The 126,218-nt window shown below is 47.5% G+C and overlaps 2 protein-coding genes and 2 long non-coding RNA genes across 8 annotated transcripts; 2 read left to right on the top strand and 2 right to left on the bottom strand.

Annotated features, from left to right (window-relative positions):
- Positions 1-24,145: 24,145 nt before the first annotated feature.
- On the bottom strand, positions 24,146-29,584 carry LOC129213756 (uncharacterized). Of its 2 annotated transcripts, XR_008579525.1 has the most exons (5): positions 29,485-29,584; positions 27,793-27,961; positions 26,601-26,750; positions 25,126-25,207; positions 24,146-24,163 (listed from the first exon to the last, which is right to left on the bottom strand). It is a non-coding gene; the product is annotated as an uncharacterized LOC129213756 (long non-coding RNA). The 2 variants fall into 2 exon arrangements; XR_008579524.1 differs by lacking the exon at positions 29,485-29,584 and having other exon boundaries at positions 27,793-28,081.
- Positions 29,585-46,195: 16,611 nt separating this feature from the next.
- On the bottom strand, positions 46,196-63,082 carry LOC129213928 (uncharacterized). Of its 3 annotated transcripts, none has more exons than XR_008579571.1 (12): positions 62,577-63,082; positions 54,115-54,171; positions 53,959-54,011; positions 53,666-53,721; positions 53,540-53,580; positions 53,315-53,453; positions 51,984-52,046; positions 50,793-50,878; positions 50,631-50,686; positions 50,515-50,554; positions 50,382-50,436; positions 46,196-46,516 (listed from the first exon to the last, which is right to left on the bottom strand). It is a non-coding gene; the product is annotated as an uncharacterized LOC129213928 (long non-coding RNA). The 3 variants fall into 3 exon arrangements; XR_008579570.1 differs by lacking the exon at positions 46,196-46,516 and adding an exon at positions 49,282-50,274; XR_008579572.1 differs by lacking the exon at positions 46,196-46,516 and adding an exon at positions 49,282-50,274 and having other exon boundaries at positions 53,683-53,721.
- A 755-nt stretch (positions 63,083-63,837) lies between these two features.
- Positions 63,838-90,216, top strand: SUSD2 (sushi domain containing 2). Its single transcript, XM_054844786.1, has 16 exons — positions 63,838-63,859; positions 66,459-66,572; positions 68,860-69,064; positions 70,438-70,589; positions 71,085-71,252; positions 71,499-71,673; positions 73,381-73,582; positions 74,704-74,789; positions 75,408-75,676; positions 77,088-77,231; positions 78,742-78,897; positions 80,637-80,885; positions 81,571-81,843; positions 82,283-82,465; positions 88,264-88,354; positions 89,263-90,216. Exons 2-16 carry the CDS (start codon positions 66,506-66,508, stop codon positions 89,342-89,344), a joined length of 2,502 nt encoding a protein of 833 aa, XP_054700761.1. The 5' UTR covers positions 63,838-63,859; positions 66,459-66,505; the 3' UTR covers positions 89,345-90,216.
- A 2,678-nt stretch (positions 90,217-92,894) lies between these two features.
- KREMEN1 (kringle containing transmembrane protein 1) lies at positions 92,895-125,981 on the top strand. 2 transcript variants are annotated; one of them, XM_054844741.1, is made up of 11 exons: positions 92,895-93,136; positions 93,713-93,923; positions 103,975-104,137; positions 108,129-108,220; positions 114,623-114,747; positions 115,219-115,372; positions 118,716-119,048; positions 119,665-119,823; positions 121,669-121,753; positions 122,669-122,873; positions 123,380-125,981. In XM_054844741.1, the coding sequence occupies exons 2-10, from the start codon at positions 93,845-93,847 to the stop codon at positions 122,829-122,831; spliced, it is 1,353 nt and encodes a 450-aa protein (XP_054700716.1). In that variant the 5' UTR covers positions 92,895-93,136; positions 93,713-93,844; the 3' UTR covers positions 122,832-122,873; positions 123,380-125,981. The 2 variants fall into 2 exon arrangements, with proteins under 2 accessions (XP_054700716.1, XP_054700715.1); XM_054844740.1 differs by having other exon boundaries at positions 92,901-93,923; positions 122,669-125,981.
- The last annotated feature ends 237 nt before the right edge of the window (positions 125,982-126,218 follow it).

The raw sequence follows: 126,218 nt of genomic DNA, 5'->3' as shown, positions 1-126,218 counted from the left end.
GGGGCGGAGCCAAGAAGCATCACTTTTGGATCCCGAGGATGCGAGCAATGTGACCTTGTTGAATACGTTAATACCCCCACACACACCTCCTCCCCTGCCCTCCGTCACGGCCCCTCGCCCCCCCCCGCAAAGGAAGCGCCAACGCAGCCGGCACGGCAAAAGAGACCGCAAGCGTTTATTCAGTCACACACAGAGCCGGTTCCGGGAGAGACTCCGCACCGGGGCTCGGGGCCCGGCCCTGGGGCACCTCGGCTGTCCTACCCAGAGCCACGCTCGCCAGTCCGGCGTGGAACAGACACACGGTCGGTCCGTCAGGCTGCTGGAGAGCTGGGCTGCTATGTGCAGGCTGCCGCCAAAACCGAGGAGCCAGCTGCAGGACGCTAGAAGAGAGGAGAAAAGGGGCAGCCAGCTGGATGGGGGGGGGGCGGCGGCGGCGAGCGAGAAAGCACGAGGCAAGGAAAGGGACGGCGAGTGAAGGACGGGGACAGGGAGCCTGACAGAGAGGAGGAAGAAGCGGCAGGAAGAGAGGCAGCGGGACGGCGACCGACAAACCAGGACGGGGAGCGGGACAGAGAGGCAGAAACGACCCTGGGCGGGCAGCGCCACGGCGAGGGAGGAAAAGAGAATAAGGGCAGGGAGCCGGACCGAGAGGTACGGCGAGGGACAGCGGCACGGGGAGCAGGACAGAGCAACAGAGAATAAAAAAAGGAAGCGGGAGCGTGAGAGAACCGGGCTGGGGAGCAGGGAGAAGGAGAGATAAAAGGAGAGAGCAACAGAGGGAAAGAGGACCGGGGAGCGGGACGCTGGGGCAGAGTGAGAAAAAGAGGGGCAGGGAGCAGGACAGAGGGGCAGAGGCAGGAGGAGGACAGAGGGACAGAGAGACCAAAGAGGGAGACGAGGACTGGGCAGAGGGGAGAGAAAGACGGGGGCAAGGAGCAGAGACACAAAGGTGCCAGGAAAAGGACGGTCAGATGGAGCGAGAAACAGGGTCGGGGAGCAGGACAAAAGGACAAAGAAAAAGGCGAGGAAGAAGGAAGGAAGGATAAAGGTGGGACAGGGAACGGGACATACGCAGTGAAACAAAGCAGAACAGAGAAGAGAGGACAGGGATTGAGGAACAGAGAGAGAGAGGCAGGCTGGTACACAGAGACGGCGAAGGTAAGCAAAACCAGCGACAGGCAGGAGGACCTGGTTCTGACAACCCATCGCTCCCGGTGTCGCTTCCACGGCCTCAAAAATGCGACGTGCCGCAAGACAAGAGAATGGGAGAGTGAAAGCAAAGGCACGGGAAACTTAACGCTCTTAGTAATTTCACTGAGCATCACAGCTTACAGTTACTCAATGTCTTCCGGTGTCACAGGGTGAGGTACAACTGATTTCGTCTCCATATCTCTGGACAGAGCTTTTCTCATATCTGTGGGGGGGGGGGGAAGAAAAAAAAAAAAGATATTCTAAGACGACAGTCCTTGCACAAAGCCACGTTCAGCGAATTCTCTAGTACAATAAGGTCGTTTCTAACCCAGAAGATTTCACAGAATCATAGAGTATCTCAAGTTGGAAGGGACCCATACGGATCGCCGAGACCAAGCCCCCGCTCCACGCGGGACTACCTAAAACTAAACCGTGCGACTAAGAGCATCGTTCAGACGCTCCTTGAACTCCTGACAGGCTCGGTGGCTGCGACCGCTTCCCTGGGGAGCCTGTTCCGTGACTGACCGACCGCCCTCTCAGTGAAAAGCCTTTTCCCAACGTCCGGTCTGAACTTGCCCTGACGCAGCTTCGTCCCGTTTCCTCGGGTCCTAGTGCCGGTCACCGGAGAGAGCGGAGGTCAGCGCCTCCCCCCTCCGCCGTCCCCCTCGAGGAAGGTGTAGACTGCGATGAGGTCACCCCTCGGCCTTCCCTTCTCCAAGCTGAACAAACCAAGTGACCTCAGCCGCTCCCCCCTAAGTCTCGCCTCGGAGACCTCTCGCCATCTCGGTCGCCCTCCTCCGCGCACGCTCCGAGAGCGTTGTTCGGCGGCACCGCTCTCGACTGGAACCTAACGCTGCACGTAACTCAACTGAGCGGAAAGGAAATGACGGGCTAAAGGGACAAATACACGATTTAAGGCAGCCGCAACGATGGCAGATGTCTGTCCGTAGCCCTTCTATTTATTTCACAGCGCTCCTGCGTATCAAACGAACGGTACCAGAGCAGAAAAGGTATACGGCGTGGCCACGTTACCCCTCGGGGAGGACGGCGAAAGGAGAGAAGATCTAGAAAGAGGAAGCAGCTGGTACTTCGCTTTTGGTAACAGAATTAACATCAACACGTTCCTTCCCTTTGAAATTGAAAACGCCACCCAATTCTCTGCCACTGTTGACCACCGACACTTGTAAATTTCTAGTGAAACAGCTGAGGAAAACAAAGTTTCAGGTCCCTGGCTAGGGGAAGAAACCAGGCAAGCGCCGCCGTTCCTTCCCCCCGACAACACTAGCAAAAAAACCAGCCGCTGGGGGCGAGCGTTCCTCCGAAAGAAAAATCAGGGGAGAAACCGCATTTTTATTTTCAGCTTACCTACAGGATAAATGTCTTTGTAGTTGCTACAAAACGTGTAAACTGCACAAAGATTAAGTTTTGTAACCGATCTAAGGTTCAGTACGAAAAACTACCTAAAGGAGTACGCAAAGTCCCACTCATCAACAATTATCTGACCCTGTTTCATATTAAAAAAAAAAAAAAAAAAAAAGTAACGCTAATCACACAGACAAGCCCAGGAACCCTCAACATGAGAATCTTTCCGTTCAGCCGGAGGCAGAACGAGTACTTACCACGGGCATCCTCATCTGGCTCTCCGCTGCTAGCAGAGCGGCACGCCAACGCTGTCCGGTACACGCCGTAGTACGCCTAGTTGCTTCTACGTATTTACCGCCGCCTGATTTGATACTCTCACAAAGAGATCGACGAAAAAGCCACCCTTTCTTTGAAAAAATAAAAACCAAAACCACACAGTTAAGGAACGGTAGGCGAACGTATTTCTAAATCATAACCCACGGCTTGCAGGCAGACCAAGAGCAGCTCTGACGATGCGGTACGCTCATCAAACATCTTTCACGCAGGAATAACAGATGTACTCCTTTACCACGGGACGCAGCCGGCACAGGGACAAATTTCATGCTGTTTTTGTCACACGACCGTCCTTCTGCACCAGCCAGTGGGTTCAGAATTAAGGACAGGACAGGCTAAACGCTCACACGAGCCTCCTATCCGTAAGAAACTATTAAAAATAGAAAAAAAAACTTCCACGTTTTAGATCGCGTTGCCTTAGGGACTGCCTCCTTCAAAGCCTGCCTGTTGGGGGGGGGGTGGGGGGGGCGCGTGTGCGCGCACGCACGCGCGTGAGGCGTGGAAATCGGTCGCAGAATTCAGTTGCCTAACGAGAGACGGCCCTTCTCCTCGCAAGGCAAACGTTTCAAAACGTCGTACTCTTTTCCGATTTTACCGGCTGGTACTGGGGTTGCCCTACCAGCATGAGTTGGGGACCCGTCCCTCTGGGTCCGTGCGACGCCAAATTAAATATTCTGCAAGTAACCGAGCAGGAGATGGAAAGTAAGCTAAGATGCTCTCTGCCGTACAACGTTTGTTCGCCATCGTCCCCGAGGGAATCGCACAAAGCCCACGCTTGCCGAACCGGTACGTCGGAGGCCCTACGGGAAACGGCGCTGACGTTTCGCCAAGCTCTTCTCCTGTCAAGAAGAGGACCTTTTCTGCGGCATCCCTATTGGCGTTCGGCCTGCTTTCGGCTCATTCTGGCAGGTCAGCTTTCAGAGAAAGCCTGAGATTTCAAACCGCCAAGCGACATTCACCATTCTTGCTCTCTGACTACGGGGAATTTCAGCGAATCGGAACGCTACTTGGAGCCACGTTCCGGGTCTGTTTCGCCGCAAACCAAATATCTAAGCCACGGACCGGGCGCCCGTAGAAAAATTACTTTAAAAGATTAAAGACAAGCACAGTACTCACTTTTCTGAAATTTCTTCCGGTAGCGCCATCAATTTAGCGGCCGAACCCAGCCGTCGAAATTCCGGTGCAACGGAGCGAGCAGGAACGTGTCCGTGCCGCTCTTCCCCGGCCACGGAGCCTTCCGCTCTACCCGTTACTGCGAACGTACGGAGCATCGGCGCAGCAGCACCTGTGGAATAACGCACCGCCCACAGCTATACAGAAGAAGAATCCGAGACGACGGTAGAAGACCCCAGACCAAAAGTCACCGCGGGACTAAGGGACGCGCGGACAGCGCGCGAGGGGCGGGTGTCCGGGACCCAAGCGTGGAACGGCCCCGGGATTTCTTTGTTCGGGGTCCCTCTCTTTGGAGGCGCCCCGCCCGGGCCGATCCCGCTGCTGCACCTTTCAGTTACGTTAATTATTTTACAAAATCCGACACCCGGAGACTGCTGCCGGAAGCCTCGGGTCGAGCCCGGAGGAGGAGGAGGAGGAGGAGGAAGCGCGCCCGAGAAGAAGCGTGCGCGCGACACCGTGAACGGGGTGCGAACGCTGGGGCGGCAGCTGCTCCTCCTCAAACAGAGACAGAGAGAGAAAGAAGAGGGGGAAAGCCACAGGGTACAGAGGGCGGAAGTGGAAAAGAGGGGCCGGGAGCCGGACAGAGAGAGGTGGAGAAAGAGGCCGTCGGAAGGGAAGGGACGGGCTGCGGGGCAGAGGGGGACTTGCCGGCGCCAGGTTCGCGGTTCCACCCGATAATCGTAAAGGTCTCTGCCAACCTCGACGATTCGGTCGCTTTAAAAAACAATCGGGATCTCGAGGCGGACCGAGGGAGAGACGGAGAATATAAAAACGGTCACGGCTAAGAGGGCAGAGAGGGAGGAATCGCGAGACAGGGAGAGGCAAGCCGGGCAGGGGAAAAAGTCCCGACAGGCTTCTGCAGCGACAGGGAGGAATTGAAGATTCGAGAGAGGGAGCTGGACAGAGAGAGAGACGGGGAAAGGTAAGACGGTGGCGAGCTACCGGGCAGAGAAGCAGAGTTTAATGCCGGGGACCGGGAGAGGGACAGAGAGGGAAGGAGAAAGGAACGAAGGGACGGGCTGCGGGGCAGACAGGGAGGAAGGAAGGAAGGAAGAAAGAGGGACAGGGAGCCAGACGAACCGCGACGGGGAAAGCAAAAGGTACCGACGGGCTAGGAGGCAGAGAGGGGAGACTTTAGAAAAACAGGGACGGGGAGCGAGACGGAGCCAGACCGAAAAAAGGAACCATAGCGACGGGTGCCGGGACAGAGAGGCGGGCCTTCAAAACGAGGGGCAGGGAAGAGGCTCAAGAGGGACGGAGAAAGAGAGAGACTCACGACGACTCGCTACGGAGCCGAGAAGGAAGACCTCGAACAACAGGAACGAGGAGCCGCACAGAGAGAGCCGAAATACCGACGGGCTACAGGACCGAGGGGGAGGAATGCAGAAACAGTGGCTGGGGGCCGGACAGAGAGACCGGGAGAGAGAGAAGGAAACAATAGCCACGGGCTACGGGGCAGAGAGAGCGAGGACCTAAAAAAGGTGGGGACAGGCAGCCCGTCAGAGCGAGATGGAAAAAGAACATAGCGGGGAGCAGAAAGCAAACCAAAAAACCCCACAGCGGGGTGGGAAAGCGAGGGGGGCAGAGGAGGGCCCGCGACGCAGAGGAGAGGCGATGGGGCCCCGCGGGCCCAGGACTCACCGCAGCTCTGGCTCTCGGCGCTGCCGGGAGAGCTTGCCAGCGCAGACGCTTCTTTCTCCCGCTCTCCGCCTTTCCTTTGCTGTCACTCCGCTGTCCTCCGCCTAAGAGAATACACGGGTGTCTTACAGCTCCGAGGAGACGAGTCTGCCTAGATGAGTAGCCTGCCTCCCTCCCTGCCTCCCTCGGTACGCGGCCGCACCGTGCTTTGGATTACGCGTGGCGACCCTGCGGTGCCCGTCGGCAGCCTGACCTGCCGCGGAGCGCAACGAGGGATCTTTCCTCACCCGGCGAGGCAGGCGCTCTCTTGCCTGCAGCGGGAGGCAGCTGCCGGCCGGAGAGCCTTCCATCTCTTCTTCTTCTTCTTCTTCTTCTTCACCTTTCTCTGGCCATTCCAGCTTCCCTTAGGGCAGCTCCTGTCCACGGCCGGTAAGCGCTCCGCCGCCTGTCCCTTTTCGCCCCCACGCCACGAGGCGAGCCAGGCCAGGCACAGGCGAGGCGGGTGCAGTCGACGGCATCCCCAAGGGAGGGACGGGCAACCACGTCCTCAGCGCGGCCTGGGAGAGGGAAAGAAAAAGCAGTGGCCGTTACTACCGGAGGTCGGCCCTGGCCGGAGACCCTCCTCCTTCTGCAGGGGCTTCCGGAGACGCCGCTCTTTCCCCGCGCTGCTGCTGCCGCTGCCGCCGCCGCCAGCACCCCTGTTCAGGAAGAAAGCGGCACAGGCGAGGGCCAGCTTGCCGCCTTCACGCCAGGGCTCGGGGGCGGCCTGGGGCTGCCGGACAGGCTTCCGGAGAGTCCGACCGGTAGCGCTCGTCTCGGGACACCGGGCAACGCCTCACCGCGCGCGCGCGCGCTCTCGTAGCACGGCCGCACCGCTGCTCGGGAGCGGCTGGAAGCCTGCAGAAAACCACTCGAAACCGGCAAAAAAACCCCAACCTCGCGCTCCTGCGAGAGCAAGTCGGGCTGTCCGGCAGCCACGTCCGCGAAAACGACGCCTCCCGGCACGCACTGGCAAGCGCCGCGTGGCAGCCATTAGAGTGCCGTAAGACTACACTTCCCGGCGTGCTCCGGGGAGCCAATATGGCCGACCAGCAGCCGCGTGCCCCAAGACTGCAACTCCCGGCGTGCCGCGGGAGGCAGCCTTCCACGCTTCCTGACCCTGCGGGGACACCGTCCCGTGCCCTCACCCCAAAGCCGACTCACCCGAAAGCCCCGCCGAGCCGCGACGGCAGCCCCGAGCTCCGCAGCGCGGCTCCGGGCTGGCGCCCCCCCCCCCCCCCCGCCTCCCCTCAGCCACCTCCGAAAGGCGCGGACGCCCGCCGGCTCCGGGCAGCCCCCGCCGCGCGGCTCCGGATGGTCTCCCCGCCCGGTTCCGACACGGCGCGCACCCCCCCACCCGCCGCACGGCTCCGGGCAGCCCCCCTCCCCTCTGTGACACGGACCCCGCCGCCCCCCCGCCCCCCCGCCTCTCCTCGGAGGCGGCACCGCTGCCGCCGCCCTCCTCGGGGCTTTCCCCGGGACCCGCCGGTCCGTCCCGCTGCCCCGCTCACCTTCTCCCTCCGTGCAGCCGCAGCCCGGCAACGCCTCCGCTCCTCCCTCGGCTCACAGCAGCCCCTGCACACCGGCTGCCGGCAGCCGGTTCCGGGGAGGGGGCGTGGCGCTGCACTGCGCATGCGCGGCGCAGCCGCTGCAGTACCGAAATTGGGTCGCTGGGCGGCAGCACCGAGCGAGCATGCGCTGTGCGATGCGTGAGGGGCGGGGCTTGGCGTGCGTCGGGGGCGGAGTTTTGCGTGAGGGGCGGGGCTTGGCGTGCGTGAGGGGCGGAGTTTTGCGTGAGGGGCGGAGTTTGCGTGAGGGGCGGAGTTTGCGTAAGGGGCGGAGTTTGCGTAAGGGGCGGAGTTTGCGTAAGGGGCGGAGTTTGCGTAAGGGGCGGAGTTTGCGTAAGGGGCGGAGCCAAGAAGCATCACTTTTGGATCCCGAGGATGCGAGCAATGTGACCTTGTTGAATACGTTAATACCCCCACACACACCTCCTCCCCTGCCCTCCATCACGGCCCCTCGCCCCCCCCCCGCAAAGGAAGCGCCAACGCAGCCGGCACGGCAAAAGAGACCGCAAGCGTTTATTCAGTCACACACAGAGCCGGTCCCGGGAGAGACTCCGCACCGGGGCTCGGGGCCCGGCCCTGGGGCACCTCGGCTGTCCTACCCAGAGCCACGCGCGCCAGTCCGGCGTGGAACAGACACACGGTCGGTCCGTCAGGCTGCTGGAGAGCTGGGCTGCTATGTGCAGGCTGCCGCCAAAACCGAGGAGCCAGCTGCAGGACGCTAGAAGAGAGGAGAAAAGGGGCAGCCAGCTGGATGGGGGGGGCGGCGGCGGCGAGCGAGAAAGCACGAGGCAAGGAAAGGGACGGCGAGTGAAGGACGGGGACAGGGAGCCTGACAGAGAGGGAGGAAGAAGCGGCAGGAAGAGAGGCAGCGGGACGGCGACCGACAAACCAGGACGGGGAGCGGGACAGAGAGGCAGAAACGACCCTGGGCGGGCAGCGCCACGGCGAGGGAGGAAAAGAGAATAAGGGCAGGGAGCCGGACCGAGAGGTACGGCGAGGGACAGCGGCACGGGGAGCAGGACAGAGCAACAGAGAATAGAAAAAGGAAGCGGGAGCGTGAGAGAACCGGGCTGGGGAGCAGGGAGAAGGAGAGATAAAAGGAGAGAGCAACAGAGGGAAAGAGGACCGGGGAGCGGGACGCTGGGGCAGAGTGAGAAAAAGAGGGGCAGGGAGCAGGACAGAGGGGCAGAGGCAGGAGGAGGACAGAGGGAGAGAGAGACAAAAGAGGGAGACGAGGACTGGGCAGAGGGGAGAGAAAGACGGGGGCAAGGAGCAGAGACACAAAGGTGCCAGGAAAAGGACGGTCAGATGGAGCGAGAAACAGGGTCGGGGAGCAGGACAAAAGGACAAAGAAAAAGGCGAGGAAGAAGGAAGGAAGGATAAAGGTGGGACAGGGAACGGGACATACGCAGTGAAACAAAGCAGAACAGAGAAGAGAGGACAGGGATTGAGGAACAGAGAGAGAGAGACGCAGGCTGGTACACAGAGACGGCGAAGGTAAGCAAAACCAGCGACAGGCAGGAGGACCTGGTTCTGACAACCCATCGCTCCCGGTGTCGCTTCCACGGCCTCAAAAAACGCGACGTGCCGCAAGACAAGAGAATGGGAGAGTGAAAGCAAAGGCACGGGAAACTTAACGCTCTTAGTAATTTCACTGAGCATCACAGCTTACAGTTACTCAATGTCTTCCGGTGTCACAGGGTGAGGTACAACTGATTTCGTCTCCATATCTCTGGACAGAGCTTTTCTCATATCTGGGGGGGGGGGGGAAGAAAAAAAAAAAAGATATTCTAAGACGACAGTCCTTGCACAAAGCCACGTTCAGCGAATTCTCTAGTACAATAAGGTCGTTTCTAACCCAGAAGATTTCACAGAATCATAGAGTATCTCAAGTTGGAAGGGACCCATACGGATCGCCGAGACCAAGCCCCCGCTCCACGCGGGACTACCTAAAACTAAACCGTGCGACTAAGAGCATCGTTCAGACGCTCCTTGAACTCCTGACAGGCTCGGTGGCTGCGACCGCTTCCCTGGGGAGCCTGTTCCGTGACTGACCGACCGCCCTCTCAGTGAAAAGCCTTTTCCCAACGTCCGGTCTGAACTTGCCCTGACACAGCTTCGTCCCGTTTCCTCGGGTCCTAGTGCCGGTCACCGGAGAGAGCGGAGGTCAGCGCCTCCCCCTCCGCCGTCCCCCTCGAGGAAGGTGTAGACTGCGATGAGGTCACCCCTCGGCCTTCCCTTCTCCAAGCTGAACAAACCAAGTGACCTCAGCCGCTCCCCCTAAGTCTCGCCTCGGAGACCTCTCGCCATCTCGGTCGCCCTCCTCCGCGCACGCTCCGAGAGCGTTGTTCGGCGGCACCGCTCTCGACTGGAACCTAACGCTGCACGTAACTCAACTGAGCGGAAAGGAAATGACGGGCTAAAGGGACAAATACACGATTTAAGGCAGCCGCAACGATGGCAGATGTCTGTCCGTAGCCCTTCTATTTATTTCACAGCGCTCCTGCGTATCAAACGAACGGTACCAGAGCAGAAAAGGTATACGGCGTGGCCACGTTACCCCTCGGGGAGGACGGCGAAAGGAGAGAAGATCTAGAAAGAGGAAGCAGCTGGTACTTCGCTTTTGGTAACAGAATTAACATCAACACGTTCCTTCCCTTTGAAATTGAAAACGCCACCCAATTCTCTGCCACTGTTGACCACCGACACTTGTAAATTTCTAGTGAAACAGCTGAGGAAAACAAAGTTTCAGGTCCCTGGCTAGGGGAAGAAACCAGGCAAGCGCCGCCGTTCCTTCCCCCCGACAACACTAGCAAAAAAAAACAGCCGCTGGGGGCGAGCGTTCCTCCGAAAGAAAAAATCAGGGGAGAAACCGCATTTTTATTTTCAGCTTACCTACAGGATAAATGTCTTTGTAGTTGCTACAAAACGTGTAAACTGCACAAAGATTAAGTTTTGTAACCGATCTAAGGTTCAGTACGAAAAACTACCTAAAGGAGTACGCAAAGTCCCACTCATCAACAATTATCTGACCCTGTTTCATATTAAAAAAAAAAAAAAAAAAAAAAAGTAACGCTAATCACACAGACAAGCCCAGGAACCCTCAACATGAGAATCTTTCCGTTCAGCCGGAGGCAGAACGAGTACTTACCACGGGCATCCTCATCTGGCTCTCCGCTGCTAGCAGAGCGGCACGCCAACGCTGTCCGGTACACGCCGTAGTACGCCTAGTTGCTTCTACGTATTTACCGCCGCCTGATTTGATACTCTCACAAAGAGATCGACGAAAAAGCCACCCTTTCTTTGAAAAAATAAAAACCAAAACCACACAGTTAAGGAACGGTAGGCGAACGTATTTCTAAATCATAACCCACGGCTTGCAGGCAGACCAAGAGCAGCTCTGACGATGCGGTACGCTCATCAAACATCTTTCACGCAGGAATAACAGATGTACTCCTTTACCACGGGACGCAGCCGGCACAGGGACAAATTTCATGCTGTTTTTGTCACACGACCGTCCTTCTGCACCAGCCAGTGGGTTCAGAATTAAGGACAGGACAGGCTAAACGCTCACACGAGCCTCCTATCCGTAAGAAACTATTAAAAATAGAAAAAAAAACTTCCACGTTTTAGATCGCGTTGCCTTAGGGACTGCCTCCTTCAAAGCCTGCCTGTTGGGGGGGGGGGTGGGGGGGCGCGTGTGCGCGCACGCCCGCGCGTGAGGCGTGGAAATCGGTCGCAGAATTCAGTTGCCTAACGAGAGACGGCCCTTCTCCTCGCAAGGCAAACGTTTCAAAACGTCGTACTCTTTTCCGATTTTACCGGCTGGTACTGGGGTTGCCCTACCAGCATGAGTTGGGGACCCGTCCCTCTGGGTCCGTGCGACGCCAAATTAAATATTCTGCAAGTAACCGAGCAGGAGATGGAAAGTAAGCTAAGATGCTCTCTGCCGTACAACGTTTGTTCGCCATCGTCCCCGAGGGAATCGCACAAAGCCCACGCTTGCCGAACCGGTACGTCGGAGGCCCTACGGGAAACGGCGCTGACGTTTCGCCAAGCTCTTCTCCTGTCAAGAAGAGGACCTTTTCTGCGGCATCCCTATTGGCGTTCGGCCTGCTTTCGGCTCATTCTGGCAGGTCAGCTTTCAGAGAAAGCCTGAGATTTCAAACCGCCAAGCGACATTCACCATTCTTGCTCTCTGACTACGGGGAATTTCAGCGAATCGGAACGCTACTTGGAGCCACGTTCCGGGTCTGTTTCGCCGCAAACCAAATATCTAAGCCACGGACCGGGCGCCCGTAGAAAAATTACTTTAAAAGATTAAAGACAAGCACAGTACTCACTTTTCTGAAATTTCTTCCGGTAGCGCCATCAATTTAGCGGCCGAACCCAGCCGTCGAAATTCCGGTGCAACGGAGCGAGCAGGAACGTGTCCGTGCCGCTCTTCCCCGGCCACGGAGCCTTCCGCTCTACCCGTTACTGCGAACGTACGGAGCATCGGCGCAGCAGCACCTGTGGAATAACGCACCGCCCACAGCTATACAGAAGAAGAATCCGAGACGACGGTAGAAGACCCCAGACCAAAAGTCACCGCGGGACTAAGGGACGCGCGGACAGCGCGCGAGGGGCGGGTGTCCGGGACCCAAGCGTGGAACGGCCCCGGGATTTCTTTGTTCGGGGTCCCTCTCTTTGGAGGCGCCCCGCCCGGGCCGATCCCGCTGCTGCACCTTTCAGTTACGTTAATTATTTTACAAAATCCGACACCCGGAGACTGCTGCCGGAAGCCTCGGGTCGAGCCCGGAGGAGGAGGAGGAGGAGGAGGAAGCGCGCCCGAGAAGAAGCGTGTGCGCGACACCGTGAACGGGGTGCGAACGCTGGGGCGGCAGCTGCTCCTCCTCAAACAGAGACAGAGAGAGAAAGAAGAGGGGGAAAGCCACAGGGTACAGAGGGCGGAAGTGGAAAAGAGGGGCCGGGAGCCGGACAGAGAGAGGTGGAGAAAGAGGCCGTCGGAAGGGAAGGGACGGGCTGCGGGGCAGAGGGGGACTTGCCGGCGCCAGGTTCGCGGTTCCACCCGATAATCGTAAAGGTCTCTGCCAACCTCGACGATTCGGTCGCTTTAAAAAACAATCGGGATCTCGAGGCGGACCGAGGGAGAGACGGAGAATATAAAAACGGTCACGGCTAAGAGGGCAGAGAGGGAGGAATCGCGAGACAGGGAGAGGCAAGCCGGGCAGGGGAAAAAGTCCCGACAGGCTTCTGCAGCGACAGGGAGGAATTGAAGATTCGAGAGAGGGAGCTGGACAGAGAGAGAGACGGGGAAAGGTAAGACGGTGGCGAGCTACCGGGCAGAGAAGCAGAGTTTAATGCCGGGGACCGGGAGAGGGACAGAGAGGGAAGGAGAAAGGAACGAAGGGACGGGCTGCGGGGCAGACAGGGAGGAAGGAAGGAAGGAAGAAAGAGGGACAGGGAGCCAGACGAACCGCGACGGGGAAAGCAAAAGGTACCGACGGGCTAGGAGGCAGAGAGGGGAGACTTTAGAAAAACAGGGACGGGGAGCGAGACGGAGCCAGACCGAAAAAAGGAACCATAGCGACGGGTGCCGGGACAGAGAGGCGGGCCTTCAAAACGAGGGGCAGGGAAGAGGCTCAAGAGGGACGGAGAAAGAGAGAGACTCACGACGACTCGCTACGGAGCCGAGAAGGAAGACCTCGAACAACAGGAACGAGGAGCCGCACAGAGAGAGCCGAAATACCGACGGGCTACAGGACCGAGGGGGAGGAATGCAGAAACAGTGGCTGGGGGCCGGACAGAGAGACAGGGAGAGAGAGAAGGAAACAATAGCCACGGGCTACGGGGCAGAGAGAGCGAGGACCTAAAAAAGGTGGGGACAGGCAGCCCGTCAGAGCGAGATGGAAAAAGAACATAGCGGGGAGCAGAAAGCAAACCAAAAAACCCCACAGCGGGGTGGGAAAGCGAGGGGGGCAGAGGAGGGCCCGCGACGCAGAGGAGAGGCGATGGGGCCCCGCGGGCCCAGGACTCACCGCAGCTCTGGCTCTCGGCGCTGCCGGGAGAGCTTGCCAGCGCAGACGCTTCTTTCTCCCGCTCTCCGCCTTTCCTTTGCTGTCACTCCGCTGTCCTCCGCCTAAGAGAATACACGGGTGTCTTACAGCTCCGAGGAGACGAGTCTGCCTAGATGAGTAGCCTGCCTCCCTCCCTGCCTCCCTCGGTACGCGGCCGCACCGTGCTTTGGATTATGCGTGGCGACCCTGCGGTGCCCGTCGGCAGCCTGACCTGCCGCGGAGCGCAACGAGGGATCTTTCCTCACCCGGCGAGGCAGGCGCTCTCTTGCCTGCAGCGGGAGGCAGCTGCCGGCCGGAGAGCCTTCCATCTCTTCTTCTTCTTCTTCTTCTTCACCTTTCTCTGGCCATTCCAGCTTCCCTTAGGGCAGCTCCTGTCCACGGCCGGTAAGCGCTCCGCCGCCTGTCCCTTTTCGCCCCCACGCCACGAGGCGAGCCAGGCCAGGCACAGGCGAGGCGGGTGCAGTCGACGGCATCCCCAAGGGAGGGACGGGCAACCACGTCCTCAGCGCGGCCTGGGAGAGGGAAAGAAAAAGCAGTGGCCGTTACTACCGGAGGTCGGCCCTGGCCGGAGACCCTCCTCCTTCTGCAGGGGCTTCCGGAGACGCCGCTCTTTCCCCGCGCTGCTGCTGCCGCTGCCGCCGCCGCCAGCACCCCTGTTCAGGAAGAAAGCGGCACAGGCGAGGGCCAGCTTGCCGCCTTCACGCCAGGGCTCGGGGGCGGCCTGGGGCTGCCGGACAGGCTTCCGGAGAGTCCGACCGGTAGCGCTCGTCTCGGGACACCGGGCAACGCCTCACCGCGCGCGCGCGCGCTCTCGTAGCACGGCCGCACCGCTGCTCGGGAGCGGCTGGAAGCCTGCAGAAAACCACTCGAAACCGGCAAAAAAACCCCAACCTCGCGCTCCTGCGAGAGCAAGTCGGGCTGTCCGGCAGCCACGTCCGCGAAAACGACGCCTCCCGGCACGCACTGGCAAGCGCCGCGTGGCAGCCATTAGAGTGCCGTAAGACTACACTTCCCGGCGTGCTCCGGGGAGCCAATATGGCCGACCAGCAGCCGCGTGCCCCAAGACTGCAACTCCCGGCGTGCCGCGGGAGGCAGCCTTCCACGCTTCCTGACCCTGCGGGGACACCGTCCCGTGCCCTCACCCCAAAGCCGACTCACCCGAAAGCCCCGCCGAGCCGCGACGGCAGCCCCGAGCTCCGCAGCGCGGCTCCGGGCTGGCGCCCCCCCCCCCCCCCCGCCTCCCCTCAGCCACCTCCGAAAGGCGCGGACGCCCGCCGGCTCCGGGCAGCCCCCGCCGCGCGGCTCCGGATGGTCTCCCCGCCCGGTTCCGACACGGCGCGCACCCCCCCCACCCGCCGCACGGCTCCGGGCAGCCCCCCTCCCCTCTGTGACACGGACCCCGCCGCCCCCCCGCCCCCCCGCCTCTCCTCGGAGGCGGCACCGCTGCCGCCGCCCTCCTCGGGGCTTTCCCCGGGACCCGCCGGTCCGTCCCGCTGCCCCGCTCACCTTCTCCCTCCGTGCAGCCGCAGCCCGGCAACGCCTCCGCTCCTCCCTCGGCTCACAGCAGCCCCTGCACACCGGCTGCCGGCAGCCGGTTCCGGGGAGGGGGCGTGGCGCTGCACTGCGCATGCGCGGCGCAGCCGCTGCAGTACCGAAATTGGGTCGCTGGGCGGCAGCACCGAGCGAGCATGCGCTGTGCGATGCGTGAGGGGCGGGGCTTGGCGTGCGTCGGGGGCGGAGTTTGCGTGAGGGGCGGGGCTTGGCGTGCGTGAGGGGCGGAGTTTGCGTGAGGGGCGGGGCTTGCCGTGCGTGAGGGGCGGAGTTTGCGTGAGGGGCGGAGTTGCGTGAGGGGCGGAGTTTGCGTGAGGGGCGGAGTTTGCGTGAGGGGCGGAGTTTGCGTGAGGGGCGGAGTTTGCGTGAGGGGCGGAGTTTGCGTGAGGGGCGGAGTTTGCGTGGGGGCGGAGTTTGCGTGAGGGGCGGAGTTTGCGTAAGGGGCGGAGTTTGCGTAAGGGGCGGAGTTTGCGTAAGGGGCGGAGCCAAGAAGCATCACTTTTGGATCTCGAGGATGCGAGCAATGTGACCTTGTTGAATACGTTAATACCCCCACACACACCTCCTCCCCTGCCCTCCGTCACGGCCCCTCGCCCCCCCCCCGCAAAGGAAGCGCCAACGCAGCCGGCACGGCAAAAGAGACCGCAAGCGTTTATTCAGTCACACACAGAGCCGGTCCCGGGAGAGACTCCGCACCGGGGCTCGGGGCCCGGCCCTGGGGCACCTCGGCTGTCCTACCCAGAGCCACGCGCGCCAGTCCGGCGTGGAACAGACACACGGTCGGTCCGTCAGGCTGCTGGAGAGCTGGGCTGCTATGTGCAGGCTGCCGCCAAAACCGAGGAGCCAGCTGCAGGACGCTAGAAGAGAGGAGAAAAGGGGCAGCCAGCTGGATGGGGGGGGCGGCGGCGGCGAGCGAGAAAGCACGAGGCAAGGAAAGGGACGGCGAGTGAAGGACGGGGACAGGGAGCCTGACAGAGAGGGAGGAAGAAGCGGCAGGAAGAGAGGCAGCGGGACGGCGACCGACAAACCAGGACGGGGAGCGGGACAGAGAGGCAGAAACGACCCTGGGCGGGCAGCGCCACGGCGAGGGAGGAAAAGAGAATAAGGGCAGGGAGCCGGACCGAGAGGTACGGCGAGGGACAGCGGCACGGGGAGCAGGACAGAGCAACAGAGAATAGAAAAAGGAAGCGGGAGCGTGAGAGAACCGGGCTGGGGAGCAGGGAGAAGGAGAGATAAAAGGAGAGAGCAACAGAGGGAAAGAGGACCGGGGAGCGGGACGCTGGGGCAGAGTGAGAAAAAGAGGGGCAGGGAGCAGGACAGAGGGGCAGAGGCAGGAGGAGGACAGAGGGACAGAGAGACAGAGAGACAAAAGAGGGAGACGAGGACTGGGCAGAGGGGAGAGAAAGACGGGGGCAAGGAGCAGAGACACAAAGGTGCCAGGAAAAGGACGGTCAGATGGAGCGAGAAACAGGGTCGGGGAGCAGGACAAAAGGACAAAGAAAAAGGCGAGGAAGAAGGAAGGAAGGATAAAGGTGGGACAGGGAACGGGACATACGCAGTGAAACAAAGCAGAACAGAGAAGAGAGGACAGGGATTGAGGAACAGAGAGAGAGAGACGCAGGCTGGTACACAGAGACGGCGAAGGTAAGCAAAACCAGCGACAGGCAGGAGGACCTGGTTCTGACAACCCATCGCTCCCGGTGTCGCTTCCACGGCCTCAAAAAATGCGACGTGCCGCAAGACAAGAGAATGGGAGAGTGAAAGCAAAGGCACGGGAAACTTAACGCTCTTAGTAATTTCACTGAGCATCACAGCTTACAGTTACTCAATGTCTTCCGGTGTCACAGGGTGAGGTACAACTGATTTCGTCTCCATATCTCTGGACAGAGCTTTTCTCATATCTGTGGGGGGGGGGGAAGAAAAAAAAAAAAAGATATTCTAAGACGACAGTCCTTGCACAAAGCCACGTTCAGCGAATTCTCTAGTACAATAAGGTCGTTTCTAACCCAGAAGATTTCACAGAATCATAGAGTATCTCAAGTTGGAAGGGACCCATACGGATCGCCGAGACCAAGCCCCCGCTCCACGCGGGACTACCTAAAACTAAACCGTGCGACTAAGAGCATCGTTCAGACGCTCCTTGAACTCCTGACAGGCTCGGTGGCTGCGACCGCTTCCCTGGGGAGCCTGTTCCGTGACTGACCGACCGCCCTCTCAGTGAAAAGCCTTTTCCCAACGTCCGGTCTGAACTTGCCCTGACACAGCTTCGTCCCGTTTCCTCGGGTCCTAGTGCCGGTCACCGGAGAGAGCGGAGGTCAGCGCCTCCCCCTCCGCCGTCCCCCTCGAGGAAGGTGTAGACTGCGATGAGGTCACCCCTCGGCCTTCCCTTCTCCAAGCTGAACAAACCAAGTGACCTCAGCCGCTCCCCCTAAGTCTCGCCTCGGAGACCTCTCGCCATCTCGGTCGCCCTCCTCCGCGCACGCTCCGAGAGCGTTGTTCGGCGGCACCGCTCTCGACTGGAACCTAACGCTGCACGTAACTCAACTGAGCGGAAAGGAAATGACGGGCTAAAGGGACAAATACACGATTTAAGGCAGCCGCAACGATGGCAGATGTCTGTCCGTAGCCCTTCTATTTATTTCACAGCGCTCCTGCGTATCAAACGAACGGTACCAGAGCAGAAAAGGTATACGGCGTGGCCACGTTACCCCTCGGGGAGGACGGCGAAAGGAGAGAAGATCTAGAAAGAGGAAGCAGCTGGTACTTCGCTTTTGGTAACAGAATTAACATCAACACGTTCCTTCCCTTTGAAATTGAAAACGCCACCCAATTCTCTGCCACTGTTGACCACCGACACTTGTAAATTTCTAGTGAAACAGCTGAGGAAAACAAAGTTTCAGGTCCCTGGCTAGGGGAAGAAACCAGGCAAGCGCCGCCGTTCCTTCCCCCCGACAACACTAGCAAAAAAAAACAGCCGCTGGGGGCGAGCGTTCCTCCGAAAGAAAAATCAGGGGAGAAACCGCATTTTTATTTTCAGCTTACCTACAGGATAAATGTCTTTGTAGTTGCTACAAAACGTGTAAACTGCACAAAGATTAAGTTTTGTAACCGATCTAAGGTTCAGTACGAAAAACTACCTAAAGGAGTACGCAAAGTCCCACTCATCAACAATTATCTGACCCTGTTTCATATTAAAAAAAAAAAAAAAAAAAAAAAAGTAACGCTAATCACACAGACAAGCCCAGGAACCCTCAACATGAGAATCTTTCCGTTCAGCCGGAGGCAGAACGAGTACTTACCACGGGCATCCTCATCTGGCTCTCCGCTGCTAGCAGAGCGGCACGCCAACGCTGTCCGGTACACGCCGTAGTACGCCTAGTTGCTTCTACGTATTTACCGCCGCCTGATTTGATACTCTCACAAAGAGATCGACGAAAAAGCCACCCTTTCTTTGAAAAAATAAAAACCAAAACCACACAGTTAAGGAACGGTAGGCGAACGTATTTCTAAATCATAACCCACGGCTTGCAGGCAGACCAAGAGCAGCTCTGACGATGCGGTACGCTCATCAAACATCTTTCACGCAGGAATAACAGATGTACTCCTTTACCACGGGACGCAGCCGGCACAGGGACAAATTTCATGCTGTTTTTGTCACACGACCGTCCTTCTGCACCAGCCAGTGGGTTCAGAATTAAGGACAGGACAGGCTAAACGCTCACACGAGCCTCCTATCCGTAAGAAACTATTAAAAATAGAAAAAAAAACTTCCACGTTTTAGATCGCGTTGCCTTAGGGACTGCCTCCTTCAAAGCCTGCCTGTTGGGGGGGGGGGGGGGGGGCGCGTGTGCGCGCACGCACGCGCGTGAGGCGTGGAAATCGGTCGCAGAATTCAGTTGCCTAACGAGAGACGGCCCTTCTCCTCGCAAGGCAAACGTTTCAAAACGTCGTACTCTTTTCCGATTTTACCGGCTGGTACTGGGGTTGCCCTACCAGCATGAGTTGGGGACCCGTCCCTCTGGGTCCGTGCGACGCCAAATTAAATATTCTGCAAGTAACCGAGCAGGAGATGGAAAGTAAGCTAAGATGCTCTCTGCCGTACAACGTTTGTTCGCCATCGTCCCCGAGGGAATCGCACAAAGCCCACGCTTGCCGAACCGGTACGTCGGAGGCCCTACGGGAAACGGCGCTGACGTTTCGCCAAGCTCTTCTCCTGTCAAGAAGAGGACCTTTTCTGCGGCATCCCTATTGGCGTTCGGCCTGCTTTCGGCTCATTCTGGCAGGTCAGCTTTCAGAGAAAGCCTGAGATTTCAAACCGCCAAGCGACATTCACCATTCTTGCTCTCTGACTACGGGGAATTTCAGCGAATCGGAACGCTACTTGGAGCCACGTTCCGGGTCTGTTTCGCCGCAAACCAAATATCTAAGCCACGGACCGGGCGCCCGTAGAAAAATTACTTTAAAAGATTAAAGACAAGCACAGTACTCACTTTTCTGAAATTTCTTCCGGTAGCGCCATCAATTTAGCGGCCGAACCCAGCCGTCGAAATTCCGGTGCAACGGAGCGAGCAGGAACGTGTCCGTGCCGCTCTTCCCCGGCCACGGAGCCTTCCGCTCTACCCGTTACTGCGAACGTACGGAGCATCGGCGCAGCAGCACCTGTGGAATAACGCACCGCCCACAGCTATACAGAAGAAGAATCCGAGACGACGGTAGAAGACCCCAGACCAAAAGTCACCGCGGGACTAAGGGACGCGCGGACAGCGCGCGAGGGGCGGGTGTCCGGGACCCAAGCGTGGAACGGCCCCGGGATTTCTTTGTTCGGGGTCCCTCTCTTTGGAGGCGCCCCGCCCGGGCCGATCCCGCTGCTGCACCTTTCAGTTACGTTAATTATTTTACAAAATCCGACACCCGGAGACTGCTGCCGGAAGCCTCGGGTCGAGCCCGGAGGAGGAGGAGGAGGAGGAGGAAGCGCGCCCGAGAAGAAGCGTGCGCGCGACACCGTGAACGGGGTGCGAACGCTGGGGCGGCAGCTGCTCCTCCTCAAACAGAGACAGAGAGAGAAAGAAGAGGGGGAAAGCCACAGGGTACAGAGGGCGGAAGTGGAAAAGAGGGGCTGGGAGCCGGACAGAGAGAGGTGGAGAAAGAGGCCGTCGGAAGGGAAGGGACGGGCTGCGGGGCAGAGGGGGACTTGCCGGCGCCAGGTTCGCGGTTCCACCCGATAATCGTAAAGGTCTCTGCCAACCTCGACGATTCTGTCGCTTTAAAAAACAATCGGGATCTCGAGGCGGACCGAGGGAGAGACGGAGAATATAAAAACGGTCACGGCTAAGAGGGCAGAGAGGGAGGAATCGCGAGACAGGGAGAGGCAAGCCGGGCAGGGGAAAAAGTCCCGACAGGCTTCTGCAGCGACAGGGAGGAATTGAAGATTCGAGAGAGGGAGCTGGACAGAGAGAGAGACGGGGAAAGGTAAGACGGTGGCGAGCTACCGGGCAGAGAAGCAGAGTTTAATGCCGGGGACCGGGAGAGGGACAGAGAGGGAAGGAGAAAGGAACGAAGGGACGGGCTGCGGGGCAGACAGGGAGGAAGGAAGGAAGGAAGAAAGAGGGACAGGGAGCCAGACGAACCGCGACGGGGAAAGCAAAAGGTACCGACGGGCTAGGAGGCAGAGAGGGGAGACTTTAGAAAAACAGGGACGGGGAGCGAGACGGAGCCAGACCGAAAAAAGGAACCATAGCGACGGGTGCCGGGACAGAGAGGCGGGCCTTCAAAACGAGGGGCAGGGAAGAGGCTCAAGAGGGACGGAGAAAGAGAGAGACTCACGACGACTCGCTACGGAGCCGAGAAGGAAGACCTCGAACAACAGGAACGAGGAGCCGCACAGAGAGAGCCGAAATACCGACGGGCTACAGGACCGAGGGGGAGGAATGCAGAAACAGTGGCTGGGGGCCGGACAGAGAGACAGGGAGAGAGAGAAGGAAACAATAGCCACGGGCTACGGGGCAGAGAGAGCGAGGACCTAAAAAAGGTGGGGACAGGCAGCCCGTCAGAGCGAGATGGAAAAAGAACATAGCGGGGAGCAGAAAGCAAACCAAAAAACCCCACAGCGGGGTGGGAAAGCGAGGGGGGCAGAGGAGGGCCCGCGACGCAGAGGAGAGGCGATGGGGCCCCGCGGGCCCAGGACTCACCGCAGCTCTGGCTCTCGGCGCTGCCGGGAGAGCTTGCCAGCGCAGACGCTTCTTTCTCCCGCTCTCCGCCTTTCCTTTGCTGTCACTCCGCTGTCCTCCGCCTAAGAGAATACACGGGTGTCTTACAGCTCCGAGGAGACGAGTCTGCCTAGATGAGTAGCCTGCCTCCCTCCCTGCCTCCCTCGGTACGCGGCCGCACCGTGCTTTGGATTACGCGTGGCGACCCTGCGGTGCCCGTCGGCAGCCTGACCTGCCGCGGAGCGCAACGAGGGATCTTTCCTCACCCGGCGAGGCAGGCGCTCTCTTGCCTGCAGCGGGAGGCAGCTGCCGGCCGGAGAGCCTTCCATCTCTTCTTCTTCTTCTTCTTCTTCACCTTTCTCTGGCCATTCCAGCTTCCCTTAGGGCAGCTCCTGTCCACGGCCGGTAAGCGCTCCGCCGCCTGTCCCTTTTCGCCCCCACGCCACGAGGCGAGCCAGGCCAGGCACAGGCGAGGCAGGTGCAGTCGACGGCATCCCCAAGGGAGGGACGGGCAACCACGTCCTCAGCGCGGCCTGGGAGAGGGAAAGAAAAAGCAGTGGCCGTTACTACCGGAGGTCGGCCCTGGCCGGAGACCCTCCTCCTTCTGCAGGGGCTTCCGGAGACGCCGCTCTTTCCCCGCGCTGCTGCTGCCGCTGCCGCCGCCGCCAGCACCCCTGTTCAGGAAGAAAGCGGCACAGGCGAGGGCCAGCTTGCCGCCTTCACGCCAGGGCTCGGGGGCGGCCTGGGGCTGCCGGACAGGCTTCCGGAGAGTCCGACCGGTAGCGCTCGTCTCGGGACACCGGGCAACGCCTCACCGCGCGCGCGCACGCTCTCGTAGCACGGCCGCACCGCTGCTCGGGAGCGGCTGGAAGCCTGCAGAAAACCACTCGAAACCGGCAAAAAAACCCCAACCTCGCGCTCCTGCGAGAGCAAGTCGGGCTGTCCGGCAGCCACGTCCGCGAAAACGACGCCTCCCGGCACGCACTGGCAAGCGCCGCGTGGCAGCCATTAGAGTGCCGTAAGACTACACTTCCCGGCGTGCTCCGGGGAGCCAATATGGCCGACCAGCAGCCGCGTGCCCCAAGACTGCAACTCCCGGCGTGCCGCGGGAGGCAGCCTTCCACGCTTCCTGACCCTGCGGGGACACCGTCCCGTGCCCTCACCCCAAAGCCGACTCACCCGAAAGCCCCGCCGAGCCGCGACGGCAGCCCCGAGCTCCGCAGCGCGGCTCCGGGCTGGCGCCCCCCCCCCCCCCGCCTCCCCTCAGCCACCTCCGAAAGGCGCGGACGCCCGCCGGCTCCGGGCAGCCCCCGCCGCGCGGCTCCGGATGGTCTCCCCGCCCGGTTCCGACACGGCGCGCACCCCCCCCCACCCGCCGCACGGCTCCGGGCAGCCCCCCTCCCCTCTGTGGCACGGACCCCGCCGCCCCCCCGCCCCCCCGCCTCTCCTCGGAGGCGGCACCGCTGCCGCCGCCCTCCTCGGGGCTTTCCCCGGGACCCGCCGGTCCGTCCCGCTGCCCCGCTCACCTTCTCCCTCCGTGCAGCCGCAGCCCGGCAACGCCTCCGCTCCTCCCTCGGCTCACAACAGCCCCTGCACACCGGCTGCCGGCAGCCGGTTCCGGGGAGGGGGCGTGGCGCTGCACTGCGCATGCGCGGCGCAGCCGCTGCAGTACCGAAATTGGGTCGCTGGGCGGCAGCACCGAGCGAGCATGCGCTGTGCGATGCGTGAGGGGCGGGGCTTGGCGTGCGTCGGGGCGGAGTTTGCGTGAGGGGCGGGGCTTGGCGTGCGTGAGGGGCGGAGTTTGCGTGAGGGGCGGGGCTTGGCGTGCGTGAGGGGCGGAGTTTGCGTGAGGGGCGGAGTTTGCGTGAGGGGCGGAGTTTGCGTGAGGGGCGGAGTTTGCGTGAGGGGCGGAGTTTGCGTGAGGGGCGGAGTTTGCGTGAGGGGCGGAGTTTGCGTGAGGGGCGGAGTTTGCGTGAGGGGCGGAGTTTGCGTGAGGGGCGGAGTTTGCGTGAGGGGCGGAGTTTGCGTGAGGGGCGGAGTTTGCGTGAGGGGCGGAGTTTGCGTGAGGGGCGGAGTTTGCGTGAGGGGCGGAGTTTGCGTGAGGGGCGGAGTTTGCGTAAGGGGCGGAGTTTGCGTAAGGGGCGGAGTTTGCGTAAGGGGCGGAGTTTGCGTAAGGGGCGGAGTTTGCGTAAGGGGCGGAGTTTGCGTAAGGGGCGGAGTTTGCGTAAGGGGCGGAGTTTGCGTAAGGGGCGGAGTTTGCGTAAGGGGCGGAGTTTGCGTAAGGGGCGGAGTTTGCGTAAGGGGCGGAGTTTGCGTAAGGGGCGGAGTTTGCGTAAGGGGCGGAGTTTGCGTAAGGGGCGGAGTTTGCGTAAGGGGCGGAGTTTGCGTAAGGGGCGGAGTTTGCGTAAGGGGCGGAGTTTGCGTAAGGGGCGGAGTTTGCGTAAGGGGCGGAGTTTGCGTAAGGGGCGGAGTTTGCGTAAGGGGCGGAGTTTGCGTAAGGGGCGGAGTTTGCGTAAGGGGCGGAGTTTGCGTAAGGGGCGGAGTTTGCGTAAGGGGCGGAGTTTGCGTAAGGGGCGGAGTTTGCGTAAGGGGCGGAGTTTGCGTAAGGGGCGGAGTTTGCGTAAGGGGCGGAGTTTGCGTAAGGGGCGGAGCCAAGAAGCATCACTTTTGGATCCCGAGGATGCGAGCAATGTGACCTTGTTGAATACGTTAATACCCCCACACACACCTCCTCCCCTGCCCTCCGTCACGGCCCCTCGCCCCCCCCCGCAAAGGAAGCGCCAACGCAGCCGGCACGGCAAAAGAGACCGCAAGCGTTTATTCAGTCACACACAGAGCCGGTCCCGGGAGAGACTCCGCACCGGGGCTCGGGGCCCGGCCCTGGGGCACCTCGGCTGTCCTACCCAGAGCCACGCGCGCCAGTCCGGCGTGGAACAGACACACGGTCGGTCCGTCAGGCTGCTGGAGAGCTGGGCTGCTATGTGCAGGCTGCCGCCAAAACCGAGGAGCCAGCTGCAGGACGCTAGAAGAGAGGAGAAAAGGGGCAGCCAGCTGGATGGGGGGGGCGGCGGCGGCGAGCGAGAAAGCACGAGGCAAGGAAAGGGACGGCGAGTGAAGGACGGGGACAGGGAGCCTGACAGAGAGGGAGGAAGAAGCGGCAGGAAGAGAGGCAGCGGGACGGCGACCGACAAACCAGGACGGGGAGCGGGACAGAGAGGCAGAAACGACCCTGGGCGGGCAGCGCCACGGCGAGGGAGGAAAAGAGAATAAGGGCAGGGAGCCGGACCGAGAGGTACGGCGAGGGACAGCGGCACGGGGAGCAGGACAGAGCAACAGAGAATAGAAAAAGGAAGCGGGAGCGTGAGAGAACCGGGCTGGGGAGCAGGGAGAAGGAGAGATAAAAGGAGAGAGCAACAGAGGGAAAGAGGACCGGGGAGCGGGACGCTGGGGCAGAGTGAGAAAAAGAGGGGCAGGGAGCAGGACAGAGGGGCAGAGGCAGGAGGAGGACAGAGGGACAGAGAGACAGAGAGACAAAAGAGGGAGACGAGGACTGGGCAGAGGGGAGAGAAAGACGGGGGCAAGGAGCAGAGACACAAAGGTGCCAGGAAAAGGACGGTCAGATGGAGCGAGAAACAGGGTCGGGGAGCAGGACAAAAGGACAAAGAAAAAGGCGAGGAAGAAGGAAGGAAGGATAAAGGTGGGACAGGGAACGGGACATACGCAGTGAAACAAAGCAGAACAGAGAAGAGAGGACAGGGATTGAGGAACAGAGAGAGAGAGACGCAGGCTGGTACACAGAGACGGCGAAGGTAAGCAAAACCAGCGACAGGCAGGAGGACCTGGTTCTGACAACCCATCGCTCCCGGTGTCGCTTCCACGGCCTCAAAAAATGCGACGTGCCGCAAGACAAGAGAATGGGAGAGTGAAAGCAAAGGCACGGGAAACTTAACGCTCTTAGTAATTTCACTGAGCATCACAGCTTACAGTTACTCAATGTCTTCCGGTGTCACAGGGTGAGGTACAACTGATTTCGTCTCCATATCTCTGGACAGAGCTTTTCTCATATCTGTGGGGGGGGGGGGAAGAAAAAAAAAAAGATATTCTAAGACGACAGTCCTTGCACAAAGCCACGTTCAGCGAATTCTCTAGTACAATAAGGTCGTTTCTAACCCAGAAGATTTCACAGAATCATAGAGTATCTCAAGTTGGAAGGGACCCATACGGATCGCCGAGACCAAGCCCCCGCTCCACGCGGGACTACCTAAAACTAAACCGTGCGACTAAGAGCATCGTTCAGACGCTCCTTGAACTCCTGACAGGCTCGGTGGCTGCGACCGCTTCCCTGGGGAGCCTGTTCCGTGACTGACCGACCGCCCTCTCAGTGAAAAGCCTTTTCCCAACGTCCGGTCTGAACTTGCCCTGACGCAGCTTCGTCCCGTTTCCTCGGGTCCTAGTGCCGGTCACCGGAGAGAGCGGAGGTCAGCGCCTCCCCCTCCGCCGTCCCCCTCGAGGAAGGTGTAGACTGCGATGAGGTCACCCCTCGGCCTTCCCTTCTCCAAGCTGAACAAACCAAGTGACCTCAGCCGCTCCCCCTAAGTCTCGCCTCGGAGACCTCTCGCCATCTCGGTCGCCCTCCTCCGCGCACGCTCCGAGAGCGTTGTTCGGCGGCACCGCTCTCGACTGGAACCTAACGCTGCACGTAACTCAACTGAGCGGAAAGGAAATGACCGGCTGAAGGGACAAATACACGATTTAAGGCAGCCGCAACGATGGCAGATGTCTGTCCGTAGCCCTTCTATTTATTTCACAGCGCTCCTGCGTATCAAACGAACGGTACCAGAGCAGAAAAGGTATACGGCGTGGCCACGTTACCCCTCGGGGAGGACGGCGAAAGGAGAGAAGATCTAGAAAGAGGAAGCAGCTGGTACTTCGCTTTTGGTAACAGAATTAACATCAACACGTTCCTTCCCTTTGAAATTGAAAACGCCACCCAATTCTCTGCCACTGTTGACCACCGACACTTGTAAATTTCTAGTGAAACAGCTGAGGAAAACAAAGTTTCAGGTCCCTGGCTAGGGGAAGAAACCAGGCAAGCGCCGCCGTTCCTTCCCCCCGACAACACTAGCAAAAAAAAACAGCCGCTGGGGGCGAGCGTTCCTCCGAAAGAAAAATCAGGGGAGAAACCGCATTTTTATTTTCAGCTTACCTACAGGATAAATGTCTTTGTAGTTGCTACAAAACGTGTAAACTGCACAAAGATTAAGTTTTGTAACCGATCTAAGGTTCAGTACGAAAAACTACCTAAAGGAGTACGCAAAGTCCCACTCATCAACAATTATCTGACCCTGTTTCATATTAAAAAAAAAAAAAAAAAAAAGTAACGCTAATCACACAGACAAGCCCAGGAACCCTCAACATGAGAATCTTTCCGTTCAGCCGGAGGCAGAACGAGTACTTACCACGGGCATCCTCATCTGGCTCTCCACTGCTAGCAGAGCGGCACGCCAACGCTGTCCGGTACACGCCGTAGTACGCCTAGTTGCTTCTACGTATTTACCACCGCCTGATTTGATACTCTCACAAAGAGATCGACGAAAAAGCCACCCTTTCTTTGAAAAAATAAAAACCAAAACCACACAGTTAAGGAACGGTAGGCGAACGTATTTCTAAATCATAACCCACGGCTTGCAGGCAGACCAAGAGCAGCTCTGACGATGCGGTACGCTCATCAAACATCTTTCACGCAGGAATAACAGATGTACTCCTTTACCACGGGACGCAGCCGGCACAGGGACAAATTTCATGCTGTTTTTGTCACACGACCGTCCTTCTGCACCAGCCAGTGGGTTCAGAATTAAGGACAGGACAGGCTAAACGCTCACACGAGCCTCCTATCCGTAAGAAACTATTAAAAATAGAAAAAAAAACTTCCACGTTTTAGATCGCGTTGCCTTAGGGACTGCCTCCTTCAAAGCCTGCCTGTTGGGGGGGGGGGGGGGGGGGCGCGTGTGCGCGCACGCACGCGCGTGAGGCGTGGAAATCGGTCGCAGAATTCAGTTGCCTAACGAGAGACGGCCCTTCTCCTCGCAAGGCAAACGTTTCAAAACGTCGTACTCTTTTCCGATTTTACCGGCTGGTACTGGGGTTGCCCTACCAGCATGAGTTGGGGACCCGTCCCTCTGGGTCCGTGCGACGCCAAATTAAATATTCTGCAAGTAACCGAGCAGGAGATGGAAAGTAAGCTAAGATGCTCTCTGCCGTACAACGTTTGTTCGCCATCGTCCCCGAGGGAATCGCACAAAGCCCACGCTTGCCGAACCGGTACGTCGGAGGCCCTACGGGAAACGGCGCTGACGTTTCGCCAAGCTCTTCTCCTGTCAAGAAGAGGACCTTTTCTGCGGCATCCCTATTGGCGTTCGGCCTGCTTTCGGCTCATTCTGGCAGGTCAGCTTTCAGAGAAAGCCTGAGATTTCAAACCGCCAAGCGACATTCACCATTCTTGCTCTCTGACTACGGGGAATTTCAGCGAATCGGAACGCTACTTGGAGCCACGTTCCGGGTCTGTTTCGCCGCAAACCAAATATCTAAGCCACGGACCGGGCGCCCGTAGAAAAATTACTTTAAAAGATTAAAGACAAGCACAGTACTCACTTTTCTGAAATTTCTTCCGGTAGCGCCATCAATTTAGCGGCCGAACCCAGCCGTCGAAATTCCGGTGCAACGGAGCGAGCAGGAACGTGTCCGTGCCGCTCTTCCCCGGCCACGGAGCCTTCCGCTCTACCCGTTACTGCGAACGTACGGAGCATCGGCGCAGCAGCACCTGTGGAATAACGCACCGCCCACAGCTATACAGAAGAAGAATCCGAGACGACGGTAGAAGACCCCAGACCAAAAGTCACCGCGGGACTAAGGGACGCGCGGACAGCGCGTGAGGGGCGGGTGTCCGGGACCCAAGCGTGGAACGGCCCCGGGATTTCTTTGTTCGGGGTCCCTCTCTTTGGAGGCGCCCCGCCCGGGCCGATCCCGCTGCTGCACCTTTCAGTTACGTTAATTATTTTACAAAATCCGACACCCGGAGACTGCTGCCGGAAGCCTCGGGTCGAGCCCGGAGGAGGAGGAGGAGGAAGCGCGCCCGAGAAGAAGCGTGCGCGTGACACCGTGAACGGGGTGCGAACGCTGGGGCGGCAGCTGCTCCTCCTCAAACAGAGACAGAGAGAGAAAGAAGAGGGGGAAAGCCACAGGGTACAGAGGGCGGAAGTGGAAAAGAGGGGCCGGGAGCCGGACAGAGAGAGGTGGAGAAAGAGGCCGTTGGAAGGGAAGGGACGGGCTGCGGGGCAGAGGGGGACTTGCCGGCGCCAGGTTCGCGGTTCCACCCGATAATCGTAAAGGTCTCTGCCAACCTCGACGATTCGGTCGCTTTAAAAAACAATCGGGATCTCGAGGCGGACCGAGGGAGAGACGGAGAATATAAAAACGGTCGCGGCTAAGAGGGCAGAGAGGGAGGAATCGCGAGACAGGGAGAGGCAAGCCGGGCAGGGGAAAAAGTCCCGACAGGCTTCTGCAGCGACAGGGAGGAATTGAAGATTCGAGAGAGGGAGCTGGACAGAGAGAGAGACGGGGAAAGGTAAGACGGTGGCGAGCTACCGGGCAGAGAAGCAGAGTTTAATGCCGGGGACCGGGAGAGGGACAGAGAGGGAAGGAGAAAGGAACGAAGGGACGGGCTGCGGGGCAGACAGGGAGGAAGGAAGGAAGGAAGAAAGAGGGACAGGGAGCCAGACGAACCGCGACGGGGAAAGCAAAAGGTACCGACGGGCTAGGAGGCAGAGAGGGGAGACTTTAGAAAAACAGGGACGGGGAGCGAGACGGAGCCAGACCGAAAAAAGGAACCATAGCGACGGGTGCCGGGACAGAGAGGCGGGCCTTCAAAACAAGGGGCAGGGAAGAGGCTCAAGAGGGACGGAGAAAGAGAGAGACTCACGACGACTCGCTACGGAGCCGAGAAGGAAGACCTCGAACAACAGGAACGAGGAGCCGCACAGAGAGAGCCGAAATACCGACGGGCTACAGGACCGAGGGGGAGGAATGCAGAAACAGTGGCTGGGGGCCGGACAGAGAGACAGGGAGAGAGAGAAGGAAACAATAGCCACGGGCTACGGGGCAGAGAGAGCGAGGACCTAAAAAAGGTGGGGACAGGCAGCCCGTCAGAGCGAGATGGAAAAAGAACATAGCGGGGAGCAGAAAGCAAACCAAAAAACCCCACAGCGGGGTGGGAAAGCGAGGGGGGCAGAGGAGGGCCCGCGACGCAGAGGAGAGGCGATGGGGCCCCGCGGGCCCAGGACTCACCGCAGCTCTGGCTCTCGGCGCTGCCGGGAGAGCTTGCCAGCGCAGACGCTTCTTTCTCCCGCTCTCCGCCTTTCCTTTGCTGTCACTCCGGTCGCTCGGCTGTCCTCCGCCTAAGAGAATACACGGGTGTCTTACAGCTCCGAGGAGACGAGTCTGCCTAGATGAGTAGCCTGCCTCCCTCCCTGCCTCCCTCGGTACGCGGCCGCACCGTGCTTTGGATTATGCGTGGCGACCCTGCGGTGCCCGTCGGCAGCCTGACCTGCCGCGGAGCGCAACGAGGGATCTTTCCTCACCCGGCGAGGCAGGCGCTCTCTTGCCTGCAGCGGGAGGCAGCTGCCGGCCGGAGAGCCTTCCATCTCTTCTTCTTCTTCTTCACCTTTCTCTGGCCATTCCAGCTTCCCTTAGGGCAGCTCCTGTCCACGGCCGGTAAGCGCTCCGCCGCCTGTCCCTTTTCGCCCCCACGCCACGAGGCGAGCCAGGCCAGGCACAGGCGAGGCGGGTGCAGTCGACGGCATCCCCAAGGGAGGGACGGGCAACCACGTCCTCAGCGCGGCCTGGGAGAGGGAAAGAAAAAGCAGTGGCCGTTACTACCGGAGGTCGGCCCTGGCCGGAGACCCTCCTCCTTCTGCAGGGGCTTCCGGAGACGCCGCTCTTTCCCCGCGCTGCTGCTGCCGCTGCCGCCGCCGCCAGCACCCCTGTTCAGGAAGAAAGCGGCACAGGCGAGGGCCAGCTTGCCGCCTTCACGCCAGGGCTCGGGGGCGGCCTGGGGCTGCCGGACAGGCTTCCGGAGAGTCCGACCGGTAGCGCTCGTCTCGGGACACCGGGCAACGCCTCACCGCGCGCGCGCACGCTCTCGTAGCACGGCCGCACCGCTGCTCGGGAGCGGCTGGAAGCCTGCAGAAAACCACTCGAAACCGGCAAAAAAACCCCAACCTCGCGCTCCTGCGAGAGCAAGTCGGGCTGTCCGGCAGCCACGTCCGCGAAAACGACGCCTCCCGGCACGCACTGGCAAGCGCCGCGTGGCAGCCATTAGAGTGCCGTAAGACTACACTTCCCGGCGTGCTCCGGGGAGCCAATATGGCCGACCAGCAGCCGCGTGCCCCAAGACTGCAACTCCCGGCGTGCCGCGGGAGGCAGCCTTCCACGCTTCCTGACCCTGCGGGGACACCGTCCCGTGCCCTCACCCCAAAGCCGACTCACCCGAAAGCCCCGCCGAGCCGCGACGGCAGCCCCGAGCTCCGCAGCGCGGCTCCGGGCTGGCGCCCCCCCCCCCCCCCGCCTCCCCTCAGCCACCTCCGAAAGGCGCGGACGCCCGCCGGCTCCGGGCAGCCCCCGCCGCGCGGCTCCGGATGGTCTCCCCGCCCGGTTCCGACACGGCGCGCACCCCCCCCACCCGCCGCACGGCTCCGGGCAGCCCCCCTCCCCTCTGTGGCACGGACCCCGCCGCCCCCCCGCCCCCCCGCCTCTCCTCGGAGGCGGCACCGCTGCCGCCGCCCTCCTCGGGGCTTTCCCCGGGACCCGCCGGTCCGTCCCGCTGCCCCGCTCACCTTCTCCCTCCGTGCAGCCGCAGCCCGGCAACGCCTCCGCTCCTCCCTCGGCTCACAGCAGCCCCTGCACACCGGCTGCCGGCAGCTCACCTCAAATGGGCATCCGGTCCCAGAAGGTGGCCACACAGTGCCTGCAAAACCAGAGGGAAATGCTCAAACTAGGTGCCGTACAGTGCCGTGCTATTAGACACCGACAACCGCCTCACCTTCTCGGACCGCTCGTAGGCGCACGGCTTCGCCCCTCCGAGGCTCCCTGCGGCACCTGCAAAAAACAAAGCAAGAGGCACACGCTGAGACACTGCCCAAAACCGCAGCCTGCCTGCACCAATTCCTACCCTCCCCCTCCTTTACCTCTGCCGCTCATCCTCGCCACCTCTGCCATTTACATGTTGCCACTCTGATGCTGGCACCCCACCTGCAAAACACAAACAAAACAATACCATTAACTTAGCCAGCATTGCAACACCTGAAAAATAACTGCTACTTCAGCCCACTAGTCACTGCTCACCTGGCCCGAGTCAGCTGCAGCATTGATATGCTCCTTTGCTCATTGCTTCACACCTTCCAAATAAAAAAAAAAAGCCATACACACAAATCTTAACATAGTCGTGTAGCCACCAGCCACATTTTCCCTCCGACACCTCTGGCCAACCAACCTCTTTATGGCGTTCTGCTCGCCTCCTGTGCCGCTCTTTTGTGCATCTTCTCTCTCTACATCTGACAAAAAAGCCTGTCAAATTATTAAACGAGTCACCCGGATGCTGAGTGATAGCTGAACAATTCCAAAGCTCTTGTTCCCATTTAGGAATACCATCTAGAGCCTGACTATAAGCCACCATTAAAAAACACCCCCAAACATTAAGCCCCACACAGACAAGCCTTTGACACCTTTGAGAGTCAATCTGCTTTCACTACCCCTGAACTCCCCCTCCCAGGTGGCTCCCATCATCACATCAGTACACTATGGAAATGTCGCTCCACACAGCCTGCTGATGGCTACTCGATCCTAGGCGACTACACAACCTTTGCCCAAGCAGTCTGGGCATATCGATGTACTAACCGCACGCTCTTACGGCTATTCCACCTAACCCTGGCTTGACACCCCAGGCACAGCAGCTCCACGCCCAAGACACACACACACACACAGACCGACACTACACAGAACACAACAAACAAGGTGACTCAAGGATGAGAGAAAACTCTCAGCAAGGAGGACTCCCAGACCAGAGATGCTGCCGAGCAAGACGACCGACCAGGCGCAACGCCTGGATGAGGAAGCTCTATGGCAACCCCAGAAAAGAATGGGCTGTAGTGGCCCATTATAAGAAGTTACTGTCAAACCCAAAACGATGGATGTGCAAGAAGCCGGTCTTCAAGATCTAAGAACATAAGGATGCAGGGAAGAAGCCCCGGTCCCTGAAAGGGGATGGCTGAAAATGTGTCAGATCTCCTGACACAGCCTGGGAAGAGGCTGCAAGAAGGGGACCCAGCAGAAACTTCCAAAGTGCAAGATCGATCCACACCGTAAGCTCGCCACGCAAGAAAAGAAGCGCCCGAATGGCACTACGCCGATGAATAGATGCATTCGAGACCCTAGCGATGGCGCCCGAGATGCACACCGTGCCCCTTGAGCGCAAAGAGAGCGTTGAGACCTGAGGAAGGTCTAAGACACACAAAACAAGATATACAACAACTCAGACACAGGCTGGAGCTGCCCTGCCCAGTCTAGCATGGTACTGATGAGTAATCCACTTCCTCGGCCCGCCCAAAGGGGACTGCTCCCAGACAGCCCTCTCCCCTACACTAACCATGAAACCCCTCCCCTGCAACCCCCAGACTTGCCCCCTCCTCAGCCCAGACAGCCCTCTCCTCTACACTATCTTTAAATGCCTCTGCTCCCTCACACCCACACCACTCCCCCCCCAACTTCCTACCTTGTCCCATCCTCCCAGACCCTCCCCAGCCCCAGTCCCTCAAGTTAGCTTTCAGAGAGTCAGGGATGTGAAACCATCCTCAACAAATACACACCTACCATACATCAGCTAACTGGGATGTCCTGCAGTCACCTGGTTCTGCTTCATCACCTGCATAAAATTACCCCATAAACAAGCAGTGCCATCTGTAAGCCATCACACCAGTCAACACCAACCTCTCCCACGAGACCACCCCTCCTCAGAAGGGCCATGGCATTGCATTCCGCTCCCCTTTATCTTCCGGATATGGACCCTGTAGCCATCATCGCTTGTAGTCCTAAGATGCCAAGAGACACAAAATTACCATTACCCTTGGAGAAGTCACCGGTCCTATTCTCCTCCTTGCTACCACTGGAGCTCACCTCAAATCCTCATCCAATTCCAAAAACAGCCAGCGCGGCACCTGAAAAACCAAAGAGAAATGCTTATCTGAGTGCCCATCCTTTCCCGCTGTGGGACACCAGCCCTGCCGACGACCAGCTCGCCCTCTCGGACCGCTTACTGGGTCAGGGATTGAAGAAAGTAAGAGGCACAGAAAAGCAGAGAGTTCAGGAGGGTATATGTTGATATACACCTCACTCGACAAGATGAGACTCTTCTGATGTTCGGCCCCGCATATTCTGATGCGGAGGAACGGATGGTTTACAGCGCATCTCGGGACCGTCGTACCTCCCGTCAGCTGCAGAGAGACTAAAATGGAACAGACCTCATTGACGTCCAAATCCCACTGCAAAGCTGACCTGAGAAGGGCTGATGAACCCTCCTCCCTTTCCCAACCATCCTCCAGTCCCACAACTTTAGAAACCCCTTTTCTTCTCCCAAACTCCCAGGGAAGGAACCCCACTCCTAACTGCTCCTCGAGAGCTGCTCTTCTGAGCCGTGTTCTGCAGGCAAGTCCTCTCTTCTGTTTTCCTGCAAAGTCTGGGCTCTGCCACAGGCCCGCAAAATAAGTTAAGTCCTAATGCTTATAATCTATGAGGGGCCTGCTGCAAGCTGCAAAGGTTATAGAAACTATGTGGTAGTCCCTGGGTGACTAGGAAAAGGGATGAGCTGTCCTGTACCCTGAAATATGCTATGCCTTATGTTCTCGCTGCTTTCCTAGTAGTAGAACTCCATCGACAGATGCATACAAGATGCTTGCCCTAAACCCTGCTAGATGATCTCACCATCAGTCTTATTAAGAGAGATGACATCATCAACTTACACAGCAAACAGCAAAGCTAGTGAAAAAAACAAGGTTCCATCTCCAATAAAGTCAGGAATTCCAGTAAAATACAATGAACCAGGAATAAAAGAAGTTACATACCATTAAATCCCAAACATGCAAACTCCTGAAGGCTCAATACAAAATTATTAACTTGGAAAAAATCCCCAAACCTGCATACAGGTGTGTTTTCTTCTCTACATCCTGCTTAACCTCAACTATTCCCAAAGCTCTTACCTCAGATACCTCCACTTCCCTAAACATCAAAACAAACACCTGAGCTAGCTCAAAAACTGCCATCAACCAAAGGAATAGCAGAGCACTCACACCAGAGAAGCCCAGGAGCTGAATGAAGTCCCTGGCCGAGGCCTGTGGCTCATATACCCCGGGCCCCGCCCACTGCCCTTCCCACCATCCCCTGGGAAAGGGGAGGGGCCGACCACCAGAAGGCTTAAAGACGGCCAGAGGAGGTACTGGTGGGTTTTCCGATCCCCCTCAAGTTTGTGCTGTGCAAAGTGCTGAATGGAGAAAGCGATACTTACTAGAAATGACGATGGCTGTTCTTTTATCCCAGCTGCATCTTTTGCATCAGCAATGGGAAGGTAATTAAACCTAATTTTTTTTGGGGGGGGGGGGGGGGGGTAGGGAGAAAAAGATAAGTGTCATACCAAACTATGTAGGAAAGCAGTTTGTTAAATGCAATAGCAATACTGAAAACTACGTGCTTTCGTTTGCTGTAAAAAACTCACGATGCTGTAGGGTTACGCATCGCCTCTAGCGAGGTGACGCGTGCTATCTAACTTCTACTGGCTCCGTGTTCTAGATGAGACCAAATGATAAAGCAGAAATAAATCCTGTAAGAATCCCTTCTTAAAAACATTTCCGGTTGCAAAGTAAATGATTTACTGTAAATTGTTGATGACACGAGTAACCTCGTCGGTCTCTCCGACTGACTCCCTTAACAGAACTAGACGTGTCCCAAAGGTCAGAAAACACAAAAAAACCCGTGGAAATACAAAAACCGTGTCAGAAACTCTATAAAGCAGCCTAATGAACACATAAGTAGCCAGAACTAAAATAAATTGTAAGACACATCAAATAACGCTATGGCAGATGTGTCGATAGAAATGGACGAAGGCTGTCGCCTTCTCTGGAAAACTCAAGAGGCAATCTGAACCAAAGATAGACATCTTTGGGGAACCAGGAAACAAGTAGAAACATACTATAAGATAAAAAACAAAAAGACTGCTCTGGAGCAAAAGGATGGCTTCAGAAAAGGTTCCGACGGCACGAGAAGCATCGTCGCAGATATTAGATAGGTCCCGAAGGGGTGGGAGAGACCGAGGAAGTCTCGGGGCCGTGATGAGCTCAAAAGGGAATCGAATAAAGCACGGATGCCCTCGGGGGACCGAACGGAAATGCGTGGCACGGATGAGAGGACCAGGGTAACGGGTGCGGACTCGGGAAGGGCTCTGAGGGGAAAAGAGGGGTGCAAAGTGCCTTCCTGAGCTAAAACGGGGCTCCGGGGTGTAGGGGATGTCTCGCGAGGGCTCGGCAAAGGGAGAGGAAGAGTCCCGAAGGAGCCCAAGAGATCAAAGAAGCCTCAGAGATAATGATGCGGAACTCTGAAGGGGACCTCGACAAAGTACGGATGCCGTCAGGGGTCCGGGAGCCGAACGAAGACATCCTAAACTGCAAAGAGTAACGCGGGAGCGCTCTGAAGGGCACAAAAAACCCCAAAAGGTGGCCAGAGAGACCAAAGGAAGCTCGAGGGTGCAAAAGGACGCGGGAGGGGATTTGAATGGGGTACGGATGTTGTGAGGAAGGTGCTGATCCATTGGAGGCAAGAGAGATGGAAGAGAGGACAAAAAGACCGCTCTAAGGAAGAGGGATGACCCGAGGACGAGTCCTGACAGACCGACAGGGCTACGAATTACGTTCCAGAGGTAAGAGCGTGCTGAGGAGACCCTCTAAAGCCTCGGGATGAACGGAGAGGGGAAAAAAAACCCCAAAAGACACAAAGAAAACTTAAAACCCAAGAGGGTACGTGACAAGCAAGAAAGTAGTAAAAATAGGGGTAGACAGCTTGATAAAAGTAGACATGGAAAGAAAATTTAATAGGCAAAAGGGTACAAGGGAGAGGAGAAAAAGATTTAAAAATAGGGAGACAAAACTAGATAAAAGTAGACGTGGAAAAAAATTGAAAAATGAATGCATTAAAGGAGTACAAATTAAAAAATAAGGACAAGAAACTAAATAAATGGAGACATATAAAGAAAATTGTAAAATTGAGGGAGTACCTAATAGACAAGAAAGAATTAAAAAATAGACACAGGAACTAGCTAAAAGCAGACGTAGAGAAAAGTCTTAAAAGCAACAAGATTAAGGAAATAAAGGAAAAGATTAAAAAACAGGAAGATGGTAAACTCGACAAAAATAGACAAGGAAAGAAAATGTAGAAGCAATGGGGTACAGGACAGACAGGAAATAATTAAAAAACAGGGAGAGACATATTGATGAGAGTAGACACGGAGCAAAAATTTTACGAGACAGGATGCAGGAAAGAGACCGTGAGATCCCGTGCACCTCTGTGGGAGGCCGAGGGAGCGTGTCTGAACCCGTGCGAGCCTGTGGGAGTACGTAGGAGCCCTTGTGCGCTTCTGGGAACCTTGGTGCTCCCGTGGGAACTTGTGAGAGCCCGTACGCACCCTCGAGAACTCGCGGGAGGCCGCGTGCATCTGCGGGAACCCATTTGAGCCTGTGGGAACCTGTGAAAGCCCGTATGCCCCTGTAGAGAGGCCTGTGGGAGCCTCTGTGCACCCTTGGGTGCCCGAGGGAGCCTGCGTACACCCGTGGGAGCTTGTGAGAGCCCGTGGGATCACGCGTGAACCTGTGAGAGGCTGTGGCAGACTGTGAGAGCCTGTGGCAACTTGTGGAAGCCTGTGGCAGCCCATAGGATCCTGTGTAGCCCCCTGTGGAGGCTCGTGGGAGCCTGTAGGACCCTGTGGAAGCCCGTGTGCCACTGTGGGATCAGGTGTGAACCTGTGGGAGACTTTATGCAGCCTCGAGAACTTGTGGGAGACCACGTGTGCGCGTGGGAACCTGTGTAAGCCCCTGGGAGTCCACGTGCTCCTGTGGAGATCCGTGGGATCCTCTATCCACCCTTGGGTGCCCGAGGGAGCCCGCATGCACCCGTAGCGTTGAGAAATTCTTTTACCGAGCAGCGATTAGCTTTGAGTTTAACAAGGCCTACGAGCGATTAATGTGTACGGAGAAGATAGCCTAACCTTGAGAAGAGAACCATCCTGGCAGGATTGCCCAAACAGGGTCGATAAGGAAGAACAACTTGGCCGGACAACAGAGTTGAGAAACATCCAAGGAGAAGAAATTGTCCTCGAGACTCGTGACCATAAATGGGAAAAAGGAGTGGGGGGGGCTAACCCCCCAAATGACCGACGATGACCACCCGAGACCCCTGCGCGTGCATAGTGTAGTTTTGCGACGCCAGCATCGTGTAAATGTAGTAGGTAGGTGGAGGGGCGGAGACTTCTCGGAAAATGTATGAATATTCACGCCTTTAAGGTATATAAAGGAAGAACTTTTGTTTTAGGGTAGGCACGATAGGCGGAGCTATCCCCCGCGCATCTGGCACCGTAATAGAGAATGCCTGCTCTTTAATACTATGTTAGCGTTAAGGCGTTCTTTTCCGGTTTTTGGTAACGGTTTCTGGCGACCCGGATGGGAGTCTGCTTCTGAACCTGGACGGATCCGCGGGATCGTAGGACCTCCAGCCGGCACCGAGGGATTCTCGGGGAGAACCTCCGATCCCCGGACAGAAGAGCTCCAAGCAAGACCCCTGGGAAGGTAAAGGCATCCTTTTCTTTAAGGGACATTAAAGTAAGGGACATTTTGCTGCGCCTTACGGGCGGGCGCCCTTTAAGCCTCGCGGGGTTGGCCTATAAAGGTGCCTAAGGGAAGGATTTGATACTATCGGACGAAAGTCGGAAGGACACCCGCTTTTGGAAGAGGTGGGTTAGAGTCCCGCTGGTATGAGGGGTTCGAGTCCCCGACTTCTTGTTATTTTGTGTTAAATCATTGCTTTTGTGTTTTCATCTTGTTGTTTTGTGTTAATCTATCGCTTTAGTGTTGTTGTGTTACTTTTCGTACTATTTTATAACGGGTAATAAACCCTCGGCGGAACGGGGATTCTAAAAAAAAAAAAGTCTCCTCTAGGATGAATATTGAAATATTGGAGAAAGGTGCGGGGAGATCCTCGCGCTTGGAGGCAGCCTCTGGAATATTGTAACAATTGTTGGCCATCGTATGGCCAAAGAATGGAACGTTAAAATACAACACCGTGTTACAATTCATGTTGTTTTGTAGAAGAGAAAATAAGCGGGATGAAGTACCGTATGTAGATTTGTTCTTTTCTTTCTTTAAGAAATCATCCGGAGTGGCAAAAGGATTGCGGACTTGCTCCGCGGGACCCTACGGTTATAGCCCTGGTAAAGGAAAGCGGCGGGGGTGGGGGGGGTTGGCAGAGCAGGAATTTGAAAAGATGTTGCTCAGCCTGTAGCATTGGAGAAAGGTGCTTGAAATGTGAAAGAGAGGAAGAGGATGATTTGGAGTTAATGGTTGCTCCTCGACAGAGATGGGAGAGGAGAACCCTGTGGATGAGAATGATGATGACAATAGCATAAGAGGAGGGAGAGGGAGCGGTCGTAGACAGGACGGTGAAGTTAGAAGCGCAAGAGGAACGGGAGGCGGCGGTCGCGAACGAGACAGACGATTCGTCGGGGCGGAAGGGTTTAGGCCGATTGCGGGAAGAACACGAGGGAGATGGGAAGAGACGAGGGGAGTTATTCAAGCTCTTCTCGGGCAAGGAGTCGGAAATAATGGGCCGGTAACAGTCAAAGTGCCGTTTTCAATAACAGATCTAAGATCCTGGAAAGAAATGGCGGGTACTTACAGGGAAGACCCGGAAAGGGTGGCAAAGGTGTTTGAAATCATAATTAGAACTCAAGACCCCGATTGGAATGACGTGCAGGTTATAACGGACACATTGTTAGATGAAACTGAAAAAAAGATGGTATCGAACGCTGCCCAGAAACAGGTAGAAGGGGCACGTGCTAATAGGGATTTGCAGGGAACGGTAGATCGGAATTTTCGTACCGTAGACCCAGGGTGGGATCCCAACCGGCCGGACCCCGGGGGCTTTTAGCAAGGTGTCAGAGATGGATACTATTTGGCATAAGGCGTGCTATGCCAAAAGCGATCAGCTGCTCCAAATTATATGAGGTCAAGCAACAACCAAATGAATCCCCGTCCGCCTTCGTGGAGCAGTTAAAAGTCACTGCCGGGAAATATGCTAATCTGAACCCTGAAAAACCAGAAGAGGCTGTCCAACTGGCTTCTATCTTTATGTGATTTATGTGACAATTGGCCCCAGATATAAAAAAAAGAAACCTCAAAAATTAGAAGGGGCAGACTCAAAGGATTTGGGAAAGATGTTAGAGGTAGCATGGACGGTTTTTAATAATAGGGAGAAAGAAAAGGAGACATGACAGGCTCTAAGGGAAAATCTAAGAGACTGGAGATTGATTGCTGCTTTAGCAGGGGCTCCTGGAGGAGCCTATAGAGGAAGGGGAGGCACAGGAAGGAGTTACTGAGGAATGGGAAGAGGAGTATCCGCTCGGTTGGGTCTGAATTGGCGTGTAATTTGCAGATGGGAGGGACGCCGGAAAAGAAAATGCCCCCCGAGGGAGAGGGGGAGAGTCCGGATTAAGGCCGGAACAGGCTCAAATAGCCGCCAGGCTGCTTACCCTAGATGGAGAATACCGATCGATGATGGGGACTGGGGGAAGTCTCAAAAGAAGCCCCAATGGAACCCCCGGTCCCAACAACAGTGGGGAATGAGGAAACAGATTGTCTGGTAGCTACTAGAGCGGCCTGCTCAGTAATTAATACTTATAAAGGGAAACTAAACAAAGAGAATGTGGTCATTGTTGGTGCTACAGGGCAAAAAGGAAAAGAGACTGTTCTTTCAACCGCTAGATTTTAATATTGGGAAACAGCGAGTAACCCATCGGGTTTTATAGATGCCGGAGTGCCCTGTTCCCTTGCCGGGAAGAGACCTCCTTGCCAAAGTTGGAGCACAAATAACTTTTGAAAGAGGAAGGATCTGTGTAGAGATATCTAAATCTTTAGATGCTCAAGCCTATACGTTACAGGATCCGGTTGAAACGGAACCGGAAATTCCGTGGGAAATATAGAAAGCGGTAATCCCGTTGGTACGAGCCGGTGGAATTCCGGGAAGGTTGCGAGCCACGGAACCGGTAAAGATTCGGTCAAAGCCGGGAGCTAAACTGGTAAGGCAGAAACGATACCCTTTATGGTTAGATGCTAGAGTAGGATTAGAGATGTTAATAAATAATTTTAAAACATTCGGGCTATTGGTTGAATGCCAGTCAGCGTTTAACGCTCCGATCCTGCTGGTAAAGAAACCTCATTCGAATGAGTACCGTCTGGTACGAGACCTGAGAGCTGTCAATCAAATTGTAGACAAATAAACGGGCACACGGTTTACAGTTCTGTACTTAAAGGTTTACAGTTCTGGACTTACAGGATGCTTTCTTTTGCATACTCTCGGACAAGGGGAGTCGGGAACTGTTTGCCTTCGAATGGGAAAGCTGCGTGACAGGGCGAAAAATTCAGTTGACTTGGATGGTTCTTCCCCAGGGGTTTAAAAGTAGCCTGCTCTGTTTGGGAATCAATTAGCCAAACAGTTAGAAGAATGGAAGCAACGTAATCAAGACTCTACTTCGCTGCAATATGTGGATGTGTTAATTGCGGCCGAGTCACCTGATAAGTATATGGAAATCGCTATAAGCCCTTTAAATTTCTTGGGATGACTGGGGTATGGAGCGTCTAAAAAAGAAGGCTTGACTAGTAAAACAACAAGTATTATATTTAGGGTTTGCTATTTCCCAAGGATTGCGGAGCCTGAGGACGGAGAGGAAAGAAGCTATACGTCAAATACCGGAACCTACTTTGAAAAGGGAACTGCAGGCTTTTCTGGGAATGGCGGGGTGGCGCAGGTTACGACCTCTTTACGAGGCATTGAAAGAATCGGGAGACAGCTTGGTCTGGACCCCGCGATGTCGTCGAGCCTTTGAGTCGCTTAAAAGAACCTTAATGATGGCCCCAGCTTTAGGATTACCAAATCCGACTAAACCTTTTGAATTGTTCGTTTGTGAAAGGTTTCACCTAGCTCTGGGAGTCCTCGCCCGGCATTTGGGATCCTGGAAGAGACCGGCGGGATACTTTTCCAAACAGCTGGATGACGTGAGTAGAGACTGGCCATCCCGCCTCCGGGCCGTAGCGGCGATGATATCGCCAATTCGGGAGGCCCGGAAGTTCGCTATTGGGCAACGGATGACCGCGTAGGTGCCCTGTATGGTGACGGCGGTACTCGAGCAAAAAGGAAATCGCTGGTTATCGCTGAGCAGAATGATGAAATATCAAGCCATCTTATTGGAGATGGATGATGTAAACTTAAAGGTAACATCTATGCTTAATCCTGTATTATTTCTATCCACCTCTTTGTAAGATAGTGGGGAAATAGAACGTGACTGTTTGTGAACAATCAAACGGGTCTACTCTAGCTGAGAGGACCCGAAGGATACCGCGCTTGAACGCCCTGATTGAGAATTATATACGGATGGAAGCAGCTACATGGAAAAAGGAAGATGGTTGGCAGGTTATGCGGTGGTTTTTCAGGAAAATGCGATTAAAGCAAAGACTCTTACGCCTAACACCTCAGCACAGAAGGCAGAATTAGTGGCACTTGAAAGGGTATTAACGCTGTCTCAAGGAAAGCGAGTAAATATTTGGACAGACTCTAAGGACGCCTTCGGAGTGGGGCACGCTTATGGAGCTATTTGGAAAGAGAGGTCTATTGTCAGCTCGAGGGTCCCCCATTAAATATGGAGAAACTATTGTAAAGCTCTTAGAGAGCGTCCGGTTACTGGCAGAGGTCGCAGTGATGCACTGTAAGGCTTATCAATTCAGAAATACCAAAATCTATGGGGGAAACAGGTTGGTGGATCAGGCAGCTGAGGAAGCAGCTAAGGGGGGCATCTTTTTGATTGTCCCTCATAAACACGTTAACCTTCCCGAGGATAGGCTGCGATATGAGGCAAAATTTTAGATGGCTGCCTATGGGAGCTGTTAAAAAAGGGAATAGTCCGGGAGATTACTGGCAAATAGAAATTTCTTTTCTGAATTGCCTGGTCGAAATGGTTACCGATATTTATTGGTGGTAGCAGACACCTTTTCTGGATGGCCGGAGGCTTTTCCCTGTCACACCAACAAGGCTAGACAAGTAGTAAAGGCATTAATGAAAGAAATAATTCCCAGATTTGGAGTACCAATAGGAATGTCCTCTAATAGGAATCCCCGCTTTGTGGCTGAAATCCTTCAAAATTTGGCTCATATATTGGGAAATTGGGATTTAAAAGAATTTGTGATGAAAATGGGAAAGATTGTTTCCTTGTTACACAGATATGTCTAACACCTCTTACTTCACCTCTGGGTTTGGATACATGGGTTCATCCTTACCAGCCTGGACGTTGGGTCTATATCAAGGTCTGGAATGAGGAACCCCTTCAGCAAAGATGGAAAGGACCTTATCAAGTGATATTAACTACTGTTACTGCTGCTAAGGTTGCAGGGAAGGAGTCCTGGATCCATTATACTCGAGTAAAACCAGCATCAGAGCCAAAAGAACCTCAGTGGAAGGTCACCTCGTTGGATAAAGATCCTCTCTGAATAAAAAATTCAAAAATCAACATGAAAATTAGACAGTAAGCTGTGTGTGTTTTGGTTGGAATAGCCACGATGTTAGTAACTGTTCAGCTAACCAGGGGGACAAATCACAACAACCTTTATGAGGAGATGAAAATACGATTGGCTAAAGAGCTTAACGTGACAAATTGTTGGATATGCGCACAGATAACGTTGGGAGGAACAGGGTTCCCTTTTACATCTTATGAAATGGCCCAAAATAGAGCAGTGAGTCTACAAAATCGTATGGCCCTAGATTATCCGTTACCTAGACAAGGAGTAATTTGCGCTCTTATAGGACAAGAATGTTGTATTGAGACCCAACAGAAAGGAATCAATTTGATTGAGAGGGCAGTGGAAGAGTGGGAAAGACAAAAGGAATCTTCCCACTTGTGGTGGAATTGGTTCACCTCATGGCTACCAAGCCTAACCTGGCTGAAGGAATTATTTGTAGTAATCATAGCCATAGTTGTTGTGAGTATATTGTGTTGTATCGTGATTAAATGTTTACCCTTGATCACATCGTGTTGTACCCAATTGCGTGTACCTGAAAGTCAAAAATGATATCATCAAAATTATGCCACCTAGGTGAAACTCCCAAAGAGATATTACTTTAGAAGCCTCAAGGGGGGGAAACGTTGAGAAATTCTTTTACCGAGCAACAATTAGCTTTGAATTTAACAAGGCCTACGAGCGATTAATGTGTACGGAGAAGATAGCCTAACCTTGAGAAGAGAACCATCCTGGCAGGATTGCCCAAACAGGGTCGATAAGGAAGAACAACTTGGCCGGACAACAGAGTTGAGAAACATCCAAGGAGAAGATGTTGTCCTCGAGACTCGTGACCATAAAAGGGAAAAAGGAGTGGGGGGCTAACCCCCCAAACGACCGACGACAACCACCCGAGACCCCTGCACGTGTGTAATGTAGTTTTACGATGCCAGCATTACGTAAATGTAGTAGGTAGGCGGAGACTTCTCGGAAAATGTATGAATATTCATACCTTTAAGGTATATAAAGGAAGAACTTTTGTTTTAAGGTAGGCGCGATAGGCGGAGCTATCCCCTGCGCATCCGGCGCCGTAATAGAGAATGCCTGCTCGTTAATACTACATTAGTGTTAAGGAGTTCTTTTCTGGTTTTTTTAGTAACAATAGGAGCCTGTGGGATCCAGGGACTGGTCTCTCAGGTGGTCCCTGCTTGCGGTGATCCATGGGGCAGCTGCTGCCTCACCCTTCCTTGCCCCCCCCAGAGGCACCTACGGTCCCCCCCTGCTCATCCTGCCTCTCTGAGCTTGCCTGGGGGGGAGGGGGAGATTTTGGGGGCATTGTGTGGGTTTTGGGACCTGGCCCAAGGAAATGCCAGGGTACAGTGGAGTGGAAACCACTTACTGGTGATGTGCACTGGGGTCCTACTGGCAATGCTGGGGCCTATACTGGGACCACTGTGAGTGCACTGGACCTGCACTAGGAGCCTTGGGGTGTGTACTGAAGCACTGGGCCCATACTGGGAGCGTACCGAGACATCTGCAGCCCAGGCTGGCATTGTACTGGGAACGCTGGTGCTATACTGGGAGTGCTGGGGTCCACACTGGGACCTGACTCAGACAGCTGGAGCTCCGTACTGGGATCGTGCTTGGAGGGCTGTGGCTCGGGCTGGACATCACACTGGGAGTGCTAGGCTAGTACTGGGGACAGGGGGCGGGCAGTGCAGGGCCATACTGGTATGCTCAGGGGCTGGGGCGTCCCCATCATCCCCCCTCACCAGAAGCACCAGCCTCAGCCCCTCTGTCAGCACCCCCAGGAACTCCAGGCCTGACCCACAGCTGACCCACAAGTGCCCCTGCTGCCCCATAACTGACCCTATCTCCCAGTCACCCCACACCTACCACCCAAGTGCCCCATAACTGCCCACTTTTCCCCATTCTGCCTGGTTTTGGCCCATGTCCTTCCTGGTTTTTCCTCCAGTTTACTGGGCTTCCCCCCCCCCGCCCTTTTCACAGGCTCTGTTTTGCTATTTTGCCTTTCTTGCCCCAAACTGTGCCTCACCTTACCCAGAATCCTCATTTTTCTCTTCCACCCCCATTTTTTTCTCTCCTTTTTTCCCTATTTTTCCCTGTTTTGGCCCACTCCCCTCTCTAACTGTTTCTGTTTTCTCCCATTTTCTCCTCTGCCACAGGATACAGTTGTCAAGGGGTAGCTCCAACAGCACCAACCAGACCCCACCCCACCGTTTTGTTCAGCCGCTGTGCCACGTACATCTACTGCACGTTTCCCCTCCGCAGCGACCACCAGTTACCACCAGAATACACGACAGTGTGCTGCCGGCAACTAGTGGCGTTTCCTCCTCTGCAGTGCCGACTGCCCGACCCTCGCCCACCCGGGAGCAGGTGGCAGGTACCTCAACACTCCTCTCCCACCAGGCTTCCTGGACGCACAGCAGCTCTCACATGTGGCCGACGGAGGCACCGAACTCCTGGCGCTGTGTGCTGATGGTGCACCCTTGTGCGGGAAGGCTGGGAGGGATCCTTCCTTGCTGCAGGGACCAGCTGTTCCTTGTCCGAGGCAGCTGCCTATGGCAGCCCCTTTGTTTCTCTCCTAGGTGAGCTCCCACAGCTAGGCAAGCACAGGCAACCCCCTCCCCAGCTAGAGCCCTTGGCACCGCAGGGCCAGCCCCATCCTCAGTGGCTACAGCAAGAGCTGCCCTGCCCCTTCCCCAGCTGCAGCCCTTTTAAAAACTAGGCCCATCCCCATCCTCATTGGACCCACCTGGGCTGCCCAGCCCCAGCACACAGCTGGAGCCCATGAAGGTCCTCTCCCCTGAGAGCTGCACACTCAGACCATCCAGGAGCTGTGCTGCCCCTCTCATCTAGCCCCCTTTTATGCTGTGCATGACAACACATGATATATAACACCCCTTTGTCCAGTTTGGGTCGCCTGTCCTGCCTGTGTCCCATCCTAGCTTCTGGTGAAGTTTAACTCTATCCCAGCCAAAACCAGATATTATCCACCCTTCATTCTATACCATCTACATCCTGCCCTCATCCTATGCTTCCAATTAATCACCACCACTTTCCCTTCTCTGTTTTTATATATGTAATAATAGATATTTATAATATATATATAAAAATTAGACACACAGACATCATTGCCTTAGGCTACGGGCCATCCCTCTAAAATGTACATTGAGTTCATTTAGTCCATGGCTTTGGGCTCTATCTGCCATAACAATCTCTCAGGGCAGGAGCCACGGTGTATGCTGTTGGACTGTTGCAGCTGCTTCCGGAGCTCACGGCTGGTGTAGCTGACGTGGTCCGTGCTCACGGTCTGCACCTTGAAGATGTTGATTTTGAGGAAGTTGCTGGGCGCCAGTTGCTGAGGTCAGTTCTAGTTCCATCATCGCTGCGCTTTGCTTGGTTTCATCAAAGTTCATCCTTCATTAATTTGGGTGATTCTTGCGGCAATACTATTGATAGAACATATAGCAATTGTAGTAGCGATGACATACAATAGCAGAGTTATTTAGCAATTCACATAATGCTATTTATTGGCTATTCCCATCCAAAATCAAATCCCCTTGAGGCACACACTGGACTTCCCCATCCTTCTGCATCACCCACAAAGTGGACCCGGGTGCCTGAGCAAAGCAGTCCCAAGGATGGGTTTGCTTTTGTCCGAAGCAGGGCTAACCCAGACGTGTCTTCCCAAATGTATTCTTCACGTGCGCTGTGGGGACTTTATCTCCTTCTACAGTACAAGGAAGTTTTGATTGGGCAGGGCCAGCTCGATTGGCAGGTCACCTGGCATTGACTAACCAGGTGGCCTTTGCTAAATGTGTATCCTAATGTTTGAGGGTCCCACCACCCATTGCTCTTAGAGTAGTCATCACATCTTTGGATGTTCTTGGAAGCTGGTGCATGACAGGGGATGTGACACACCCACTCAAGGCCATGCTCTCATGATCATCTGGTGATCCCAAAGTGAGACCTCCAAGTTCCTGTGATGGCAATGGGCTGTGTGACCCAGGATTTCCCCTGAGCTGAGATACTTTGCAGGGGAGATTGAGAGGATTCAAAGATCATCCATCCATGGTTTTGCAAGGACTCAAAGGCCTGATTTTGCAGGGTTCACTGACCACCCTTTGACAAATGCCAGCACATAGAAGTGAGTGTGTCATGAAACTCATGAAAAAGGAAATTGTAATCATAGGTTAAGCTCTACATGTGTGTGCACGCACAGTTTGGTTAAGAACTATTTGCCTGTCTGCAACAATCTGGGATTGTTTGTCAGCCTGTCTAGACATGTGATTTAACCCGCATCTGTACGTACAACCCTGCCGTAAGTTTCCGGTCATCCTTGCCCCTCTCAAATCTTTAACTAACTTACTATTTATTTTGAATGTAACAAATTCCATTGAAAAGCTTAGTTAAACTAGCTGATGTTTAAGTGCCATCAATAATTATGTAAGCTAATATTGTTATCTATCTCAAAAAAATAAGTAAGTCCTGATTGCTACTAAACTACAGCCATGTAACAAAATCTACGTGTGTGACAACACCTTGATTTTGAGCTGATGTGCCCCAATTATCTGGCTGGCGTACCACAAAAAGAGGTGCATGGGTACCTTTCCCTGCTGTGCACCTCAATTTCTGGGCAGGGCTCCCCTTTCAAGGGCACGCAGATTTATATCCCTGCTTTGCACTCCAATTATGATACTTAAGACACCAAGACACTCAAAATTACTGTTATGCTTGTGAAAAATTGTCAGGACTGTGCATCTTGTCCCTCCCACAGGTAAAAAAAAAAAACAAACCATCAACCAATTATTAAACAAGTGCCCTGGGTTTAGATAGGGTACAGTTAATTTTCACCAGAAGCTGGGATGGGACACAGCCAGGACAGGTGACCCAAACTAGCCAAAGGGGTATGTGACATCATGCTCAGTATAAAAGGGGGGGCCAGTTGGGGAGGGGCTTCCCCATTCTCCTCCCTGTCCTACAAGGTGGGGGGAAGAGGAGGGGAAGCGAGCAGCCACATGGTGCTCAGCTGCCGGCTGGGGCTAAACCAAAACAAGAAGTCACCCGAATGCAGAGCAATAGCTGAACAATTCCAGAGATCTCCTTTCCATTTGAGAATAGCATCTACATTCCAACCACACACTGCCATTAGAAGAAAAAAAAAAAAAACAAACCCCAAACTTTAAGCCCCACACAGACAAGCATTTGACACCTTTGAAAGTCAATCTGCTTTCACCATCCCTGAACACCCTCTCCCAGGTGGCTCCCATCATCTCCACAGAACACAATGGAAATGACACTCCACAGAGCCTGCTGACAGCTACTTGATGCGAGGTGACTACACAACCTTTGCCCAAGCAGTCTGGGCATATCAACATACAAACCATGCACTCTTATGGCTATTCCACCTAACCCTGACTCGACACCCCCGGGCAGAGCAGCTCCACACCAAAATGTGCACACACACACAGACCAATGCTATAAACAATGTGACTCAAGGATGAGAGAAAACTCTCAGCAAGGAGGACAACTCCCTGACAGGAGATGCTTCCGAGCAAGATGACCTACAGGGTGCAACGCCCAGGCGAGGCAGCTCTATGGCAACCCCAGAAAAGAATGGACTGTAATGGCCCATTATAAGAAGTTACAGTCAAAACCAAGATGGCAGATATGTCAAGAAGCTGGTCTTCAAGACCTAAGAACGTAAGGGTGCAGGGAGGAAGACCCAGTCCCTAAAAACTGGATGGCTGAAAATGTGTTGGAGCTCCTGACACAGCCTGGGACTATGCTGCAAAAGGAGGACCCACTGAAAGCTTCTGAGAAACAAGATCGATCCATGCTGTAAAGCTTGCTATGCAATCAAAGAAGCACCCGATTGGCACTAGGCCAATGAGTAGAGGCATTCGAGACCCTAGCCGATGGTGCCCGAGAAGCATGCTGTGCCCCTTGAGTGCAAAGAGGACACTGAGACCTGAGGAAGGGCTAAAACACAGAAGACAAGATACACAACAAACATACCACAGACACAGGCTGGAGCTGCCCTGCCCGGCACAGTCTAGCATGGTGCTGACAAGTAACCTGTTCCCTTGGCCCACCCAAAAGGGTCTCGTCCCAGACAGCCCTCTCCCCTACACTAAACTATAAAACCCTGCCCCTGCAACTCCCAACCTCATCCCATTCTCATCCCCCTCCCTCCCCAGCCACGATCCCTCAACTTGGTTCCAGATCCCCGGCCCTCTGAAAGCTATCTCGGACAGAAGACATATGCACCACACATAGGCTAACCAGGTTCCAGGCACTCTTATGGCTATTCCACCTAACCCTGGCTCGACACCCCCGAGCAGAGCAGTTCCACGCCCAAGACACACACACACAGACCAACACTACACAGAACACAATGCAACTCAAAGATGAGAGAAAACTCTCAGCAAGAAGGAGGACTTCCAGACCAGAAATGCTGCCGAGCAAGATGACCTACAGGGCGCAATGCCCGGATGAGGAAGCTCTATGGCAACCCCAGAAAAGAATGGACTGTGATGGCCTATTATAAGAAGTTATCATCTAACCCGAGATGATGGATGCGCAAGAAGACCTAAGAATGTAAAGGATGCAGGGAAGAAGCCCTGGTCCCTGAAAAGGGATGGCTGGAGAGCCGAGGTCCCAATGCAGCCTGGGAAGAGGCTGCAAGAAGAGGACCCAGCAGAAATTTCCAAGATGCAAGACCGATCCACGCTATAGAGCTTGCTATGCAAGAAAAGAAGTGCCCGACTGGCGCTACGCCAATGAGTAGAGGCGTTAGAGACCCTAGGGATGGCACCTGAGAAGCGCACCATGCCCCTGGAGAGCAAAAGGGGCATTGAGAGCCGGAGGAAGGGCTAAGACACAGAAGACGAGCTACACAACAACTCAGACTCAGGCTGGAACTGCCCTGCCCGGCACAGTCTAGCATGGCACTAGCAAGTAACCCGCTCTCTTGGCTCACCCAAATGGGACTGCTCCCAGACAGCCCTCTCCCCTATGCTAACCATGAAACCCCTCACCTGCAACCCCCAGACTTGCCCCCTTGTCAGCCCACTCCCTCCCCAGCCACAGTCCCTCAACTTAGCTTTCAGAGGGCTGAGGATCTGAATCCATCCACAATCAACAATGTGCACATCACACATCAGCTAACTGGGACGTTCCTGCAGTTGCCTGGATCCTCTTCAAACTCAAAACAAACAACCAAACAGTGCCATCAGTTGCCATCGCACCAGTCAACACCATCCTCTCCCACAACAATCCCCTCCCTCAGAAGCACCGTGGCTTTCCACTCACCTCCTCGTTCCAGAGACAGACGCTGCGGTCGTCATCGCTTGTGGCACCTAAGATGCTAAGAGACACAAAATTACTCCTATGTTGGTGAGGAGTCACCGCTCCCATGATCACCCTCGCTATTCTTCCAGCTCACCTCAAACGGGCATCCAGTTCCAAATGTGGCCACACAGCGCCTGCAAAAACCAGAGGGAAACACTCAAACTAGGTGCCATATAGTGCTGTGCTTTTAGACACTGACTACCGCCTCACCTTCTCGGACCGCTCGTCGGCACGTGGCTTCACCCTTCCGAGGCTCCCTGCGGCACCTGCAAAAAACAAAGCAAAAGGCACATGCTGAGACAGTGCCCAAAACCCCAGCCTGCCCACACCAATTCCTACCCTCCCCCTCCTTTACCTCAGCTGCTTGCTCACCTGGCCTCTGTCATTTAGGGCTGCCATGGTTGCATCCCACTTAGAAAACACAAGGGATACCTTTAACTTAGCCAGCAATGTGACACCTGAAAAATAACAGCTGTACTTCAGCACACTAGTCACTGCTCACTGGCCTGAGTCAGCTCCCGCACCGCTATCCAGCTTTGCGACTTCAAAATAAAAAAAAAAAAATCCCACACAAATCCTAATGCAGTCATATAACCACCAGCCACATCTTCCCTCTGACACCACTGGCCAACCCACCTTCTTATGGCGCTCTGCTCACCTCCTCTGCTGCTCTGACAAAAAAACCCCACCAAATTATTGAAACAAGTCACCCAGATGCTGAGCGAGAGCCAAACGATTCCAGACTGGGCATATCAACGTACTAACCACACACACTCTTATGGCTATACCGCCTAATCCTGCCTTGACACCCCCAGGCAGAGCAGCTCCACGCCCAAGACACACACACACAGACCGACACTACACAGAACACAACAAACAAGGTGACTCAAAGATGAGAGAAAACTCTCAGCAAGAAGGAGGACTCCCGGACCAGAGATGCTGCCAAGCAAGATGACCTACAGGGCGCAACACCCAGATGAGGAAGCTCTACGGCAACCCCAGAACAGAATGGGCTGTGATTGCCCATTGTAAGAAGTTACTGTCAAACCCGAGATGATGGATGCGCAAGAAGCTGGTCTTCAAGACCTACAAATGTAAGGATGCAGGGAAGAAGCCCTGGTCCCTGAAAAGGGATGGCTGGAGAGCAGAGCTCCCAAAGCAGCCTAGGAAGAGGCTGCAAAAAGAGGATCCAGCCAATACTTCTGAGATGCACAACCGATCCACACTGTAAGCGTGCTACGCAAGCAAAGAAGCACCCGATTGGCACTACGCCCATGAGTAGAGGCATTCAAGACCCTAGTGATGGCACTTGAGAAGCATGCTGTGCCCCTTGAGCACAAAGAGGGCATTGAGACCTGAGGAAGGGCTAAGACACAGAACACAAGATACAGAAATATACCACAGACACAGGCTGAAACTGCCCTGCCCAGCACAGTCTAGCATGGTGCTGACAAGTAACCTGCTCCCTCGGCCTGCCCAAAGGGGCCTGCTCCCAGACAGCCCTCTCCCATATGCTAACTTTAAAATCCATCCCCTGCAACTCCCAAACTTGTCCTGACCCACCTTCTTATGGCACTCTGATCGCCACCTCTGCCGCTCTTTGCTGTGCGCCTTGTCTGTCTGCATCTGAAAAAAAAAAAGCCACCCCAAATTATTAAACAAGTCACCCGGATGCTGAGTGATAGCTGAACAATTCCAAAGCTCTTGTTCCCATTTAGGAATACCATCTAGAGCCTGACTATAAGCCGCCATTAAAAAACACCCCCAAACTTTAAGCCCCACACAGACAAGCATTTGACACCTTTGAGAGTCAATCTGCTTTCATCATCCCTGAACACCCCCTCCCAGGTGGCTCCCATCATCTCCGCAAAACACTATGGAAATGTCGCTCCACGCAGCCTGCTAACAGTTACTCAAAGTGAGGTGACTACACAACCTTTGCCCAAGCAGTCGGGACATATCAACATACTAACCATACGCTCTTACAGCTATTCCACCTAACCCTGACTCGACACCCCCGGGCAGAGCAGCTCCACACCACAATGAACACACACACGCAGACCCAAACAATGCAACTCAAGGATGAAAGAAAACTCTCAGCAAGAAGAATGACTCCCAGACCGGAGACGATGGCAAGCAAGACAACCTACAGGGCGCAAGGCCCGGGTGAGGAAGCTCCATGGCAACCCCAGAAAAGAATTGGCTGTGATGGCCCGTTATAAGAAGTTATGGTCAAAACCGAGATGAGGGATGCGGCAAGAAGTCGGTCTTCAAGACCTAAGAACGTAAGGATGTAGGGAAGAAGCCCCCTTTACAAGTCTGAAAACAGATGGCTGGAGATTATGGATGCAGCCTGGGATTATGCTGCAAAAAGAGGACCCAGCAGAAACTTCCAAGACGCAAGACCGATCCACGCTGTAAGATTGCTACCCAAGCAAAGAAGTGCCCGACTGGCACTGTGACGATGAGTACAGGCATTTGAGACCCTAGGGACGGCACCCGAGAAGCGTGTCGTGCCCCTCGAGCGCAAAGAGGGCATCGAGACCCGAGGAAGGACTAAGACAGAGATGACAAGACACACAACAAACATACCACAGGCGCAGGCTGGAACTGCCCTGCCCAGCCTAGCATTGCGCTGACAAGTAATCCGCTCCCTTTGCCTGGCTAAAGGGAACTGATCCCAGACAGCCCTCTCCCCTGCACTAACCATAAAACCCCTCCCCTGCACCTCCCAACCTCCTCCCATTTTCATCCCACTCCCTTAACTTAGCTCTCAGAGGGCTGGGGATCTGAATCCCTCCTCAACAAAAAACATTCACACCACACATTGGCTAAGTGGGATGTTCCTGCAGTCACCATGTTATTCTTCATCATCTACAATAAAAAAAACCAACCAAAACAGTGCCAGCCATCAGCATCACACCATTTGACAGCAACCTCTCCCATACCAGCCCCTTCCTCAAAAGGGCCGTGGCGTTCTACTCTCCTGCTCGTTCCAGCAACGGACGCTGCAGCCATCACTGCTGGTTGTAACTAAGACAACAAGAGACACAAAATTACTATTATGCTTCTGAGCGGTCACCAGACCCATAACCCTCCTCACTACTATTTCAGCTCACCTCAAATGTTTCCCCTGTTCCAAAGGCAGCCCGTACAGTGCCTGCGAAACCAGAAGGTAAATGCTTAACCAAGTTGCCATATCATACTTTGCTATTAGACACCAACCAAACTCACCACCGCCTCACCTTCTCGGACCGCTCACCTTCATACGGCTTCGTGCCTCCAAGGCTACGTGTGGCACCTGCAAAAAAAACCAAAGCAAAAGTTGCATATTGAGATGCCACCTGAAACCGTGGTCTGCCCGCAGCAATTCTTGTCTCCCACTCCTTGACCACTTGCTCAGCCCCCATCATTTTGGTCCGCTACGCCAAAGCCTGCATACCACCTATAATACTCAAAACAAGGGATGCTTGTAACTTCACCAACAATACGATACCCGAAAAGTAACTTCTACTTCATCCCGCTAGTCACTGCTCACCCGGCCTGAGTCACCGCCAGGGCCAATATCCTGCTTTGCTCATCACTTCACACCTTCAAAATAAGAAAAAAAAAAAAAAAAAAGACCACCACAAATCTTAATGTAGTCATACAGCTACCGGTCATATCTTCCCTTCAACACCATGTACCGACCCACCTTCTTACAGTGCTCGGCCCACCTCCTCCGTTGCTCCTTGGTGCGCACCTTGTGTCTCTACAAATAAAAAAAAAGAATTAAAGAAGTCACCTGGATGCTGAGTGATAGCAAACAATTCCAGAGGCCTTGTTTACATTTTGGAACACAATCTAGAGCCAAACTACAGACCGTCATTCAAAAACCCCCACACATACAAGCCTTAACACCTCTGAGATTCAATCTGCTTTGTGACCGCTGAACAGCCCATCCCAGGTGGCTTCAATCATCTCCATAAAACACTATCAAAGTGACCATCCACACAGCTGGCCAATGCCTATTCCATCCAAGGTGACTATGCAACCTTTCCCTAAACAGTCTGAGCATATTGACATATTAACCATAGACTCTTATTGCCTTTCCGCCTAACCCTGACTCTACACCCCAGGCAGAGCAGCTCCAAGTCAAACGCATACACACGCTCACACCAACACTACAAACAATGCAACTCAAAGATGAGAGAACTCTCAACAAGAAGAATGACTCCTGGACCAGAGATGCTGCCAAGCAAGATGACCTACAGGGCCACAATGGTGAGGCGAGGAGGCTCTATGGTAGCCCCAGAAAAGAATTGAACTTAAGAGCCTGTTACAAGAAGTTACTGTCAAAACAGAGATGATGGATGTGCAAGAAGCCTGTCTTCAAGGCCTAAGAACATAAGGATGCAGGGAAGAAGTCCCTTCCCTGAAAACAGACAGCTAGAGAACAGAGCTGCTGACACAGCTTGGAACAGCAGCACAGAAAAGGACTAAAACTTCTGACATTCAAGACCACTGCACACTTTATGCACAAGAAGCAGCGCCCAACTGGCACTATGGCAATGAGTACAGGCATTTGAGACCCTAGGGATGGTGCCTGAGAAGCATGTCATGGTCCTTGAGCACAAAGAGCAACAAAGATATGGGGAGCCGAGGAAGGTCTAAGATGCAGGAGACAGGCTACACAAGAAATGCAACACAGACACAGGCTGGAACTGTCCTGCCTGACACAGAATCATAGAATGGTTTGGGTTGGAGGGGACCTTAAAGATCATCTAGTTCCAACCCCCCTGCTGCAGGCAGGGACACCCTCCACTAGACCACATTGCCCAAAGCCTCATCTAACCTGGTCTTAAACACTTCCAGGGATGGGGCATCCACAACCTCTCTGGGCAACCTGTTCCAGTGCCTCACCACTCTAACAGTAAAGAATTTCTTTCTAAGATCTCATCTAAATTGACCCTCCTTCAGCTTAAACCCATTACTCCTTGCCCTGTCACTACGCTCCCTGAGAAACAGTCCCTCACCATCTTTCCTGTAGGCCCCCTTCAGAAACTGGTAAGCCGCAATTAGATCTCCCCAGAGCCGCCTTTTGTCCAGGCTGAACAATCCCAACTCCCTCAGCCTGTCCTCACAGGAGAGGTGCTCCAGCCCTCCAGTCAGCTTCGTGGCCCTCCTCTAGACTCTCTCCAACAGCTCAGTGTCTCTCCTGTACTGGGGCCCCTAGAGCTGGATGCAGTACTCCAGGTGGGGTCTCACAAGAGCCGAGTAGAGGGGCAGGATCACCTCCCTCGACCTGCTGGTCACACCTCCTTTGATGCAGCCCAGGACACAGTTGGCTTTCTGGGCTGCAAGTGCACACTGCCAAGCTTCCCGTCAATCAATACCCCCAAGTCCTTCTCCTCGGGGCTGCTTTCAATCCATTCCTCACCCAGCCTGTAGTTGTGCTTGGGATTGCCCCAACCCACGTGCAGGACCTTGCACTTGGCCTTGTTGAACTTCATGCGGTTTGCACGGGCCCACCTCTCCAGCCTGTCAAGGTCCCTCTGGATGGCATCCCTTCCCTCCAGCGTGTCGACCACACCACAGAGCTTGGTGTCGTCGGCAAACTTGGTGAGGGTGCGCTCGATCCCACTGTCCACGTTGCCGACGAAGATGTTAAACAGTGCCGGTCCCAGTACTGACCCCCGAGGAACGCCACTCGTCACCATTCTCCACTTGGACATTGAGCCATTGACTGCAGCTCTTTGAGCGCGACCATCCAGCCAACTCCTTATCCACCGAGTGGTCCATCCATCAAATCCGTGTCTCTCCAATTTAGACACAAGGATGTTGTGCAGGACAGCGTCAAATGCTTTGCACACGTTCAGGTAGATGACATCAGTTGCCCTTCCCTTATCCACCGACACTGTCACCCCATCATAGAAGGCCACCAAATTTGTCAGGCACGATTTGCCCTTAGTGAAGCCATGTTGGCTGTCACCAATCACCTCCTTATTTTCCACGTGCCTGAGCATAGTCTCCAGGAGGGTCTGCTCCATAATCTTGCCAGGCACGGAGATGAGACTGACCGGCCTGTAGTTCCCTGGGTCTTCCTTTTTACCCTTCTTAAAAACGGGTGTTATGTTTCCCCTCTTCCAGTCAATGGGAACTTCACTGGACTGGCAGGACTTCTCAACTATGATGGAGAGTGGCCTGGCCGCTTCATCCGCCAGTTCCCTCAAGACCCGCAGATGCATCTCATCAGGTCCCATGGACTTGTGCACCTTAAGGTTCCTTACTTATTCTCAAACCTGATCTTCTCCTACAGTGGGCGGTTCTGCATTCTCCCAGTCCCTGCCTTCTGTGACCTGGGCAGTGTGGCTCAAGCACTTGCCAGTGAAGACTGAAGCAAAGAAGTCTTTGAGTACCTCAGCCTTCTCCATATCCTGGGTAACCAGCTCACCCGTTTCATTCTGGAGGGGACCCACATTTTCCTTCATCCTCCTTTTATCACTAACATACCTATAGAAGCTTTTCTTGTTGTCCTTGACATCCCTTGCCAGACTAATTTCTATCAGGGCTTTGGCTTTCCTAACTGGATCCCTGCCTGCTCAGACAGTTTCTCTGTATTCTTCCCAGGCTACCTGCCCTTGCTTCCACCCTCTGAAGGCTCCCTTTTTTTGTTTGACTTTGCCCAGGAGCTCCTTGTTCACCCATGGGGGCCTCTTGGTGTTTTTGCTTGACTTCCTCTTTGTTGGGATGCATCGCTCCTGAGCTTGGAGGAGGTGACCCTTGAATATTAACCAGCTGTCTTGGGCCCCTCTTCCTTCCAGGGCTTTGTCCCATGGTATGCTACCAAGCAGATCCCTGAAGAGGCCAAAGTCTGCTCACCTGAAGTCCAGGATAGTGAGCTTGCTGCACGCCCTCCTCGCTGCCCTGAGGATCCCAAATTCCACCATTTCGTGGTCACTGCAGCCAAGGCTGCCCTTGAGCTTGACATCCCCTACCAGGCCCTCCTTATTGGTGAGAATAAGGTCCAGCATGGCACCTCTCCTCGTGGGCTCCTCTATCACTTGGAGGAGAAAGTTGTCATCAATACATTCCAGGAACCTCCTGGATTGCTTGCGCTCAGCTGCATTGTCCCTCCAGCAGATGTCAGGGTGGCTGAAGTCCCCCGTAAGGACCAGGGCTTGTGAGCGTGAGGCTGCTCCTATCTGCCTATAGAGGGCTTCATCTGCTCGGTCCCCCTGGTCAGGTGGCCTGAAGCAGACCCCCGCTGTGATGTCCCCTGTCCTTCCTTTAATCCTGACCCATAGGCTCTCGGTGGGCTCCTCATCCATCCCCAGGTGGCGCTCCATGCACTCCAGCTAGTCATTGACGTAAAGGGCGACGCCCCCTCCTCTTCTGCCCTGCCTGTCCTTCCTAAAGAGCCTGTACCCTTCGATCCCAACACTCCAGTCATAGGAGCTATCCCACCACATCTCTGTAATGCCAATAAGGTCATAGCCTTGCAGGCACACACACGTCTCCAGCTCCTCATTTATTCCCCATGCATTCGTGTAGAGGCATTTCAGTTGTGCCCCTGATGGTGCTGACTTATTAGGTAGAATTCTTTTGATGTATCTTCCCTGTGTTACCCTGGTGGTTCCTGTTGCATCCGGAGCCCCTGGCTCATCTCCTCTAGGCTTTGAGCATGCTGTAGTGCACCCAGCATGTCTCTGAGCACAACTGCATGCTATTAAATCATCTTACAAAAATGTGAATCTTCAATACAGAATTACTGATCTGAAAAAAAACCCCTAACAAACAAAAACACACCCAAACAAAACCTGCATACAAGTGTACTTTCTACTACATACACTGCTTAACCTTACCTAGCCCTGAATCTCTTACCTCAGACACTTCTGCTTCTCTGAATGCCAAAACACATCTACCCAAAGAGCTGATCCAGCTCAAAAACTGCCATTGACTGAAGGAACAGCAAGCCACCAGCACCAGAGAAGCCCAAAAGCAGAATGAGTTCCCTGGCAAGAGGCCTGTGGCTCATATACCCCTGACCCGGCCCACCGCCCTTCCCACCGCCCTTCCCACCATCCCCTGGGAAAGGGGAGGGGCTGACCACCACAAGGCTTAAAGGCAGCTGGAGGCAGTGCAGTGGGTTTTCTGAGCTGCCTTAAGTTTACAGCATGTGACATGCTGAGTGAAGAAAGTGGCTCTTGCTGGAAATGATGATACCTGCTCTTTCATTTCAGTTACATCTATTATATCAGCAATGTGACTAGGTACATAATTAAAATTAATTGTTCAGGGACATAGAAAAAGATAAAAGTCATACTAAACTATGTAGGAAAGTAGTACATTAAATGTAATAACAATGTTATTATAAAAAAAATAGTGCTTTAGTTTCCTATTAAAAAAAACCCAAATGCTATGGGGTTACGCATCATTTCTAGCAAAACCACGCATGCCGCCTAACTTCTACCAGGACTCCATTCTGGATAAGACTGAATGACAAAGCAGAAATAGATTCTGTAAGAATCCCTTCTCAAAAATATCTTTGGTTGCCAAGTAAATGATTTACTGCAAATTGTTGACAATTCAGAGTAACCTCGACGGTCTCTCTGACTCCCTTCACAGATCCAGGTGAGTCCCAAAGGACAGGAAACACCAAAACCCCATGGAAATACAAAAAAGGTATCAGAAACTCTGTGAAGCAGCCTAATTAACACCTAAGTAGCTAGAACAAAAATGAATTGCAAAACACAAAAAACACTGTGGGAGATGCATCGATAAAAAGGGATGAAGGCTGTCGCCTTCTCCAAAAAACTCAAGACGAGATCTGAGTCGGCGGTAGATATCTTTGGAGTACCATATACCAAAGAGAAATTCGATAACGTCTAATAGCTTTGTGATGGAAATAGAAGGGTGCTGAGGTGGCCAAAGAGGCAGAAGAAGGATCGAGGGCAAAAATGTACTTGGGAGGGGATTTGACCAGAGCGCGGATGTCGTCGGGGAGATGCTGACCAATGTGAGGTGAGCGAGACAGAGGAGAGGACAAAAAGACCTCTCTGAGGAAGAGGGATGACCTGAGGAGATGTTCTGACAAACCGAGAGGGATACAAATTACGCTCTAGAGATAAAAGCGTGCCGAGGAGACTCTCTAAAGCCTTGGGATGAACCGAGAGAGAAAAAAAAAATACAAAGAAAATTTAAAAAGTAACAGGATACGTGACAAACAAGAAAGAATTAAAAAATAGGGATAGAGAGCTTGATAAAAGCAAATATAGAAAGAAAATTTTACAAGCAAAAGGGTGCAAGGCAGTGGAGAAAAAATTTAAAAAAAACAGAGACAGAAAACTAGATAAAAGTAGACATAGGAACACAATTAAAATGAGGGCATTAAAGGAAAAAAAAAAGTAAAAAAAAGACAACAAACTAAATAAATGGAGATATAAAGAAAATTTTAAAAATGAGAGAGAACCCAACAGACAAGAAAGAATTAAAAAACAGGGACAGGAAATAGATAAAAGCAGACAGAAGAAAAAATGAAAAAAGCAACAAGATTAAGGAAATAAAGGAAAAACTTAAAAAGCAGGAACAGCAAGCTAAAGACATAGAAACAAAATTTTAAAAGTGATAGGATACAGCACAGACTAGAATGAAATAAGAAATAAAGATGGTGAACTGGATAAAAGTAGAAAAAGAAAAAAACTTAAAAGGAACATGACTGTTATAGAAGAAATTTAATTAACTATATTTGTCCCTCTGAATAGTCTCAGTTAGCATTAGTGGCCTAGCATTAGCAGCTAAAGTGGCTGAAGCCTTAGACCACAAGAGCTGACCGAGAGTAAACTTTTTGATAAAACTAATGCTGCTAACAAAGAATGCGCTGAATTCAACAGATATGAGCTGGAGGACCAAGGAGACAATTCCAAGAGAATGAAGTAAATTCAGAAGGCGGCCAGCCCTGCGACAGGGAAAACCAGTAAGAAACCAAGAATTAAGCGATTGGGCTCGGGGATGGGCCAATGGATGGTATGGGTGTAATCGAGAGGCGTTAATTGGGGTAGGGGTCCCTCTCTGGTGGCACCCAGCTCGATCCGTCACCTCAGAACTAATAAAAGTGTAGTTGGAAACCTTCACTTGGACTTTTGTGTTCAGTGGGATCCCAGGGATTTATGCGCATAAATCCATAACAGCAACACAGGACCGACAGGAAATTAAAAAAAAAAAAAATAGTTAGACACCTTGATAAAAGTAGACATAGAAATAAAACTTCTAAAAGTGATGACATAGAGGATAGACAGGGAAATAGTAAACAACAGGGACATAAAAATACATAAAAGTAAACATAGAAACAGAAATTAAAACCCGAGGACATTGAAAGAAGAAAAAAATTTAAAAATAGCAAGAAACCCTAAATAGACATGGACAATATCAAAAGCAATGGGGTACAAGACAGACTAGAATGAATTGAAAAATAAAAGACACCAAACTGGATAAAAATAGCAAAGGAAAGAAACATTTAAAGCAATGGGGTACAGGACAGGAAACAAAACACAGGGAGAGACATCTCGATAAAAGTAGACATAGAACGAAAATTTTAAAAGCAACAGGATACAGGAAAAAAAATAAAAATAGGGACAGAAAATGAGATGAAAGCACACCTAGAAACAAAATTTCAAAACGAAAAGTAAAAATTAAAAATAGGCACAGTTAACTAGATAAAAGTAGACATAGAAAGAAAACTGAAAAAGCAAAGCGGTTCATGACAGATGGGGAAGAATTAAAAAATAAACAGGAACTGGATTAAAGTAGACGTAGAAAGAACATTTTAAAGTGACAGGATCAAGAATATAAAGGAAAAAATAAAAAAATAGGGACTAAACTGTTGTCATATAAAGTAAATTTAAAAACCTACAGGGTACACGGCAGGCAAGAAAGAATTAAAAAAATAGGGGTGGGAGCTTGATAAAAGTAGACATAGAAAGAAAATTTAAAAAGCAACGGCACCAAGGAAAGACAAGAAACAAATAAAAAATATAGACAGTGAATGGGATAAAAGTAGAAATAGAAAGGACATTTCAAAAAGAGAAGGATTAAGAAAATTAAAAAATTGAAAAATAAGAACATTGAACTAAAATGCGGACATAGAAAGAAAATTTAAAAAGCAAAGGTGTAAAGGACAGATAAGAAAAAATATAAATACAGACAGCATACTGGATAAAAGGAGACATAGAAAATATTAAAAGCAACAAGGATTAGGGAAATAAAGGAAAAAAATAGAAAACAAGGACAGCAAATGAAATGAGCGGAAACACAGAAAGTAAATGTTAAAAGTGATGGGGATTAAGAGAGGAAAAGATTAAAAAATAGAGACAGGGAATGACATAAAAGTAGACATTAAAAAAAATCACAAGCCAAGGCATTAAGAGAGGAAAAAGTTTTAAAAATAGGGACAGCAAACTAAACAAGCGGAGACATAGCAAGTAAATTTTAAAAGTGACAGGGTACATGACAGGAAAGAAATAAAATATGGAGACAGGAAGTTGCATAAAAGTAGACATGGAAACAAAATTAGAAAATCCAAGGGATTAAGAGGGGAAAGACTTAAATACGGACAACGAACCAAATAAATGAAGACATAGACAGAAAATGTAAAGAGCAAGGGCACTAAGGAAATGCAAGAAATAATAAAAAATAAAGACAATGAACTGAATAAAAGTTCATTAAATTTTCTGAGCGATGTGTTAAACTACAGACAGGAAAGCATTAAAAAAATAAGGATAGGCATGTTGATAAAACCAGTTGTGGAGGGAAAATTTAAAAAGCAATGAGATACGGGACAGACAAGAAAAAATTAAAATAGGGACAGCAAAGTAGATAAAAGTAGACATTGAAACAAAATTTTAAAAGCCAAGGGATTAAGAGATGAAAATATTAAAAAATAGAGACAACAAGCTAGAATGGAGATGTAGAAAGAAAATTTTTTAAAAAGGGGGCACTAAGGAAGAACAAGAAATAAATGAAAACTAAAGACGGCACAATGGGATAAAAGTAGATGTAGAACATTTTAAAAGCAACAAGGACTAGGAGAAGTAAAGAAAATAAATTAAAAATAAGGACAGCGAACAAAATAAACAGAGAAAGTAAATTTTTTAAAGCACCTGCATCAGGGCCAATTACCTTTGTTGTTGTTGTTGTTTGTTTTCTCAGCTCCACAAGCAAATATCCAGAGCAAGTGACAATTATTATCACCAACCAACCTTTCCTTAAGGAAAGCGGAACCTCCTCAGAGAGCGGGAAGCATTTGTGACAACTGGTAGTATTCCTCCTGCAGTCACTAACAGTGCCTCAAAAACCTTTTCCTCTGGCCAGTAAATCCCACTCTGAAGACTAACCAGGGAATGCCTCACAGAACAAAGATAAAATACTGCAGCTGGGGAAATGCCTCTTATGATGTAAAACAGACCTTATTTTAGCCTGTTTCTCACATAATGAGCATTTGTAGCTCAAGCTACTTAACCGCTCGGCACACGACTCAAATTCCCACTGCTCAGCAAACAATCATCTTTGGCATCACAGAAGCAAACTCCACCTCCTTCCACCCAGCAGCATGCGGACTGCCACAGAGTCTTCCCCATCCCCAAGCAGGGCACAACCGCCTTCCACCTGCCCAGCCTCCCCAGCACGCAATGCAGCCCCAGGACTTAGCTATGCCCAAGGTGCGAGTCACAGCTCGTCCTCTGTGGCCAGCCTGAGCTCTCTGCAGAGTTCCCAACTGTGGTGCTCCTTCAACTGCCAGCACCTGCAAAAAGCTGCAACAGTTACCAAGCGGCCAGGTAACTGCGCAGGCCCCCCCCCCCCCCGAACTATCCCCTAGTTCAAAGACTCTAATTTTTCCCACACTGTCTCCACACTGCTTTAGTTCCCTTCTCTGGCCCTGACTCATACCCCTAAATCCTACTCTAACGTAACGCTAACCCAGTGTCAAAAGACTACTACTCCCATCGTGCCCCGCAGGCCAACATGGCCGACAGGAAGCCCGGTGCCGGGAGACTACCGCTCCCGTCATGCCGCGCGAATGTGGCCAACACAGGCATTTTACGCTTCTCGCTGTGGAATAGCAACGCGCCTCGTTCCCCCGTGCGCCGCCACAGAGCGGAGCTGCCGGATCCTTAACGCTGTCCGGAGTTCCCCAGTACAGTTGTAATCTGATCCCGATTCAGCCGCTACCCGCAGCCATCTCAGCTGCCCCTTCGGCTTCGTTTCTCATGGCCTGTCCACAGCACTCCTGCTGTCTCTCTCGGGTTGCCCAGGACGGTCCCGGGCACGCAGACTCTTGTCTTACTGCCGGACACCCAGCTCCAAGCGCAGACCCACCTCTTCCGCACTTCTCACAAACTCCTCCCCCTCCCCTCCCCAGACTTCCAGTTCACCTCCCCCGCGCAAGCCTGTAGTCGTGACAGGTAGGGCTTGGCAGAAGCTTCGCTGTCCCTGTCTGTCCTCAGCTCGCAGTAACTGCCAGTGGCACAATGCCCCACCTATGGCTTCTACCCAACCCTAAAGAGGAGTAATGCCCTGTAACCGCAGCCCCTTAGAGAAAAAGGAGCCGTTATACTAATGGAGCACCTGTGCTTGTTGGCTGCACCTAGCCATCTTCAGCATCACAGCTGTGGCCCGTGGGTGTGGGGCGGTGGGGTGGGGTGAGCATGGCCATGGCCATGGCCATCAGGCCGTAAGAGATAATTGGGGCCTGCAAGGGCAGCAGAGGTGCACTCAGGTACTTGAGAGCAGCTTGCTGAAAGCTAACTGGAGAGCCCCGGGCTGCTCAGAAAGGAAAGAGTTGTCGTGAGGGGGCCAGAGAGTGAACGAAAGGCTCAGGAGCACCAAAAAGCAATTTATGTGTCTTGGGGCAAAAGGAATGAAAAGAGGACAAATGAAGGGCCTTGGGGCACCGTTACTTCTGAGGTTTGATGATCGCATTTTTAGATGGCAGACTGAGGAAATAACTGATATAAACTGATTGTGATATTTATTGATTACTGAATGCATTATGAGGACTTTGGGAAAGCAAAAAAGAAAATAAGAATTAGCTAGATAAATAATGATATTAATTCATAATTACATGATTATGCAAACTATCCCCTGCAACTATAAAGCTGTTAATTGTTGGCCTTAAATCTAACAAATCACATATATTGCCTGTGGGTTGTCCCAGGGGTCTTCCCCCGCTGTCCCTGTGAACTTGGGATTGACTGATCAGATTTACTATCATCTGTAGGCACCTTGCATTCTTACCATCATAGAGGTGTCCTCTGTTGTTCTTTTACTAGGCCTAGAGAGGCTGCAGGAATGTGCCTGCAGGAACCTTAAGAAATTCAACAAGGACAAATGTGCCCAGGAAGGAGAAAAAAAACCCTCAGAACAATACAGACTGGGAACTCACTGACTGGGGAGCAGCTCTGCAGAAAAGGACTTGAGGGTCCCGGCAGATGGCAGGCCGAACGAGCCATTGCTGTGCCCTGGCAGCAAAAAAGGTCAACGGCATCCTCGGCTGTACTATGAGGAGCACAGTCAGATGTCGAGGGAAGTGATTATCATCTTTATGCAGGACTCATGAGACTACTACGTCCAGAGGTTTTCGAGACCAGACTGGATAAAACCCTGAGATACCTGGTCTGACCTCATAGCTAAACCGGCTTTGAGCAGGAGGTTGGACAAGAATCATAGAAGCAGAGAATGGTTAGGGTGGGAAGGGACCTTAAAGACCATCTAGTTCCAACCCCCCTGCCATAGGCAGGGACACCCTCCTCTAGACCAGCTTGCCCAAAGCCCCATCCGACCTAGCCTTGAACGCTTCCAGGGAGGGGGCGTCCACAGCTTCTCTGAGCCACCTGCTCCGGTGTCTCACCACCCTCACAGGGAAGAATTTCTTCCTAATATCTCATCTAAATCTACCGTCTTTCAGTTTAAAACCATTATCCCTCATCCTATCGCTACATGCCCTTGTAAAAGGTCCCTCTCCAGCTTTTGAGAACAACCTCTGCAAGTCCCTTCTGACCTCAATTGTTCTGTGATCCTATACCTCATATTCCGCGTCTTTCTGGCCCACTGTTGCCATTGCACATCATGTTCTTTACCTGAATGCCTTTCAAATAAGCAATATGTCTCTAATTATTTTTTGACCGCTGGTCCCAGTATAGCCGCATGTATATCAAAATTATGGGCAATCGCAGCCTTACGTGATACTACTGATACGGTTATCTAGGTCTGAATAGCCTTGCTTCCCAAAACTCCCATGTCATTATTCCGCACTCTACTCCGTCCTTGATTCTTCTACCCAGCTATAATCAAGTGCAAGGAGGTTCTTATCTCATGCACTGATATTTCAGATACCAGATCCGTGGAGTATGCCTTGCATTCTTTCAGTATCCCCTAAAAACCCTCCGTCATAAAGTTCCTGTTCTGCTATTGGAACACTGTAGCTGTTACCGCATTAGCTCTGCCCTACTTCCTTGCCGGAATATCCTTGTGCTTCTGTTGGAAGGCTTCTGTAGTCCGTTTCATTGCTCTAACATCGTGCCACCATTTTCAATTATATCTTCCTCAGAATCTCTTTTTACCTCTGTCGTTTACAACCCTTGCGCCTGCACATACTGTGCAGTAAGCGTGCTTTCTCAATGTCTCCTTATCTCCTGAACAAAAGTGTGCTGTCAGCATCTATTCTTTATCGTTCTTCTTACTGATAACTGTTTTTAGTTCCTCCAATAAAAGTAAAATAAACACCTTGTGCCAATGTGGTCTTGAACTTTGGAATGGAAATGCTCTTAAAAACAACAGAAATCTCCTTCCATTTCAGACAAATATAACTATTAAAACAATGTGTAGGATTTCTGCTGACTACCTCCCCCACCCCCTCCATCTCTTCCTGAATCAGAGATGACCTCTGAAAAGGAGCATCCGCTTTGATTTGGTTTGCTTCAGTAATTTACAACAAACCTTTGAACAGTGAGAATCTTGTTTATTTCTGGACACGTGTTTCTATAAAAGGCTTTTCTCGGACAGGCACAAAGGCTATTACAATCTGCCATCCTGAATCATCTGGACAAAATATGAAATTCATTGGCATAGATGTTTCTTTCTTCATTCTCTTCACCCTCGCTGCTCTTTGGAATGCAGGTGAGTGACTTTCAAAAATTTTCCTCCTTTTACCTACAAACTTTTTGACTTCTGAACTTCAGAATACGCGCCTCGGTAAGAAATTACTGATACCATTTGTACAAGCTAAAGCAAAGGCACACAAGCTGGCTTTTACCAGCACAGTGTCGTTTTCAGCCCCTTCCTCTGTAATTTCCAGTAGGACAGTGGATCTTTTCTGGAAGTAAACAGACAATCTGGAGAATGCAGTAAATATTTTTAAAGACACAGAACAACTTTCTAGCTCCCTGTATTGAACACACATTTCTACCTCCATCACAGGCAGGTTTTCTGGTACAGAATGAAGGCTGACTTTTATTTCTGACTCGCTACCGTTCCTGTTCTTTCCTGCCACACGCCCACATATTATCCCAGGATAAAGGAGGAAGGCCAGCAGAGAGAGAAAACCAGAGAGATTTTGCTACCTTTTCCTTTTCTCGATCTCTCCATCCTACCAAAAAAAGCCAATCAGCCCTCCATCTGGAACTGCAAACAATTGCTCTTCAGCCCCATGAGGGGTGACCATAAATTATTTCTTCCTCTCCTAGTCTTGTTCATACATTGTTAACAACCTTTGCGGAGTTAGTGAATCCAGCAGCTTTTGGGACGCAGTAGATTTCTCCTTCCCAATCCACTAGCATCAGATCTGCTGTACTCTCAGATTCAGGAAATTCCTCCTGTCTCAGTCCCACAGATGTGAATACTGCTGTTCCCGTTTGTAGGTCCAACCAGTACAGAGGCTGAGCCTCGATTGCAAAGAAGCAGATACACATACTGCATTAGCACAGGCTAACACAGATCAGTGCTTTTACTGGCATCCGAATAAACACAGACAGCAAGCCCATAAACGTACCCACCACCCGCTTCTGTTCCTCCTCTCCAGCTGATCACAATGGAAGGTCACTTGCAAAAACACAAACACACCTTTTCTCTCCAGATTCACAGCCCCACCACGTTCACAGATACCCTGCATGCTAGCATAGGCTTTAAATTTGCCTATTAGCTGAGCCCAGATCCCAAGTCCCTTACGTGGTCTACAGCTCTGACCTCGGGGTTTTCCAAGTGCGAGTCTCCTTCTACTGACTGGCTAGTTCATCCTGAAGTTCACTTACGATTACAACATGTGCACGCGCACACGCACAAGAGAGCGAGGCGATACAGAAAATAGCAACAGGATTTAATAAAATGGCTATGGTGATCAGGTACAGGGCTCAGTCTGAGAAATGTACTGACCAGCAGCTTGTTCATGTGTGAGCGGCTCATTTTATGTTCCCTCATCTCCATTTTCCCATGCTTGTTCTTCACCATCCACCTTGACCCCTCCCTTTCTTGCTTGTGTCCTCCCAAATAAGCAATCCTCCCCTAATCACTTTTTCATCATTGTTCCCAATTCTGCTACATCCATGTCCAAAGTTAGAATTTCTGATACTTACCTGGGTCATCTCAGCATCGCACGGTATTATTGATATAGTTACCCAAGCAGTGTTGCCCTTGCAAGATTCCACTCCCCAAAAAGTCCTCGGTGCTCTCAGTTGTCTGTGCAGCTTGTCCATCTCACTTAACTCCTCCTTACCTATCAGTGAAATCCAGCTGTTCCTCACAGTGTTACTGTAACGTCTGTCAACTTTTCACTGTTTTATTTGTGTTGAGCAACTTTTCACGTCACGTCCAGTAATTACTCACGGTCTGCTCAGCTAGACCTCAGCCAGACCTAAGCCAAGGGCCTAGTCATCTGTCTGTGTATCTACCCATCTTAGCAGCTACCTTGTTAAGGTTAGACTCAAATAAAATGCACAAAAGAAAGGAACTGCAGTAGCTTTTCATAATCTTATTTTGGAGCACACTTTGATGCTAATGTTAGCTTTCCATTCATCCAAGAGCGCTAGCTTCAGTCTCACTGATTCCCGTGTAGGGTTGACAGTGACGGGACCCCATCCTGGTTTGCTTAAGACCTACTCTCAGAAATAAATACAATTAGTGACATTCACTGAGGGGCTGCTCGGGAGATGTATCTTTCTATTACATGTAAAAATACCTGTGGAGTTGGTGAAATTATGTACTGGCTGGGAGGTAAAGAAGTGCATTGTTCCGTTCAAAATGGAGCAACCTTAATATGCAGGTGATTACAGCCTTCACCTAAATGCATTCCTAAACTAACATAACCAGCCTACTTCATTTATTTACAGTAGTCCTTTAGATCAGGTACTTCTGTACATCTAGAAGAGTTCAATAACATTCCTGACTCTGTTTTTTTTCTTCCTTTAACAAGGAGCTCAAGACTCTTGCTCATACCGATGTGGGGAGCTGCTTGGTACCTGTTCTTGCCAGGTGACGTGCCAGTCCTTGGGGATTTGCTGTCCTGATTATAAAGAATTTTGTCTTCAAATTTCTCCATACTCGGGATCTCTGATGGGAGGCAAAGACTTTTTGATTGAAAATACATCTCTTAATGCCTCTTCTGTGCTAACGTGCAGGTGGGCCATGATTTTATATTCCTCTGCCAAAGGGAGGTGACCCTTTCTAATCTTGCTTTCCAACAATAGGTAATTACCACAAAACAAGACTTGTCTGTAAGGAGTGAAAACTTACTTTGAAAAGTTGCCAGACTCCTGAAACATGCAAAGGTTCTGCTAACCCTCACCCTCAAAGATACATGTTGTCTGTATTTCTACACGGGATCATTTAATTTAGGTCGAGTTGTTGTGCGATGCAATCATTACTCTGCTAGTTCTTCCCTTAACATATCAAACCAGTGACTTTTTTAAAAGAGCTTCCTTTTGGGGCTCTTTGTTGTCGATATTTTTTTAGCATTTCCATTTTGTGAAAAAGAAATTTCCATTTCTTATTCTGAATGAGAAAGCAACAAGAAAGAAATGTAGGTAGGACACCTTATCTTTTTCCTGTAAGACAACGCTGTGCGTCCTAAGCGTGTCAGCCTGTATCACACTTAGGTACATGTGTCACACACGCAATACATACGGTACACTGAATTTTACTGACCTCGATGTCCTGACGTTCTTTCCATAGAAGGTTCTGAGTGAGATTTTTGAGTCCTTCCCATCTGGATAGCAGTAGCAGCACCTGTAAAGGTTTTTAGTTCTTCATCGGGAAAACCTTTACAGGCGTTCATTCTGTAGAACACAACCGTGTACTTTGAATTACCTGCGCAGTCGCATTATCATAACCAATACAAACTTCAGTGCCGACAAGGAAAGATACTACTTCCTGGCAGGCCCCAACTCCCTGCGGTACTTGGAATAGCTATGCAGTCACCATACATCAATCCTGAAGAGTCACGGGTGGGATTATACTTCAGCGCACTGGGCAAGAGCCATAACTGGAAGCAGATGGTTAAATAACAGGCAATGAGTTCTGAGTTAATCTTTGCAACAGAAATTCTAGAAGAGCGTGAAATTACTTTTGTTGTATTCACAGGACTTATGGGCAAAAAACCCCCACAAACCCAGAAATTTGCAGTGCGTGCATATCACGGTCAATGTTAGCCACCCTGTAATCCTATTAATCCTGTATCACCTTTGTCTTCCTGCTGTTCCTTTGTTATTTCTTGCTAATTTATCATGCCCCCCTCCCCCAGTAATTAAATAGTAAATCTAAGGCTGGCAAATTGCTGTGTATTTGTGCAGTGCACAGCAGAATTCACGCTGGTGTAATTAGCGCAAAGTACACGTGAATTTTTCCAGTTTATGTTCACTGCTACAAGCAAAACAGCCACGGGACTTGGGATGATCTACACATGACACAAGGTTACTTAATGAAACACAACTGAGACAATCAGAATTTTCCTTCTCTCAGTGGCGATGCTGAAAAGTATTCTCAACATCAACAGGTTCAAGCAGAAAATCAAAACTAGTGGCTATGTTGCTAAGGATGGAAAAGCCCACTGCATCTCCCCATTGCTGTATGAGACTGGTTTCATCCCTTTTGAAGTTTCTACAGATGATGGGCTGACGTTTCCGTACTCTGGAACTTGGTTATCAGGTTACTTACTTAAATCTACAGTATCCCTCTTCTTTCTATATTCTTGCTCCATGGATGCAAGATCATGTAAGCCTTTCCCTTTTGATCACTTTTCTTCGTCCTTCGCAGGCTGTTTCACCTCAGAAAAGTAATTCTCGTATTATTTCATATTTTGAGAGATGAACTTTCACAGCAATTGAGTTCTGCTATATGGAAGCAGCAGCAGCATTAACTCATAAAAAGTCCTGCTTAAAAATGAGGTTGACCAAAACCGTTCCCATTTTGTAGCTACTTCTGTTGGAAAATAACTGCATTGTGGTGGTCTAATCTAAGGACTACAGACATTAGTAAGGGTTGCATTCTCTCAGCTTCAGCTTACTCTTTTTACATCGTGCATCCTGTTAGAAAACATACACAGGGGAAATACTGCTAAATCTTTAGTAATACAGTGGCACTTTTTCGGGGCTATGCAAAGCAGAAATATCATTAATCCTTTTATTCTATTCTGTAATGCAGTACATCACAGCAAAGTTTCGGATGGAGAAAAATGTACGTTGGTAAATGAGACAAAATGGCAATACTATGGCACTCCCAACACTGATGGAAACTTAACTCTTACCTGGACACACCAGGCACTTGCAACAACCCGCGTCAACATAGAAGTCTGGGGATACCAGGAAACAGGTAAAGCGACGCTTTTCTTATGTGCGCGCAAGCAGTCATCGCATGTGTAACTTATGTGCAGAGCTCTGCACAGCATGCGATCGCTTTCACTGAGGCCTCAAGAAGAGATCTGCAAGTATAAATAACTCATGACAATAATGTCAGTTTTTCCTCTTCATTTACATATGGGTGGAGACATCGAATTTCAATCTTGTGGTAACTGTTCTCTTCCAGTGTCCGAAATTATTTTCTTCCTCTGTGTGACAGGTGACAGTTACTCAGAAAACTGGATGGCCGAATGGAAATATCTTTATACTTTGGCAAGAGAAATCCCCAATGCTGGGAAATTTTCTTTCATTCCTGTACCCGCTAATGGAAATTACAGTACGTGGGACTTTGGAATTCTAAGAATTACACCCAGCAGCTATACTGATGGGCAGAGGCAAGTACATCACAACGTTCATGGTTCACCACCTCCCACAAGCACTTCGATGCCCAGGCAGTCACCCAGTAAGGGCTGCTTTGGAAAAACTCCCCTGCAGTTTTATTGTTGAGCATGATGGGTCTATAGCATGGAGTATACCTTTGGTCGATTTGGGTGAGCTGTCACGGCTGTGTTCCCTCCTAGCCTCTTGCCAACCGCTATCCTACTCCCTGGTGGCCAGCATGAGAAACAGAGGTGGCCTTGACACTGTGTGAATGCTGTTTGGCAATAGCTAAAATGTCGGTGTGTTATCAGCACTGATTTGGTCACATATCTAAAACATGGCACCGTATGGGCTGCTATGAAGAAAATTACTCCACTCCAGCCAAACCCAGTACCCTTGACAAACTGGGACCTGCTGATTTCTTTTGTCACAGCTGTGGAGGAGGTCCTAATTGTGGAACTTTTGTTACTGCAGCCACAGGCCTTCCTCTGCATTTAATTTTTTTTTCTGTTTTGTATGCAGGCCTTTGCATTCCTACAAATTTTATGCCTGCTTTGTTTTATTTCATTGTATATTTCCCCATGATTTTTGGTGACTTACCTCTGTAAGTGCTCCATACGTATTCTGAGCTTGCACAGATGTTCCTTCATAATTCCTCCACACGTCTGCAGTTTTTGATGCTGTTCTGGGTTCGGCTAGGATAGAGTTAATTTTCACCAGAAGCTGGGATGGGACGCAGCCAGGACAGGTGACCCAAACTAGCCAAAGGGAGTATTCCATACCATGTGACATCATGCTCAGTATAAAAGGGGGGCTAGTCGGGGAGGGGCGGTGCAGCTCCAGGGCTCATGGCTCAGAACCGTCTGGCTTTCTGACAGGTCTGAGCGTGAAACTGCATTGTGTCACCAGTTTTGTATATTCTGTTAAGTACTGTTGTTGTTATTTCCCTCTCCCTTTGCTGTCCCCGCAAACTGTCCTTATCTCGACCCACGAGGTTTGGCCTTTGTCTTCCCATTCTCTTTCCCATCCCACCGGGGGAGGGGGGCGGTGAGCAAGCGGCCACTGGTGCTCAGCTGCAGGCTGGGGCTAAACCATGACAGATGTATAGCCCCTGTGAATTTATAAATACCACCTCTTCAGTGTTAGAACGTGTTGCTAATAGATCAGAACCTTTTTTAGCATTTAGGAGACGCTACCCACAGAAGGGTAACCTCTTTCTAGAGGGGTTTTTTATTACACTTCACGTATGATATTTTTTCATGGTTGGAGAGCAGAGTAGCCTTGGAACACTTCAAGGATTCTGGATGGTTTCTCCCCACCTGTTGCCATCAGGCCTGGTATTACTGGGGCACAGCGTTAGGTTTTGTTAGAGGATCCAGACGTTCTTCATTCTGGCCTCAATGGAACGACAGTGTGAAAAGGCATGAATAGAAAACCTGTCTCTAGAAAGATCCATGTAAGCCAGAATCACAAATGCTAAAATGTATTCTGATCATTGCATACTTGCTGCATGCTGTCATGTCGCCTTCTAAATTAGGAAATGTTGGATTCACTGTCACTTTTTGCAGGAAAAAGAAAGAGGTGGCCTTTGTAATGAAATAGCAGCTTGCAAGTTGAAAGACTCCTCGTAGTTATAGTTAGTGATTAAGACACAGCGTTACTGTCAAAACGGTGCTTGTTCAGCTATCAGATCTATTTTTTGGCTCTGTTTTTTTTCCCAGCAACATTCCATCGATCTGGAGCTCAGAGCATGCATTGGCTTGGCACCTTGGGAAAGACTTCAGAAATGACCCAGATGCATGGGCAACTGCAAAATGTATAGAATGGGACAGAAAGGAGGAGAAGCTTCCAAACTTCATGGAAGAAATTATAGATTGCCCTTGCACCTTGGCACAGGCAAGAGCTGACACTGGCAGGTTCCATGTAAGTTATTAATCAATCCCTCTGGCTTATTACGGTTTCAAGTAGAAGCTTAGGGAACGCCATACTCCCCACACACCCCTGTTCCCTCTCTAAAAGTCATTACAAGGAAATGAAACGATGATTTAAATTTGCACAAGTAGCATGTCAAATGGCAGAGGCAGATACAGCTTATTCAGGTAGTATGAATGAAAAAAGTGCCTGTAGGACAGCGGATGGAAATAACCTTCAAACAGGGAATTAAGACAGTAGTTCCAGTGGTAGACAGAAGACACTCAGGGAGGAGCAATAAGCTCTGTGGAGCTGGGAGCAGGGATGATTTCTTCAAGATCCTATGAGATGGCAGTCTGTGTTGTAGGCGATATCCCATGCCAGAAGAAGCAGGCCACATGTCTGCCTAGTATATCATAATTTGCTGCAAACCCTTCCAGCTTCTACTTCAGAGCTCAAGTCCACAGCCATAATCCATTATTTCCTGTCTCCTGCTTCCTTCCTCCTTCTCAGCTTCACTGTTAACAAGGAACTGACAAAAGCTAAGAAATCAATTGCCTTTTAGTCTACACTTTCACTTACAGCACTGATCTGAGGACCAGATAGAGTAACTTCCTCACCTATTGATGATACCAAATGGTGGCAGTGCGTTTATGCATATTAAAAATAAAAATAAAATAAAAGTTAGGTAATTTTGTTACTATTCTTTCCTGGTTATGAAACTCAAAACATGATGTGTATTTTAAGTGATCCCATTAAAAGCACGTGAATACAAAAATAGATCTACTGCTCTGCCTCTGTCTAAGAACATAGGACAAAAGTGAAGTTTAGTCTGGCGTGAACTGTGTTTGTTATGGACTTATAGTTGAATTCCCAACCTAGCTGCACCTGTTCTTCAAGGTCCGTTGCAATAGGCTGCAAAATGCTCAGGTTAGACTAATGTGGTGCTCCAATCACTTCAGTATTAAATTAATTTTTTTTCCTGTCGTTCCGTGCTATTCAATACACAGCCGCAACCAGTTCATTTAGAATTTAAACTTAGGTCAGAAACAAAGGGTGGGGAGAGGACATAAAAATAAAAAGGACAATGGGGAAAAAAAACCCCAGTAAGCGTGAGCATTGATCTTTTTCAGACAGACTATGGCTGTGACATTGAAAAGGGGAGCGTGTGTACTTATCACCCTGGCGCTGTGCATTGTGTACGAGCTGTTCAAGCCAGGTAAAGAAAATTTTTTAAAACTGCATTTGTTTTATGACTTGTTCCGCCCCGGAGATACCAGTGTCACAGAAGTCACTGCGTCCAGGTCTCTGGACTCTCAACTCTCAGGTTCATAGCAACCATTGTTTCCTTCTTATTCCTGTATTGGTCCTCGTTGCTGAGATGAAGTTAAGGCCTTAGATTTAATACACAATTAATTGCACTGTGCTAAACCTTAGGATACCTAAACAAGCGCTAATGTCTAAAAGAGATTTGATTAGGCCTAATTAAGCCTTTCCTGTATTGGTCTATTTAAGTTCAACAAGTTATTCTTTGCGCTCTTTCTATCCGAACAATTTTAAAGAGTGCTATGTTTGTGTAGCTATAAGGCCTACAGAAATTCCTTACTGCCTTGGTTAAAAACCCCTTCCTTCCTATCCCTAATCTGGTTTAATTTATAAGAACAGAGGTAGGCGAGAGGGCAAGTCTAACTGGGAGGTATCATCTCTGGACATCATATAAAGCTCAGCAACCAAAACATTTAGCTATGTCCATAGAAAGGCAATAGGTAACCTCTACATACGAATGGACTTCACGGAGCTGAATGATGACTTTCTTCTTACTGCTTTTCTCAACCAGTCCCCAGTATGCAGCAGGACAGCAGTGTTGCTATGACTCCACAGGGACACAAATCCTCACGCATGACTCCACCGGAGGCAGCACACCTGATCGAGGCCATGACTGGGGTTCACCACCTTTCATGAGGCCTCCCCGGATACCCGGCTTTTCCCATTGGCTTTATGATGTCATCAGCTTCTATTACTGCTGCCTGTGGTCTGACAATTGTCACTTCTATATGAAAAAGCGGCCCTCCAGCGACTGCAGGACGTATCGCCCGCCTCGAGCTGGTAAGGACGTCAGAATTCCATTATGCAGTGCAGCTTTTTCATGCAGTGTTGGCTTTTAGAATATTTGTATATGTATGTATGTCAGTTGACAACGGTGAGAGTATAATGTCCTGTGGAAAATTTCCGAGGAAGGTTTCTATTGATCTATCAGTGGCAAAATTTGTATGTGGTTTTCAATTGTCCTGCAAGATTTTCTGCTGTTGAGTATCTCATTAACCCCTGGAACCTGAATAGCTGAAGTTTAGTAGTGAATGTCCATGACTTTCTATCATCAGTGGGCACTTTCTCAGAAAGAAGACGGTTAGGGATAGTTAATGACAGCTTGGCACTAGCTAGAAAAGCTGTCATGCTGAAAAATGCTACTCTCATCAAATGTGGGATTTTGACCATTGTTCCTGCCCTTCGTTTTTAAGTAGTCCTCAAGTCTTGCCATATCTCTCTTGCTGCCACGTGTCTTGCCTTCTTCTATGCTGCTGGAGTGCTGAGGTGTCTAGCAGGATTGCGCCCTCCCGTAAAGAAGGAAAGTGGAAAGAGGTAGCTGTTTGCTTCAGGCAAAAAGGAGAAAACTGCAGAGGGCGCTGGAGGAGGTAGCTAGGATGTGATGTCACACAACATAAGACCCTCCCAGGACTAGCAATATTGGAGAGTGAAAGTCTTTCCTAATTTCCCCCAACAAATTTCCCTGTCTGGAAGCAACAAAGGAACAGGTGATTTTCTTTTGTGAGTGTTCATTCGCTATGTGCATTTTGGTCTGAAAATCCCAAGTGAATGCGCTAACTGCTGAGGAGAAAAAAAAGGCCCTGTTTCCCTTGGTCTAATGAACCTGCTTTATGGAGGGCACTTTTTCTCTAGGGAAAGACTGACAGAGAAAATGATCCAAAATACTTAGCAATCAAGCAGTTAAGGACCTACCTGTCACATGGATATCCTTAGTCGTTGAGAGTCATACCCCAGATAAGATGACACAACTTCAGGGTTTTTTTGCTGCCACTTCCAGCTACATTTGAAAGCTCCCTGGTGAGCTGCTTGTGGAATAGGCCTGCGTTTGTGTCCAAATCTCTCCATATGTTACATGCGAATCACGCATCTAGCCTGACAGTGAGAATTCTGGTAGGGAGCCTACCAGGTGAGCATTGCTGCCCATAGCAGCCTTTTAAAGTGCAGCCCTAAGTGTTCGCTGATGAAGATGACAGTAACTGGAATGACATTACTCACCATTCCCACAGTACTGTTCAAGGATGTCATGGCTGTTCCTCATGTCACATTTACCGTGGATCAGCCTTGCATTTTTTTCCTTTGTTTAAATGCTGTTCTTTGGATCACCACAATGGGAATTTTTTTTCTCATGAACCTAAGAAGAGGGTTGTGGTTTTTCGCTTGTTCTTATTTCTCTTTTTGCTTTTAAAAACAGCATCTGCTTTTGGGGATCCTCACTTCTTCACATTTGATGGTCTGAACTTCACCTTCAAAGGCCAAGGAGAATACACGTTGGTAGAGTCTGATCTCACAGCCCTAAGAGTGCAAGGGAGAGCACAGCAAGCACACTTTCCCAATGGTAAGTTGGTAAGAGAGGAAGCAGGGATGACAGTAGCTTCTGAGGTTGCTTGATTTGCACTTTACAGCATTCCTCCTGTCTTCTCTAGTCTTCTCTTTTTTTGGCCATTTGTGAAAGGTCAATGTTTTGAAGCTAATCAGAAGGCAGACAAAATGTTCAGGAAAAAAAACCCAACTTCCTACTCAATGATTGTTAGTTTTATTGGGTATGAGTAATAGAAGTATAAGGTTTTCTGTTGTGTTTAAGAGCTCAAGAAAACAATTCTCATTTCTCTCCATGCCCATTCCCATCTAAAAGGAAACATAAGGTCGGTTCTAGGAATCAGTCGACAGCTGTAGCTCCCAGATGATGCATTTTGATAGTATTGTAGCTGAAAATTAATATAAAGCAGGTAAGTGTATGCCCTATTTTCTTTCCGTGTTAGGTGTATATGCATGCATGTGTTGACAGAGCAAAAATGTCCCGGAAGGACATGAGAAAACATACTTTGGATGGGGAAAAAATTATTTCTGAGCATCTCAAGCTAGCAGAAAAGTACAGCATGTCCGGTGAGAAGTTGGTTAAGGGGGTCGGTTTTTTATTCAAAGGGCCTGATCGTCATGGTCTTTTGGCTTGTTTGTAAAATGAAACCTGGGGCACAAGAACCTTTCTGGAGGTACCTGCGGCTTTCATCATTTGAATGGGCAGATTGCAAACCAGTCTGTAAGAAGGAGATTACCATATACCTGCATTTTAAAATGAGGGAAAAATAGAGTATGAAACAGCAGAATGGGATCATGCTTCTCATGACAACCTGAAAAGCCTTATGTTAGATTTATGCTTTTCCTGTATCTAGTGCTACTTTACGGTGTGTAAAATAGCAAGCTCGCCTCAGGAAAGAATATTGCAGCTGGCCTCAGGGATGCACTTCAAGGATTTAGTACTTCTCGTAGAATTATAAGGATTGACTAAAATTTGTGCGTTTCAGCAGCCATATAGACATGAATGCTTATATTGAATATCACGTTGGATAGGATGGAGATTATCAAGGAAATATTTTGCAGCTGATAGATTTTACTGTATTTGTGGTAGAAGTGGCATGAGTCACTGTTCATTCTGAAGATCAGTTTCTTAAATTTTTGTTCACTCTGTTTCCTTTTTCTGTCATGCCCTCCCTGATACTATCTTCGATTTTCCCAGGCCTTACTCACAGAACTGAATATGCAAGAAGAAGATCAACTGATCTTCTTATATAGCTCAGCCACTGCCATTGGGATGAAGAATTTAGAATTTCCAGGCTTTTTTAGCATTAAACATTCTGCTTTCAATATACTATACTGGTAGGAGACTTATACTGTGGGTTTCTATGTGACTTACATGCTTAGCAATTCCCTGAAATATAAATAATCATATTTAATTATTTTTAGGAAATATCGGGGGGGGGGGGGGGAAGGGTTGCCTGTATCATAACCTTCCACATTTACTTTGTATCATGCTGGGTATTTTGGGGGGTTGTTTTTTTATTTGGAAGGAACTGGGGCTCAGGTGACAGGCTTGTCTGCAGTGGCCATGCAGGAGAACAACTCTGATGTGATCGAAGTACGCTACTCAGAGAATTTGAATCTGGAGGTCCTGTTGAACCAGAGGGTCATCAGCTTCTCTGAGCAAAGTTGGATGGACCTCAAAGGTTAGTTACAAATATCAGCCTTGTAAGATGTTATATTCCAATGGAGCCCGTGTATAGCTAAAAAATATCTCTAGTTGAATGGTTTTGACTCCCTTTTCAGTGTCCTTTTGCAAAACAGGCTGCAGGTCACTTCAAAAGTTATGTGAGTGAAACAAAGGACAGGCGATGTCCCAGCTCATTAGAATTTATTTTATTATTACATAACTTTCTTCAGATCAGTTTCTGCCAGATTGAGGCAGAATCAGTGGCAGTGCACAGTTGGCACGGGCCTTGGTGAAAGAAATAAAATTGAGAGCATGGGGGAGAAAGCCCTTTCCATTCAATTTGCCTACCTGGCTGTGTCTTTATACTAGCCCAGTGCATGGATTCCTCTGGCCTTTGAGACTGATGACAGCTACAATATGGGCAGGAATATAGCCACTAGAATTATGGGCTACGCATCTCTTTCCAAATAGCCACAGATCAAGCACGCTACAGAGAAGCACATCGTGGCTATCTGCGTTCCCATGGAGAGGTGTAGCAAGGAGTCGTGGTTCAGGTGAGCACATCAGAATCTGCAGCCTTCCTGCTTCTCGTTAGCATTACTGCCAGTTAGCCTAGCTGTAACTGGAAGCACCTATGCTGTGTCCAGGAAGAGGCAGTCATCTGATCTGCCAGTAGGCTGGACTGTGGCACGTTCTCCTCTCACAGAATGTCCAAATAACAGAAATGACAACCTTTTCCAACACCTGGTGCTTGCCTGAACTTTCTGGGATGCGAGGGGAGTATGAAGGGATTGCATGCAGTCCTGGCAATGACAGTGAAGTATTTTAACAGGTGGCTTCAATGCCCACATCGTCTATGTCCTCTTTCAGTGACTTGTAGAGCAATGGTTTTCCTTCTCCTCCCGTGGAGGGTGAACGGAATTAAAAACTCCTTGTTCCACATTCTGCTTTGAACTTACTGCATCTAATGCAATGAAACCTACCAAGCAAAGTGAAATGTAGTAAAGTATAACCAAAATATATACTAAAATATAACTAAATTTCACGTTCACCTATCAGGAACTCTCTTGATCAGTCAGATGTTATTCCTCTATTCTCCTACTGAAAAGACTATGAAAAGTTGACTTTTTTTCCTCCAGGGGTGTGATCATTTGATTAGTCTTTATAATAATTTGACAAATACCCTAAACATTACTAGATTTTTAACAGTAAGCCTCCTATTCAGCAGAGGAAGTTTTCTGTGGCTAGCAATTTGTATTTCTCAAATGGCTGGAAAATATAATGAAGACCAGAGGGAAGGCTACATTGACAAGGAGCTGCAGAGGCAGAGAGAGGTGGGAAGGAAAAAAAACCGGAAGGGACAGTGATGGGGCTTGGAGAAGAAGCCATATTAGGGAGGTCTTGACAAGACAATCAAGAAGCAGAGGAAACCTGTGACCACTGAGAGCAGTGCTTCCAACTCACAGCCACTCTCTGATGTAATCATCTCATATCGTAAAGCGTCTGCTCTGGGACACTGGCAGAAGGCAGTGCAGCTTACGTCAACTGTGGACCTTTTTTTTGCTACTACTCTGTAGTAGTCATCTTACCGCAGTTGTACGTATGAAGGTGTGGCCTCCCTTTAAATGTTTCTCGGAATGTAGTCCAGAGTAGAAGGGAGGAAAAGCTTTATGAAAAATGGTTAGAACTGATGACACAACAATCTGTTCACTATGGATGATTAGCCATTTTGTCCTCTCTCTCTCATTGTTATAGGTCTCTTTCTCCATTCTACAGTTGATCAGAACATCACAGTGATGTTCTCTTCTGGGTCTGGAGTGGAAATAAGGGGAAGCGGAGGATTTCTGACCCTGACTGTTCTGCTCCCTGAGAAGTTTATGAATCACACGCAGGGTCTCTTTGGGGTAATGAACGGCAATACAGAGGATGACTATACTTTCAAGAATAAAACCACCATGTCAGTTCATGCGAGTCCCCAGCAGTTGTTTGAGTTTGGAGCTAACTGTAAGTAAATTTCTCTGGTCTATTATTACATTTTCTTTACAAATTCAAACCAGCTTGTGATTTACAGACTAGCAAATGAAGTCTGTGGTAAGCAACCTAAACTGGGGGAAGAGAAGGGAGTAAGGGAAGTATGCCCTCCTCTACCCTGGTGGGTAAGGACCTGAAACGTGATGCAAAATATCCTCTGGCTACCAGTTGATCTCTATATCAAGCACAGTGTGGCCATACTCCAGGATTCAGAGCATAGTCTCTCTGCTCCTACTTCAGGAAGTTTCTGATTTAGCAGAGGGAAACCAAAAAGCAGGGCCATGGCAGATGTGATAAATTTAGGGACATGCCGGATCAGGATTTCTGTTGTTTGCAATGTTTGGTTTAGCTAGCTCTGTCTGAGGTACTTCTTTATCACCATTTTGTCAGCAGGCATCTAAAACCATCTTTATGTAAAATCATAGCTACACAGTTATTTGGATCTAATTTTAAGTAATTGATCAAACAGCATGTTAACTAACTTTAGTGCTAAGTTAAGATGAAAAGGAAAATAATCTTGAGTGGAAGGAAGCTGCAGGGCTCCGTAGATCTCTTCCAGCTCTAGCTACATTTACACTTGGATTAGTAGCAGAAGGTGGTATAGGTCTGTAGGCAATGTTACATATGAATCTCTCTCTTTCTTTCTCCGTCTCTCAAGGGGCTGTTGAAAATGGAACTTCTCTTTTTACTTATGACACAGAGTTCTTACTGAACAATTTCTTCTATGGGGAAAAGCACAATGCTTCCTTTCTGCCTGTGTTCTTTCCTTATGAAGACCCTGCTGATCCCCTGGTGAAAGAGATGGTCATCTTGTGTGACTCTGACCCGTTCTGCAGATTCGATGTCCTGACAACAAGAAGCCTTCAAGTGGGAAGTTCCACAAGACTATCTCATCAGAAACACAAGCTGCTCGTAGAACATCTAGAGCCAGGTGATACAACATTCCACAAAGCATCCATCACTACTGTTCTTTCTGCAGGGCATCTAAATAGTTAAGATTGTTCAAGGAGGCTTTGCCCAACTGTAGGTTTGCGCATCTGTAAACACTCTTATCGGGAGGAATTGTCCTTGTACCAGAAAAGCTCTGCACTGGTAGGATACTTAGACAAACACCAAATAATTTCTTTCCATTTCTTCCACTACTACACCACTGTGTAGAACCCTTATCTTCATTTTCTGTGCCTTCACCTGTCTTACTCAGACTTAGAAATAAAAAAATAAAATAAAAAATCAGAGAGTATTGTCTTTCAGTTAGCCTAAAAATCTTTGTCTTTCCATGAATTGCTACTAAAATGCCCTTTGAATCATTGTGATGGAGATTTGCTAGTCCGAATCCAAAATACTTTAACCAGATATGTCTCTTTTACTAGTGATCTCTTGCGGCTGGCTGGATCATCCAACCAATGGAAGAAAGAATGGAACTAACTACCTGCTGGGTTCAACCATCAGTTTCATCTGCAATCAGGGCTATGAACTCACTGGGTCAAAGGAAAGAATTTGCCAAGTGACGGGGGCCTGGTCTGGAGACACTCCCAGTTGCGTCCCAAGAACAGGTCTGTTTCCCTTTAAATGTTACAAATTGACATTAAAAAATCATTATCACGGAGAAGGTAATCTCAGTATATGATGATGGCCCTTGACAAAAGCAACTTCTCTTACTTGGGAAGACATTGGACATGAGATCCCTGGGTTTCTAGGAACAGTTATATTCAAATCTAAGTAACAGGTGGTTTACAGTGGGTTTATTTATTTATTTATTTTGTGTGTCTACTCTTTCTAAGAGTTTAGGGCTACATGCTTCCCTTTCTCTAGGTTTGGCTGAAAGGAACTGGTAGGCATGCTTCTTGAGTGGACGACCTAAAATAAATTTCAAACTCAGCCTTAGAAAACCAGGACAGCATAGTACTTTTAGCTAAAAATTATTCTGTAATGGAAAAACACAAAGGCTACAAAAAGAATCCTTATTTACAGCTTTATTTTCATGTAATTTTCTTAAGTAAATGTAATGTTCTTTTAGCACGTTTATATAATCTATGCATATACATAGAGAACTAGAGCTTACTGAAATCCTTTAGTATCCACATAATTTAAGCTATTTTTCAAGTATAAATGATGGCACAACCCCCAACATTTCAACCATTTATTGTCATCATTCTGTCATCACTCATACAGTTTCAACTTTCTTTGCAACTAACTGGAGCAAACGTGTGTCCAGTCTGAGCAATCTGAGGGGTGGGTTATGAAGTCACACATTATAAAATGAGTGCCTGAAGAGAAACTTTGCAGAAAAGCACCTGGAGGCCCTGTGGACACCTATTTGAACACAAACCAGCGGTGTGCCCTTGTGGCAAAGAAGGTTCATGGTGTCCCAGGCTGCATTAGGCAAAGTATTGCCAGCAGGTCAAGGGAGGTGATCCTTCCTCTCTGCTCAGCACTGATGAGGCCACACCTGCAGTATTATGTCTAGTGCTGTGTTCCTCTGCACAAGAGAGATGTGAGCATGCTGGAGAGAGTCCAGCGAAGGGCCAGGAAGATGATTAGGGGACTGGTGCATCCCTCTTATGAGGAAAGGCTGAGAGCGCTGGGATTGTTCAGCCTGGAGAAGAGAAGGCTCTGGGGGAAGGGCAGGGAGGATCTTATCAATGTGTACAAATACCTGCAGAGAGGTGCGAAGAAGATGGAGTCAGGCTCTTTCTACTGGTGCCAAGGGACCAGAGGCAGTGGGCGCAAACTGAAACACAGGAGATTCCCCCTGAACATCAGGAAACAGTTTTTCACTGTGAGCGTGACCGGCACTGGCACAGGTTGCCCAGGGAGGTGGTGGAGTCTCTCTCCCTGGACATCCTCAAAAGCCATCAGGACGCAGTCCTGGGCAACTGACTCTGGGTAGCCCTGCTGAACAGGGAGATTGGAGAAGATGATCTGCAGAGGTCCCTTCCCACCTCAGCTGTTCTGCGATTCTGTGATTCGAGAGCAGACACACCCCACAATTGCTGAAGGGTTCCACTTTTTTGTTCTAAAGGATTATGTTATCTCAAAATGTAATGTATTATTCTATAGCAGTAAAATCATTGTGAATGATGTAATACTATTTAGTATAAATAACATAAATTTATTACCCCTCTTGCATTGCTACTATTAGATTATCAATGAGCCTGGGATTGTTGGATTTAGTAGTGGTTAGGCTGTCTCTACGATTTACAGGAAACTGCCCAATTATTGTCTAACAGTTTCAACTTTGTTTTATTCATACGCCACGTACACTCCAAATGTCCTCAAGATGGCAATGTTTCAAAGCACCAGTGTGATGCAAGGCCACATGGCATGTTGAAGCACTTTTAATGCTGAGCTAATTGTTCCCGAAAGTACTCATAAAATAATTCATATCAACAGATTCTCCATTCTGAGCACCTTCCAAAGAAATGTAGAAAGAGCACAACAGATCAGCAATGAATTCTTGGCCAGCTGACACATTTCATCAGCCTCTGCAGGCCTGCACCAATTGCTTGTTCATTTCCAAAGCAGTTCTGCACGTTTAGTGATATTTGTGAGATGAACCGCAGCGAGTTTGGGCAGAAAACTGCGGACTTTAGCATAAAAAATAATTATTGAACATTTGCACATACAAAACAGGGAGTGTTGCTTAAATTTAAATAGGTGAGCGAACATTTAAGGAGTGTTTTCTTGGACCAGCCATTGTTAGTAATCAACACAGAACTGATTGTGTTCACAGGGGCCAATCTCAGTAGTGATGCTATTTTAGAAAGAGTGAAACTAGAGGTATTTCAGAACATTTTTGTTTAACACGATAGGCCAGAGCATATGGAGTACTTTAGTTAACTATTGAAAATAGGAAAGATTCAGAAGTTCAGCAGATAATTTAGCATGCTTCGTAGTTCACAGTAATAATAGATCGTTTGTCAAAAGTCTGAGAAGAATGAAATCTTTACAAAGTAAGGCCAGATCTTAAAAAGCTAGTGGCAAAACATTTTGCCAAGCTGAAAGCTAAGAACATTTTTCCATTGCTGCCATCAACCGCATACATACTGGATAGGAGCCAGTCAGTCTCAATAAGCAAACTGGATGCTGACATTTACACTACAGAAAGGGGGGCAAAAAGCCAGCCCTGAGGGATTGGAGGGAAGGAGTTGGAAGATACGCACGGATTAACTGCATTCAGAATGATGGAGACATGCCGCAGCATTATGGATAAGCAAACAAAAACCGTAATGTTTTCCAGCACATGGTTTCCTGAAAGATGACAAAGAACAACAAGGTGTGAAAGAATTTTATTGATCTGATTGTAACAAAAACCTTCCTTACTATTCGATATTTGGGGTTGTAGTTCATTTGTAATGTAAGCCAAATAATGCTGATTTTTTTTTTTATTAGCCTCAGGAAGTTGGAGTACGGCAATGCTGCCCATAACAGCAGGATACTGACAATACTGACAACTGACTGAGACAATATAAAATACAAATTGCATACACAATTCTTCTTTTTTTTTTTTTACTGCTGTGCCCTAATAATGGCATTCATATCTAGCCTTCTTCCTCCTTTTGCACCATAAGATATGCTGCTGGATATCAGTCTGTGTCTGAGAAGGGTATTTTATTGATAGGTCCAAGTTTCTCCAGAGAAGATAGGCAAAAAGTCCCTCTCACTTATGTCTAAACCTCTAGTATTTTTATAGCACGGACAGCTAGTACTTGCTTTCCACTAAATACATTTCCGTCTCTGGTCTAAGACACAGTTGAAATCCGGTGCCAGTTTTCCGCGCATTGATTCTGAATTCAGCATACGTACAAAAAGGGTCTTCATGTTGTCAAAATCTGTTGTTACTGAGATCAGGTTTCTTTACTCTTTTCCTCTTTACCCAGCAGCATGCTGCTGTTTCACCAACATCCATTTTATCAAGCCCTGTGATAGAGGGACTTCTTGATGCCAGGAAAATGCTGACAAAATTAATGGACAGCATTTCCAAATTTCTGGGCGCCTGAATGGGTGACCACTGACCTAGCCACTGTGATTAGTGGTCACATTTTTACTTCCAGCATGAGCTGTTAAAACACACTTTTTCAAATGATTTCTTTCATGCTAGTCAAGAACACAGGGCCCAGCCCTCTATTAGTCTCAGCTTCCAGGAGTACTTCTTTACAGTGCTGTGCCCATCACACTCGCTGCAATTTTGTGACACATCATATCCAAGCTCTGTATTGCAAATCACCAAGGGTTTTTATTTGCTGCTTGCTTCTGTTTTTCAAAAGCTGGAACAGTTAAAATAAAGGCATGAGGACTATAAAAACTGTATAGGAAGAGATGGAAACAAGAAAATTCAATGCTATTTATTTTGAAAAATCCATTTCTGTATTTGAAATTTCAAATACAAATTATGCGCTTGGGCTTGCATATTGTTACTTTTGAGTTTTGCTTCCTTGAATTAAAGTTTCCATGGAAATCCTCTGCTAATAATTATTTTGCTATGCTTCTAATTACAATCCCACTGCAAGTCTTGCCAGTACCACAGCAACCTCCCTTCACAGAGTATCACACAGACGAAGAAAAAGAAACCATCCAGCCAAAGTAAAAAGGAGAATCTAGTAAAATCAGAAGTAAAATGCAGCTAAAAATTATAAAATCTTAGCAATATATACATATAGTCTGTTTGTGACAGACAATAATTTGGTGGTGTTAAGTGCAATCTGGTTTTGTCTGTCTTTTTTCTACACACCCCCACATCCCCTTCTCAGGTCTAGGTTTCATTTTCCAGGCACAGGCTCTGTGTAAATACATATCTTTTTAGAAGTTTGTCAGAAATCTTGTTAGTCTTCTGTGCTTTTTTTCAGATGAGGATGCAAAAAAAACATTAGGGCTTCTTACTATGGAATTGTCTGTCTATCGTTTCCAGGAGACTGGCTGCAAAACATACTAAAATCAAGAAATCTAACATGAGATTATAAATTAAACACAAAGATTTCACAACAGAGGCAAATCACCACTGGGCCAAACTACCGAGGCCAATGGTGGGTGCTCACTGCTTGGCAAAGACAGGGTACCTGCCTGTAAGGTGTGTGTAAGCCCGACAGAAGTTTTTGAGCCTTGTACAGGAGTTGCTGGATGAAGGACCAATGCTGGTGAAATGGTTTATGTATCACACTTCTTTCTTTAAACTTCGGTATAAACCAAATTAGAAACCAAATTATCTGTTCTAGGATCACGGAAGCGTCTGTTACATTGCTCTGCCATCACCGTGTGTTAGGCTGTAGTTTGGGCAGTTCTTCCTGCAGGCGTGACAAAGCGATGGAAGAAAAGACTGGCAATAACGCAGCCCAGATGCACCACTGCTCATCTATCTCTAAATAGGCCATGTGTTCCCTGATACATGCATATAGTGCTATCACTAGGTGCAGAAAAAGGGCAGAGCATTGAATCTACTTTGACCTTAGGACACGACAGTGTCTCAGAGCCAAGGAACTACACTTCTGTTTGACACTCTGACACTGAACCTGGGACAAAGATTGCTCACACTGGCACTTGCAGTTTTTCAGCAGTGCTACTCCAGCAGGTATTTTCCTTAAAATACAAAAATCAAGAAGCATTGTTTCTCCCAGACAGTTCACTCCAGATCCTGCATCTCCTAAACTTTTACCAGTCCTCTTAGGTGTCATGAAAAATTTACCTGAGTGGTATCTTTAGCTTCCGTTGCTCACTGTAGCCATACAGCATCCTGCTAGCACTGTCCTACATCAGTAGGAAAGTGACAGAACTGCTAACCTGCAACTCTTTAGTAGAATAAGAAAGTAAGAGGAGATTTGTCATTCAAAATGGTTTCATATCTGGTCTCTTTCTTTCATGTGTCGTCATTATGCAGTTGCGGAATTAAATTGACACTTTTAGCGTGTTCATGCTGTCTGATGCAGTTCACCGTACCCACATCAGAAGAGTTGCTCTCTTTTACATAGAGCATTAAGCAGCAGAGGCAGTTTCAAAATTTTAATGCCAACACAGGGGCAATATTTAAAGCAATCAAACTGAAATGAAAATTGACAGTTGTTGGGATTGCCAGTTCTACATAAATATGGTACATTCATGATGTTAACGACATATTAAATTAACCACTAGCCATCCTTTCCTTGTGTTAGAACAGCTTTTGCAGCCATCTAGCCTAATTGTTAAATGTAGGAATTATGGGAGCTCCTACTCTTTACCAGTTTGTTCCACAAATACGAAGAACACTAAAATTAACGCTATATGTACAATTTAAAAAATTGTCACGTGACTACATTCAAACAGATATGAAGAAATATATCAATGTCATCTTGTTTTGTTGTGGTTGATCTCTGTGTTTCAGATATCAAACAAGTAATTCTTCTTGGCTGCGTACTTGGAATAGTTGGTCTTGCAGTCCTGGCACGTCTGACTTTCTTATGTAGAAAGGAGAGGTAAGACTCAAATGAACTGAAAACACAAATGAACCTGCTAAAAAAATGACCTTTTTAATCATTTTTCTCAATGACAAAGAAATCAAACATGATAAACTATCTTTTATGAAAAACATCAAATCTGAATAGTCCTTGTGTCCTGCTGGAAGACTATGAAGCAAAGTTGGAATTGTATTACCAGGACATGCAAATGTGATTGATTGAGAAGGATCAGAACTTTTTCATCACAATAATTTATTTGTGAAGTTACAAAGCTACCTGATTAAAATCACAGTATTTAAAATAAAAATTGTGGGAAATCAACATACCAAGGTGCTCAGTAAATTGGTTTATACTTTTTCTTCTCAGTTAGTTGTGAGGGTTGCTAGGTAGACACAAATGTATCTATTAATATTTTGGTGATATGTTTCGCACAGAAAAAAAAAAAAAAAGCCAATATAAGGTCCAGAATTTACCACTGATTCCCGAGTTCCCTACTCACTCAGACTTTTCTCCTCTTTCTTGTATTCAAAAACCAACCAACATTTGCCCAGTTTCTCCTTTTGCTCCTGTAATTTAGACCATGGTATTAGAAAACAGAAATTGACTGTTGCACAGGGATAACAGCAAACCTTCAATATTCTCTAATTTCATCAAATTTTGCTCAAATAGAAGGAGTGCTTCAGTCACTACTTTTGGCAATTTAAATATTTTGAATCTTCAGTAGTGTATGGCAGGGGAGGGATATTGTTCCTTGGGGGAGGTATGCACTGGAATTACGCAGAACTGGTACTTTAAAAATTGGTGCAACGTTAATATTCTACCTAATCCAATATTCTTCTCCCCTTGATCTAAGCAATGTCATTATGGTAACAGTCACCTCTAGCCTTTATTTGTTTAAAACTTCTTCTTTGTCTTTTCTTCCAAAGACACAAAGGCAACCAGAAACTTGTTTCAGAGGTTCCAGTTGTATCTGAACATGACACAGTGGAATTCCAGAGGAGTTTTTAATGAAATACAGAAAAAGCATAACAGAGGATTAAATTATCCACAGCAACAAAGATAGACTTTCCAAACGCAAACAACGGTTTCATATACTATGCTATCATTTGATTTCTGCTTTCAATATAATGAGTGTTGAATCGTATGGGAAATGCTAACCAACTTCCTGGGATTAGATCATGGCAGGTTTAGCCTACTATCGCTCTCAAAGTTTTGGGCATTAGTTTCTTCTAACAGTCACATCTCTGCCAGCAGAACCAGAGTTCTGACAAAATCAAAAGACTTCATGATTGTTCTGCACTTTTCTTCTTTTACTTGAAAGCTAGTAAAATGAAAAGAATCCTAGCCTACTATGCTAGCCATTGTTAGAGAAATAATGGCCCCTCTGGGGCCACGTAAGGCTGATTTAGAGAGATGTGAAAGTGGATGCAGTCAGATGGACTATTGGCAAGTTGGGTTGAATTTACAAATTGTTGGGGTTTTTTTTCAGTAGGGAGGGAGATATATTGAGGATATTTAAACATTGCATTCTTACATTTTGGTGAGTCTCTGAATGCAGACTCAAAGTGGCATTTTTGTTTCAGTTCTGACCTAATTGTAAAAGGATACAACTCAGGAGGGGGGGAAGAGGGGAAAGTACTCAGAAAATGAAACCTTTCCTTCCAGGCTAACTTATAATGATTTTTTAAAAATCCATCTTTATTCAACTGTCCAATTAGAGTCCATCTTCAAAAGAAGAAAATCTGTTACCTGCACTGGAAATGTTTTGCTAAACTTGCAGTGTTTTCCTTGAATAACTGCAACATGCATACTGTTTCTTTTTTAATATCTAACTGTATTACAGTGTGTTTCATTATTTTCATTAAAAAGTGATTTCTGAATTACTACCTTGTACAGAATCCTTTTACCCCCCCCCAAAAAAAAAAAAATCACCATTTGTTTTTGCGTACATCCCAAACGGTTTGTGAAATCAGTTCTGTATTGTGCAAGTCTTTTCGATAGCGCAAGAATTACTAACTTTTGCAGGTGGTTTGGTCTGGTTTTCTAAGGTCTTTAATTCATAAACTACAGGAAAATCATGGTGGTTTCAAAAAGCAAGGACAAACTATGTACCAAATGTACGGGAAAACGAGATGAGTGAAACAATACAGATTTTACATTATAATGGGAACAAGACAAATTGAAAGAAATGCCTCAGACCATGTATTATGAAGTGTAAAATTATTCATTACTTATTAGCTGCCGTTGCTGTTGCCATTGTTGTTGTTTTTAAACAGAGACCACAAACCACAAGCAGAAAATTACAAAATAAGAACAAGTGATCTTGAATACAGTAAGTTGCAATACAAACAATTCCGTACAACAGAAAGAAAACATCTTGTTTAAAAAAAAAAAAAAAAAAAAAAGAGCTTTGAAAGAAGCCTGGGGAATGATCATTGGCAACAAACTGGCTGTCCATTGCCAGTGTGTTACAGCTTAAAAAAAAAAAAAATGCAACTGATGTATACACACATATCAACTGTGTGTGCAATTGATCAGTGGAGAAAGTGGGCAGCAGAATGAACAAAGGTGATTTTGCCTAGGACTGCTGGAAGACTGAACTGGCCTTTTGGAGATACATAAGGCTGATTTTGTGAACTTTGTTATCAATACAGAGTTAAAAATTTGTAAGCCTTCTCTGTTCCAGTGTCCTTAAGAACAGAGCGCCAGATAAAATGGAATCGAAATTGGGTGAATGGGTAACACAGTGGGGTCCCAGTCCTTGGAGAGGAGAATTTTGTGGGTCATTAAATCACAACATAGTAATGTCTCGTACACTGTTAGCATGTACCACAAGGAAGTGCTGCGTGCACACACAATGACTTGTAAAGGACTGCTGGCAGCACTTGATGTCAGTAGCTCAGACTGGGCAGGGAATATATGGAATGAATTAGAACTCCAGTCCTCCTGAAAAATTTGTACATTAATCTGAGAACACAGTCGATTTCTATGAATCAGAATGATTTGGCTTAGCCATCATAAACAAAGCAGCGGTAAAAACAAACACCCGCCACCACCACAAGCTGTTCCTTCTGGCTGGAGACATGGTCACTCTCCCATCACAGCAATCTCTCATTCCCTAGTTTATACGCACACATGCGTGTGTGCGCATACACAGATATACATATGCAGACACATACATTCAGTGGCAACAAAATCACGTCTGTGATTGCAGTGCTCTTCTGCAACCAAAGCTCAGGATCAGGAACTGTAGCAGAACTTGTGAGCCAAATAACGGAACACACTTATATATTGTGTTAGGAGAAACTAAACATTTTTGTATTCACCATTTAAAAAAAAAAAAAAGCATAACACCAAGCTAATAGGACACCGCTAGTGTTTTTCAATATTTCATCAGCTTAAATATTCTACATTCACTAGGAATTCAGTTCAAAGAAATAAGAATATGGCACATTATTATGCTGTGATATTAAAATACCACATGTAACACCATGAATGTATGTAATCCCTTTTTCTGCTTTTTATATATATCACAAAGGCCAAAATAAATTTAAGCATGTTTTTCACCTCAAAATCAACCTTACAGCTTTGTATGATGGGAGGCTTCTGAATGCTAGAAGTGAGACGTACCATAGTGTGTATTGATACAATAATTAAAGTCTAGAAACTGTTTTATTGCTTCCTCTTTCAGAGTAGCAAAATTGCTCTTTCCCTTTTAGATGTTTGACGGTGCCACCCCATCACATAGCAATGGTGTAAAGGTGCTATAAGGACAAAACGTTTGCCCTCCTTCTGTTCCTGACAAAGCGAGTGTAACTTTCTGTATGTGTTTTTTGCTGTTATTGGTGAGGTTTTTTCTGTTGTGGGGTTTTTTGGGGTTTTGTGGTTTTTTGTTTTTTTTTTTTTTTTTAGCAAAGCAGCGCTGCCATTGCAAAAATATTTCACAGGTCAGCTAATAAGCCTTTGTAGAAGTTTAAACAATAGCTTCATAATGTACCACCTTGACGTTTGGGGGTTTTTTGTCCTTTGCTGCCTGCATGTAGAGAGAAAAATTAAAAAATCCAAAGCTATCTTTCTGCACGTGCGTTCACCATTCTCAGAAAGCAACACTACTCTTTTTCTTTCGGTTCCACGGCCTGTTAGCTGCTGTGCATTTCTGTGTTTTGTCTCTTTGCATGTTTGTATCACTCTGCGTATGTGCGTCTCCTTGCGTCCGCGTGTGTGTCCAAGTGTCTGGATGGGTGTACGCGCGTGTCCTTGTGTCTCTGCGCGCCCGTGTCCGTCCGTGAATGTCTTGTGTCTGTGTGTGTCCGCGGGCGCCCACGCGTCTGTCTCTGCGTGTCCACGCGCATCTGGGTGAGCTCCTGCGCCAGTATCTGTGCCCGTGCCCGTGCCCGTGCCCGTGCCCGCGGGAAGCGCGCTCGCCCATCCGCCAGCTCCGCCCCCCGTCGGGACGCAGCCCACGCGACGGGGGGGGCGGGGGTTCTCCGCAGGCCGGCCGCGCGGCAGCCAAGCGGCTGTGTGCGCGGTGGTTTCTCCCGGCGCGCTGTGTGCGCGGGCCGCACGGACACGGCCCCACCGTCCGGTCGTTTCTGTTGGGCGGGAGGTGCCGGTTCACAGGTTTAGAACGACCCCCTAAGTCGAAGCGTGGGGCGCTGGCACCTGGCCGCCCGCGGAGCCGCTCGCGGCCGCGTCCCTCAGGCGCTGTTCGAGCGCAGGCTTCTGGCGCGCACCCGTGCCCCCGCCGTGCCCGCGCAAAGTGGCTGTGCGCGGGCAGGAGCTGGACGAGACTCGGACGAAGTTTGTAGCGTTCTGTTCGTGTGGGTCCGGTCCGTCCCCCATTCCCCCCCCCCTTCAAGGGATGAGAGACGTGCAGCACCTGCGCGCTCCCGTCTGCTGGCAGACAACACCCGTGGGACCACAGCCTGGCGGAGGGCGAGCGCGGAGCCGGGACAGCTCCTGGCCGCAGGCAGAGCCCGCGGCTAGGCCGCGGGGCTGTCGTGCTCTTGCCCGGCCTCTTCCGCGGCCACAGCGGGGGACTGGGTGCGAGAGGGCAGAGGGGAGTGTCGAGAGCGAGACATAGGTCGCTGCTGCGGCGGAGGAGTGGGGGGCCGGGGGTGGTGGTGGGGGAGGGGGTCGCCGGGCCACTGCCTCGCTGACGGCGGGGCGGCCCTGCCTGCGGGGAGGGCTCCGCGGAGCCCCTGTGGTAGCCCCGGAGCGAGCACCGGCAGCCCGAACCTGTCGGTGTCAAATGTAAAAGCACCAGTTCTGCGGTCCCGCGCTGCAGCAGGTTGGGATGTTGGTCTCTATCCTTTCCTGTCACATGGCTGGTAATAGGATCCCTCATCTGCCACTCGGCACCTCGCCGGGGCGCAGTTACAGGACACATGCTGTAGGGCCGCCGCTTCCCGCACTTTACGCTCTTCCCGGCCGTCCGCGACCACCTCTGCCCCCCGGAGCGCTGGGGCTGCCGCCTGCGAGCGCCGTGCGGCCCGGCGGCCGCTGGCCATGGAGCCCCCCGCCCTCGCCGCCGTCCTGGCCCTCTCAGGGCTGGCGCTGAGCTGCTGCCGCGAGCCCGTTCTCTCCGGTGAGTGACGCGTCGCGGGGAGCCGGGAGGGGGTCGCGTTTGGGGCTGCTCCCCAATCTCCTCGCAGGACTGAGCGGCGAGGGAGCTGGGCAGGCTCTCCCCGAACTCCGCAGACTTGCAGCTGGCCCGCGCTTTACCGCGGAAGGGTTCTGCCGCCCGACAGCACGTCTTCGAAGTGGCGACGACGTCCCTTCCTGCTCGCCGGGTCGGAGCACGGCTCGAGGCTGCTCGTGCGAACATGCAGGGGGTATTTTCGTGCGCAGTTTGCAGCGTTGTGGGTATTTGAGGATCTCCCAGTGCTCGCTGAGCTGGGAGCTTGGAAAACTATGAAGGCATGAGGTAAGAGGAAGAAGAGCAGCATGTTTCTCTATCACAGTGGTTTGTTAGCTAGATCTGCAGAACAGAGGCATCTGCAGGGAGAGGGGAGCATGGGGCGTGGGTACACTTACTCACTGGGAAATGAAATAACCAGTGGCAGCAGGGCAGAATCGGGGCTGCAGAGCCAGAGCTTGGAGGGTGGCCATCTCGCCTGTCTGCAGTATGCTGCTCTCTGTCAAGCACAGACTCCTCTGACCATTCAGGTTCTCGTTCAGCCAAGGAATCTGGGAAGCCTAAAGCTTTGCTACCTGTTAGTGTGGTTTTTTGCTTAAAATTTCTCTGCACCCTTTTGTCCTCATCTCAGTTGTTACTGATGTTTTCAAGTACTACGGTTCTCCTCTGATAAACGTTGGCCCTGCTTTGCAAGATCTGAAGTGGCTGTTCCAGATGATCAGTGTCTCAGCCAATGGATGCATGGTCCTCCTGGATACATTTTGCATATTCTAATCGTTGTTATTCTTTGTAATATAGAATTTGCTCTGCTTCTTTTTGCTAAGAACAGATTCTTGGTCATCAAGATTTTGTAGATGCACTTGATTAGATTTGGAAAATACTTACATAGACTTTCTCAGGGGGGAAAAAAGCCTTTTATCAGAAAGAGAACTCCAAAGGTAAACTTCATAACTTCTCAGAAGTTACCTGAAGTAACATGAGAGTATTTTCAGGTAAGCGTGTAGAGGGCTGCCTAGACAAGGACATATCTAGACCATGTCTAACAGTCTGTTCCCAGTAGTGTCAGGACATGTTTGGTGCACGCAGTAGGTACTCCTTCCTTTGCTTAAGTTGAAGAATGTCGTCTTGTAACTGTGGACAGAACGCTCCATATGTGACCATATCCCTCACAACAGGCTTCGTGACAGCAAGTGGAGGATATGTCCCAGTGTGAGTGTTTGGTTCATAGGCTATTGAGAGGATTCTGTCTGTTTATGCACCTGCCCTTCCATCCTCTAGCCAACTTCTAACTGCGTGCACTGGCAGCCACTGAAGGGGAGGGAGATGCGTGAGCGCAAGCAGCTGGGGTGGGAGGAAGAATATATAATGCCTCCAAGTGAAGGGGTAGCAAAGGAGAATGTATCTAGAAAGCATTGTCACCTATGTGTCTTTTGCTAAAGTACCTGGAAACAGTGCAAATCTACACTTCAACAAGGACCTGTAATTTGTATGGCATATAGTAAATCTGCAGAGTTGATAATCTGCACAAGCCATACCTCAGGATCTTCTTCTTGATCCTTAATCCCACAGGACTGAAATGGGATCAGCTGGGTCAGGTTGCACTTGAAGCTAGCAGAATTCTGAAATGACAAACAGTAATATTTCTTTTGTAAGGCAGTTTGTTATATGGTATGTTTTTAATGCCTATTACTTTTTATCAAATGCATGTTTTAATAAGTGTATTGTAAAATGCAGTCAGAATACAGGCTGCGTCACACCATCATTTGCTAAGAGAGAAACTTTAACTTCTGGAATTGCTTTATGAAAAATGAGTCAAATTGTCAGAAATTAGAGTGAGTTAACAGTCATTTTTGTACATAGTACCATGCTGCTTTTCACAGAATGTTTCTGCTTCGCTGTGTGACGTCTAAAGGTTTCTCTTAATCCAAACATTGACATTTGCAGCATTCAGACTTTCATACCACATTTCTCAAGTGAATCAGAAATGAGAGATGGGTGAATAGATTGCCTAACATTAAAGGACTGTCTAAATTTGGTGAGTTTTGTATTACAAGGCCAGAGAGTTGGAAACGCCTTTGACAAATGTTAGCTTCAGTGAACAAATGTTATATACTCGGTGCAGTGAGTTCTCATTTCTAGTTTCTGTATTTATAGTGTTCATTTAATTTCCCCATCAGAAATGTATGTGATTATCAGTCTCCTTTTCCTTTCTCTGTTTTTTTTTTTCCGTTTAGCAATACTAGGTCACCATGTCCATGGTTTTCTTCCCAGCTGAGTCTTTCCTTTGAGCTGCTCTTTCAGTTTTCTCTCACAAACCTTGCATGTCTTGTCATCTTTTTCGGCCTATGTCTTGCTGATTCAGAGAAGCAGTTCTACTCGGTATGTCTTAAGAAATCATCATGGAAATAGTTGAAAAAGCATTTCTAACCAGACAGACAGAAAATGAAATAGTTAGTCAGACACTTCAGTATATCATGCTTGTACATGTGTAGAGCGTAACTCAAAATCCAGAGTTATGTGAATGGATTTAGGCAGGATGGAGCCAAAGAAGTGGGAGGGAGGCAGGGATTACATGCTGCCAGCTGCAAAATTTGCACTCTTTGTCATATCACACCATAATGGTTGTGCAATTGGCCACTCCCTCCATCCACACAGTGGCTATGGCCCATCCTGATAAAATTTCCAAAGGGATTCAGTCTGCCACGCTTGACAATGGAAGAACAGTTTTAAAACTTCACAAAGAAAGAAAACAAATGGGTGTATTAAGGAACAGAAATTCTTATGGGGCCACATCATGCATTCTTACTTCCAGTGATAATCACAAGGCAAGCAAGTGTGTTTGCATCTTGCAGCTGAGGACCAGCCAGCAGCTGCAAAGCTATGGCTAATATAGCATGTTTACATTGTATGAAGAAAAAGAAAACAGGTACAAAATACATACTTTTAAGCATTAGAAATAATGGTAACTGCCTCTCATGCTCATATCCTAATTTGCCTTCTTCCAACATATTCTAGAAAGGGTCTGGCCCGTCAGATCAGTCAGATAGCATTTAGTTTTCTTTTTTCCTTTTTTTTTTTTAATTTTTTTAAAGAAAAAGGAAAAGGGATGAAAAAGTGATTAGATTGAGGGTTAGTAATCAAAATTTCACAAGAATAGCAAGTTCACATATGTAACAACACACACTGCCAGGGAGCACAAGTATGGAACTCCACATGTCTGTAGATTCCCAGGAATGTACATTCTTACAGGGCAGATGGATGCTTAAGTCAAGGTTTGATCAAATGTCAGGTTAGTATTCACTGTGACTACTCTCTGGTTTGGACCAACGCTAAATAAGAATCTAGTTCTGATCAGCAAAAATGATTGCATTTGAGGACTTTAAAAAATTATACGTGTGTCTGCGTGGATACGTAGAATGAGAGAGAGATGATTTTTAAACTACATGCACAGTGCCCCTACACTGCAAAGGAGAAACGATCAGCTAACCAAATGTTCTCATAGAATCAGATCAGAATTGAACTGGCTGATTTACCAAACGGGGAGTTATTTTCTAGCAATTTTGAAAATTGCAATTTTAAAGAAAGATTATTCTTTCCTGAGTTTTTTTCTGTAGTTTGTATCAAATGTTGGGTTGTGGGGTTTTTTACTGTTACAGTATAGGCACTCAAGCCTGATAGTTTTGATAAGGGCTTCTGTTATATTAGTATTAACTGGAATAGTAAAGTATCGAAATTTAAAAATCCTACCCTAGTTTTTCACTTGGGTAGGTCTAAAACAGCCTTATACTTCCTGAAAACATTTATTTTGTATTATAATATGGAATGAGATTATTTCTTCTGACCAATCATATGACAGTATGCAAATTAACTTTTTGGTTTTATCGATAAAACTGCATCTTCAAAGAAAACCATTGCACTGCTAAAAATATTTTTAATAATGACCACAGAAGCCATATTTGTCTCTTTGATCTCCTGAAGCTTCTTCTGGTTTTAATCAGTGTTCCCACATGAAGAACTGTGGCAACCTATGATAATAGAATCCCTATTCGCATCCATAGGGAAACAAAAATGTTCTCATCTGAAGAAGGTAATTTGGTGTTCTGCCCCTTCCATCCGTGGGCCCCTGCCTCTGTTACTGCTGGGGTATCTTGGCATCAGTTAAGTGGTTTCTGTCCTTTCCTCTGTGCATTACTCTCTCATTGAAGTGTTTCTGCTGTCTAATTATACCCTTTCAATCAAATTAGAGACTGCAGCATCTGGTTAGTGCCTGTAACTGTTGCCATCTGCACCTAGATACAGTGCTTTCATTTAAGGAGGAGTGCTTAAATTGCAATCTCTAGCAAGAAATAGGAGAACAGTTTAGGTAGAATGGAAATGACTTAAAACTCTTCTTAGAATGCTATGCAAGCACATGCATTGAGCAACTGACACCTACTCATTATCGGACCTGCCACCTGTGGTTCCATATCCTTATATTCTGCGTAAGCACTTCTCTAACTCTTGTGAAAGGCTGTAAGAAAAACAAGTGAGAACTGAGCAGGCAGTTATAGCATGTAAATTCAAGGAACCTTTATTTCTTGCTCCAGCCTTACAGAACATTTAATGTTCTGGCTATCACACCACGGTAATGAAACCCAAGATTTAACTAGCAGCCACTTTCATTTGCCTTTCATTAATCTGCAGATTTTTAAAAGAAAACCTTGCTTCTTGTTTGGCAGTAGCTGGTAGGATAATTTCTGGCCTGGGTAGGCTAATTCCTGGTTGCTAATTGTTGTCAACCTTTAATCTCTCCGGCCACTAGTCAGCACTCCCAGTAGCTTCCAGAATTTAAAGGAAAAAAATAAAGCGAGTAATTTTATTTTTTTCAGTGAAATAGTGACAAGTTAGTCATTCTGAATTTTCAGTCTCAAAAGCTACGTACATGTCCCAAACTTAGAAGAAGTCATTGAAAGTCTAAGAAGTCATTGAAACCATCCTGAAACCTCCATCTCTTCAGTCTGCAATTTGTAATGTCACTAAATATATGTCTTTGAGAAAATACAAATTTTGAAGAATGCTCAGAAGATTGATAAGATTTCCCACTTGTCAGCCAGAAAAGAAAGAGCGTTTGAGAAGTAGATAGCTGTTTTCTTTGCTGTTCATCTCATTTGTACAGAAAAGACTGCAGATGAAATTCAAATGTTTGTATTATTTGTCTGTAGTAATGTGGCATGAAATTAGAGTTTCTCAGGTAACTGGGCCTCTTGCCATTAGTGATTAGGAGATTAAAATCAATATTTAGAAGTCCATCTTAGAAATTATTTGGAAGCCAATGCAGACTCTAAAATGTCAGTGCTTTATCACCAGTGCTTCATTCAGTAAAATAGTCAGTTATATTCTGCACTACCTTAATTTTTCAAATGATCCTGAAGTGGCGCCCATGTGGAGTGCAGGCAGCCATGCAGTCCCAAAGAAACAAAGGCATAAATGATCATTGTAAGGTCCCTACATCGAAGAAGAAACCGAGACAGATGGAAAAAATTTCTAGTACAGCTGCTGTTTGATCTTCCAAATGTTGATCTGGCTCTAATAAAACTAATTGTGAACCTGTATCACATACTGAGCATTCACTCATAGTGGACAACCATTCCCAGGCTTATTTTCTGCTTTTTCTTTCTGGCAGTTGCCACTCAATACAAACTTATCTAGTCTCAGTATTCATTTTTTTTTTAAAGTTATTTTTCTGTCAACCGTGGCGCCTGATGTGTTGAAAGCAAAACAGCCCTGATCACACACTGCTGTCCGTGTTTTCTCACTTAGGCTCATAAGCATTATCCTGAACAGGACCTGTTGGAACCTTCAGCTTTTCATGACTGAACCACTGCAATAGTTCTATCTCTGATTAACTCTGTTTGCAGACATCCCCACAAAACAATAGAAGCAACAGCGTCATTAGGCAGTTAAAAGAGTGAAATCATCACAGACATTGATTTTAATCGTGGATTTGATACAAGCCTCTACTTCAGACTATGTCTGAAACCCAGCTGACTAAGATCTTAGAAATATGAAGAGGTCGGAGACTTCAAGATGCAAATGGTCGCAGCTTTCTCCATGTACTGTCTAAACTGCTAATGATTTAATATAGGTTTATGGTCAACAGGATAGTTTAAACTGAGCCTTGGGTGCGTGAAGAGAAACCATGTGACAGATCTGTCAAGCACAGTGGCACTCTGATGTCTTCTAGGAAGCTGTCAGCTTTAGCCTACACAAAATGCCTGTTCTTCCCTTGCTGTCTTTGCCACCCGGAGAGGACTTGGATACTGTGCAAGTTCTGCCATAGTATACCACAGTCTCACAAAACTTTAAGGAATAAGGCTTGCTAAAATTCACAGAACTGGTATTAATTTCCTCAAGTCACTGTTCTGATGGTAGTTAGATTCCAAGCAAAGGGCTTCATAGCCTAAAGGAACATGGAAGTATCAACCAAGATAAGGCAGTCGGATCCGGTGGGTGCCAGAACAGTAAAGGAAGGTGGTTGTCAGTGGTTGTTTTAATTTTTTCCCCCCCTCCCTTCTACATGATCATAATCTACCAAAGAGAAATCAGGTAATTTGAGTAAGCCCAAGAGTTTTACCAATAGTGTTCAGTCCACTCTTTTCTGACTATTTTATTTAGATGACCTCTTCTGAATTAGTTTTGTGCAGACAAATCTGGCTGACCGTTTTTAGGCTCATCTTTTCACAGAATTATTGCGCCAGTGGTGCAAGACAAAAAGGACAACGGAGGTTCTAACCTCCTCTTCTCCAGAATCTCTTAGAACTTTTGTCTTTAAAGTGCAGCCTATGGATTTGAAATGGAGAAGAACAGCGGTCTGTCTGCAGATGAAACATTCACTTTGCACATTCGAAACACTGGGAATATTAATTTCATAGTGAGATCGCTAAGGTAGTGTCTTGGCTGTCGTGCAGCAAAATATGGTGAAATCACTATGTGTGATAAATAAAAGGATTCAGCTGTTTACTGCCAAGACACTGAACATGCTGGGGGTTCTGTATCCATGTTACTAGGAATTTTGTAGAAAACTGTACAAAACATTTCTCAGCAGATCTCAAAGTTGATTGTTCAAGGTAAAAGAATGTAGGACCGAGGACCTGATTTTTAAATGCCAATATTTCCTTGAAAAGATTGCATTTCACTGCCATGGCAAAATTATTATTAGTCATTAACAAAATTAAAATTTCCTAACAAATTCCCTGTAACACACAAAGGTATGTATTTCATTTGATAACAGCTACTAAATTCCATCACTTCAAGTTTTCATTTCAGTTTTTCTGGGATAATCAATGATTTTATGTCATATCTCACTGCCTCCCCCTTCCAAATCTACATGCTATCAAAGCCAGGAGAGCTTCGCTACAACTGAGTTGGCACATTTTTCCCCAATCTCTTGGTAGTGCAAGAGAACACAGGAGGCACTGTTACAGCAAGTATTGTCTTGGGAACAAAAAGCTACAGCTAAGAGGAATGGAGAGAGGTCTGACTCTTCCCTTTGTGCAATGTCCTTAAAGTACTAGTGCAGTGAAGTTTGAAGAAAATCTATTAAAAAAAAAAAAAGCTGACATGAAAAGGAAAGGCAGTTGCTACTGCAAGTTAAAGCATGGGCCAGTCTTAGCAGATCCTAAAATGGGCTGATGTTAACTTCAGTTTAGTCTGTGTGCCGGATTACATTCAGGTATTGTAGCATTCCTTGCATTTCTGAGTAGATGTTAGTACATATTGCTTCTCATTTAGAAGTGAGGAGCAAAAAAAGTAATAGCACTAACCTAAAGTAGACATCCTTTTCTGGATGTGTTTATCATTTCTCACAACTGCTGGTTTATACTGAATGTTATTTTGTTTATCCAGTTTGATTACGTTTTCCTCTCTTTTTCTGCCAAATTCATTAGTTTATATTTTTCAGCTATGACATAGAAAAACTTTTACATTAACTGCAAAGCAAGAAAGGTATTGAAGAAAGTTGCAACACTGCGGTGACTTCAAAGTGGGTTTTTTTCATATGTTTATGCAAATATGTGCAGTGGCCTGAATACTGGAAACTCAGATTTGCATTTTCAAGTAAATGTATGTAGCTCACCTGCATGGCTAAGGCAGTCAGGTAAATTACAGTAAGGAGGAGTATTGACTTGAGGCTTGTTTTTGTTAAATTAGATAGCTTTCTGTCCATGGATGATAGCCGTATACATTAGTGGCTGTACAGACAGCTCTTCTGTGTGCCTTCAGCAACAAAATTCCATTTAATAGAAATCCTAACTTGCCTAGGCATGAAAATGTGCGGTGAAGGCACAAAAACATCAGCTTTCACCTCCTGTGTAATAAAACTGTGAAATAATTGTTATAATTGCACCAGACTAAACGGTTATAATGGCCCAGACTAAACTAATTTCAAAGGCATGGTTTTAATAATACATTTTGCCTTCTCCCACGGTATTTCTAAATACAACAAAAAGGTGTACTGTTAATATCAGGATTAAGCTGGGGGTGGGGGTTTTTTTCTTCTTCCAACTGCAGCCACGCAGGTCTTTCTAGCCTTGTTTTGTAAAGTACATCTCAGGAGGGACACCTGAGATCAGCATACTTGACTTCAGAGCACTCTCCCTTTCCCTCAGGGCAGCAGAACATAGCTGCAGCTGTTACATGGTTTCTACAGAGAATACCATCAGATAAAACTGGAGGTTGTGCAGCTTGCAGTTAGTAGGAAGCAGTTGTGACTTTCCTCAGCAATGCTATTCAGTAGTAAGAAATTTTTACGGTAGTGTAACGCAGCAGTTTTAATTCTGTCATGGACTGTTGTTTTATAATACTATTTTAAAATACATGCATGGATGATAAATGTTACCAAGTATTAATTATAAACAGGATGGACTTATTTATGGTACACTAATTATAATGACTATTTCTGGAAGATGACCACAGAATGGTTGAGGTTAGAAGTGACCTCTGGAGGTCATCTTGTTCAGCCCCTCTGCTCAGGCACGGTCACCTAAAGCACATTGCCCAGGACCATGTCCGGATGGCTTTTGAGTATCTCCAGGGTCGGAGATTCCACAACCTCTTTGGGCAAACTGTTCCTGTGCTCTGTCACCCTCACAGTGCATAGTTTTATAAAAATGTATATTCATGCATGTGAATGTTTATTTGATCAGAAGGTGTCATTAATAAGACACAGCAAAGCCAGGCAGCATGAGATTTGTAGTTCAGCTGAGAAGGGGGATAGTGTATTTAATGACTAGAGAAATCATTCTCTGCTTTGATCTCTAACTTGCTATTAGGAAGCTAAGAAAACAAACATAAATGGGAGAAAATATGAGTGAGGCAGAAGAATACCGACCTGTAAGTTTTCATCTGAAAACATAAATGCTTTAGTAGCAAATCACAGTAGCATGATTGTACTCTACTGAAGGAGGTCCCTTTCTAGGGCAATTCAGGCCAGAGAAGAAAAATGCCTAAGTAGTATTCTAAATTGGGATGTAAATGTTTGTAAGATCCATGCCTACAAAATCTTTTCGCTTTATAAAGCACAGATAGATATTCACAACTTTAGTTAAACTGGCATGAGATTTGGGGTAGTATGCTGATAAGTGGCAGACTGATAACATAATCTAATTTAATTTTTGGAAAATTAACAAGTTACATATTCATCCTAATGAGTGAAACATGGGGTAAACAGCAAAAAAATGTAGTATACTTATTCAGAAAATGCATGTTAATTGTATTACCCATTCTTCAGACCGAACTGTCTTATACATTGTGTAGTAAAATAATGAAATCATAATCTCTTCAGTAGATGTTTGAGAGAAAACTTCAATCCCAGACAGCATCTTTAGTTGCCTAAAAAGTGCAGGAAACATGTTAGTGCAAGGAAACATGGTCTCTTGGGGATGGGGTGGAGGGCAAGGGAAGAACAACCAAACACTAAACGTACATACATTCTTTCTGTCTTTCCATTTCCATTTCTTCCCAGAGTGTTATACAGCAAATGGGGCTGACTATCGTGGCACTCAGAACCAGACCTCCCAATATGCAGGGAAACCTTGTCTTTTTTGGAATGAGACCTTTGAGCATCCTTATAATACTTTGAAATATCCCAATGGGGAGGGAGGGCTTGGAGAGCATAACTACTGCAGGTAAGAAATATCTCATTGCTACTAACATTGCCTGTATACCCAGTGTTACTTTAAACAGTTGACACAAAATTAGGAAACTTCCTGTCACACAGTGAAGAATGTCAGAACCATGGATATCTAACAGGTTTTGTTTTATCCTGTAATCAGTACCCTGGATTTGCAAGTACCGTTAGTAGAATAACTTCTTCAACCCAGCTCTCATCCAAAGTCCATATCATCTATCCAATATATAATTTGGCATGACGGAGAAAGGCTAGAGACTACTTAAATGAAAAGGTGGAGATAATAAAAAAAAAAGACCCAGGTCAGAAATACAGAAGCACTACTGAATGTCTATAGGAGTCTCTGGTACATTGTGGTTTTTATCCTCACCCACAAGCCTGTTTCTGTTACACACTATGTTTCCGAGTTTGGTGCTAATGAAAGTTATATAGTCACTAAAAATTCTCAGTGAAGATGAGCTGTTCAGTGACTTAGAGTTGTTATTCGAATTCAGAAGCTAAACCATCAGTGGTTGCCAGCTCAAGCCGCGGCAGATCCACTTTCATTTCCTTGCCTTCTGGAGAAGTCCTCCATAACTATGGATAGAACTCAGAACAAAACTTAAATGGAGCCAAATAAGAACCAAGGTTCAGAGATGTTTAGGCTCTGCAGGCTTTTTTGAACCTGCAACATTTAACTTCCTGATGACGTGCATCAGGAAGTTGCATGCACTTCTGCCTTTGCAGGACTGACCATCTAAGTTTTTATGCCCATCTATACTTGCTATGGAAATAGGTGGGGGGATAACCTGATAGATACATTCCTTAAACAGCAATAATCACCAACTCATCTAGGATGCATATAAAGTTGAGTGGTGTCTCTTACTCACTGGGTAATGGGGACAGAGGTGTTTAAGAGATTAAGAATTGAGTTACTTGGGGCATAGCAAGAAAAGCTGTAATGTCTCTTTCGTGAGAAGGTTCAACCCACACCTCAGTTCTCCTGGAAGATGCCTTTACTTAGCAGGTTATAGGCTTTCTAGGGTAGAGCCTATACACTTGCCACCTTCATGTTGAAATCATTTCACTGTAAGCGATATAAATCGGGATAAATGAGGCAAAATTACCATGCAGGAGCTCAGCACAATTGCTGTCTCACAAACATAGGTCCTGGTTCTTGATCCAAGAACTTTTCCATATTTAATCAGAAATAGACATTCAAGAAAATATGAGAGAGACAGAGCCAGTCAGTTAATGGAGAGTAAGAAAGCACAGAAAAGAGGTCTCGTGACATGCAGCAGACATGAGCACATTGATGAAAGGAGTCAGTGACATTTCCAGAATCTTCGATGACTCAGGTGGATATTTCTTATTGAAGAACATTGGTGAAGGACAGGGAAGAAAAAGACTTGCTCGGGATCTTTTCCAGTGGCTGCAGCAGTGCTTCAGAATAACACTGTTCAGTATGTTGCATGAGTGGACTCTGTTTTCAGCCGTAGAAGGAGAAAGCATTATTGCCAAGTTCTGAATTGACTCTCTTTTGAATCAGTTCAGCATCTTACAGGAGCAAACAAAAATAGACCACCTACAAGAGAAACTCCATAGAAGTTGAGCATTCTCTTTAGAAAATGTCCTGGAAACCAAATAAACCCATCAAGCTGTCTAGTATCAGATTGACATGTGAGCGCTAGAAGGACTGTCTTCCTATCAAAAACATTTCATACCAACTTCACAGCCTCCCTCAGCCCAACACCGCCAAATGCATAACAATTCTCATGACATGTAGAGAGCTCTGTCACTCAGTATGCATACTAATATGAAGCTATAGAAAGGCTAGTGGCCACTGAATTATCTCTGATACAAATAGCAGAATCAAGAATTTTGATTATTGCTGTGTGGCAACATCCTAGATAGACTGTATCTACAGTCTTATCTACGGTCTTTTGGCGGTCATCTCTGGCTAATACTTAGGCTAGTACAAAGCAAAACATGTACAAGCTATGCAAAAATGTGCGTAACAAACTGAGTGTTTATCCCGGTATTCAGGTAATCCTTACTAGAGTCTCACTTTGCTTAGCAAATAAGAATTTGGTGTTAAAAGGAGCAAGAAGCCTATAATCTAGTATGTAAGCCTGAGAAATTACTCAGTTACCAAATACAGCTTTTTAACCTCAATCTGCTAGGTGTTACATTATCCTCTTTGATACGGAGTTTGACCGGAAGGTTAGCCATTTCCTTCCTTATGCTGTAACACTTGGCCCAGGAATATTCTCACAGATATATGGGAATATAATCCTAAGTAATGGATGCTTTTTAACTTCACCTTCTGTTGAAAAAAAGCTTGGAAAGTCACTGTTTTAAGAGTGTCAGAGGCTGTCTTTAGCATGCAAATCTTGTTGAGGCCTTGTGAGTGAAGATACCGCTGGTTTAGCTCTTTCTCTGCCATTCATTTGCTTGGTGACAACGGACAAGTTGATCTTCCCTTCTCAGAGGCAACATGTATCTCACAAGGCTTTTTTAAGTCATAATAAATTGCTTTGAGGCTCAATTTTAGGGACAACATTTGAATAATCTAATTTTACACTTAAAGCATTTATCAGAAGCATATTATCTCTCCATGGGTGGTCCTTACTTGGAATACTTTGTTTACTGCAAGACACTCTGTTAAGATGGAGATGCCTCATGATGTTCCACTAAACCTCGTTTCAACCATAACAAAATTTTGCAGGCTGAAGTTTTTGGAGATTTTGAAAGACACTCAGTTGTTTTCTAATTGTATGCACTTTTGAGGTTCAAAGCAAAGGTTTCTAAAGGCATTCATCACGTTTCTCTGCAATTTCCTTGGATTTTAAGGCATTTGTATGTGGAGTGCCATTACCATGATTCAGTTGCAGACATCTGATTTCTGTCATGCAGGTGTAAAGCCAAAATTTCCATAACTGTGAAAACAAGGAAAATTGTGTGATTTCGAGTACAAGCTTTCCTTGATTTTAGCGTTCTACTTTCTTTAGCCACTAGCCTTAGGCTTTCCTCATCCGCTACTTTTACTAGTCTGTTTGAAAGACTAACTAGCAGCATTTTAGTCAGCTACATCGACCTCAACCCACCAGTTCTCTTCAGGGTTCTGTTATTTGACCAAAAACCATCCCCAGCAGTTCTAAAATTGGATCTCCCACAAAGAGTTCTTGATGTGCCCAAATGACAACATGAAGCTGAACTGACATTTCAGTGTAGGGGTGTCTCATTAATAGAATTCATGCCAAAATACGTGATAAAATGATTGCAGTTGGCCCTAGTAACAAGAAAAGGTCGACCTAACTGCCCAAAGTAACAATTTATTCTCTTACATTCATCTTTTCAATGTGAATAGTTTTTCAAAGTGTACGTAGAAAAAAACTTTAAATAACCTAATGACTAATTAGGTATGGATTTGTAAATGATGCTACACAACAGCAAAGAATAATCATGGACACGTAAGGAATTATCTCATCCATCAATATATCAGATCACTGAAGAAGATTTATTCAGCTTTACTGAAGGGGAAGAAAAGACATCAGTCTTTCCCAGAAGACTTTATTGCATAAATGTTTTAGTCATCATAGATACAGAAAGTTGGGGTCTGGACTATTTTGTACCAAGGCAAAAAACAAGTTTAGGAATCTAAGGAACCTGTATGCAGGATGGGGGGGCTGAAAACCTTCTTCTATCTCAGTACTGTCCAGAAATAGCTCTGCACCTCTTAGACTTAAAGAAAAAGGAAGTTATGTTTTAGCCTTTACTAGCATTTTATGCTTGCTGTGTACTATAATAACCTAAGTTGTCTGAACTTCCTGACCACTTTTTGCATTTTTGCATTTTATTGGTATATAAGTCCAATGGGTTTAAATACTCGATAGGTATTAGAGCAAAAATAGTGATGACACTGAAGCTTAATAAGATTTATTTTTATGTGGGGTTTTTTTTTTAAATATTTGATGACTTTTCATTCACTCTCTATTTTTCTCTTTCAGGAACCCTGATGGAGATGTCAGCCCATGGTGCTATATTGCAGAGCATGAGGATGGAATATATTGGAAATACTGTGAGATTCCGTCCTGCCGAAGTAAGAGCACCGTGCAACTTTTTTAGGCCTGCATTTCTGTTGAACAGAGATTGGCAGTTATACACTAGTGGGTAGTGATTTTCAAACGGAAACTAGGATAAGGCAAATCAGCTTATTTTCATTTGCAGACTAAGCAATATTTTAAACAGGACTCTAGAGTTAATGACAAGCTTACTGAATCATTCCTCCGTTGCTATCCTTTTCATCTTATCTATCTCAGAATTACTGGATTATATTATTTACAAATAATACCAGAGAATCACTCGAAACTTACAAAGTACTGCTAGTTTTTTGAATCCATAGAAATATGTCATTCATCTATTAAAATGTAGAGGACAAAAATGAATAGGAAATTATTAATTATTTTTTTTACAAGGTACATATGTGTCCATCATTTGCTATTAGCTTGTAAAATGGATGGCATTAGTGTAACGAGTATAACACCTCATACACAGAATTGCTTGGAAGAAATAAAGACAATATGAGAGGACATAGGGAAAAGATGGCTATTTGTTATGTATATGGGAGCTCTGGGCTAGAATTCTATTCCTTGCAGGTGCGTATACTCAGCATTGCTGTGAAACTACAAACGGGACTTTGTTCGATTTTTTTTAAACAGATAATTTACAAGCTATTCACTTCCAGCATTTAATATTTTTAATGCATTATATTATTTACCTTATCCAAAATGTGGAGATTTTGTCATGATTCATGTCAATATATTCCAAAATTTTCATTCCTGAACGCTCCAGGATAAACTCCTAAGAATCACATTCTTTAAAATATGCCTAAGTATTAAAAAGAGATTCTAGTTTTGCATGTTAACAAGCAACCATAACTACACATTTTATTAAGTCTAATCATTAATGCCTTTACTTGCTTTCCTAACTTCTTCTGTGGAAGTACTCTCCATTTCTAAGGGATAACACGACTATACTGTTAAGCATCAGAGCAGTTGTCCTTACGTAGGCATACTTCTGATTGGATGGAGTACATTTCTTACTCGAAGTTAAGAAAACAAAACCAATCAAAGAAAAATGGATTTAAAGTGATGTTTTTACTTTGTCCACAGTTTTCTTTTTTTATGAATGTGAGCAATTGATTCACATCTTCAAGCTAGACAAATATGTAAGTGTGACCTTAAGTCAATGACTTTTACCTAGTCTTAAGTACAGATTGAGGAGTCTAATTTAAATAACACAAAATCATTCCACACTCCAATAGTCATTGTTCAGAGGACATCTTACTCTTATTTTTCTAATATACCAGGTCCTATTTAGGAAACATGACCCTCCTAATTAAGGAATTTATCTTGGTCTAAAATGAAAGAATTTGCATTTTCTTTAAAGACCACAGATGTTAACAAATTCTCTGGATATGGCACCAGTAAAAAAGCTGAAAGGCAAATTCTCTCCACTCCATTTGTTCTACACAAAGGATCCTTTTAAAACCAGCCTCACTCATTTTCTCTGTGGTGGGGAGCAGAGGATTTTAACTTGGACACTTACTTGCACAGATAATCCAGACTTACATTTACAAAATGTCCTTTTGACCAGTAGCAGCTGCTTCAAGCATTGCACTGAAACTGGATACTAGAAAAAGGAATTGCAGCAATTTAGAACAAACTGTACATTGCAAGCCCATCCAAGTCTTAATACAAACCTCATGGTTTATGAAGCTGTGTAAGTAAAAAAAAACTTTTATTCTTCACCAGATTTTTTGTTTTCAGTAAGCATGATGCTAAATCATATGACCATCAAAACCAATTTGCAAAGTGCATGATACAAAACTGAGTTCTGTGATGGACCAAGAAAGCAATGGTGTAAAGAAATCCTATTTGAAATTTTTAGAGAAGTAAAAAAATTGTCTTATATAAGCTTCTTTTCCATAATTATGTTTACTACTAGAAAAGACAAGTATCTGGAGCATAATTTACCTATAAACTATACCCACATAATACCACTGCAGTGCCAACAACATGAAGTGTCTTGATTGCCTGGAGAGATTTGCATGCAATGATTCAGTGTAGCAATAATTAAGAATCTACAGCTAAGAATTTTTCATTATGATGATGATTTCACATGATTATATCGTGTCTCGTTTGCTAATATTTATACATAACACTAAAAGATTAATTCAGAAATGTGTTCTGGCATTCTGCATGTGTAAACACGCTATACAGAATTTAGCAATGTTAGCTGAGGATGGATGGGAATAATCACAGAATACAGTGGTAGCTACCCCAGTAGGAGCTTAGTCTTTCCTTTTCTTCCTCTCCTCTTCTTAATGGCTTTGCTATGCAGACTGGAATGGACATAAACAAAGTAAAAGGCAAGAAGGCAGCGTTGAATCTTGAGAGAACATGTGCTTCTCACATGGGCAATTCAGAAATGAATTATTTAGATGGCTTGTTTTCAATGTTGCAGCTATTCCTGACTTTTTTGGTCTTGTTGTTAATGAGGTTAGTTGAAATTCAAAGGAAATAACTTATGCTCCCAAAAGGTAAAAGAAATAAAGGCTTGCTGTCCCACTTAATTGCATCTCCATATTTATGGCCTGCATGAGTCTCACCATAAGCAGATTTCATTACTGGAATCGTATTTCCTGTGTGCATGTGTGTCATGTAATAAATTTATTTATTACTAAAATATTGATGGTGTTAAATGGCAGAGCCAAGTGATTAATACAGGTGCATATTACCATTGCAAAAAGCTAGGAGGCTCTTGGAGGACAGCTAGATGAGCACAGCTGGAACATGGTTTTAAGCTCAAAAGGATGAATCTCATGCTTTAATATATGCGCCTTAACATGTAATATGCACAAGGTCTGGTGTTTGCCAGGACCTTATTATGACAGATGCTGCTTAAAAGAAAAATAGCATGCTTGCACAAAAGAGGTGACCTTTTAGGCACAAGCGAACAAGTAGATACAAACAGTTGAAGACAGTGTAACAGTAAGACATCACTGATCAGCATGAACAGTAATAGCAGAACATTGACTACCTCATTTTTGCCAAGATTCTTTAGTAGGCTAAACATTAAGGCAAAAGATTATGTTGGAAATTTTTAAAGGTCAGAGTAACTAAACAGTCACTACTGATCTAGAAATACTTCTGATTTGTCATTGCATTTTTATATATATATATATATACACACACGCACACACACGCACGCACACACACACACACATATATATAGTTTTATACATACATATAGGGTTGTAGGATACCCCAGGTTGGAAGGGCTCTCAGGCCATCATCTAGTCCAACCTCCTGCTCAAATCGGGGCCAGCTCTGAGATCAGACCAAGTTACTCAGTTTGTCAGTTTAGACCAAGTTTATCCAGTCAGGCCATGACAACCTCCAGGGACGCAGAGTGCACTCCCTCTCTGGGCCCTTGTTCCCGTGCTTGACTGCCAGCACGGTGAAAAGATTTTCCTGATACCCAGTCTGAACATCTCATGTTTCAACTTAAGCTCCTTACCTCTTGTCCAGAATGCATCACTGTGAAGACCCTGGCTCCATTGTTGTGACAACCTCCGTGTTGGTATTGCAAAGCTGCTAGGGGTGCCCCCCAAAGCCGCCTCTTCTGCAGGCTAAACAAACCCCAGTCCCTCAGCCTCTTACGGGGTGACTGCTCCAGCCCTCTCAGCATCTTGGCTCTCTAATGAACTTGCTTTGGACAATTAATGTCTTTCTTGGACTGGTGGGCCCCAAAACTGGACATAGTAGTTCTGATGTGGTCCTAACAAGTGCTGAGTGGAGGAACAGTCACTTCCCTTGATCTGGCTGTGCTCGTCTTAATACACGCCTGTTGGCCGCCTTTGCTGCCCAGCACACTCCTGGCTCACGTTCAGCTCCGTCCATCAAGATCTCCAGGGCCTTTTCTGCAGAGCTGCTCCACATACATAAATGTACACTGTCTTGTTTTAGATTTATGTTGAGTGGCTCCCTGTGCATACAGCCTGATTCAGTTTAATACAGTATGAATGAGGAGCATATTACTCTAATATTCTGAAAATATTTGTAAAAAAGCAGTCATTTGAGATCACTGTTGATCTGATATAAAAGCGTTGTTTGCCAATTAGATCTTCTCCAACTCAGATTACAAATGATCTCCCCTCTACTATTATGCTTATACTATGTACTCTAATTACCCTGCAGTAGCAACTCAGTGGTGTCTCAAGTTTAGGACCAGCCCATCAGTTGCCATAGGCATATCAAAAATCACATATGCATGTACAAGAGTAATTTTTTTTCATGTGTTGTCCCAGTTCAGAAGAGTGTTTAATCATGTATTTGATGTGGGACTACTGAAGTGCTTTTAGCTGAGCATATATCCTTGGGCTCATGTAGTTTATTGAGTTTGAAGTAATTTGAAGAGCTAGGCACTGGCATGGAAATTACTGTTCACTATTGGGCTAGATTGGTTTATTCCCAATCATGTGATACTAATACTGTTTGCTAGATATGAGAAAGTTAAAATACTGCTGGGACACCAAAGAGACTAATTAGCTTTAGGATGCACCTAAATGCCACACTTGATTTAGTTACAAAATGTATGTAAGAAGTTTTCAAATTACTCAGTCTAGTTTCTTAGCATGGCACATACTGAAGTACTAATTGTCTGGAGACAAGGTTGAAGGGTCTTACCAATAAAGCTGCTTTGTGTTTTTAGGAAATCCCAGGTCTCCTAGGAAAATGAGCTAGGTTAGTTAAGTAGGAAGCTTTTTCAGGACGGTAAAATCATGCACTGCACAAAAAAACCCCTGAGCTCTCTCAGAGATACCTGCCCAGCTCTACTTGGCTGGGGTGGGGCTGCAAATGGGGATTTCCAAAGGTATGTTAAATCAGGCTGTAACTTGAAGTCTCAGTACTTATATGCATGTTGCTGTAGGGCATATCAAAGCCATAACTCCATGCAAGCGTTTATAATTGAAATTGTATCATTCTTAAAAAACAAAATTATTTTATGAACAATATTTGAAACAACATTATGTAATTATTCAAAAAATATACATACTTGAATTTTCTTCCCAACTTCATTAATTTTTCTTTGTAATACTATAATCATTCTCCTTAAGAGTATAATCATATACATGCCAGTATATTTGCTTGTCACTGATAGATATGCTAACCCTCTTCCTCAAAATAAGGAAGCTGCCTTAGGCAACATAGCCTAAGTCTGGGAGCAAGTTCTCAGACAGAACTGTTAACTGTTCCAGATGTCAGGATGATTCAGATTTTAACGGTAAGCTGACATCAGTTTACAAAAAAAACCAAACCCCTATTGGTAAGTCAAAAACCTGAAATAGTGCTGTGCAAGAGAGAGTTCAGAGTTTACTTGGTACTGAAATAACAAATGACTGAACAAGTAAAACTGTCATACAGTTCTGTGACCACATTACATGTTATACAGAGATGTGGAGGTTAGGTGGACAAAAAATAATCCTTGTCAATCTGGCACAGGGATAAAAATTACCTGACTACAGATCTGGTAATAGATTTAATTCCAAGTATGTGAGCAGATATGACAACTAGGGAAGGGATAATTTTATGCCATTAGCACAGCACTATATTGTACCCCACATCTTCTCTAGTAGTCATGTCTAAATTCTAGTACTTTGATAAAAAGTGCAAAAACAAACCAAAACAAAAACAGAGGACAAATTATGCACTGAAGGGAGAAAACGCTTTCTGACCTCCCACAGTGACCAAAGAGCCTTGAAATGTTGTATTAATACAGCAGATGTTTCTTTAAAAAAGTAATACTGCTCACTTTGGATCTCTTTGTACATACCATAAAATATGATACTTGGAATTTATATCAGAATTTGAGTTTTAAATATTAGGAAATTCCCCTATATAAGTTTATAGTCCCTCCCATAAAACTTGCCAAACTCCATCCTGAAACAGTTTAGGTTCCCTTTCTCAAATATCCTGTTTAGAAAACTTCCAGAACTTCATTGTTTTGAAGATCAGGCAGAAATCACACTGTTTAATTTACATTGTTAGAATATGCATGATCATAGGCAAAAGACCCCACAAAATCTCCGAACTCAATGCTTTTTTTTTTTGCCTTTTTTTTTTTTTTGTCTCTATCAGGAGAAATGAACCAGGTATTTATCTTGTCTATATTACTGCAGCATACAGAAACCAACTACATAATATTTCAGCTATATTGCTAAGAAGATACAATGCTATTTCACCATCTGTCATTTATCCCTGGGCATGTTTGGAAAATATGACAAGGATCTAGCATAGAATAACATTTCCCATACTGTGAAATCAAGACAAGAGCATATTGAGGGGTGCTTAGCAACCAAGTAGTGCATAAAGTGGTCTGTGTCTCGGGTGTTTCCAGGCACACCTTTACCATGATTGTTGTCTGTTATTCTTTCCAGTGCCAGGGAATCTAGGGTGTTACAAGGACCACGGAGAGCCACCACCTTTGACTGGCACCAGCGAGACCTCCAATAAACTTACTATCCAAACGTGCATCAGTTCCTGCCGAAGTCAACAATTTAAGGTGATTTTTTTTTGACATAGATTTGCAAAATGTTTTCAAAGACAGAAGACGGCAATATGCCTCGAAGTCTCTTATCCTATTTCTCCCTCCCCTCTCCCCCCCTTTTTTTTTTTAACCTTTAAGAGATCTAAGGTCTCACTCCCACTCCATAGGACCTAGCCCTCTTCTCTGCATCCAGAGGAATCTGGGCAAACGACCAATTAATAATGCCAGGATGCCAGGAGAAAGTATGCTTGCTAACTGCAGTTATGAGTGATGGGGTGCCCTAATTGCTCTCTATTCCATCTTTCTCACTAGTCTTAAGTAGCGTCCTGACAGCTCAAATAAAAACAGTTTGTGGTGGGACCTCTGACTAATCATGTTGCTCCAAAACACACATACTCTGTTGCCAGCTTTCTTGCTCATGCAATCCCCTGCTGTCACTCCTTTAAATATTATCCCTTCCTTCCTTATGTATCTTTGTTGTCAAAGTTTGCAGGCATGGAATCAGGTTATGCTTGTTTCTGTGGAAATAATCCTGACTACTGGAGATACGGGGAGGCAGCCAGTACGGAATGCAACAGTGTTTGCTTTGGAGACCATACTCAGCCTTGTGGTGGAGATGGCAGAGTCATTCTTTTTGACAGTAAGTATTGAAACAGGCTGTTTTTCCCAAAGGAGAGGCCTCAAATGTTCAGCAAATTAGGGAAAAGGGTTTAAATGCAATGAAGAGAATTGTTGCACACAAAACAGCAAAACACCTAAATTCAGTATAAAATAAAGCTGTTTTCCATTTCTGCATAAAATTTATATCCATTAATAATGTGAAATAGCTCTTCAAAGAAATGATGCCTGCTCAGGCAACTGACTCTTGCTCCAGAGATTGTCTCTTACTTCTTCACAAATGGTACTAAAAGTCAGCTATCACAAACAGCATGTCACGGAAGGGCTCCTTCAGAACTGATCTTACCAAAGAATAGATATATGATTAAGTGAGGTACCTCAAATAAAATTTCAGTCTACGCCAACTTAGTTTTTTTTATTAAACCAGGCAAGACTTGCTATAACCTGGTTAACACAACACAAAGCAGTGTAGTAGAATTGGGACAGGGAAGGAGTATACTGCAAAAGTACAAACAAGTTACATTGCTGTTATGACCATCGTTGATTTCATAATTTCTTATACATAGAAATCCTCCTTTATACTCTTCAGTATACATACCAGTGCCAGCCGTGTAACTTCACAGATTGATGATATGAATACCCATTTGTCTGGCTGCAGTACAGGCTCCCAGTATAGCCAGGAGTACTGGAAAAGTTCACAGTATGCACCAATACGTTGCTGCTTCTCAGATCTCAACTGCCTCTGATGTGGTAGCTACCTTTTAAGTGGAGTTATAAACTTTCTGGAAGTAAAAGTGACATAATTTTCCACCTTATGAACACACAACCAAACTTCCCATCTCCTTACTCTAAACTTCTGGTTCCCAACTAGCAAGACAGAAAGACATTTCAGTTGAGAGAGCAATCAGTCACTCTACCCACTTCCACATTCTCTCCAAGATGTGAAAAGAAGCACCAGAGTTGCATGTTGCTTTCAGTGTTGAGATAGCATGTAGCTTTACACTGCAGCATCCTCTGTTTCCTTCCGCTCTTGGTCTCCCAAATCCTCGATGGGTAAGGACTTCCTTTGTAGCTTTCCTTTTCTGGCATGACCGAGGGCTCAGCAAGATGTTACCCTGAGGACCAGCACTGTCTTCTGTGGTAAACAGCAAGGGAGAGAGCTATGGCTGGGTAAGAGAGGTCATCCTAGCAACTGCCACCTATTTTCTGTTCCTCATGAGCAACACCTGCTCACCTCATTCCTCTTTTCCAGATTATGTCATAGCCCCAGAACCTTCACCCTGATCTCTGTGCGTGCACACACACACACACACACACACACACCCCCCCCCCCCATTACCCTTATGTGTTTATGTGCTACTGTCATGGCCTAAAGCTGTAACATTCAGACCCACAACACAGAACTCTGCCAGCTCTAGAAGGAAATGAGAGAGGGAAAGCATTTCCATTCCATATGGGGCAATGCTGTACTTTGTTAGGCATCTGTGGGCCACTAGTCATTGACATTCTTAGTTAATATTGCTGGTTTGAAGAACATCTTGTGATTCAGTAATTACAAACAGCACAGCCAAGTGTAACAATACCTATCAGCCATTTGTAAAGAGGAAATTTGATATCTCAGTAACAAATTTCAATTCTATCATCAAGTCAATCTATTCTATCCAAACAATTCTATATATTCAATTAAATCACCAGCTCGTGTTAGCATGGAGTAAGTGCCAAACACAAGCTCCTCTATGGGCCTTAGTACCTCTGTGGGATCTTTCACATTCTTTCTATTCTTCTTCTTCTGTATTCTTTCAGTTCCTTTATAAGGTCTTTCACAGTGTGGCACTGAAGTGTGAGGTTTGCTGAGGCTGTGATCAGGCCTTGCTCCAGAAGAAGAGAGAAATGTTTTCCTATGATTTTTCTGGCAGACATATGCAACTTCTTGTTCTTGTTTCCCCAGCTCTCTTTTAATTTGTATTTATAAAAGCTCTTTCTCAGAGGCCTGTGAAAACTGAGACACTTCAAAACACTTCCTTTATTTCCATTCTCACAGACCTCTATTACAGGGCATAAATTTCAGAGAAAATAATTCTAATTGATTCTTCAGTCCATCAGCCTATGATATGGGGGAGTGCTAACTCTGATCCAAACAGTTTTGTCATGAAATACATTATTATGTATGTATAATATTGTGTATTTAGGGGAGATATACATATATATATATGCGCATATATACCTACATACAATACATTTTAAAAATTATGTATGTGTGTATATAGGTATGCATCAAGTCAGTTGGTTGGCATTTGAGTTTCTTTCTGGATTCATTGGTAAATAAGTTTGCACTGGGAATCTGGATAGTCATAAAGGAATATAAAGATTTACTGGGCATGTACTTGTTTTGAATATAAAAGGTAACAACAAATCTAGAAGATTTTCTGTAAACTTCATAACAGGATCTTTTTCAAGTTACTTAGGGAAGGTAAGGTCAAACATGAATTGGACAAGATCAAAAGACAGAATGCTTAAAAAGCACATATAAATGACCACAAAGGTGATCAAGGGATTACAGCATCATTCATACAAGGAGAGGCTGAGAGATCTTGGATTGCTTAGCCTTGAGAAAAGAAGGCTCAGGAGGGATCTTTTCAATTTGTATAAATTTGGTGGAAGGGTGTAAAGATGAAGCCAGACTCACCTCAGTGTTATCCAGTGAATAGATAAGAGGGAACATGTACAAATTGTAATAATACAGAAAAATCCATTTAAATATAAGCAAAAACTTTATTTATGGTGAGAGTGACACTGGAACAGGTTGCCCAGAGAGTTTGTGTAGTCTCCATCCTTGGGGACTCGAAACACAACTACACAGTATCTCCTGCTTTGAGCAGAGGGATTGGACTAGAAAAATCTCTGGGCATCCCTCCCAACCTCAGCCATTCTGTGAAGATTTGTTTTTCAGTTTGATATAGCTGTGAAGGAGTTTCAGTAATTCAACAGAGTCACTAATCCACTTTCCTGCCTGATAGGGACAGAGTAGAAGTCCCTGAATCAGTGATTTAGCTTTCATCCTGTTCCTGCAGGGATGCAGGAAAGGGTACATGGTTACATGCAAGGATATAGGATAGTTGTGGTATTCAAGATTGATACGTAGGTCTCAGAGTAATGAGGCAGAATGAGTGTATCCCGAGCAAATGCTCCCAGTGCTGTGGAAGGTAAAGAGTACCAATCCGAGAGACAATGCATCCTGCTCGGGTATCAAGTCTATACCTTCAAGTCACGTTAAAGTATTAGAAGCTACAGAGTGCTAAAGCTGTGCATAATGAATGTATAACCTCTTTTTTTTTTTCATTTTTCTCCCTCTCTTCTTTTCACAGCCCTTATTGGTGCCTGTGGAGGGAATTACACTTCTGCTACAGCTGTGATCTATTCCCCAGATTTTCCCGACACATATGGCACAGGCAAAGTCTGTTACTGGACCATACAAGTTCCAGGAGCATCTCGAATCTACTTCAGCTTTGCCCTTTTTGAAATCAAAGATGCTACAGATATGGTGGAATTGCTGGATGGCTATACCTATCATGTTCTAGCTCGTTTTAATGGCAAGAACCGGCCTCCCCACACCTTTAACATCTCTTTGGATTTTGTCATTTTGTACTTTTTCTCAGATGAAATCAATCAAGCCCAGGGATTTGCTATCAGATATAGAGGTGAGAGGCTAACTTTGCTGTTTCTACCTTTCAACAAGCTGTTAAAGCATTTAATTCACACAGGAGATTTCTGAAGTGGCAAGAAAAGAGCAAATACTTTAACTGTCATGTCTACAGGTGTTTCATCTATCTTGTTGCCACTGCTCAGTGGGTAAAAGCTCCGCTAAGATTTCTCTCAATTTGGAACACTCCAGTCAGCTATATCATAAATAGCAAAATTCACATTTTCAAAAATTCAATCCTATACATACCTGCCTTTCAAAACAGATTGGAAAATGATAAAGCTGAAACAAAACCAGAAAAACCCAGTAGTCTCTCTGCATCTTGGTTCATCTTGGCTCCTTCCAACAATCTGTTTCATTCAGATGAAAGTCATCAGGAGAAAACATTTTACTCCTTGATTTGTACCAACAGTTAATGATGAATAGTTAGCTTCCAGAAAAATTCTGAGCACCCCAGTTTGGTGAATTACAGGCTTTTTCTGGCATCAGACATAATTTGATTATTGGAGTTCTTGAAGTAAACCAGGGAATAGCATGAGTCTGTTTACAAGCACAAAAAGGCCAATTAAGTCTCTTAAGAAACTGTTATTGTAATCATACTCTTGTGTTTTCAGCTGTGAAGGACAGTGTACATCAAAACAAGATTCCAATGAATCAGACGCTTTCAGAGAAGATAACTGAACAAGCAAATCTCAGCATCAATGCAGCCCGGTCATCAAAGATACTTTATGTCATCACAACCAGCCCAAGTCATCCTAGTAGCTCCATGCCTGGTAATACTACATGAAAATGTGGAAACGGGAAAAACATTTTTTTTTTCAAGACACAGTCCAGAGTCACTATTTCCTTTGCTTCCTTCTCCACATTATGTGATCCACTGTGCCTCTTACTAACAGATGAATTTTCATTTAGTCTAATTACCACTAACTGTGCTGCTCTCATCACTTTTCAGAACTCACTTCTCAGCATAAATCAGTTAGAAAGACTGTGACGATGGTGAGTCCTTGAGAATGAAAGCACATCAGAATATGTGAGTCAGAGCAGCCTCCTTACTAGAATCAGCTTCAGTGACCAGTGTCTACCACAGAAGTGGCAAGAGGTGCTGAAAAAAAGAGCAAGCTTTTGTAGAGTCCGGAAGTGCCTGGATGCTGCGTGCATCCCAGTTATCCCAATTCACAAAAGCTACAGCAGTAATACAAAGAGGGGTAGACAAGGACGAAGCAAGTTTATGGGTGCAGGGGAGATGCCACTGAGAACTGTCATGTGTCTAGAACTCAGCTTCAAGACACCATTCAGGAAATTGTTGAGTCGTAAATAATAGAAGACTGGACGTGCGCTCTTGGTGACTATCCCGATTGGTCTCTCCTATCTTTAAACTACCCTGGTCATCTGGGTTTACATATCATTGAAGCTGGGTCTCAATCACACTATGGACACTCTTAATAGTTCTGTAGTCCTGAAGCTATCTGCATTCCAAACCTGAAGCATAAAGACATGACTGCACGTGAGCTGCCTATACCCAAGCTATCCAGATTGCAGGACATGCCTAGGATTCTGGGCAGATATTCTGGCACTAAGCCCCGGCTAGTGCCTGAGTTACCACAGCTAACGTTTAAACTGCTTGGTGTTAAACTAGCTTGGGCATACTGACCTAAGATGAAACTGCACCCTTTGATTTTATGCAGTTATGAAAATACAGTTAAAAATCATCCTGAACAGTCAAATGAGGAAGGCGCCTTTGAAGAAGGGGCATTGGCTGGGAGGGAACTTATGCTTCATTTTTTTTGCTCCTTTGAGCTTCAGGACTTCTGAAGGTGACGGCTTTTATTCAGTTGTTCTAGTAATTCAAGGTCCTTGCAAGGCTGTTCACTGTGCTAAATATGTCAGTTACATGCTAGTGCCACCCCTTTTCCCATCTCGACATGCTGTAGCCTCCCGCTGCAAGATTATGGAAGTCCAAATGAAAAGGTGATGTATTAATTTAGAAATCAGCTCCCTCAAGCCCCAATCTCTTAAACAGGTCAAATGTTCAAATGTTACAATGTGTCAAGCTGTTCTTTAAGTCCTGCTTGAGTTACTGGTACAACCAGAAATAAATTGAAATGTAAAATACAATGGCCAAGAGCCTTCAGTGTCTGGTAGTAAAACAGCAGACCACAAATACTGATCACCTGTCTCAGGAAAAAACCACCAAAAATTAGTGATTACTTACATAATTACTGATAAAAACTAGGGCATCTCCTTGCAAACATGGAGGTACTACTGGTAGCGTATTTTCTAGTATGTTTAGTCTGCTTTTAAATTTTTCTCTGAGTGAGTTTTGATTCCTTTCTTAGATACTGGTTAGATAATTTTACTGGTATATGCTTTGGATTTTCCCAACTTCCAATTTTACAGGGAGCAGTCCTGCATGGAAAAAAACAGTTCTGATACTGAGAGTTACACAGTTTCTGCCAGTCTTTGCAGAAAATACTTAAAGGTTTAAGGCATCTTCAAATTACAGTTTTGAATAAAGCATCAGAAGACTATGTGGTTCTTTTGTGCAATATTCTTACTTTAAAAATTGTAAATAAATGAATGTACTGAGAGCCTCTCCCTCTCCCTCTTCTCTTTTACAGAGTGGACAATATACAGTCTCACAGCACTGCTCATCCTAAGTGTTACAGCCATAATAGCAAAGATATTTCTCCACATGACCATGAGGTGAGTATGGAACAAAACTGTCCCTGAAGAACTGACATCTCAGCTCTGTACGAAACCTGGTACACTTAATTTCTCTGCCTTCTGAAGCTGTCAGATTGGTGATATTCAAAACCAAGTTATATATTCAAGACCGAGCTATGGTCTTGTTTTCACAAAATTTGTTTTTTAAGGAATAAAAAGGTTTCTCATACTGAATGATGTTATACAGCAAAGAGGAAAAGGTAATCAGACATCTCACATTGGTGGGAAGGGGTCAAATTATGATACTTTGTGGGGAAAAAATTAAAACCTCATCCCAGATTGGGGAACTGAGGAAAAAAGTTAGATATAGGCTAGTTAATACTTACTTTCTTTTACTGAAATATTGAAAATGGTTCAAAAAAGAATCACAAAAATGAAAATCTGTATTATGGTGTGACACTTTGCCAGTATAATTTTTTTTGCCTATTCAAAACAACATAAATTTATTACTATATTTCTGTACACTTATACCAAGTAATTATTGTGTCCTCTAGATGGACGCTCATTGAATGAAATGACAGGTGAGTTATCAACAAAACATAAACGTTGAATATTGTATTTACATACCACAAAGAGGCTTAAATATTCAAAGAAATTAATTTATATTAATAGCAATTAGTAATAGAATATGTACAGACTTCTTAGCTTAATGTCACTGCTTTCATTATGGTAGCAACTATTCTAGCAACAGAATGCCTAACTTTTCATTTGATCAAGAAACAACCAATAAACACTCCAAAAACCTACATAACTGTGCAGCAGGTAGAAAGAAAAGGTGTCACAGATGTAGTGGAAGCTGCTAGCATTACCAGTGTAGCACTTATGCAGACATATTAATAATAGCAGCTTCCCAAGCACCTTAATGCTTACAGCAAATTAACACTTGTTTCCTAGATCCCATCAGATACCATCTGCAACTGAAACAGAAGATTCCAGTGAGGTTACTACCGCTGGCGAGATCTGGAGTATATTTTACCAGCCATCCACATCGATATCCATCTTCAAGAAAAAGCTTCGAAGTCAACAAGATGATTGCAACCCACTAGTGGGAAACTGAAGTGTCTTTTATTTTACAAGAATCAGTCTTCTTAAAATCCAGGTGACTTGGGAATAATCTTTTTTTTTTTTCTCCCAATCTCATATATGTTTTCCAAAAAGTTCATTTCCAAAGGCCTTTGAGTGACTTTGCCTATCTGCTGTTCTCTTGAGTACACTATTGACAACAGATTTAATTGCAGCAATAGTCTAGTGCTCATCAAATTTGTAGTGCTCTTAATTACTGCCTTTAAACCATTGCACTTGAAATATATGTAAAAAACTGTAAAATTCAAAATGTCCTGTACCCCTGTCAAAAGTAATTGAATTGGTTGAGGACTTCTTGTGTCCTACCTTCCTGTACCACTGTAGTCTATGAGAATACTTTAGTCCCTTTATTTTCAAGGGTGAAGACAGCAGTAGACACTGATAACCTGTTCAGCTGCCACAGCAGCCAGAGCTTATTGGCCTTAAGGTAAACATGTCCAAATGGTACTATACAGTAAAATGGGAGTCAAAGACTTTGAGAAACTATCAGCCTGATTGCCCAGTGCTCTGCTGTTTCTACAGAGACGTACAAATAAAAATCAAAGAGAAATCTGGAGGCAAACACTGTATGGAGTTTGAGCTGCAACTGTGAGTTTCGATGGAGTAATGCTCACCAGGTCAAGGTCTGCACCAGCAATGAAGACTTTTAAATGACTATGACTGACCCATCATTCAACGATGACTATGATAATTTTGTTTGTATTCACAGTGATCCTTTAAAAAAAATATTGTACTCCAGTCTGAAGTCCTGCATTCATTCTGGATGTAAGCTTAGGGCTTCTTAAAGGATTGTCCAAAAAAATTGTAAATCCACTGAGACTGACTAACACAAATTCTTACTCCGAAGTTAAAGATATTGATCTCAGCAGCCTGAACTATTTACAAAGTTGTAGCCTGCTATCAACATCTCACCTATGCCAGGCTGTGCATGTGAACACACACGTAACAGTTGCCTTGATATTTATCTGTGAGAAGAAAAAGTGTCTCCTTGCCTGCAAAATTAAAATTGAACTGCATTTTTAAGATTAATGCCCTTAATTGTCAAAGAACTAAAACATCAGTGGGGATCTGACCTGTGAAATAATTTGTCTTTGATTGCAACAGACAGCATTAATGATTTTTCCTCTTTGGTAGAATATCTGTCGACCCACAATGCTCAGACTTCTCACCCCACCGCTGGGGATCAACAGTGAGTCTTTCAGCCTCAGCAAGGCTGAAAATCAGCAATACGTTTAGGAAAAACTGACAATACAGGTCAGATAAATTGACTGGAGAAATTTACTGAGTGAGCAGCTCCTCAAACTAAGTTAGAGGAAATTCAGTGAGAGCCATTAAAGTACAGTAATTCTGGTTAAGACAAAAGGAATAAATATAATTTTAAACTTATACCAGTGGTCTGTATACACCAGACCTGCAGTCAGAGAACAACTATTAAATGCATCTGCAAAAGATAACCAAGAAAAGCAAGAAAATTGTCACTGAGTTTAAACTCATTATAGTATCTGCCCTTCTGTTTTGAACATAGAACTCCCTCCCCTTCATGAGGTCTATAGATTTCCTTGAAAAAATAGGGCATCTAAGAATTAAATGATGAAATACTGTGCCTTACTTGCCATTGTAGATCTGGTCTTTTACCTGAATTGAATTCATTCCAGCTCCCTTTATGTACCACAGATGAGTGCCAGAGACAGTTGAACAATACCACAATAAATGCTTAATAGAAACAAGACATTACTAAGCCAGCAATTATGGAATTGTTTGTATCAAAAATGGACTATCGTGGGAACATCTAGTACTTTCGTGCATGAGCTGCTGGAAAGCATACAAGAAAAGATAATTACAGTATCGCCTAAAATCAAGAGAGGATGAGTTGTAAAATACACTGGTTATCTCTTATGTGTCATCAGGTTGGACCAAAAAAACATTGTTTCAGATCCAACAAAAATTTTTAAATTGCCTTTTTAACAATCAGGTTTTGCATCATGCTGTGTAGGGGAAGAGTCTACCTCACAGATTGTAGCAAACCAAATTAGTTTGCTTCCTAAGCATGCTTAATATGGATCACTAATGGAAAACCAGGAGGAGAGAGTCAGAGTGTAGAACTAGATCCTTAAGTTATGAGCACATTGTGATGAAGCTTTGTTTGCTTGCCTTATCGAATGTTCTTGAGCAGTTAAACATATACAAAGGGACATTCATAAAGGAGTTAGCTAATGCTTATAAAATGGAAAAAACATCAGGAGCACCCCATGACTGATTTCTACCTACTGCAGAAGGAAAAAACACAGAGCTGTTAAACTTCTTTTCTTCAGTAAAGAATTTAATTTCACTATAAAATTAGAGAAAGCCCATTACAAACAACAACAAAAAAACCCTGATGCTACTAATGCAAAATCTAGGGAATTTAGAAACTGAGATTTTTTTTGCATTGATCCCTTAGGTCCTCAACTGTTTTTTAAATGATAAAATCATGAGCCTTTCTTGGGGAATGTTTATCCAATTTCTGTATGAAAGACCCATAAAAACAGAAGTTATAGCAGATTAACTGGCCATGGCAATAATGAATGCGACTAAGCATAAGGCATTGGAAGGTGCACAGGTGAACACACTGATAAATGTGTAGAGAAAATTGTTATGTCCCCCCCAGTTTTTCAGATTGTCTGTTTCTAGATACCTCTAATATTAGGAAAGAGAGCAATAGCTAGAAATGCATGGACAGGGTCCCTTAAATAGCACTGCTTACTATACAGGCCTGAGACCATGAAGAGCAGGGAGATCTCTGCTATGGATTTTTCTCAAAATGTGGTATGGTCACTTGCACTCCTAGTACAAACGCTTTGGTGTTATGGTGGTATGTGGCCAGCATATATGGTAGCCATTAACATAGCACTTTATGATCTTTGCTATATGAGTTTGGGGAGAGAAAGAACAAAAGTATGACATGCACAACTGTTGTAATCCCATTATGATTCAGCATATAGAAATGCCCCTGTGACTCTCACAGCTGAGTGCTGACAGCTGGAGGGCACAGACACCTCAGGATGTTAGTGTTTACGGCATTTTCTTCAACAAATTGAAAATAACTTCACAACAACTTTTCTTCAACAACTAGAAAAAAGAAAAATTTGTTTGGAATTGTATCTGAATGGCCTTCTGACCTCCTACTTAGCAGTTCCCTCAACAGGCTGGACAGGCTGCAAATGTAACATTGGCCACAATTTCAAAAGCAACAGTTTTGACAACAAAACCATCATGAGGAGCTGCCGCCTCATGTACACGCATTCCAGCCCCTGCTCTGGCCCCCTCCTCGCTCCGTTGTGTTGGTATGACCAGCTGTGTGGTGGTGCAATAAACTGATCAG

This window comes from Grus americana, chromosome 16 (genome assembly GCF_028858705.1).
Source record: "Grus americana isolate bGruAme1 chromosome 16, bGruAme1.mat, whole genome shotgun sequence".
Classification (NCBI taxonomy): domain Eukaryota; kingdom Metazoa; phylum Chordata; class Aves; order Gruiformes; family Gruidae; genus Grus; species Grus americana.
Note: the sequence above shows the minus strand (reverse complement) of the source record. Positions and strands in the feature narration are given on the sequence as shown.

Coding starts and splice junctions, on each gene's coding strand:
- SUSD2 (XM_054844786.1), top strand. CDS start 66,506: ATGAAATTCATTGGCATAGATGTTTCTTTCTTCATTCTCTTCACCCTC. Junction 71,253..71,498: donor CTGGGGATACCAGGAAACAG/GTAAAGCGACGC, acceptor TCTGTGTGACAG/GTGACAGTTACTCAGAAAAC. Junction 77,232..78,741: donor GCAAGCACACTTTCCCAATG/GTAAGTTGGTAA, acceptor TTTATTTGGAAG/GAACTGGGGCTCAGGTGACA.
- KREMEN1 (XM_054844741.1), top strand. CDS start 93,845: ATGGAGCCCCCCGCCCTCGCCGCCGTCCTGGCCCTCTCAGGGCTGGCG. Junction 114,748..115,218: donor GCCGAAGTCAACAATTTAAG/GTGATTTTTTTT, acceptor TTGTTGTCAAAG/TTTGCAGGCATGGAATCAGG. Junction 119,049..119,664: donor ATTTGCTATCAGATATAGAG/GTGAGAGGCTAA, acceptor TTGTGTTTTCAG/CTGTGAAGGACAGTGTACAT.